Here is a 144179-nt window from a genome sequence, read left to right as displayed (position 1 = left end):
TGAATCCTCAAATCATTCATCGGTCATAGTTGTTCTAACAGACTGTCAGACGGCATGGCCAATTTTTACCTATTACACGTGGCATTTCTGACATATCTGTAATAAAAAACTGTGTCTGGGCCTGAAGATAGAATTTTGCCTTATTTTTTGGAGTATTAACTTATTTCAGGACAGTGTAGAAATAAAATCTTTATTCTAATGTTAAGATGTTGGGTAACAAAATAAAAGGATTTTGTGACTTTTATAGTATTCTATATATACGAAGTCCGTCTATCATTCTCACTGAGTCACGTACATGTTGCAGGAAGATGCTCAGTTCAGGGTTGGACTGGGGGTCAATGGTGGCCTGGAAAATGGGCATGAAGATATTTTCCAGCATCTTCCCGAAGTGAGGAACAAAGTTCCTGGCTCTGAAAATGTCACTGGATGAGGAGAAAACAGAATGTGATATGCAAGCTCTACATGTTTTATGTTTTGTAAAACATCATCAGAACATACTAGATTCTGGGTACTTGAATCATCCACTTAAGGTTAGGGGAATACACCCTGTTCTTATTGAACCAGCTGGAGAGTTTTGTCCACTCATTGGGACTGCAGCCATAGATGGAGAGACGAGGCTCAGCATACTGGTACTTAGCATCCTCCAGGTCGCTGGCCACTTCCTGTGTCAATAATCAATCAAGCTGATTGGTTGATCAATCACCAAATGGAATAATGTTATAAGATTGTAATTTTTTCAAGAAAACCCATTTTTTCCAAGCAAAGTATAGCAATCCAATGCAGAACCTCCAGATAGTGATGCTACCATAACTTTCTAGGTGTTGACAATTTCACTGTGTACCTGAATAATGGTGGCAAAGTATTCTCCTCCAATGTGATTCTCAGTCTTCAAATAAAGGTCACGCAGCTCACTGGCTCCAACAGGGTTGTACTTGGCATTGAACTTATCAAAGCGCTGGAAGGTTTGTCTACCCTGCAGGAATAGGACTGAGGATCAGATGACAGCTTAAAAGTCAGAGGTGCAAACATACCGGTTTCACAAGTTATCACCAGGGGTCTCCTTAAATGACCAGTGGTGCAAATGGTTCAACTGGGATTTAATAGCATTTTGTTTATAAATTGCACAACAAATCAGCCATATCAATTCCATCGGCATAACACGAGAACCTACAGCATGGACATCCAGTGAATCCACAGTCAGGTCATAGGGATGCAGATTGAGGGAGGCGAAAAGTTCCTTAAGAGTTACGTCCTTTCCCTTGATATTGTGCACCACTCGGTCAGCATCTACTCGGTAGGACTTCTTAATGAACCGCAAAAGATGCTTCTGGTTCATGCAGGCAGCAGCATGAATGTGAGTGTCGACCTACAGGCAAAGAACTTTCTTAAAGTGCCAGCGTAGCTTCCAATATATAAATGCAAATTTGGATTAGATCTTGAAATCTGCAGTACCTTCCTGCAATTGTAAAAGTCCCTGTGGGGGTTTTTCTTCAGCTCCTTCATCTCCTCCATTTCGTTCAGCATCTCATGCACGTTAAACTTGGACATGAGAAACCTTAGACGACGGTGAGTGTACGTCTTTCTAAAAAAAGGCCCCACCAAATACATTTGTAACAATAATGGAAAGTATATAATGGTTCAGTATCATGAAAAATATCTTTAGAGTCACAGCAATTTTTGTGAATTTGAGGCTTGTTTTCTATACTGAAGACAGATTTGTATTCTTTCTTGATTTGTGTGTACTATAAACTTTTACAAAAAACGTTCTGGAGAACTCACGTTGGGCCTTGGGCAATGAGGGCGATTAGAAAGTTCATGTCATCGATAAAGGTGTTGTAGTCGGGAGCAGGCAAGGGCAAAGGCTCGTGTTTGTCTGCCGCTGCTTCATCTTTATAGACAAAGATAACTCCATCCTGCATTCGAGCCACGTAGCCAGCTTTAGATGGCAGAGACTTGGTGTTGAAAGGATCCTCTCCTTTTTTAGGAGGTGAAGTGAAGACTGACACACACAATACAGAATTATATACATTACGGAAAGTTGTTTTACTGAGCAGAAAAGACAACAGTGTTGATTATATACACCGACCAGGCATAACTTTATGGTTACCGATCAGGCATACAATTATAACCACCTGCCTAATATTGAATTAGTCCCTCTTTTGCTGCCCAAACATTCCTAAACCATCAGCATTAACAGCATTAATTTCTTCAGCATTTTGAGCTACAGTAGCTCGTCTGTTGGACCAGACCACACAGGCTAACCTTTGCTCCCCTTGTGCATCAATGAGCCTTGGCCACCTGTAACAGCTCCCACTGCAGTTCCCTATTTGCTCCACCAGAGGAAACCTTTACCCGAAATCTAAGCACCTCCCGGGCCAAGGGTCACTAACTGTTTGCAGCCTTCTTATGTTTACTGCCTTGTAAAAGTATTGTACCGTGCATCCTCGATACTTGCCGGGGTTACGTTCTATGACCCCTTGAAAATAACAAAAACTGGCAAAGTTTTAACTCCCCCTTTGATGGTTCTTTTTTCAAGGGGAATTGTACATTTACTGTACAATAAATTTACATTTACATTTACATTTACTTGTCATAAATGTTTTATTTACTACTTTAAATGAATAATACAATAATAAAATAGTTTTTCAAACATTTGTATGTAATTTATTAGTACAAACTCTGTTTTGAAATGTTACTCCGAACTTTCGAGCCACTCGTGTTACTCATAGTCCGGTTCTAAGTAATGAACTATTGAGATTGCAAGTGTCAAAGTCGCGAGTATCGAGGTTCCACTGTATTCCTGTGCACGTACCAAGTCGTTTAATGATCATAACCTGTACTATTGTGTTTCGACTTTTGCTTATCCTTTCCTGACTATGCTTTTGGTTCTGTGTTTTGTTTGTTTGTTTGTTTGTTTTGGTTCAGTTTGCTTCGCAGACTGATTATATTATGTATCAGACTCCTGCTTGTTCTTTGACTCTGCATCCTGTGTTACGTTTTTAAACTGTCTGATGAACCGCACATTGAGTCTACTCCACCCGGTCCCAGGAATATGTTACTGAACTGCTCCATGTAAAGAAGATTACTCTTTCTGTCATCTCCTCACCTCGCAACCACATTATTCTAGAGTTCCCTTGGCTCAAGGCCCATGACCTGTGATATTGTGGTAATGTAGGAAGCTGCTACGATGGTCCCCAAGGTGCATGAAGCACTGCCTCGAACAGTACCTGCCTACCTACTGCCTGGAACAGTACCTGCCTACCTACAGCCTTCATGTCCGTAAGCCTAATGCTACAACATCCACTTATGGTCAAAGCTGAGAATGGACCACATGTCTATGGTATGTCATCAGTTGCCAGGGAGTGGAGATGGATCATGGCAAGGTTGAAGCAGTGACAGCTTGGCCAACACTGATGACCGTAAAGGAATGCAATACTTTCTGGGCTTTGCAAATTTTTAACTGCCACTTTATTCGTAATACAGTACCATGGCCACACCATTGCTTAGGAGGAAGCCTAAAAAACTTTAATAGTCCAAAAAAGCTCAGAGCACGTTTGAGCCTTTAAAACGAAGACTCACAACTCCCACAGCGCTATAGTAATCCAGGAAATCTTTACCCATATGCGTTCTTCTCATGGAAATTAATGTCAAGGCGAACACCCTTTCATGTCTCCACGACTTCATTGAACAAATGACCATGCTGAAGCCCATTCTACCCCTAAGTTATTGCCCCTATCCTTTTGGACATGATATTGGAGATCCAAAGCCCATGCTAATTCCCCTACCCCATAGAATTGCTCTCCTGACAAACAGAATGTCCCGATTGGGCATCAGCAACGACTTCTGGAATGGGTGCACACATCGCTCAGCACTGGGCATCCAGGTATCCATCACACCATCAGCCTGGTTCAGAACAACTTTTGATGGACATCTCTCTGGATGGACGTAAATAAATATGTTGAAACGCTAAGCCGGACCCTGTGCCAATTACCATATAGCCTCCTAGAACCACTCCCAACACCACAACTGGCTTGGTCACATATCACTTTTGACTTTGTCATAGACCTTCCCAATTCTCGAGGTTACACTACCGTGTTAATCACTGTTGATCGCTTCTCCAAGCCTTCTAAATTTTTGCAATTGAAGGCGTAAGAAACAGCCAATGTATTAGTCCATCAGAGGAAATGTCTCGGATCACCGAACCCCATTCACCATAAGGGTTTGGAAAGTGTTTTGTGATATGTTGAGAATTCAGGTCAGCCTCACGTCTGGATACCACCAGCAAGCCAACGAGCAGTCTAAGTGAGTAAACCAAGAATTGGGATGCTTCCTTAGGAGCTACTGCAATAGGGAACAACACCTCTGGAGCAAGTACTTGGTGTGGGTGGAATATTCTCATAAACTCCCTAAACCACTTCTCTACCAACCTCTCACCCAATAGCAATGTGTCTTGGGCTAACAACCTACTCCATTCCCATGGCCGGAAGCAGTCACAGACATCCCAGTGGTGAACGACTGGTTAGGCAGGGGCAGAGAAATCTGAGAAAGGGCCCATGTGCATTTGCAGAGGACAATTGTAGAAGCCGCCCCCTTCTATCAACCCAGCCAGATGGTGTGGCTATCAACCCAAAACAACAAGCTAAAACTACCATGCAGAAGACTAAGTCTGAGGTTTATTAGTCTGGCACACATGCCCGCAAATGACAAGGAATCAAGACTGGACCCTCCACCTTATCTGGAGGTTGATGGTACCCCATCTTATGGTCACGTAGATTGGGGGGTCAACTCCAATACTTTGTGTACATGGAGGGGTACGGACTGGAGGAGCAGAGTTGGGTAAACTGGGAGGATATTCTAGACCCTTCGCTGACTGATGACTTCCACAGAAACCATCCTGACCAACCCACTCTCCGAACCTGGGGAAGGCCCTGTAGGAGAACACCTAGAGGTGTTCCTAGGAAGGGGCGATTCTGTAACAGCTCCCACTACAGTCCCCCCTTTGCCCCCCAGACAAAACCTTTGCCTGAATTGTGAACACCTCTGGGTCAAGGGTCATGTCCTGTTTGTAGCCTTCTTATGCTAAGCTAATGCCTCACTGTATTGTGTTCCTGTGCGCATACCAAGCCGTTTCATGACCATAGCCTGTAATATTGTGTTTCGACTTTTGCTTGTCCTTTATTCACTACTTGCAGCTAGAGCTGCTTTAGGAGAAAAGTAATTACATTCTAAACGAATCAGAATAGAAAATTAACCAGTGCTGAGTACAAAGCATAATTAAAAATAGAGTAAACAATCTTATAATCAACTATATTTGATCTGGAGTATAAGATTTGTCTGTTTCTTACCTGGCAACACCTGATCCTCTGGTTTCCATTGCTCCCCCTCAATCTCACGCAAGTATTGAGATACGGTTTGGGGGTATCTCTGTATTGCCAGTCTCATGTACTTTTCCCTGATGTTTAAAGCACGGTACAGACCCTGGCAGGCCACCTCAAAGTCATCCATTGTCACCTGAACAAATAAAGATTTTTTGATTGAGATCTTTACTATAGTATATAGTATAGATAGATAGATAGATAGATAGATAGATAGATAGATAGATAGATAGATAGATAGATAGATAGATAGATTGAAAGATTGAAAGATTGAAAGCTAGATAGTTAAGAAATTTATAGATAATTATACAGATATTTATAAATTTTTTAATATATATCAGATAATTATATATAAACTATAAATATAGTTTATATACTATATAGTATTGTAAAGCAGTAATAGTTAGTGGTCACTGGTCAAAATTAGCTATGTTAAAAATACTTACACAAATGATTTTCGATAAAAATGTTTAAGACTACAAGTAAGGGAGTACTGTAAAATGTTTTTAGAGGAACATTGCAAACTGAAAGCACCATTTAGTACATTATCAGTATATATTATCTATACTGATGAATAAACCGAGATGTAAAGTTGGCTAATGCTAAATAAGGTTCCATGCATGTGTCCATTTACATTGCATTTGGCAGACGTCATTATCCAGTGCACCTTACAGTTATCTCAGTTATACAGACCTGACCTCTTGATTTTAAAGTAAAAAAAAAAAAACAGACTTCTGTTAAAATAACAGGTTTTTGTAGTGGAAAAAATTTCATAATATAACAAAAAAAGGTTTGGTAAAGAAGCTTTTGATCTTATTACACACTCAGTCTTTTCGGGTAAGAGACTATCACTGTGGCACATCTTGTTTGGTCAGTGACGTGCAGGAAGTTATAATGTGCATATTTTTTAACCATGTTTAAAACCATAATACAGCATAACATGATTTGGTTACAGGTGCAATGCATTGGGGGAACTGACAACACACAACTGCTTCAGCTTAAATACTAGAACATTCCTGCTTGATTTAAATAAGACTCAGGAGCTTGCTCATGTAAACGTACCCCAGCAGCATAGTCTCCTATGATGGCCACCCTCTGAAAATGAGGCACCTCGAGATAGGTTGGTATTTCTTCCAATTGTTGGGCGCGAAGGATATGCTTCTTGCTGTTAGATAGTTAAAATCAGAGGTAATCAGAGGCCCTTTATTCCTAGTAAAGCACAATTGTACATTTATAACATACAAAGTAAAGACAACCGTGTGTTTCCAAATTGGATGCACTGATGTGAGAAAGAACGTGAGTGTGATGGTCAGTTGTACACCCCCTTTGGCCATTAGATGTATTTTAATGGAGTATATCCATGTCAAGGAATGCTTTATGGTTGTTACTTATTGCATTGTTTTTTCTCACCGTCTCTCATCATCATCATCCATGGTTATGTGGTGTGCCAGCTCCTGGTGGAGAATGGGGCACTCAGCCACTCCGAACAGGGAGATCTCCTCACGGACGTCTTCATCTTTTGTTTCAGAGGCAAACACCTTCTCAGCGAAGGCACGCATGTGATCATCTGTTTTTGAATCGATAACCAATACATGAATACACAGTTTACTGTCATGACACTTTTGCTAGACCACACAAAAATTACAAATTAAACACACAAAATAAATTGGTGTAATCAGCACAGGTGATGGTGATAATGGATGAAGGAGAAAGTGAAAACAGTATAGTATGGTTCATAAGACAAAGGCATGAAAATAAAATAAAACATCCCTCATGCAGTATTCATATGCTTATTTATATGCAGTAACACAACATTCATTATCGTATACTATATCTAGTATGTGTATATACAGTGAGGAAAATAAGTATTTGAACACCCTGCTATTTTGCAAGTTCTCCCACTTAGAAATCATGGAGGGGTCTGAAATTGTCATCGTAGGTGCATGTCCGCTGTGAGAGACATAATCTAAAAAAAAAATCCAGAAATCACAATATATGATTTTTAAACTATTTATTTGTATGATACAGCTGCAAATAAGTATTTGAACACCTGTCTATCAGCTAGAATTCTGACCCTCAAAGACCTGTTAGTCTGCCTTTAAAATGTCCACCTCCACCACATTTATTATCCTGAATTAGATGCACCTTTCTGAGGTCGTTAGCTGCATAAAGACACCTGTCCACCCCTTACAATCAGTAAGAATCCAACTACTAACATGGCCAAGACCAAAGAGCTGTCCAAAGACACTAGAGACAAAATTGTACACCTCCACAAGGCTGGAAAGGGCTACGGGGAAATTGCCAAGCAGCTTGGTGAAAAAAGGTCCACTGTTGGAGCAATCATTAGAAAATGGAAGAAGCTAAACATGACTGTCAATCTCCCTCGGACTGGGGCTCCATGCAAGATCTCACCTCCTGGGGTCTCAATGATCCTAAGGAAGGTGAGAAATCAGCCCAGAACTACACGGGAGGAGCTGGTCAATGACCTGAAAAGAGCTGGTACCACCGTTTCCAAGGTTACTGTTGGTAATACACTAAGACGTCATGGTTTAAAATCATGCATGGCACGGAAGGGTTCCCTGCTTAAACCAGCACATGTCCAGGCACGTATTAAGTTTGCCAAAAACCATTTGGATGATCCAGAGGAGTCATGGGAGAAAGTCATGTGGTCAGATGAGACCAAAATAGAACTTTTGGGTCATAACGTGTTTGGAGGAAGAAGAATGATGAGTACCATCCCAAGAACACCATCCCTACTGTGAAGCATGGGGGTGGTAGCATTATGTTTTGGGGGTTCTGCACATGGGACAGGGCGACTGCACTGTATTAAGGTAGAGGATGACCGGGGCCCTCAGTTAGAGCATTGAAGATGGGTCTTCCAACATGACAATGACCCGAAGCACACAGCCAGGATAACCAAGGAGTGGCTCTGTAAGAAGCATATCAAGGTTCTGACGTGGACCTAGCCAGTCTCCAGACCCAAACCCAATAGAGAATCTTTGGAAGGAGCTCAAACTCCGTGTTTCTCAGCGACAGGCCAGAAACCTGACTGATCTAGAGAAGATCTGTGTGGAGGAGTGGGCCAAAATCCCTCCTGCAGTGTGTGCAAACCATGTGAAAAACTACAGGAAACGTTTGACCTCTGTAATTGCAAACAAAGGCTACTGTACCAAATATTAACATTGACTTTCTCAGGTGTTCAAATACTTATTTGCAGCTGTATCATACAAATAAATAGTTAAAAAATCATACATTGTGATTTCTGGTTTTTTATTTTTTTAGATTATGTCTCTCACAGTGGACATGCACCTACGATGACAATTAAAGACCCCTTATGATTTCTAAGTGGGAGAACTTGCAAAATAGCAGGGTGTTCAAATACATATTTTCCTCACTGTATGTATGTATATATATATATATATATATATATATATATATATATATATATATATATATATATATATATATATATATAAATATATGTGTGTGTGTGTGTGTGTGTATGTGTGTGTGTGTATGGGGCATCTCAATAAATTTTTATATAATTAAAAGTTTGATCTATCTTAGTAATTCAATTCACAAAGTGAAACTCCTTTATTATATAGACTCATCACACACAGACTAATATAGTTCAAGTGTTTATTTCTTTTAATTTTGATGATTATGGTTTACAGCTAAGAAAATTTGAATATTGTGAAAAAGTATAATATTTGAGACTCATGGTGTCACTCTCTAATCAGCTAATTAAATCCAAACACCTGCAAAGGTTTCCTGTTCCTTTAAATGGTGTCTCAGTCTGGTTCAGGCACAATCATGGGGAAAGACTGCTGACTTGACAGTTGTCCAGAAGACGATCACTGACACCCTGCACATGGAGGGTAAGACACAAAAAGTCTTTGCTAAAGAAGCTGCTGTTTACAGAGTGCTGTATCCAAGCACATTAATGCAAAGTTGAATGGAAGGATAAAATGCGGTAGAAAAAGGTGAAAAAAAGCCCATTTAGGAATTGTGAGGAGATTCACAAAGAGTGGACTGCAGCTGGAGTCGGTGCTTCAAGAGCCACCACACCCTTGTGTCTAGCCACTCCTGAACCAGAGACAATGTCAGAGGTGTCTTACCTAGGCAAGGGACAAAAAGGACTGGATTGTTGCTTTTCAGATGAAAGGAAAGAAAATGTTGCATTTCATTTGGACATCAAGGTCCCAGAGTCTGAGGAGAGGCACAGAATCCACGTTGCTTGAGGTTCAGTGTAAAGTTTGCACAGTCAGTGGTGGTTGGGGGAGTCACGTCATCTGCTGGTGTTGGTCCACTGTGTTTTATTAAGTCCAAGGTCAGCACAGCCATCTACCAGGAGCTTTTAGAGCACTTCATACTTCCCTTTGCTGACCAGCTTGATGGAGATGCTGATTTCATTTCCCAGCAGAATTTGGCATCTGCCCACACTCCCAAAAGCACCAAATGTTGGTTAAATGACCATGGTCTTGGTGTGCTTTACTGTCCAGCAAACTCACCAGACCTGAACCCCATAGAGAATCTGAGCTGAATGCCACTGTCAAAGAAACCTGGGCTTCCATACCACCTCAGCAGTGCCACAGACTGATCATTTAGTAATTAAAGCAATTCCTTAATGTAAGTAATTAAAGCAAAAGGACCCCCTACCAAGTATTGAGTACATATACAGTATATGAACATACTTTCCAGAAGGCCAACAACTCACTAAAATGTGTTTTTGATTGGTCTTATAAAGTATTCATATTTTTATGGAGCCAAAATCTTCAGAATTAAAAGAAATAAACAATTGAAATATCTATATAATATACAAGTTTCGCTTTTTTTTATTGAATTGCTAAAATAAATCAACTTTTTAATGATATTCTAATTTATTAAGATGCACCTAATTTATTAAGATGCACCTATATATACACTATATATACATTTTTCAAATATCACGAGCAGTGCAAAATGTGTAATCTGTATTTTGGGACTGTTTAATGTGTGTGAGCAGAGAATGGAATATTATGACGCCTCAATGAAAGTGAGAAAAATAGCCAGCTGGTATATCAAAAGATCACAAGGATCCTAAATGAAATTCATCATGCATTTCCGTTATATATATAAAACGATCCAAATAACAGCAACACCATGTAGTTTATTCCTTTGTCACATAATGCCGATTGAGCAAATGAATAAAATAAATGCATGGGTGATTTTCCTTTCTGCTCAAGTCCCTTGTGAATGATATGCTTTAGGTCAAGCACAAAGTGCAGCGTTGTATTGTAATTACCCTTAGCTGAAAAGGTTTGCCCAGACGCAAACATAGAGGATCCATCAGCAGGATGGAGAAAAGAGGGAGGCAGCAGGTTAGACCAAGGAAAGATGAAAAGGAAAATAATGAAATCACAAAATGCATGCATCCTGAGCAATTGCATTGGCTCGCACAAGTGTTTACATCCTTAAACATTTTGTAGTGTTAAAACTGAAATCGACTGAAGGTTTTCAGACGTTCAATGATCCGATTATAATAAGTCACAACTTTTTAAGTATATTGGTTTAATCTCAGAAATGTTTAATCTCACAAGGTAATAATGAAGACACATGTACTTGACTTATTACATACTATAGAATGATAATCATACAATAATTATACAAGAACTGAATGATGAATGTTTATAGGAATTTCTGTCTATTTGAAAATATACATAAATTCCTTATTGTTCTTGTTTTGGATGAAGACTATTAAAGGGAATATGGTGAAAATAAAACAAAGAGTTCTGGACAGAAACCACTTTTTAGTCACCAATTCCTGTTCCCATAAACTTTTCTTCACCTTTAGCTGTTAATTCTACAATTCCCAATTCTGAGGTTGGTGCTTTAAAAAAAACTGGATGTATCTAGTAGTACATGCTCAAATTTGCAGCCCCCTAGGTAAACCCCCGATACTTACGTGGTCCTTGCTCTGATGTAGTAAATCCCCCAATCACACAGGGAAAGGGGGCATAAAGAAAAGACAAATGAAAAAGAATTGTAACACATGAAACCTATTCCACCAAGATCTTTTGTGTATAATATATGAAATTTTCCTGCCCTGTTTTCCGCTAGAGATTCAAACATTTTCATTCATTCACACAGTAACTGCTTTTGACATGGTCAGGATGACAATGCATACAGAGCCCTGTTCAGGCCATGAGACAGCAATATACCATCGCAGACATGTTCGCAATTTAGTTTAGCCAATAAACTCTACCTGCACCAATGAAATGCAGTTAGCACCTAACCAGAAGGACCTATTTACAATAAACAGCAATATTTCAAATGAGGGTATGGGTCCATATGTACAAGGGGAGAGAGTGATAAATGTACAGAAGGTGCAGTAGGTAATAAGATATGGCGTATATCATAATAAACAGTGCAAAGTTTAAGCCATCTGAAAAAGATGAAATATCTCAAATAATATAGAGCCAAATAGTACAATGTACTACAGCAACTATCTGCTGACAGTAACATTGTACAAGGGTTTTTTTTTGTTTAGTTTTTTTTACATTGGACAATTGTTTGGATTTCTCTCAGCTGAAGTGTTTCTATTTTTTTTTTTTTTTAATACCTTGTGCCCAAACTTATTCTAGTCAATTGGCTGTGAGAACTGTGATTATTTTCCACTGGCATGAGAAGGGGAACACACCCAGGCGGTAGACGTGCCACTCTTATCGATAACTATGGATCTTGGGTGAAAGCAGGTAATTCACCCAAATATTCACCTAAAACAAAAATCTTCCAACACTTTATTCTGTTTAATAAGAATTTCAGAATAGAACTCACTAAATAACAAATAACCTGCTTTCAAAACACAGTTTTTACAATGAGGCTCTTCATTTCCTGCAAGAAAGATTCTATGTGTGATGCAAAAGGTTTCAAGTAGATGATTTTTAGGAAGCTAGACCCCTTAATTATCACTTAAGGAACCTTTATTCACTAAGGGTGTAGTGGTTGAAGCTTTACTTAGATCATTCCTTAGCGTGTTTGTTTTTAGCAACCATCTTTATAGCGATTAAGGTGGTTGTGGATCCGGAGCCTGGGAATGCTGAGTAAATGGCATGGATACACTTGGGATGGGTTGGGATGCCAGTCCATTGAGCACACACACACATTCATATGCAAATAGAAGTGATTTTGTTTACATTTACACTTGACAGATGCACTTATCCAGAGGGACTTAAGAATGAACTTTCAATTCTTCCACTTTCCAACTTATAATATGGAGAAAGGAGGAAACTGAAAACACCCAATAAAGATGAAAGCTGGACATGAAAAAACATGACGATAACCCTGGTATTGTGAGTCAGCAATGTTAGCTGCTGAACCACTGTCCCGACCATGTACTTATTTCCTTTGCTGTGGACAGCATTTTCTTTATACAACCATCAGCACAGACAGCTCTCAAGCGCAAATTAGATCAGAAAAATGTGTGCAGAGCATGGGGTTCCCTCACAATTCTGAACAACGTTGTTTTACAGGTCTAAAGTGATCATCAGTGATCACGAACATGTCAAAATGTCCCTCATTGAGAAGCAAGCAGTGGTTCTCAGTTCCAGTGTCAGTGCTCTTTTACATGCTTCAGAGCTCAAGTTTAAAATAGCAACAAAACAGTTAATGACTGGCCGAGTTATATACCATTTTAAATAGCAGAGAAAACAATACAGCATTGATCACTAATCCAAATCTTGAATCCAGAACAGTTTATTGATTTACCTGTTAAAGCACAGGTTAATCCTGCTAATCATCTGAATTGCAATGTCTTTAAGAAGGAAACTGGCCAAACTGAAAAAGAAATCGGTGACCCATAAACTGCTGGCGTGCATATGAAACAGCAGACTATTGATACCACAAGCAACTCTAAAAATAAATATCACCAAAATCCTGTGGCCCACGCCAGTCCAAATGCACACATATCGAGCGGATTATATGCTTTCTTAGGTTACCGAACCAGACTGGAGGGTGAAACAGTAACCTGATTTCTAGCCTTCGCAAGTCACGAATCATCGGCTCAGATTAGTCATGGCAGGGCAGGTGTCCCGGGTCATCCTGTCTAAAGCAGGTCCATCGGTTTGGATTAAATGCCAAGGCTTCAAACAGACCTGCGTTTCTTTCCTATTGTAGCCATAAATTGGATTTCTAAGCAGAGAGGCGCTAATATTGTCTTAGTGTACTTTGATTCTGTATCTTATATTTAGTCTCCACATTAATAAAACCTCTGAGCTTTTTGAGATGGAGGAATTCTCCATTTTTGTGTGCTTCCATGAACTTTGGTGTGAACATTAGTGAAGTTAAAACAGATTGAAAGATGACAAAAATACAGGATTTCCCCTAAAAAAAAATAAATCGACAGGCGGTATGAAAGAACGAAATACTGTTTTTAATCACAAACATTTTCCTTTGTGTGTGGTCCTTTATTTTAGCTCAGTTTTCTGCATTAATTTGGATCTGGGATTCACAAATTATCGAAATTTTAGGTTTGGAACTATGGTACATGGAAAGAAAAATAATTAAGTGAAAAATTGCAGAAGTCTTGATGTTTGCACATTCAGAACCCAAAAAACCCCCCAAGTGAACACGCCATTAAAATGTGACCTGTGAACCATTGATAGAGCACAGGTCACTCGGGTTTGATAGCACAGCTTTGAAAGTAGCCGATCTCCAAAGCATTAAAAAAAATTGGAACACAGAATCCCTTGATTATGCGTCAAAAATGTCTGCAATTTCATGGAGCCAATATTAGAAATGGAAAAAGCTGCACAAAAAAGGTGTTATAAACAGGATTCTGGGTGGTGCTCAGACACTCACCTGACAATTTACCCTTAGGCATGATGGAGGTGTGTTGCTCACACTAGAGCCGTCTCCCTGTAGACAGATAGAGCTGCTCGCTCCTTTACACACACACACAGTGCTCCAGCAGCGGGAAAGTGTGCGGCTCGCCCGTGTTCAGCTGCAATAAGACATCAGCTTTGAGTGTAACCAGAGCTATGTACCCACACTGGATAGGAGTGCAGGAGGATCCAAACTCTATTTTAGGCTCGATGTGACAGCTAAAGCTCGCCTGACGAGCACGGCCAGACACGGGAGAAGGAAGACACCAATGTTTTGTATATTATATAAAAAAAATTAAATAAAAAACTACCGGGGGGAGGAAAAAAAAAAAAAAAAAACACACACAACAAAAACACAAGGCGTTATTGATTAGCGCTGACCGCCATTTACAATTAATTTACTATGAAACGAGTACGATGCACATGAAACATCTTTTAAACAATTGAAAACATAATTGTGACATAAAATGTTCATTTATAGATTTCTTGATTAAAGCCATGATGGGAAAAATAAATCAAGAGAGTAAGCATCAGCAAAGGCTAAGAAATTTTTTTTCCCCAGTAAACAAGAAATCCATTTCGGGAAGATAAAAGTTCTGGCTGAAATGCGTTCCCCCCGAAGCCCCGCCCCCAAGAATAAAACAGTTGTTTTAGCACCAGGAAATCAGATGGAGTTCTGTCTTTATAGAAAGAAATGACTGGCACCACAATCTGAGAACAAAATGAGGATCATGTTCCTAGAATAAAAAAAATGTCTTGTGGGAAAACTAAAAGGCAGCACATACTTTTAGACAAATTTAAACACAAACAGAAAAACAGCAGGCGCATAACAGCCAGTCCACGACCTCCTCTTTCTAAACACTGAATACCAAACCCCTAACTTAGTCTGCAACTTATTTGACATCAAAGAGCACCCCCCCCCAAAAAAAAAAAAAAAATAAGATAAATTAAAAAGGCACTAAATTGCATGACCACCCCCCCAAAAAAAAAAAAATTAATAAGAAAAAAAACAAATAAAAAAACAACCCAAACCCACAGATGCCATGTCCAGCCACAGGTCCATTCTATATGAAATCTGTCTGACCATAAGATACAAATAAGGCATGCAAGTTAAAATAAAACAAAGCCTGTTAATCGTGATTTTTTGCTGCTGCTGTTCCAGTGTTTTATGCAAAATGTAGACGTTCAATGCAGCAACGTATAAACGTGTTCTCTTTCTATGAAAGTGTCTTTGCCACAGCCTCATGACTCAAACACTTTAAATGCTCGTGTGAATAAAAACAAAATATATCTTTAAAAGTGGGGCAGGAATATATAGAAGCATCTAAATGTGAAATGGGTTTACAGATACACCCCCAAACCTCACCCACCCCCCCACAAAAAAAAAAAAACCCTTCACAGTATTCCTGAGTACTGAAGTTACAGATTATATTCAGGTAAAATTTAAACAGGGAAAGATGCAAGATTTCATCGCTTAATTACTTAATGAGATAAACGCAGAGGCCAAAAGGTCTTGAATTGAGCTCCTCGTGTCCATCTCAGCAGGCCAACACAACAGTCTACACAGTGAGCACGTTTGAAATGATCCCTTTCAGCCAGCTCGGGCCACGACGCTAGAAAACTCCACCTTCGAGGTTGATTTCAGGCCACAAGATTAAAAAGTGAAAAAGATTTGAACCCCATCACAAAGCGTTTCAGTCACAAGTGAGTGGGCATCGAGTTTTTTTAGCTGCTGGCCGATGAGCTTGCGAGGAATCTCTGGAGAGGCGGTGGTGTTCCTGATCACATGACTTCACAGGAGACTCCGAGACAGCCCTGTTTCCTGTCCTCCCTGCTGTTGAGTTTCTTCATGCGATAATGACGGATCTCCCGAACCAGGGTGTAAAAAGCATCTTCAACTCCCTGTGCATTAAAAAATTTATAAAAATCAGCGCTTAAAAAGTGACCTCTGAGAAAGACGTGCATTCAGCTGATTTTTACTTTCAAATACTGGTGGTCTTGTAATTCTAAGTTACATTGTACAAGTAGACAACAAAATCTGTCCATTTTTACTCACCTGTCTAGTTTTGGCTGACGTTTCTACAAATTCAATGCCGTAGCTCCTGGCTAGTTCCTGGGCCTGCTTGGTGTCGACAGTTCTGGCCAAATCACATTTGTTTCCAACCAGAACCATGGGAACGTCATCAGAGTCCTTCACTCGCTTGATTTGCTCCCTGGAATTAAGAAATTACTTACTTAAGCAAAGTATGCAAATAAGGAAGGTAATAGAAGATAAAATTGCTTAAAAAAAAAAAAAAAAAAAACATTAATACTTTTATTTTTATATTCTATTCGGTTGTACTATGTTAACCTTTTTTTTTTTTTAAGTAATTGGAAATTGTTTTTTTTATTTATTCATACATTTGTATTTGCATTTTGATACATGGCAATGAAATGCACTAACTGGGTTTAGTTTTCACAGACTGCAATCTTCAACAAAAAAATAAATAATTAAAGATTTTCTAAAAAGGAAACAAATTACTTGGTAATTTTAACCGATACGTCTTATTTTCTCTTGTGTATTTAGTATCGCTCTTTAATGAAGAAAAAGTACCTCATATCTGATTACTTGATGGAATAATCAGTAGAATAATCAAAGTACTAAAGTAATTGAGTAAAGAGTACGGTAACAATCCCCATACTACAGAACGAATTAGGCAAGAAAGGAAGTATGGAAGGAAAAAATAATCTACACAAGAAAGAAAGATGGAGGATGGAAATAGAGCGATCACCTAAACAGACGGGTAGAAAATGGATGAGATATATAGAGAGAGATATTCAGGAAAACGCCCTTCACCCTTGTGCAATAAGTATCACAGGGATATACATGGTGCGATCAAAAATGTCGTAGTTTTTTAACACGCCAACAGATGGCAGCACAAGGATGCTCGCACAGTCACAGGGAGCACCGACTTTCATAAGTCATCGTCCGGTGTACATCGAGAGCTGTGCAACTGGTGCTAATTTGACCAAGCAACATGATCTTACTTCCGCACCTGTCCTACTCGCCCGCTCCAGCTCAAAGATTGCCGTTTTGACACCACTGCGGAGATCCGGGTTCTTGACACGCTTTAAAAAAAAAAGACTTCCAGGACATATTCTATAGATGGCAGGGAGCTGCTGGGAGCACTGCACTGCTGTGCACTATTTTGAAGGTGATAACGTGTGTAAACGTAGCTAAATAAAGTACTTGCTTGTAAACAGAGCTAGTCTTAAAACCATGGAGAATCAAAGGCATAAACACTACATTTTGACACAAAAGTTTGACCCACCGGTACAGATGCACATCGGCGAAAGACTTGGTGTTGTTGATGGCAAACACGCATAGGAAGCCCTCGCCAGTCCTCATGTACTGGTCTCTCATGGCGCTGTACTCCTCCTGTCCGGCTGTGTCCAGGATGTCCAGCAAGCACGTCTCTCCGTCGATCACCACCTGCTTCCTGTAGGAGTCCTGAACAAAAATGCAGCCATTTAATAAATTTACAGTGTAATGCGGAAAACCGCACTATAGTTCATGTAGACTGGCGATGCACTAATATGATAGACAGGTTCTCGACTCGTACGCTGCACAGCGAGTAGTTTTCCTCAGTGGTGGACAGTAATGAACTCAATGTAATTTCTTCCTGCTTTTTCGTGTATATGTACTTTTAATTATTTCTATTTGGAGAGACTTTAACTTTCCTACATTTCAAAGTCAAATATCGCACTTTTTACGCAACTACATTTTGTGAAATCAATCATTAATTTTTATTCATGAGGATAAAAACTTAACTGGTCAAACCTGCAGCAAGCGACCAATCGGGGTCTCCATTTTAAACTGGTTTGGATCGGCGCTTGGTGGTGTCTACTGGTCACCAACATACAGTTCAGCATATATGTTGGTGATTATGTATGTAACAGCAAGCAGAACATTATGAGAAGAATACATGATGGAAGAAACTCCGGACTCGAACTCGCCACAACCCTAATGACCTTATTTGCATGATTTATTTATTTTTAAGTAGCTGAAATTTTAGGACTCATGATCATTTTAATAGAAATCAATCAGTGTTTGACTCATTAATATCGTTCTATTATCAGTTTGCTGTGCTGAGAGTCACATTAGTGTCCTGTAATAAAAATCATAACAGGAACATTATAGCCGTAATAAATCATAGTACTTTCGATACTTCAGTACATTTGAATGCACTTTTGTACTTTTACTCAAGTGAAAGTTTAAAGAGACTCTTACTTGAGGCATATTTTATTGAGGGTATCTACTGTTACTTGAGTATATGCTTCGTGTACATCGTCCACCACTAGTTTTCCAACACACCAATTAGCGAATCATTTAACCTTTAACGAGGTACACATTTTGCTTTGCAGGTTCTGATCCCAATGATGCCAGGAGACCACCATTAGCTGTGCACTCGGGAAAATGGGGGAAGGCCATACTCTGTCAATCATCATAACGCTAACCAATCTATCAGCTCAGGTTAGTGCATTGTTAGTCTATTGTTGGGTCGTATTCATCCACAAAATGATTCTGGATGGTTAGCGCACTCTTCCCTACACCACCACCAGTTTAAACTCGGACAATCTCCTGCCATAGCGTTATGTTACGTGTTGTAGCTCTATGATGTTTAGAGTAGCACCGGGGTTCTGGAGGAATGTTCCCTCGTTTTCACTGTGTATAGTAGAAATGACAATAAAAGCCTCTTGACTTGACTTGAAGGGACCTGATAGCACTTTCGGAATCACGTGTTTCAGATGAAGCTCAGGTCAGGCTTCACCCTCCCAGATTAGAAGCTGTCATTCGATATGTGAGAGTTAGCCACTGGGGACTAAAAATCTTTAACAGACATGCATCACATAGCATTTAAGTTGGGAAAATTCATGGTTTACACTGCTCCATGACTTTGCAGTACCTCTATTGTTGGGTCGTATTCATCCACAAAATGATTCTGGATGAGCTGGATGGTTAGCGCACTCTTCCCCACACCACCTGCTCCCACCACCACCAGCTTATACTCGGTCATTCTGCTGCCGTCGTCTCACCTGGACAGACAAGCACACGAAACTGGTAATGAATCATGCTGAACACAAAAATACAAATCAATCTATTCACCTTACACCATCTAACATGTCAAAAAACCTCTTAGAACCAGGCAGTTTTAATAAAAAATGCGGAGTGCGGGTTCTGGCATTGCAAATTGAGCGCTGGTAATTCATTTAAAATAGCAACACACTAAGAAATGGAATGGCTTCATTACATAAGGGCTGCACAGAGACACGTGACGAGCTTTATATAATAGTACAAAAGTTATGGAGATGATTTAACATCATGGAGTTCTTTCTGCTGCTTTAGTCATTTGCTTCATATCAGATTTAACTCCAAAAAGTGCAAAATAAAAGCTGGTGGTCTTCACTCTGTTTAATAGGAGCATTCTCATCAGCTGCAAACCAAACGTGCTGAGCAGTAAAAGTGCTTGCTCGGGGTCGTACCGGATTACATTACACACACCAACACTAAACCTTCCCAGTGAACATGACCGTAAAGTATCATCTACTCTCCATCTGGCGGTCATCTTTTCAGTCACCTTTATATCCATCAATACCGCAATCCATCCACCTCTACCGATCCATAATTTCTGTTAATTCACTCATTTATCGCTATCCTTCCATCTCCCAACTAGATCTCTAGCCACCCATCCAAATGCTGAAACCCACTCAGCCTCATGTCCATCTTTACCCAAATCATTCTATCCATCCCTTTATGTATATACATTCATTACGATATCAATCTCTCTCTCCATTCAGATTTCTTTATCTCTATCCACTTTATTTGTATTCTTCGCCAACAGGAAACCGAAACTGTAGTTGGCAAACCAGACCAGAGGATCAGATAAGACTAGAATTTGATTCCAGTTTCACCCAAATTGAAAGCCAGCAAACTTTCGTAATGCATGAATGGATTATAGAAAATATAATAAAAGGGTATTTCGTAATGGCTTTATATCTTGGATGGGATGATTTCCAAAATTAATTCAGTGCTGTTCCCATGTTACATTCACCAAGACAAGAATCAAAAGTCAGACTGTGATATACATATTTTTCTGCTGTCCCAGCACAACTAAGCTGCCACTGCTGGGCCCCTGAACAAGGCTCTTATGGTTCTGGAGAAACGTTGTCTCATTTTTACTGTGTACCACTGTGTATAATAGAAATGACAATAAAAGCCTCTTGACTTGACTTAACCCTAAATGCTCAGGTGTAAGCCACTCTAGATAAGGGCGTCTAATTGCTATAAATGCAAATGCATTTGTATGCATTTTTTCCTGCACCTAATGGTGGACATTTTTGTTGAATAAGGGGAAAAAAACTGCTATGTGGCAGCCATGAGAGGTTCATTTCCCTCTGCCTCAACTGAGCCACACAGCAATAAAGAATCGACTCCGATTCCGAGTCCACGTGCTCAGAATCGACTCGAGTCGACTCCACGCAGCGTCACTACTCCAAAACAAAACCATTCAACAGGAAAACATATACCACAAACTAACAAACAGAACGAATACCAATGGAGCTAAATATGTTTACACTTTGAATATGTTGCAATGTATTCCTTGGTTAACGGCTGCCATTTTAATTTTGCTTAGACAGTTGGTGAAGGCTAAATAAACCGAACTCCTATGGGTGGGCAACTACAAAATTACACATCATGTACGACTTTCTGAAATGATTTTTTTTTTTTTTGTACAAAACGTGCATTTGGCTTAGGTTTTAAAATAAACAGAAAAGGCTATTCCAAAATATGGTACGGTCTCACTTTTATGGTTAAGAATCGACTCCACAGAGGGTGTAGTCGACTCACGCAAAGATACGATGACTCTTAATAACTAGACTTTTTTTTTTTGTTAAATAAAAAGTAACATTGCAGAACATTAGTTTAAAATGCTATTTTGCTCAAAAAGTGGATGAATGAAAGGAAGTACATGAAGTAAGTCCCCACTGCAAATCAAAGGCCAAAGAACCGATTCAGGTGACTCACTAGCTAATCGCCTGGACCACGTTCGCTCGTTTATAAGCGAATTAAAACGTCCGAATTTAATAAAACTCATGAAATTATAAACTACGCATTTAAAACGTAACATAAAATCATCCTGAAGGCAACTCACCCAGTGTAGCTGCAGATCTCCCACTCCCGGTTGTGAGCTAGCTTCTGAATGCTAATTACTTAATTTTTCTACACAGAATCATGTTTATCCATTTAACTACCAGTACTTTGTAGCGGCAATATGGAAAACACAACAAATTCACTCTCAATGCCAAACAAACTACAAATGTACTGATCTATATAAGAAATAATAAGTTCGTTTCTAAGTTGGCTGCTCAGCTTTCTCGCAGAATTAGCAGCGTTTGTCTTTCACACCCATATTCATTAAACCCCGCCTCCCTCATTATGATTGGTCCAAAGTCCAGACCTGTCGCCCGAGGAAAATATTGGCCAATCAGAATATAGAAAATGACTTCACATTTGCCAATCATAAAACAGAAGGCGGGACTAATATTGCAATACAGGTGGTAAACACATAGGCCGGATCTCTTCAGTGTAGGGCTGTACTTCCTGGTAGTGTGGAGCTCTTACTTCTTATTCGGCGATTCAAACCACAGGTTTCATTTAACGTAGATTTAAGGAAGACTGCCGTCTGTCTTGCTGGAGGATGACGTTCTTTCTCTTCTAATTATTAAGGCCATTGATTAATACCAATAAATCAATAAAAAAACCTATTGAAATATGAAAAAAATACACAAAAAGAGAGGTATCACACTCTTTAAAGGTGCATTAGGTATTAGTCTTTTTCCCCTTCAATAGTTTTGCAGTGTCAACATTCACACCCTTGTTGATGAAACCCCAGCTCCAGGATCTACGGTGGTCCACAGAGTGTTTATACAATTATTTTTACTTGTCAAATATTCATTACAGCACAGTTCACACAGCACAGAGGGGTTAAGGGTCTTGCTCATGGGCCCAAGGGTGGCAACTTAAGTGATTGTGTGGCTTGGGCCCCCGACCCTCCAATCAGTAACCCAGAGCCTTAACCACTGAGCTACCACTTCTCCACTACTTTATAGACTGACAACAGGTGCATTCATACACATACACAAACATTGTGGTCCAGTTTCCTGTTTTCTCAACATTTCCTGAGGTATTCTTTTTTAAGATATTTCTACAAATGAACAAAAAGTTGAATATTACACATTCACTAATCAATCTTGTTGAGTATATATGACATTTCACAACCATATTTCTTCTCAAAGGACAATCCTATAGAAATGAAACTTGGATATACTTTAAAGTAGTCAGTGTGCAGTTTGTATAGGAGTACAGATTTACTCAACATACAGCCATTATTGTTGAAACAGCTGGCAACAAAAGTAAGTACACCCTAAGTGATAACAGCTGCATGTTGTGTAACCATGCAAAGCCACATGTCCTATTCATAAGGTTCATGGTTTTTGTCTGCTTGACATGACCATACAAATTTGCGTATCTTGTGTATTAGAGCAGTTACAATTTGGTGCTTTGAGTACAAGTTTCATGACTATAATATTGTCACCTTGAGATGATATACTAAAACGGTTGCTGAAATGTGAGGGGTGTACTTACTTTTGTGAGATACTGTGTGTATATATATATATACATATATATAATAATATTATAATCACATTATAATATGACTGGTGAAGTGAGTAACACTGATTATCTTTTCATCATGGCACCTGTTAGTAGGTGGATATATTTATTAGGCAGCAAGTGAACATTTTGTCCGCAAAGTTGACGTGTTGGAAGCAGGAAAAATTGTCAAGTGTAAGTACTTAAGTTTGACGAGGGCCAAATTGTGACGTCTAGACGACTGGGTCAGAGCATCTCCAGAACTGCAGCTCTTGTGGGATTTTCCTGGTCTGCAGTGTTCAGTATCTATCAAAAGTGCTCCAAGAAAGGAACAGTGGTGAACCAGTGACGGGGTCATGGGTGATCAAGACTCAATGATGCAAGTGGGAAGTGAAGGCTGGACGTGTGGTCCGATCCAACAGACGAGCTCCTGTAGCTCAGATTGCTGAAGAATTGAATACTGTTAATACTTGATGAGTCATGACTTTTTGGCAGCAAATAGGGGACCAACACAATTATATACAGATGGTCATAATGTTATGAGCAGGACTGCACCATGTGAATGTCCATGACCTCGGTCCTGGGGGAAAAGCTGTTTCTTTTCATTGTGTACTACACTGTATATGGTTGGAATGATGATAAAAGCCTTTTCGACTCGTCATTTATTGTCTCTTTCTCTCTGCTCAGTGTACGACTTTCTGCAGAAATGTGACCTTTAAAACCGAGTCCATGGATTTATTCAAGAAGCGTCATCGTTTTGAAATTGACCAGTATCACTAATTTAAAAAACAGAAAATGTTTTTTTCCCCACTGCCAGTTTAGCGATATGTGTATTTTAGACTTGTAAAAAAAAAAAAAAAAAAATTATATATATATATATATATATATATATATATATATATATATATATATATATATATATACATATATATATGCAAAAAAAAAGATGTTAAAACTATGAAACAAACACAGCGTGATATTTTAGAAAGTTTCAGCCATTTAAACAGAATATGTACAATGAAGGAATCTACATGAAGTACAAATATACAATTTACAATATACACTAAATTTTATAGTCATGAGAATAAAAATATATCTTACACGTAAATGCTGCACAGAAATGAAATCGAAACACAGGATTGTACTTTTTTGGCTGGGGAAGTTTTGCTATTTAGAGCCATATGTGGTTCTTCTTCAAACTGTTATCACATATTTGGAGATGTACAATTGTATAGGACGTGTTGGGTGCGGTAGATTAAATATTTCCCTTCACGTACACTAGGGGGTCCAATCCTGTTCCAGCATGACGATACACAAATCGAGCTCCATGAAGATATGCTTTACATGAACACCTTTGGGATGAATGAGAACTCTGACTGCACCCTAGGTAATCACAAATCTCCAAAATCTAGTGGAACATCTTCCTAGAAAAGTGGAGGTTGAAAAAAGGGGTGTTCAAAAAACAAATATGAATCTTATGACCAGGTGTCCACAAACCTTTGTCCATATAGTGTATGTATACTCTGTTTCGTACACACAGGTAAAATTTGCTATAACAAACCTTGATATTGGTTTAACAAAGCCAGTCTGAGAGTTATCGCATAAGCTTGAAGTTAATATGAAGTTGAAAGGTAGAAAAAAAGAAAGGGTAGAGCTTATAGACAGTTACTGGTTGAAAGACAGATAGCAAATAGAGTGATACAAGTAGAAAGTCAGATGGACTGAGAGTGTGACGGAAATAGATAGATGGATAGGGCATCCTAAGTAGGAAAGACAAGACGTAAGAGAGGGACACAAGTATATAGAGTGTGTGTTACTGGTAGATTGATAAAAAGCTGGATGGAGAGAATGTGTGGCATTGATAGATAGACAGATGGAATGAGAGTCTCTGTTATATAATAATAATAATAAATAACAACAAGAAGATGTATTTCCAGACATGAGTAATTATGCGGTTCTCCTTACTCTCCAGGCGCATGGCTGGTATCGGTGTACGTGCAGGGCAGGAGCTCAGGTAACGGAGTGGGCGTATAAGTGAGGTAGCAGATCATCCGATTGGGCAGACCCAGCCGTGGCACCGCCTCCAGCACCCGTTTTCCCAAAATACTTCTGAGTGCAACCCTGCATAACTGCTGTAGACTGGGCGGCTCCCCTACACAAACACACACGAAACATACACACAAACTGAATTTTACTGTCTTGTTCACACTGCAAGTCAAACTTCATTCGTTCCAGAATGTCTAAATCTTGCTTCTTGCACATTATGCGCTATAGTATATATAGTATATATTCACCTGATGGTCACCGGACTGAGCTGGTCTTTACTCAGTTTCTCAAAAACTGTTGTTTTTCTGATTTCATCAAAACATAATGTTTAGAATTAAGGCTCAACAATTCAATCTTGGTTTCATCACACCAGAGAATCTTGTTCCACACATTCTGAGAGTCCTTCAGGGGTCTGTTGCCAATCTCCAAGCAAGCTTTTATTGGTTTTGCTTTGAGGAGAGGCTTCTGTTTAACCACTCTGGCCCAAATTGGTTGGGGGCTTCAGTGATGGTTGTCCTTCTAGAATGTTGCCAGATCTCCACTCACGGTATTTAAAGCTCATTCAGAGTGACCACTGGGTTCTTGGACACTTCTCTTAATAAGGCCCTTCTCCCCAGTTGCTTAGATTGTCTGGGCGACCAACTCTTGGAAGGATCCTGCTTGTGCCACAATTTTTCCATTTGAGAATTATGGAGGCTTCTGTGCTCTTCAGTGCAGAAGCAATTTTTTGTAGCCTTCCCCAGATCTGTGCCATGCATCAGGCAGTTCCTTTGACCTCATGCCTTGGTTTTTAATCTGATATGTCAGCCCTTGTGTAGATAGGTGTGTGCATTTCCAAATCATGTCAAATCAATAAACCTTTCCACAGGTCGACAAGGTGTAGAAACATCTCAGCCAGAAAAGTGTTTAAGTGTCTAAATGCTTATGTACACGTAAGATTTCTTTTTTCTTTTTTTTTAATTTAAAAAGAATTCTGTTTCCACTCTGGCATTATAGGGGTACTGATCGCAGATTCATAAACAAAATCAATCTGAATGATTGTAGTATCAGGCTGCAACACAACAAATTTAAAATAGCATTCTTCACCTACGTAATAAAACATACTTTCGTAGAAGTTGAGGCAGAGGGCTGCAGCTGAGCCAGGGCTACAGTAATGAATGGGCTTTTTCCCGAGGTTGTCTCTGGCGAACACGTTACCCCCAAATTCGACCAAAAGCTCGATCATCTCCAGATTGTTTGCTTTAGCGGCATGGTGAAGGGCCGTCTCATGAATCTTTGCAGCATTTACATTTGCACCTTTAGATTAGATAAAAATGTTAAAAAAGCCATGTGAATCATACATAGGAAGGAGATCATTGAACAAAGTAAATAATTCTACCAGCTCAGTCTCTTGAAAAGCAAAGCCTTCACCTGCATTTAGTAGAACCCTGACACATTCTAGATGCTGCCGAGCACAAGCCACGTGAAGAGGAGTCCCAAAGTGGCAGTCATGAGCCTCCATCAGTGCTCCTTTGGCTATCATAAGCCGCACACACTCGATGTTACCTGGTACATAAAAAACAATATTTACACTACAAACACACTATTTACTGTAAATGCTATACAAATCCTCACATATAAAAGCCTATTAAACATCTGAGGAATAAAACACAACAGGGAAAACTGTTTTAATAAATCAATAAAGATGAGTCACCGATACGATCATGCAGTTCATTATTTTCTATCTTCTTTTTTATTGATGATTTAATCTAAAATGTCATACTTTTATCAATTTCTAGTTAATGAAATATACGTATGTGTCAAAGCTTTTCTTTTTAAATTCAAACGGACCGAAATGTTTCTTCCCTCAAGTCATCAGGCTTCTCAACACAGAACTGAACTCACACACACACACACACACACACACACACACACACACACACACACACACACACACACACACACAACTGTGTGACTGATCTGTACAACCTGGACTCAACTCACACTCGTACTCGCACACCCGTGTCTTCAGTACCACACACATTAAATCGCTTCATTACCATAAGCTGCTTACATGCCTTTTTTGTACATCTTTTCTAAACTGCTGCTATTTGCTCTTTTGCACAACATTTTGTTTAGATTTTTGCTACTGTTCACTTTGTATCTTTACAACAGGTGTACTGGCGGAGCTATTTTGTATTTTGTGTATTTGTCTTGCACTGTCTTGTGTTGTCTTTGCACTGTTTGTACCAGGTTGCACACATGGGCTAAGGACTAGTCCTTAGCCCTGTGTTTTCTGTTGTTTGTGATTGTTGTAGGTTGCACCAGGGTTCAGGAGGAATGGTGTTTCATTTCTGCGTGTGTACTGCGTCAGCTATATATGGTTAAAATGACAATAAAAGCTTTTGACTTGACTTGATGAATAGAAGTCTGTGATTTTAATGTGACACTACTGTCCAAGCTGACCAATCAGAATCAAAGAATTTACCAACGCAGTGTGTACTGCGTGGAATTAAACGACAATTCACATGAATGCACTTCTTATCACTGCATCATATCATCACACAAGACATTTTGAATGTTCCTCGAGACCCTGTGTAACTTGTCTAGATGATAATCTCTTACCCCCCATACAGGCTTCATGAAGGGGAGAGAATGTGAAGAGAGGAGGGTTTACTGTGGCGCCGTACTCCAACAACAGCTTCACACACTCTAGATTTCCAGCTGCACAAGCATCACATAACGGCGTGCTCCCGTCTATGTTACGGGCGTTCACCTTGAAAACAAGTCAACAAACAGACTAAGCAATTTGTCAAACATCACCATTCTTTACAAGTCCAATATTGAATAAAGCCTACATGAGCTCCAGCCTCCAGGAGCAGCTGGACGCACTGTGTTTGGCCTTGAATACAAGCCTCGTGCAGCGGCGTTATGGAGTCCACAGCCATGATGTTGACCATCGCTCCATTTTTAATGAGCCGCTGAAGTTCTGCTGCTCGACCATGAGCTGCTGCTTCGTGCACTTCTGATCGGTCCGTCCAGAAGCCCAGGCCATGTGCTAAACACACAAAAGAAATGTATAAATAATTTATATGATTAGACATGTAGCAGTTATAAATGATCCAGTATAGCTGGATGGGCAAAACACATAGTGAAGTGGTACATTTTTTTTATATATCATGATCATTTCAGCACATTTATGCATGGCACATAACAGATACAGTTTACAGTTACAGTGTTAACTTTATCAAAGAGCTGTGAGACACATGAACAAGTGCACTTGTAGCCCAACACAGACAGGCTCTAATATGTTAATATATATGTAATACGTAACAGTAAATTAAAAAATAAAGAAAATGTATGATAGACAAGCTGATGTTTTGAATAAGGAGACATATTTAGCATTTTGGAAAAAATAGAGATTTTCAACAGTCAAAAGTGATTCATGAATGGATAGATGGATGTGTGCATGGTTGGATGGATAAAAGGATGTATAATATAGATGGATGGGTAATTGGATGGATGGATGAATAAATAAATAAAATGGATGGATAGAAAGGATGGATAAGAAGATAATAGGATGGATGGGTGGATGGATGCATCAGTGTGTTGGTGAATGGATTGAATGGATGGGTGAGTAAATGGATAGGATGGATTGGTGAGGGGATATATAGATTAGTTGATAGGAGGAATGAATAAATTAATGAGTGAGTTGGTAAATGAATGGATGGATGGGTAAATAAATAAATGGATGGATTAATAGATACGATGGATGAGTTTATGGATGGATATGATGAATTGGTGAGTGGATAAATGGACAGATGTATAGGATGGATAGGTGGGTGGATAAATGTATAGAATGGATGTAAAGGATGGATACTGTAGGTGAGTAGGTAAATGGATAGGATGGATGATTGGAAGGATGCATGGTGAGTTGGTGAAAGAATGAATGGGTGAGTGGACAAATGGGTAGGATGGATGTGTGGATGAATACTGTAGGTGAGTGGATAAATAGGTTGGATGAATACATGGGTAAGTTGGTGAAAGGATGAATGGGTGAGTGTATTAATGGATTGATGGATGTATGGATGGATGGATGGATGGGTAAACTGGAACAACGCAGAACCAAGCAAGGTGTATATACGACACTATACTCCATTAACATGGTCAATACAGAGTATTTCCTTTATAAAGTGGAATAACAGAGCCATGTGAAATTTAGTAGTTTATTATTATGTTGTAAAATTCATAAATGGTTCGGTTATGTTAAAAAGAACACGACAGAAAACATCAACTCCTTTTCATCTACATTGAAAATAATACCAATCCAACAACCGGTGCTCTTCTCTAAACTGTCCGGTCGGCAACATACAGAAATGGAACCAGATTTTCAAGTTAACAGGAATAACAATAAAGGTTCCATATTTAGATAAATATTCTAACCATAATGAATAGGTTACATCTACTAGTGTGATATTGATTTTTATAGCGGTACGAGCATGCATTTGATTTTGATTATTGTTAATTTTTTGTTCTGATTAGCAACCAGTTTCCTAGTTGATTACCTTACCGATTTCACTAAATAGCGTTGGGCGTGTGTGCATGTCCATTTTCTCTTTTCATTCTAGAAGAATGTGTTTAAATAAGCTCCACTTACAGCAGCACAAAAAGAAAGGTATCTAGCTAAACTCCACTGGTTTCTGGTTCACATTTTCGGAGGACTTTTAGCAATGAGCACTTCCTACTTCCGGTCTCTGGCGTGACTAAGGAAAGGCACCCTAGTGACAAGCCTGCAAAATGTCAAATGCACACTTGAATGTCATTGCGCTGCAACGTTTTATAAGATATAGTGCTAAAGAAATATATTTTACATTTATTGTTTATGAAAAGAAAGCACAAGTCAGTTTCCGGTTTAGGAAGTGCCTGTTCATATATTTTATACTCTGTCCCTGCTGAACAAAGATTTAGGGCAGGTGTAAAATAAAATGCTGCAAAGTGAGAATGCTTTCATGTGCTATCAGATTATGAGTTAACAAAATGAAGAGTGAATGAACAGAAAAGAAATCCAAATGAAATCAATATTTGGTGTGACCACCTTTTGCCAACAAAACAGCATCAAATCTTCTATGTGTACCTGCACACAGTTCTTGAAGGAACCTGGCAGGGTAGATTGTTTCAAACATCTTGGAGAACTCACCAGAGATCTTTTGTGAATGTAGGCTACATCACATCCTTCTGTCTCTTCATGTAGTCTCTGACAGACTTTATGACGTTGAGATCAGGACTCTGTTGGTGCAGAAACTTTTAGGACTTGTTCTTCTCTACACTAAAACAAGTTCGTAATGACGTTGGCTGTATGTTTGGGCTTGTTGTCCTGCTGCAGAATAAATCTGGGGCCAATCAAACGCCTCCTTGATGGTATTGTATAATACATATATATCTGCCTGTATTCCTCAGCATACCAACCAAATCTCGAACTCCAGATGGAGAAATGCAGCCCTAAACTTGCAGGAAACCTCCACCATGCTTTACTGTTGCCCCCAGACACTCGTTATTGTATCACTCTCCAGCCCTGCCATTTTTCTGCCCCCAGTTTCTGTTTTCATGCATAGTTAAGTCACTTAACCTTTTTTCCATATCAGAGGTATGACTTTTTGGCTGCAATTCTTCCATGAAGACAAACTTCTGGCCAGACTTTTCTGGACAGTACAAGAGTGTAACTGGCCCACTGGTTTCCACCAGTTTTTTGCTGATGTCAAAGAGAAAAAAGCATGGTATGTCTTTCATCTGCTGCATTAAGTTTCCTTGGCTGACCACTGTGTCTACGGTGCTCATCACTGCCCATTTCTTTGTGCTTCTTCAAAATAGCTTGAACAGCACATGCTGACATGAGTCACCTTGTGACTTGTTGCTGTGCTTAGACTTGCCATGGTCTATGAGTTGTGACATGACTCTGTCTTCCACACTTCCACATCTCACCATAGTAGCAGTGTTTGGCAGTTCCTTAACCAGTTTAAAGAATCCTACCCAGCTGTTTCTGTTTCAGTTAATGACTGTGTTTCAACCTACATATAACATTGATCATTAAAATCTGCAAGTGCGCAAAGTGTGCGAAAGTAAAAATTGAAAGCAAAAGGGTGGTTGCCCCAAATATGGATTTATTTAAGGTTTTTCTTTTGTTCGCTCACTGTCGAAACAATTAAAATGTGTTTCAATGCATTCTTACAATACAGCATTTGTTCACCGCTGCCTAAAACATTCCAACAGTACTGTATTTATGTAAATTATAAAAACATTTGTTAATGTTTATACCACTGGACTGTTGAGTTTGTTTGGTCAAAGGGAGCTGATCACTTTTCATCTGTAAGATTTACACAATAGTAGAGACTGCAGAAAAGAGGACTTTGTGCTTTCTGGTTAATTAGTAACATGACAACCTGGTTTATTTTGGGTGTTTTTAATCTTCAAAAGGGAAATTATAAGGCTTGAATCTGCTGTAGCATAAGTGATAATTAGAACTAACTTTGTGCAGCTGTAAATGTTTAAAATCTAAGTTATATCATTACATTCACATGATATGTGAGGTCTTTTACCCATTCTTTTCCTGCGGCAACAATGCAGCGAAGGAGCGCACCATTTTCTGCTGCTGTGCTAACTGCCTGCTTTTATTTTACAGTGCAGATTTAACAATTAGCACGGATAAAAGCATTACACCGTTATACCTTTTATTAATGCCTGTTGGTTCACACCCTGTGTACCACAGTAGGAAGTTACTGCACAATTCACCGCAACAATGATGAAACTATAATGGACATTTGGTGCCACCCAGATGAGGAAGTCCGGTTCCACTTAAGGTATACCATCATTTTTTCCTTGCCACATTCAAGTCAAGTGGCTTTTATTGTCATTTTTACTATACACAGTGGTACACAGTACACAGTAAAAACGAAACAACGTTCCTCCGGAACCCTGGTGCTACACTAAACAACAAAACAACATAAAGTGCATCGAGTGCAGCCTGGTGCAAACAGTGCAAACAAAAGAACAGTACAGACAGACAGAGTGCAGACAGACAACACAAGACAAGACAAAAGACAAAAACCAAGTATAGCGCCGACTAGTAAACCTACTGTATACTTAAATATACAGTACTGTGTGAGGAGAAATGTAAAATTCACCATAAGCGCTTACTTCCAACTTCACCAACTACATTTCAACTTCATAACTTCATTATATCTGTAAAGTTGCATTGGGATAATAATTAGTGTTAAAAGTGCCATACAAATGAAGATGAACTGAATTGAGTCAATTGGGATTTATTCAGATTTAATCAAAAAAAAAAAAACATGAACGATTCTCAAAACTGATACTTTATTGAAATTCTTTAGCGCAGCAGCATCTTATGCACACTAAAATACAATCAAAAGGTACAACACAATCAAAAACAATCTGTCGACAATTTTTATTATCCGTAATACTTTCAAGTCTATGCCCTACATGTTAAATTGTGGAGCAAAATGTGTGGTTACTCGTAAATGTAAAACTTTCTATATTCACAAAAGATTATACAGCCTGACTTAGTCGTATAATTTTTTTTTCTTTTTTTTTTTGCACAAAGTAATTGTGTGCGGCTCCTCTTTTCAGCACCTAAAACCTATTCACCTGTACAGTCTCACTGATGAAAATCTCGAAGCCATTCGACCTTGTTTACTGCTTTCCGTCACACTTATTATGTCTAAAAGCTTTTGTATATTGTGGGAAATTTGAAGACCTTTGTTTTAAAAAAAAGAAAGAAAAGAAACAAAAAGATGAGTGATAATGTAATACAGCAAAGTGTGCTAGTGAGCAGCCATAGCAGAAAACAGATTTAGACATCGGAGGTGCGGATGTGCACGTCATGGTCAATGGTGAAGTGTGGGTCTGTGGCTGATTGATGAGGCTGAGAGTGATGTCTCTGGCGTATCCTGGACTCTGAAGTCTCCCGTGTGTCCGAGAGAGAGGGCAGCGAGCAGAAAGCGCTCTCTCTTAAATCTTCATCGGCCGAATGAGTCGTTTTTTTAGGGACGGGGGTCCATGGCTGCCAAGATTGTGCTGTGGAGCAGGATTTGATCAGCAGCGGTTTCGCCACCTGCATGGGTCCGATACGGCAACTCTGTTGGAGAGACAAATTATAAAAAAAAAAAAAAAGAAAAAGAAAAGGCAAAAATGAAAAATTACAGAATTACAGGTTCTTATGGCATTATTACATCATTCTGAAATGCACAGATTCTGACATGCAGATAATAATGTGTGAACTCTCTCTCTTTTTACTCTTATAAGGCACTGAATGTGTGAAGGGAATAAAAGTGTACTTGAGCCATTGTGTGAAACAAATCCACATTCATAATTTTCCTCATACACATATTTACATGACACAACGCTAACTCCCTTTCACGCATGCTATGCAGGCTATTAAACCCCACCCTATTGGCACAGGGGTTATGAGCATTTACGCACTGTTTCCAAAATAGAACACATAATATATAACCACACAGCTGAAGCATTACAAAAGAAAATGCAACTGATAGCTGAGGTCTCACCCTTTGGTTTTTTTCCCCTTACCACATACTTGCGCTAATATTTTGGAGGAAGGGGATTTTATTAACTTATGAATTTTTACCACAGTAGCCCTCAAATGCATTTTAGGAAAAAAATAAAGTAGGTGCTGAATAGAAGGAAAAAAATTGTGATAGACAAGCTACCAGTTTGGCAGCCTCCTACACAGCTGTTTCTGTTAATGACTGCGTTTCAACCGACATATGTTATAAATATAACTGATTAATCATACACCTGACTCTGAATCAGCAAAATCCCTGACTTGTACAAAATTGGGCAAAAGGAAGAACTGAAAGCCAAAATGTGGTCACAGCGAATATCGATTTGAAATAGATTTTCCTTCTGTTCATTCACTTTGCATTTTGGAAATTGTAAACACAATTTTATTGAATTTAGTTGTAAAGACGGTTCACAATTTAATGTGAGTAATAAATGACAATGATAATCGTCGGGAAATAATTAAGTGGATGCTGAACAGAAGGAAGAAAATTGAAAGGTAAAGCACAGAAATGGTTTTGATTGTCAAGATGATGTGTATATTAACAATAATGTGAAAGAGATTCCACATTTGCTTCAACAATGCAACATTATTATTATTATTATGAAAAAAATGTATATTATTATTATTTTTAGTAGTAGTAATTATATTATAATTATTATTATTAGTAGTAGTAATATAATAATAATAATAATAATAATAATAATAATAATAATTAATATTATTATTATTAGTAGTAGTAGTAATATAATAATAATAATAATAATAATAATAATAATAATAATTAGTAGTAGTAGTAGTAGTAGTATTAATATAATAATAATAATAATAATAATAATAATAATAATAATAATAATAATTATTATTATTATTAGTAGTAGTAGTAATATTATAAGGATCAAAGAATAAAGTAATGATATGAGTAGATAAATGGGTAAAATTCATCCGATATACTCCACTGTCCAAATGTAACTTTTATTTACTTATTATGTTTTTAAATTCTCAGACTACATGAAAATACATGTACACATTACCTTTGCTGGTCCTCTGAAGTCTTGAATTTTTGAGGAAATGTCTCTTATCCAGCCAAACATATCCTCAGGTGTGTCTGTCTGTTAAAAAAACCAGAAAAACCCAAAATCAATACAATAAAATACTCCCAGAATTTAAACCTTCAATATTTAAACTGAACCACTAAAATACCTACAATATAACTTTAATTAATAAAAATGTGGTAGAGATTAGCTAGCGTTATGCATCACTAATCATGCAGAAACCCATCACTTCCTTTAATGATAAATCTACACTATGACATATGGCAAGATTGAACCTGTTTACTACAGCTTATTAATCATGCTTACAGAATGCTTCACAGCTCATTGTACGCTTCAGAGTCATTGGATGGTCTAAAAACAGCTGTTTACACCACGCTTGGGCAGTCGTCCTTTTAGGCGGACATCATTCAAAAACAGCAACATTCAAAATGCGCACAGGTGCACAGCAAAACGTACGTGCGTTTTTACCAAGAACGTAAAAAAATCCCATCAACCAACCTGAATGTAGAAGGTTCTTGCGTTTGTAATGATCTCAAAAAGGTTGTCACGTGACAGCAGATCCCTGACAATTAAACAAGGGGAAAAAATGAAATAAGCTGCAGAAAAGTGCTCTATTAATTAAAGGTAAAGAAATGTAGCCTCAGCACCTCAGGTTTATCACAAAACTCAATAAAACCATCAAATAAATACCAAATCTTAAATCCTGATCCTATAAAACTCAATGATTCTCATGAACAAATCTAGTTTTTACAGGAACCAAATTCTTTTTAATGTAGATGTATGCATTTTCCCATTTATTAATCTCTTTTATATATAGAATGAGTCTCCAGTGTCAGTGCATTTTTACAGTCATTTTTGACGCAGCAGTTTTCAGGACAGGGGACTTGACATGACAATCATCTTAATAATCGTATAAGAAAAAAAAGGTTAGTGAGAAAACTGTATATAGCTGCTATAATGTGGTTGAGACCTGGAACTAACTTGTCTCATGCTCCACAACATTAAATCTAATGTCTATAAACTGTTATAGAAAGTCTAACATTTTTTAACAAATGAAGAAATGAGTGGTCTTTGGTTTGAGGACCTTTTATTGTTTTTGAAAGAGTTTCTTTTGTTTAAAGGCAAAAACACACAAGAATTGGACCGTGAATGGAAGTTCTATAGACATATGAGTCCATTTAACATTTTTGGCTTTAGCAGAAGAACTTATGTAAGATGGAGATGTTGCCAAACTGCCTCACAGTGTAATGGTTTTGGGTTGTTTTGAAAGATTGGAGATTCATTCCCAGTTAAAGGAATCTTGAAACAATATTGCTACCAGTGCAATTCCATCTGGACTGCAGCCAATTGGAACCGACTTCACCCGAAGCATATGTCAGCCAGCTGGAGTGTAATCTAACATGGAACGGCCTGCTCAGGCACCACACTGAAATCCCATCGAACTGCTCTGGGATAAACCGGATCATTAGGGTTAGAAAGAAATCCCCAACTAGTGAATAACATCTTTGGTAGGTTGTAGAAAAAGCAAAGTATTTCAGCTGAATGTTTGGAGAAACAAACTGTTTGAGTGCTAAGGGATGATTTTACAATGAAAATTAAGTTGAACATTTGTTCATTTATACATTTTTTTAGTCAAAATACATCCTCATATCATTAAATTACCTGGTTTGTTACATACAAACCAAAGGAACGTGCATGTGTCTGAATGATAAAGTACAAGCTATATTTTTTAATGAAGGACATTATGTAAATGTCAACTTCTCAACATGGTATATGCAGGAAACTAATAAACTCAGGGGGGCTGCACCAGACCACCAGTCATTAATTATTTTTCTTAACTGCACATCCCAGAGTGCTTTGCTTAATTATATCATACTACAACATTTTATGTACTTACCCTGATTTTACAAGGCACTCATGAACCTTCTGTATGTCCCTCAACCGAATATTGCGTAATGCCTCTTTATCCTACAAGAGAACCAGACGTTTTAATGGTTAATATATCAATTTTACTCCCAGACCAAACCATGTGAGTTGTTTAAAAGCTGGAAAAAGTTTACTTTCTCTCTCTCTCTCTCTCTCTCTCTCTCTCTCTCTCTCTCTCAAACACACACTCACCGTTTCATTTTTATAGTAACTCACAGTCTGGTCATCTAAAACGAAAAATCTTCTTTTCCAGCTTTTTCTCTGAAAAAAACAAAAGAAAGAGAAAACATGCATAAAGGGTCAATAAAAAACAGTTTCATTAGCACCACAAAAGTCACATGACCCGTCTGGCATTACCACGTTGCCTTGTTTGACGCAGTAGCCTGTTCTCACAACGTTTGGCCGTAAACTCTGGCATCTTCTCAGAGTCACATGTGGAGTCACTTCATTACTGAACACATCGTCCGAGTCGTTCTAGAAATAAATAGAACAAAGGTTTTGAATTTTTTTTTCTTGCACCATCACCTACTAATAAATAAATCTTGTGAATTGAGAAAAAAGCAATTAAGAACCTGCTGGACCGGTGTGTGGACCACCACGCCTCCTACAATCTCTGCTTTGTAGGCCTGAGGCGTTGCTGGCTGAGTCTGGCTCGGCACAGGGACACTGTCTGTGCTCTGAGTAATCGGTGTTGGGTTTTTAGGAACCTGAACATGGATCAGAAAATGCAGATTTTTTTAAAAACAAAAACGCATCTGTTATAAAAATATGTGCAAATCAATTTTGCATGGGTAACCCAGGAATTAGAAAGAGGATCCGCAAACAGAGTATATTTAAAGATTCTCCAAATCCAGTAGGGTGAAAACAGGAGCACTGTGGTAAAGACAAAAGAGGAACAGCACACACACACACACACAAACATCCCCTAATGCTAGGAAACCAAATTCAAATCAGTTTACTTCCTAATGTGAAGCCCTCACACACTGATTCACTGTTGTTGTTTATATATATAATCCTGCTCTGAGCATTACATTTACATTTACATTTGCGGCATTTAGCAGACGCCCTTATCCAGAGCGACGTACAAAAGTGCTTTAAATCTCTAGTAATGGATAAATCTACACTGGTACGCAAGATTACAAACTTAATATAAATATAACTAGAATTCTACAAACTTGAAAAGTGCTAATTTAGGTATTTAAGCAAGAGGTAGGTCTTCAGTCGTCGCTTGAAGATAATCAGGACCTCTGCTGTACGGACATCTAGGGGAAGTTCATTCCACCACCTCGGTGCCAGAACAGAGAAGAGCCTTGAAGTTGATGCATTAACAGCATCAACTTCTTCAGCACTTTAAGCTACAGAAGCTCATTTGTTAGATCTTCGTTCCCACGTGCATCAATGAGCTTCAGCCGCCCACGACCCTGTCGCCGGTTCACCACTGTTCCTTCCTTGGACCACTTTTGATAGATACTGACCACTGCAGACCAGTAACATATCATAAGAGCTGCAGTTTTGGAGATGCTCCGACCCAGTCGTCTAGACGTCACAATTTGGCTCTCGTCAAACTCAAATCCTTACGCTCACCCATTTTTCCTGCTTCCAACACGTCAACTTTGAAGACTAAATGTTTACTTGCTGCCTAATAAATATATCCACCCACTAACAGGTGCCATGATGAAGAAATAATCAGTGTAACTCATTTCACCAGTCATAATATTATGATGTCATATGCTTGATCAGTGTATATACACAGATCGATTCTCTGTGCTCTGATCCTCATCTGATTGTGTGTTATTGCAGGAGCTGTACCACCAACAACTCACGCGTTTCAAAAGAAAAAGCAAATTTTCACATGCATGCTTGTCTTACTGTAATTTTAGTGGCCTTATTCAGCGCAATGACCCACTCCTTCAAGTCCACGGCATCGTTGGCTTGCAGGAAGTACCGTCGAGACAAAGCGTTTATCACTGCGTTTAAAAGCAAGAGTGTTATTCATGTTAAATGACTTCGAGAAATGGAGAAACCACTAAAACTGGCACTCACCAAAGCAGAACTCTGTCTTGGGCTTCTGTTTAGCTGACACCTCACTGACCTTTAAACAGTTTAGGAGTTAAGAAGAAATGAAACAAATAAATAAATAAATAAATAAATTCATGAAGAAAAGAAGAAAGAAAAAAGAAAGAAAGGAAAAAAAGAAATGCACGGCTGCAAAACAGTGTATATTAAATACAAGCACATTTGCCAGCACCATGTGTAAAAACATTTTTTATATTTATATGATCATTCTTTCAGTAGATGACACGATTTTTTTGGTTTCTGAATCACAATTTGAACACAATAAGTCACATCAAGCCAAAGGCTTCATGAGAAGCTCTGTGTTGTATATTTATATCTTTCAATAGTAGGCAGTAGTTATAATTAATAATTTCCTCATAATGGACTGCTGAAAACAGTCAAATGAATTAAGCTACTTTCTGATTGTCCCTTTGGAACAAAATTAATGTCCCATATTATAAAAAAAATCTTTAAACACTTGTAACGTTCATTTTCATTCATTTTTTATTTAGTAAAATGTAGCATGGACCAAACTTTAGAAAGTCCAAGCAACAAACAAACATATTTGTTCAATACATAAATGGACCTATAGTTTTTTGGTTGCTTGTTTGGCAGCTGTGCAATACTGAAAACCAGCAAAATTATTGCTATGCATTCTTTTTATACTGCACATATAAAATACAAGAGATGGCAAAAGAACACACATCCTTCACTCAAGTAAAAGTGCAGATACTCGTGTTTCAAAAGATGAAGTTCTCACTACACTTTTTCACTCAAGTTGAAGTAAAGAAGTTTGGGCTCGGACATGTACTTAAGTAAAAAGTAGCCATTACTACTTCCTGTTTTAGTGTCACACTGTTAACTGGACCCCATATAATATTAATACAAAATAATTTAAAATGTTGTTATTTAATGAATGTATTCAGGCTGAACATCCACCATATAGAACACAAGCAGAGAAAAGATGATGATGATCACGTGATCAGGAATGTCTCTGTTTTCAGTCATGTTTGCATCACGTGTGTGATAGCCAGGAAATGATACACTAGTGTTAGATTGAAAAAGCCCCGCAATGACAAGAAATAGGTTGATGGGCTAAAAACAGTGAAGCAAAACGATAAGACAAAAAAATGTCTCCGAAAAAGATTCAAACAAAACAAGTCTGGTTTGAAAATGTCAGAAGTAGAAAGTGATATTTGTGTAAGATTGTTATGAGTGAAAGTAAAAAGTTAAATAGTGAATAGTGAAAAAGTAGTGAAAGTATTGATACCAGAAAAATCTACTTAAGTACTTGTAATTAATTTCTTCCCACCTCTGTAAAATACTACTGTTGCTACTAATAACAATGAGATTACCTTCGAAATGTAACTCAGCTTCATATTTCCAACAGATTCTGCTCCCTCCGGCAAATTCTGCTCCCAAGGAGACATGGAAAATTGTTTAGGAGCAATGAAGTGCACACACTGAAAACCACAGAAACCTCATGGTCTGTGGATGGGTAATGAGCATGCTTTCAGTTACCTGTGGATTGTCCATGAACCAGAGGAGAGAGTTGTGCGGCGAGTCCAGGATGAAGTAACGCCGGTAAAACTTGCCGCTGTTCTCATTCTCCTCTATGTCCAAAAATCCACAAATACGATTGTTTCTGTCCAGGTAAGGCATGTCCCAGATCTAGTGGAAAAGACACAGAAGCGACCTGTTAAAGCCTGCGTATGCGGGTACGCACGTGTACTTCAACACTTCAACACTTTACATGTGACCAGTGCCTGAAATCCCCACTTGAATTTTTTTTTTTTTACATGGCGCCAAACAATATATTATTAAATATAAAAAAATAAAAGTGTTCAAAATAATAAATGTAAGATCATTTCAATAACAATATCACCCTGCAATGCCGAACCCTAGTTTATAATATATTAATTATATATTATTAATGATGCTGTAATACAGGTAAACAACAGGTAAAACTGTAACTAGCAGTGTGACATAATATTTTATGCCAAGAGCATTAATACAGAATTATTATTATTATTATGTGGTCACAGATATGCAGGCAGAATATAGTGTTTAATATCAGCTTCGAATACGGTTCAGCCACATTGATTTCACAGCATACTCTATAATCTAAAGTATTGGGACCCCCTGACTTTTCCAACCTTGTGAAGTTCTTCCTTAAAGTAACCACAGATGCGGTTAATTTTCCCTTTACTTGTACAAGGAGACGCAAACCCTGTTCTAACATGATGCAATGGCTTTGGAGCTTAGATCCTGAGTGGCCTCAACACAATTAAACCCCTTTGGGAAACACCCTTGTGGATGAATGAGCACAAATCTCCATTAGCACACTCCAAAAACATCTTCCCAGAATAGTGGAGGCTGAATGTGAAATGGAATGTACTTAAAGCACATATGAATCTGTCGAAAATCTTCTATACATATTGTGCATGGCTTTTATAAACAGTATTGGATAATGTACTTCAAGGCTCTTCTCTGTTCTGGCCCCGAGGTGGTGGAATGAACTTCCCCTAGATCTTCATCGATGGTTGAAGACCTACCTCTTCCTAAAACACTTAAATTAGCACTTTCCAAGTTTGCTTTGTAGAATTCAAGAGCTATATTTATATTAAGTTTGTAATCTGGCGTACCAGTATAGATTTATTCTTTGCTAGAGACTCAAAGCACGTTTGTACGTCGCTTTGGACAAGGGCGTCTGCTAAATGCCGCAAATGTAAATGTAATGCACTTGAGTACTTTGTTCATGTATCTGTACTTTATGTACTATGTTCATTGTAAGAAACTTTGACTTCACAACATTTGAATGCAAAATATCTTCCATTTTAGAAAAACATGCTGTTTCTTGTTATTTTGAAATGAATTAGTAAAACCTATAACAACACCACGGTTCATTTCAGGGTTCTCTAATTCTGTGCCGGTAACAATAGAAAACTAAACTCGTAAAAAGTTACGATGCACAACGTTAAACTGAATCAATTATTAATATATAGCTCTTTAATATCAGGACTTCCACTTTTGATGCATATGTATATTTAAAAGCGAGTAGAAATGGCTAAGGAGGACTTTGACTGGAGTAATGTTTAAGCAGGGGATTTGCACTTTGTATTCAACTTCAAAAATTGTGTACTTCATCCATCCACTATTGTTTATAAGTAAGGCATAAAACATGGCAAGGAGAGATGTTCTAGGAAAATAATCGACCAGGTGATGCGACTTTTATCACAAAGATTCTAGTTCTTAGTTTTGTTAATAATGGTTGTTTTAACAATTTATTGTTGAACAGCACAAACATTCGCAAGACTGCGCCTGACACCAGAGACTACATTTCCAACCATATTAATAATTATACGTTTTCTTTATGAAACCTCGCCATCACATCTTTATTTCCCTAAACTGTTGCCACAAGCATGTAAGAAAACAATTGAACAAAATGTCTTTGTTGTATCGGTAAAGTTTTATCCTTCACTGGAACAAAGAGGCCTGTTCCCTGACCATGTACCAGTGCACAAAGCGAGATCGTTAATGGCATGGGTTCCAAAGTTCCTGGACCTCAACCTCAACCTCAACCTCAGCAAACACTTCTGAGAGGCAGTTGTCAATAGATTAGAATAGCCTTTTTTTGTCACATACATTACAGCACAGTGAAATTTGTTCTTAGCATATCCCAGGTTGTTTAGAAGCTAGTGTCAGGGTTGGCCCGGAGCACAGAGGGTTAAGGGCCTAGCTCAAGGGCCCAAGAGTGGCAGCTTCAACCCTTAACCACTGAGCTACCACTCCCAGATATCAGTAATACTCTTAGCTTAATGAGAACAAATCCCCACAGCCACACTCCTTAAATTTCTATAAGACCTTCCCAAAAGAATAAAGGAGAGTTTAACAGCAAAAAAAAAGTAAGGACCAACTCTACATTGAAGCCATAGTTTTTGAAAGGACCCATATATGGCTGTGAAGGTCGGGTGTCCACATACCAGCCTTTGCTACTCGTCTGGCTATTAAATCATAACACATTTTAGGAAACATGAACATTTGATTCAAAATTGTGGCAATAATATAGAGTACTTATCACAGTGTATCTTTATGCATTTATGCAAATATTTAAACAGCCAATCATGTGGTAGCAAGTCAATGCAATAGAAAAAAGATAGAAAATGTGAGCTCGGTGCCTTGTTGGAGGCAGACAGGCTAACTTGAGTATTTAAGGTGTATGGGCTTGTATTAGGTAGTCGGTTTTTGGAAATTTGTTAGTATGGGGATTAAAATAGTATTAAAAATTGGTATATGTTCACAATACAGTAAAGTCTTTAAACTAAAGATCGACTGATTTAAAGAACATTATTTTAACAAGCCAACGCTTAATTGAAAAATCGTTTCAAAATGATAGTCGTTTTAGAAATCAAGTTATCACCAATTCATCGTAGCCATGCGCAGTATCGAATGCTACTCACATAAATGGAAAAAAAAAGTGAAAGTTGAAGGAAACGCTGTCTCACTGCACCCTGGCCCAAATGGCTTTACAGCACGATTTGCACATATGCAAAATATTCTGTTCGAAATGAGAAGAAATACATTCGTCAAACTCGTACAAATGCACAGCATAATACCCTACCACACACACAAAAAAAATTCAGATGGTTTATATAATAACATGGTTACAAAAATGCTGTCTTTAAATCCACACAATGTATGCATTATATTTTTGCATGTAGGCATATTCAAGCCATTGCTGGACTGATGTACTGGATTTCCTCTGATCCAGGGAAACATTTCTTGCTGTGTTTCTGACTGATGAAACACACCTTAAAACCACATCACTATAACACCTGAGAGGTTGTGCAATAACTTGCACCCAAGAAAGGTGTAACTACTAAAGTGGCCACTAGGTGTATAATAAAGTTTAAATTTAACTTACCGAGCGTCTGCGGTAAATACTTCAGGAAAACAACACTACAAGTGATGGGGTTATCAAAAAACATTGTTTGTGTGTACACTTTTAAGTCCTTACTTCTCAAAACCTGCCCATTATGAACCGCTTCTCATTCTTTACCGCACACTAATCCAACAATTACAACATCGAATCTATTAAGGAACGACATCGAACACTTACGACCACTTATAGTTCATGTTGCGTCTCGGCCATACAAGTTTGTTTCGTGTCACGCTTTATCTCCTGTGCTGTACTCCCAAACAGTAGGCTGTTAAAAATAGCACACAAGCAAAGACTGCCATAGTTAGTGCAGGTAGTGTGCAGTTTGGCATCCAGCCCGTAGAAGTGGGCAAGTGGTGAAGTCTTTTCTGCACGTCGACCAGGAACCCTCCTGATATTTCCATATCGACTTATAATCTATGCAAAACTCCCTGAGTCAAAAACCATCTGTTGTAGAAACCAGACAAAACTACCTGATGTAGTTGTATTCTCTAAAGAAATAACCGACCTTTCCTTGTCATTGTCCTGGTACCTTCAAGTGTACACCTTTCCTACACCGAGTAGGTATCGTTTAACTAGAAACGCATTGCAAATGGAAACTCTGGAAATGAATCACGGTCTATTCACAGATCTTAAATTTTATATATATATATATATATATATATATATATATATATATATATATATATATATATATATATATAAATAAAATCAACAAATGATATACCCTGAGTGCTCCAACCCGGTTCCAAGGATTGCAAGATCTTAAAGAGCAGGTACTCAGTAGTGAGCTCGAAGACTGAATACCTTCAACCGAGACACATCCTTATCTTCTCACACGGCATGCAAAACAACCTGACCTGGATTTTTTTATGAATGCTTGTCTTTTTTCTTTCAAAAACAAAACAAAAAGCTAAAATACTGCCTGGAAGCTGTTTGACATTGAAAAGACCAACAGTTGACAGGGGCCACATCCAAAATGGCACATCCCAAACAGTAAACAAGTAGAGATTATATTGTTGGAAACAAGGAAGTGTTGTCCATTCGCAAAGTCTGCTTACAGAATAAATATTTATGATTCATCTCTATCCAATCCCATGCACTGTTTTTAGGTTAGATACTACCATACTGCCTAGGAGTAGATACTTATGAGTATCTCATGGCATTCAGGGTTAGCTTTTGTCCTTTTTTTGGGGTGGGGATTAAGTTTAGGTTTAAGTTCAGCATCTGGTCCCGAAGCCATGTGTCTGCAAGAAGTCCTGAGATCAAAGAGGAGGTGGAAGGATGACGTCATTTGGCAGGATTGGGAGCAGGACTGAAGTTCTTCCTGAACCTCAACAAGTCAAGCTGCCACACCTTAATAACACCATCACACACACACACACACATAGAGAGAGACTCAAAAAGAGACACTGACTTACTGATCGTCCCCAGGAGGTCTTTAATTCCCCCCACCCAGTCCTGGATCCTCGTGCTACAGTGTTATAAGTCGCGAGCGCGGCGGAACAGCATGGTCGTGCAGATTCAACGCGGATTTGGATGCGCGAGCCCGAGAGTTAGCGTTAGCACATGATAGCAGTGACATGGCCCTTTTTCCGGGTTGACTTTGCCGTTGAGTTAAAACCAAAACCGCGCATCCGGTTGTGTGTGCACTCCGTTTGTGCACAGAAAGAGGAACACGCGCAGTGGCACAGCGTGCAAACACACAACGCGACGCCGCATGGGAACACGCTCGCGCACCGTGCAACTTTTATGGCGACTTGAACCACAGACTATGGAATGATGATTGAAGAGATGGCTGAGTGAACGTGCATGGGTTTTTATCGGTCATCTTGTAGATGCATGCAGATCTAGATCTAGAGATGGCGTTGTCTCCTTCAGAAAAACGTTATCTTCTCGTTTTCTTTCCGTATTCCACACCGTGGAATAAAGATGAATTGCTGGACATGGGCGTTCTGTCATTTTGGAGATGCATGCATGATCTATGTTGTATTGTTTTTCTCTTTTAACACTTGTGCACATTTAGATATAGTTTGTATAAACACTATATGGACAAAGAAATTGGGACACCTGACATTCCCAGCCATATGTGGGTCTTTCCCAAAAGGTTTCCACAATTGTACAGGAGGTCTTTGGATGCAGTAGCATGACATTTTCCCTTCACTTGAACTAGGAGACCCAAACCTGTTCCAGCATGACAATGTCCCTGTGCATAAAGCAAACTCCATGAACATGCATGCGTTGGAGTGGAAGAGCTCCTGCTCTAGAGCTCTGACCTCAACCCTATTAAACACCTTTGGGATGAATTGAAGGCTGACTGCACCCACAGGCCTCCTCACCTCACCTACATCAGTTTACTAACAACCTCGTGTCTGAATGAGCAGAAATCTCCACAAACACACTCAAAAATCCAGTAGAGCATCTGACCAGAGCAGTGGAGGGATTTATATGAGCACATTGGGACTAAATGTGGAATGCAATGCCTAAAAAGCACATACCATATTTATGACCAGTTGTCTGCAAACCTTTGGCAATATAGTGTATAACCTGGTCAACACAAGCAGAGGAACAGAGTGCAAACACAATGCAACTTCACATGGAAACACACTCGCACTCATCATGCAACATTTATAGAATTAAGATGAATTAATGGATATGGGCTTTCTCTGTCATTTTGTTGATGCGTGCAGATCTAGATCTTTATCTTATCGTTTCTCGTCTTGCCTCTTTTAACAGTTGTGCATATGTGTGTGAAAAAAACTGTATATATGATCTCTTTTCAAGTCTTTATATCACAGTGATTGAATTGAATAGAGGTATTAAGATAATTTTACTTAAACTTAAACTTTTGCATGCAATCTATAACATCTAACAAACCACAAGTTCGCCATTTTCCATATAAAAGTACCGCAGCAGAAGCTAGATAAAAAAAACATCACGTCAGAAAGTCTCCATGACGAAATAATCCGCTTCCTCACTAGTCATGTGTTGAGCGAGTCGACACTTTGAACCGATTCTTAGGTGCACGTTGAGAAATCGACACTTTTTTGAACCGACTCTTAAATGGACGTTGATATATATATATATGGGGAGCCGCTTTACTGGTCACGTGGGTTAGGTGAGTCGAATAGGGACTCGTATTGTGCCGAGGAAGTGCATACGTGTAATTTTTTTAAACAATGCTATTGCAATAATGTCATTTTGTTAATTATATTATACCTCTTCTTAAAACGATTTAGTTAAAATCTATGATAAAATCGCAAAATTTGTCTGGTTTTCAAAAAAAAGAAAAAAAAAAGATGATGTGTAGGAGCCGGAAGAGTCGACTTTGACGAGTGAGCTGAGCCAAATGAACCGACTCTGTTGCTGTTGGTTTTCCAAACTAGTCTTTTGTTGAGGTGGACACTGAGGTATTTATAATCACTGAGACAATGTACATGAACAGGACACAATGTACACTATATAAACAAAAGTATTTGGACACCTGACTTCTGCAGCTATATGTAGTTCATCCCCAAACAGTTACCACACAATTGTATAGGATGTCTGTTTCCAGCATGTGCACCAAGCCAGCTCCATGAAGGTATGGTTTGTACTGGAAAATCTTTTATGACCTGCTATAGAGCTCTGATCTCAATCCTACTGCACCCCAGGCCTCCTCACCTCACCTACATCAGTACCTAGCTTTACTAACGCCCTTGAATATGAATAAGCACAAATATCTACAAGCACACGCCAACATCTAGTGGAACATCTTCCCAGAAGAGTGGAGGTAACAGCAAATGAGGACTAAAAGTGGAATGGAATGCTCAAAAACACATACCAGTCTTATGGTCAGATGCCCACAAACATTTGTCTATATATTGTATCTTTAGGGAACATCACCAATACCATTTTGTATTGGCAGGAGGTCACCTGCTAAATTTCAGGTTCCCAAGTTAACATGTTATAAACATAAGCAGTAAAACACGACAGGACATACTGTTATAGGAAAAGAATCAATAACAAATGACATGGTGCAGTCATATTGTACCTTTAATGCAGCTCTCCTGTGCTGATGTGTTTTATTGTTCTTTCACAGCAGCAATTTGCAAACATTTACAAAATGTAAGAATGTCAATGATTAATATAGTTATGTATTGGAACGATGTGTCTCAGTGAGTGAATTACACTATGTTCATATCATTACATCTCCAGAGTGATTAAAAAAGCAGCATTTGCCTCTTAGCTGTATATATGAAGGGTATTATGGAGAATCTGCTTCACTTTACGAAGTCAAGTGTATAAGGAATGAGACAATAGGAAAAATTAATTTTAAAAACCATGGCACAACATACACTACATTGCCAAAAGTTCGCAGACACCTGCTTATAAATATGGTATGTGTTTTTTTGAACATTGCGTTCCACATTGGTCCCAATTTAAATCCATTATATTTCCCTCCACTCTTCTGAGATGTTGTTCCACTAGACTTTAGAGTGTGATTGTGGACATTTGTGTTCACCAGCCACAAGGGTATTAGTAAAGTCCTGCACTGATGTAGATGAGGTAATATGAGGAAACCTGGGGGTGCAGTCCGTGTTCCAATTCATCGCAAAGGTGTTCAGTAGGGTCGAGATCAGATCTCTGTTGCAGGCCACTCAAGATCTTCCACTCCAAACCATGTAAAACATATCTTCATGGAGCTCGCTCAGTGCACAGGGACACGGAACAGGCTCAAGCGAATGCAAGATTTATAACCGTGTACAATTGAGTGCCTCCTGCTTTGTGCTAACAGTTTGAAGAAGAACCACATGTTGCAGGAAAGGTCAGGTGTCCCAATTCTTTTGTGTATTAAGTGTATAACAGTACACAAGATTACATAAACTGCAAAAATACAACAGTATATGGTGCATGCAGGACAATAAATACAGAGAACATGGGCGAAAAACTATTTGGTTATGTAGCAGCAATGTTTATATCTGTAGCAGTAAATGGAACACCATTCCTTAAAGTGTCAGATGAGCTTTGTATAAAGTGTCAGAGTTATGCTGAGTTTGGTACTTGGCAAGCGAACACCCAGGATGGTATGTAAGTCTATTATACCTACTGGTTTTTGTGGTTGGAATAAACCAGAGAACTCAGAGGAAATTCCACACAGACAGTAACCTGAGCTCAGGCTTGAAACTCTGAAGCTGCGAGGCAGTAACACTCCCGGATTGCACCACCACCGCCATCCTTGTGCAATCCTTGATGTGCTGCGCTGGCATTTTCACATAGAAAATAAAAACCATCACCACAGGTAAATCAACCGATTTATTAAAATTGGTCAATATGATTTATAAAACCATATGAAAAACTGAGATACACTAAAATATCAAAGAATTTTTTTTTTTACAGTATTTAAAATTAATACATATCAAACTTTGTACATAAAGCCTCCCATTTGAAAGCTTTAATTTGGTCTACAGTATAAATAGTAACAGGCATTTAGCAGAACATGTACATTGACAAATAATTTATATTTATGAAACAAAAGAGCACTAAACTAAACAGAAATCCATTTGTACAAAAAGAAAGGGTGTAGTTTATGAAACAGAACATGTATCGTTTGAAATAATCCGTGAGAACGTGTATATGTTCATTGTTAAAATCCCGTTCTTCTCAAAAGTGTCATCCGGTGTGTCTAAACAGGAAGACAGAAACGAATAGATTAAATTGACGTGTATAATCTTAAATCCTATCTAAAAAAAACCCAAAAAGCAAACCCTGGTACGTTACTCTAGCTATTATAACCAATTTAACCGAGCTCATGATGAATCCTGTCCACATAGTGTGCATGGTGATAGTTTAGTGGTTTAGGCATTGGATCAGGTAGTCATGATTTCAGATTAGTGAGTTAGCCACACAAAGCTGCCATTCCTGGGCCCCTGAGCAAGGCCCTTAACCCCATAGCTGCTCAGGTGCATAAATAAGATAAATGTAACCAGTCATGCCATGTCCGTAATTATTTTCCAAGACTAGCTTTTTCCCATATTGTGTAATATTCCTTTCGGAAAAATAGGTTTCAGACAAACATCATGCTTATTTGAAGTTTAAATTCAAAATGAAACTACTGTCTTTTTTTTTTATATATAAATATGACAGTTTTTTCTTTTTAAGCAACAATCATAAACTGTCAGATCAATTAGTGGACTAATACTGAACAGTGCATTCTCATTAAAACACTATCTTCCTATTTGAGCATTTTTTTCCATTAAAATACTAATCCAAAACTTTTAAACAAGTTTGGAATAGTCAGTGAAGTTCACCGTCGCTAACCTTTGAACATCTGCATGAACAAAAACAAGAACGAAAACCTCACCTGTAATGAAAACAGGGAACCGGGCAGAGACGTTTTGGATCTGGAGACGGACTAGACAGCGAAGGTAGTCTGGTCTGTCCCTTGAAATGATGTCGCATTCATGATAAGGCAAGACCTCCACTATCCCTGCTTCCTGGCAGCAGTCGATGAACTGTTTCCTCCTTTGGGCTTCAGGTCTGCACCTAAAATGCCACAGCGCTGGTTAACTGATGCAGATGCAGAATTGAGACTTGCATGCTCATACCAGCACATGTTGTACTTCGTCCTCATGCTCCGCAAATATATTTTTGTGTTGGAAATGGAACTTCTCTTCTTTTTCTTTTCACGTGTACTTCAATCGCATGCTTGTTTGGTTCACATGGGGTAGCTTAGCGGTTGAGGCATTGGACTTTGGATCTGAAGGTCAAAGGATTAAATCCCAGTCATGCCAATTGGTCACTCTTGGGCCCCTGAGCAAGGCCATTAACTCCATAGCTGCTCAGTTGTATGAACGAGATAAATGTAAGTCGCTCTGGATAAGGGCGTCTGCCAATATAATATTTATATATATTATTTAGCATTACATTTCATTTGCCATTGATACGATATAGAAATTATAAATACATCTTAATAGCAGCCCCCTTCTATAAATTGTATATACAAGGAGCAAACATAACCTGTGCACCTAAATATTTACACATTTATCCAATCAATCATGAGGCAGTAGCACACATTTATTATATAATTCAAATGCAGGTTCCACTTTGGTCAACCGAGAACAATCTGAAGAATCTAAAGCTACCATAAGCACTGAAAAGAAAAATTTCTGTTCTTGGCTGGTAGGAATGGAATCCAAACTGGTCTTTTGCTTAGCTAACGTATAAGTTTAATGTATTGTACACTCTCAGATGCTTTTCTGCTCACCACTGTTGTAAAGAGTTGTTACTTAAGTTACTATTTTCTTTCTGGCCTATTTAGCGGTGTGTTTTATGTACAAAACCTTATTTGTCTTGGAACAGAAACTGTGTTCTCACCTTGCATTTTCCCGAAGCTTGCGGCTGTCTCTGTAGTGCAGAAACCATTTCCACTTCCCTTTTTTATCTAGTTCTTCCATAATGCCCACGACCTTTTTCATGTTTTCTTTTAATACATTTCGTTAAAATAAAAAAAAAAAAAAAAAAAAAAAAAAAAAAAAAAAAAAAAAGAACACAAAGTCATAAGTGATTTTTACAACAAAATTATTATTTAAAAAACAAATCTGGTTCTTTTCTTAATGGTAATATTCCGTATATAAAAAATACACTACCCAGATTCAGTGTGTCCAGCGCGGTTTCATCAAAAACAACGAATCCTCCTTTAGCAAAAGCTCTTGGTGTGTAAGGTTTACAACATCGTCGGGCTGATCGATGCCCGCAAACAGAACTCTGGATGACTTCTTTAACTCAAGCAAATGTGGGACCTGTGAAGACATGACATGAGTTCCTGTCTGCAGTAGATCGCTTTTCTCAAACTCCACAAGACTTACCTCAAATATGTGTTCTGCAATATCTTCGTTTCTCAGGATAATAAGTAGAGGAGTTTGCCCGTTGCCATCAAAGTCAAACTGATACGATTCAACTGCAGTGTGGCCCTCAGCTTCCAACAGATCCTGAAGATCAGAAAAATCAGAACATTCTTTTCTACAGCCAGACTGTCGTTTATTTCATCCGTAAATTAAAGTACTGCCCTGAAGCACTATGAGTTTATACTGAAATTTTGATTCTGAGGTTAATTAGCTGATTTCTTAGCTTCTTTACCTCACCATTTCTTTCCACTGTGTAATATTATGCAAAATTTATTGTATAAGTGTCAACGTTCCAAAGCAATGCAGCCATACGACAAGTTATGGCAAAAACGTGGCCTGTTATCGAGTTTTTAACTTCAATTCATTTTAATTATAAAGATGAACAAGCAAGCTGTTTTTTTACCCTTAAATTCAACTTCAATACTTTCCTACCTTGGTTTCCTCAAAAAACGGGTCCGCTGATGTAACCAAGATGTAGAACTTGTACTTGGTTTTGCACGCCTGCCTCACAACCGAGTTCAAATTGTCATGCAGGTGGTTGAACATGTCTTTTTTGATGCGACCGCAGAATCCGGACTGTTTGTGGGTCGCCGCGCGCTCGGCATCCCATTTCCTTTTCAACTCGTCGTTCTGATGGGGAACAGTCTTGCCGACACAGACGTCGTTCATCATGGTGTGGTAGGACTTTGAACATTCTTTGGATATGTCGGATAACTTGGAGCAAGTTGCTTGAGTGCCTCTTTCGCAGAAAAGGCTTTGGAGATGCAAGGGCTTGCTGTAATTTGCAGGTTTCTTCGCAGCCGTCCTTTCGGACATGTCCACGTTTATCTTAAACGTTGAAAGAGTTGGCCAGATATGATTGTGGGAGGAAAAACTGTTCTGCTCATCGAGTCTTGAGAATTGAATGGTCATTGGGTTTTCACTGGGGCTGATAGTAGCTCTGCGTCTGTCTTTATTGGCTCTGGAGGTGCTCTTGGAGTTTTTGAGCAAATGAGTCATCTTCTCTGAAAAGATAAGTAACTCGTGCTCCATTAAAGACTGGGTGTTCGAATTTGATTGCTGTTCTTTCACACTCTGATTCGTACTATGTGTGCCTGATGATCTCCTTTGAGTGGAAGGACTTTCAAATATCACCCTATTACCTTTCTTGTCGAGCATAGTAACGATAGAAGAAGGCGCATCATGAAAAGGTCCACTGTCCGCTTCGTTCGAATCGAATATTCCCTCTCTTCTGAAATACCTGCGCCAGTCGAAAGACTGCTTGCTTTCCCCTTTGTGCTGCTTCGGGCTCGATGTTTGTGTCCTTGATACGCTTGTTTGATCTGAACTGCACGAAAAGGTTTTTTGTAAGCTGTAGTCTACGGTTGTATTAAAGTCTTCTTCATCCCAGTCATTTTGACAGGACTTTCTCTTGCGCTTCTTTTTACTGCAGCGCTTTGACTCTGTTCCGTGACTCTCGGACTCGTCGTTCGATTCGTATAAACCTGCTCGACGTCTGAAAGAATAAGCTCTTTCATCTGACTTTTCCGTTTTGGGAGTGGATTGGGAATAATGAGTTCTTTGTACCCAACCGGGGAAGTCTGAGTTACTCTCTGTAATCGCTCTCGGCCTGTACGCAACTTCTCTACGGACGGAAATGCTGTTCGTGTAACGTCTATCCTCATCGGGTGCGTACCATTCACTAAAATCAGTTTGTTCCTTTGTTTTAAAGCTAGAACTGCTTGTCCATGGTGACGGGAGCTCTTCGTAGGCGTTGTCTTCATACGGCCCAGAAAAGTGGTCAAACTGATCTTGTTGAAGCTCAACTTCTTTAAAATTTCTAGATGTGGGAATCGCATCAAAGTCATAATCAACCAAGTTCCCCTCTGGCAAACGGTCATCGGTTGTAAATGGTTTGCTTTCACTGGTCTCTTTAACTGTGGCTGCAGACGTATCACGTGGCCAAATGGGATCTTCAGTGAAGCGTTCTTCTCTGTGAGCTGGAGACTTCTCTAATCCAGACTGGGAATTGTCAGAACTATCGAGTGCTAGCCATGAACTAGTGGGGATCTTCTGTAAACCATAGTCCTCTCTTTCAGAAGTGTCCTCTACGTTCACTTCCTGATTGCCCGAACCTGCATCAGTCCCAGAACTGTATGTTCGTTCATCCAGAGTTGGGGTACCGCATCTGCTGTTTACCTCAATCTCAGTATCTATTTGCAGAGCTGATGGAGATGCATCAAAATTGTGCTGTATCTCAAGCCTTTTAGCAGCAGACTTTTCACAAATTGTAGGGACATTAGGTTTCTGGTCGGTGCTGTTTTTTAGCATTTTGGATTCTTTGCATGACCCAACATTTTTATTTAAAATTGCTAAATCTTCAGCTTCTTTGGCTGTGCCCTGGATGCTACAGTCTGTTATTTCACATGGTTCAGCAACTTCGGCTACAGAGAGGACATCATCGCACACTTTTCTGGGTTGGTACTGATTGACCTCAGTGGTTTCATGTTTAACCATGATAGTTCTTTCACTCTCATTCTGTTTCGGGATGCAAAGGTCACTAACAGCAGATGAGCTATTGCCTTCCTGCAACGTAATTAACTGATCGGATGTTGCGCTCGCATAACCTGCAAATGAATAATCAGATATCTCTGGCTCTTTATAACCGCCTGCCACGTGTGCCTCGGCTTTTATTTCACCCTCTTGCAGCTTTACAGAATCTTCTTTAAGCATGTTAGGAAGGATTTCACCACCAGAGACAGTCATTTCATGCACCTGCTCTTGGTTTTCATGTTCTGAATCATCGTCGCTGATATCCATATCTATACAATCTGTCCAATCTTGAGACTCTTCGATAGTGTTCTGCTCCTCAGAGCATGATTTAATGTCAGCATCACGATTGATCTCGGCTGTGGTTTTTCTACCACTTTCGTTGGTATTGCTCTCATCGTTCTCAGACACACACTCCTCCATTGCATACATTTCTTCGTGGATTGCCATATCTTCTGTAGTATCACTATCATGCTGCCTATCCACAGAGCTGCAGTCTCTGACATCCAGCTGACATTGGGTTTCATCTTTTGTGCTAACGTTCACATCCTGTAAATTTGCAGGTGTTTCATTTTTGACATCAAGCCCAGGTTTGTTTGTGTTCTTTACATCCTGTTCATCTGCAGACACATCGGCTCTGACATCGAGCTCAGATTCAGCTTCCATGTTGGTGTTATTCACGTCCCGTACAGCTATAATGTCATCTATGATACCAAGCTTATCTCTGGGTTCATCCAATACATCTACAGATGGATCTCTGATGCTCACCACAGACTTCAATGCTTCATCGTCCTTACATACGTCACAAGTATTTTCTCCATCGTTTACGGACATATCAGACTCCACTGGAACCTTGCTTGTCTCGTCGTTAGCATGTTCCCTCAAACGTGTATCGCTTTGTGAACCCGTGGTGTCTCTCACAGGTTCAACGGTCTCGTTTGACTTGACTGTATCAGGTACGTTCAAAGCTGCATCGTCTCCAACATGCACAGGTGCTACTGTGGCCTTTGTCTCACCATTAATGAGCACTTCCTCAGGTTCAGTTACAGGTTTAACTGACTCCTTTGTTTTATGACTCCTGTCAGGTATTTCTGTACACATTTCATCCCGGAAATCAGGTACAGGTCCAACCTTTATCGTTGCTTCATTGTTAACGGACGTCTCCACATGCACCTTATCATTTCCGATGTCGCTCTGTGAGTCATCTATCACACATTGATCGCTTACATCAAGCCCATCCACTGGTGTGTTTCCTATATCTTTAAACGCTGCTTTATTATTTTTCTCACCAGACACGGATTTCTCTATTGTACTACTACTGCCATCACGAATGACCTTCTGTGTTTCATCTCTGGTAAGAAGCAAAGATTTCACTTCAATTCTTGAGTCATTTCCATCACTCACAGCAACAGGCACAGCAGGACAGGTTCCTGTCTTGGCTTTCGGTGCAGAATCGTCACGCGCCGACGCACGTTCGCGTTTCCCCTCGTTAGCTGCCGCAACACGCAGCTCATCATTGAATACACTCTCGCTGTGTACAGACACACATGCTCCATCTTTGTACTTTTCCTTAAAACTCAACGACTTTAGTATAATCTTTCTTCCAGATAACGACTCATGCACTTTTGAAATGATCACAGGCCTGACATGCCCAATGATCTGGTGAAATATACCCATATTTTTCCTCGTAGTGCTCGCCATCCCGGCAATTTTTACACTCGTGGGCATCGATGTAAACCCTTCCGCTAGCAGGCTCGCTTTTCTGAACATTCGCTGATTTTTGCTCCTCTATTCTCATGCTTGCTGCGTGATCGCACAACTGACTGTATCCACTGTTGCCCTCCAAGGGTTTTGTGCAAAGGCTTTCGGTGACATCGGTCGTATCTTCTTCCAGGTCACTGCAGTCTTTATGATCAGGGGTGGAAATTTCCTCTGAGGTCTCCACATTGGACCTGTAATCCTGCAAAAGTAAAATAAAAAGAAAAAAAAGAAAAAATCAAGTTTTGTGCAGCTGTGTATTTCCTCTACTTAAGAACAAAAGGCCACAACAGTACAGTTGCACAAAGTCTAGTTTTTTTTCTGGAGACTTCTAGAAATGTGTCTAAGACTATCCATGAAGGTTTTCACATTCTCAGCCATTTATCACTTAACAGTTATACTTATTAACAATGAATTAATGAATTCCCCAAACATGACCAGTTGATTAATCTGAATGTTTTCAATCATTTCCTAACGGCAGCCTATGACAGTCGTACCAGCTATAATTTAACACACGTTATGGCCCCAAACTTCCCCCAAACTTTTGTCACAACATTGGAAGCACATCATTCTGTTGTGTTGTAGATGTCTTGTAGTCTGTAAAATCACTATTTCCCTTAATTGGAATTAAGTGGCTTAATACTGTTTCATCCAACACTGACTATGGCCCATGTACAAAACATAAATAAATCAGTGTTTATGTTTTTTAACTGCTATAACATTTTTGCTTGGACTTTTCTCAATTTTCCACGCCTATGTCCAGAAAGTGGATGATTAAAACCCTTATCAATTGTACAAACAGAACTACATTGAGCATAATTGCTATTTTTCTAGAGAAGGAAAAAAATTTAAAATAAATTAATAAATTCAATATTAGGCACAATTTGTGTCACCCTAGGAATGCTTACCATGAGCGATCCTCCTGCAATAACAGTGGAAGAATAGTCTACATCGGGTCTAATACAGGTTATTTCCTTTTCTTTCATGTGTTCTGGTCTTGATTGTATACCAGAAATAGGCTGAGGATGTTCTTCACCAGTGCAGTGATCCTCGGCCCCAAATGCTTTCACTGAAAGGTCAAGAGCATCTAATACAGGATCTAAGGAAGTAGGTTTGTCGTCCTTTGAGGCCGGCTCGACATCAGGCAGCGTTGTGGGAGTCTGGACGGCACCCTGTAACACCTTTGCGGGATCTTTTCTTTCCACAGGTGGACAGATTTGATCAAAGTGAAAGAATCTAGAAGTGGGCTTACTGTAAAACAGGCCTATCCACATATGAAATATGAGATGAACATGCTCATATGTGTCTTCAATGCTGAAATCCCATTTTCTGAGGAAAAAACAAAAACAAGAATGTGTAGTAGATACACTGTAGACAATATTGGCTACATTACTAAGCATATTTACGATAGATAGATCGATAGATAGATAGATATCGCATACCCATGTAGTGCTCTTGTCACGCATTTGTCTAGCCGGTCATTTGTAAACTTGCTGTCATATTTGTAATCATAGTTTTCTTTCCAATGTCTTGTCACTTGAATGGAGCCCTCCTTTTCGCTGATGCTCCTACACCGGAAAAACAGGGAACTCCATAGTTTGTTCTTGACGGCATCTGGGGCTGGTGTATTTGAAGATGGTAGGGATCTCCATCCATTTTTGCCTCCTTTATTTGTGTAGCCTGGACAATTAGTGAGGTCAGGTAACTTCAGGAGAATGCCAGATTTCAAGGACAGGCAAGACTCAACACTTCCAACTGGGGGTTGAACCTGGGGGCATATGCCTTTCAAACCTGACGGCAGAGAGGTGGGCTGTGAGTAAGAATGCTCTTTTGAGATTTCTAATATCAAATCTCCAGTCACAACAAGACCTTCTGGAAAAGGAGATTCAGTGGGTAATTTGAATCTGGGCCTGAGGTCTTGCAACAGATGAATGACTGACTGCGGTGAGCTACTGGTCTTGGCTCCAGGATGCTTCTCTCCCAGGCTAGGCAGAATTTCATCACTATTTACACTGAGGGCCAAATCAGCCAGAAGATTAAGAGCATCTGAAGGTGCCGGCACACCAACAGCCACTTCCTGTTTCTTGGTTCGGCCATCAGAACTAACACGCTTTCCTTTTACTCTATTCTCTATGGGTTTAGATGTGAGCTGCTGGCCGGCTTGTTTAACTATTGCATTAGGGGAAAGGTTGTCAAAACCTGTAAAAACACAAAAGAACAAAAAACAGAGACAAGAGAGGATGAAAAAGCAGCAAGAGAATGGACACAAAAAGCAGAATTTGACACAGGCGGACATACATGCTTCCTTTACACATACAGTGACACACAGAAACAAAGCAACAAATTGCCTTTTATTTCAATAAGAGCTGGTGACGCCCAGGGTCATGACTACATGTGGGGTGTCCAGCGACAGGGCAAAGCTGAGAAATATTTACATTTATGTAAAAATATAAGCGACCTGGTGCAGCAATTACCAACAGAAGTGAAGATAGATCTGGGACAAACAGCATGTGATGGTTAAGTGCTTACATTTTTATGCAAATCACAAAGAGTACACGCTGCCTCCTCTTATCCTCGTATATTATATGATGCATTTACTTTATAAAACTTGTGAATTCTACATGCAAACTCTCGAACTCCAGAATTTAGTGGCAATAAAAGCAGCAAGAACGTTAGTGTAATAGTAATAAAATCGCTGCATGTGTGAAGTAGCATAAGACAGATGGCAGCAGCTGTAGAAGGAAAAAAGCAGGATGCTGTCTTTACTAAATATGTAATAATATTTAGATTTGTACTCTGTATAATGCATATTGTATCTATATATATATATATATATATATATATATATATATATATATATATATATATATACACACACACACAGTGAGGAAAATAAGTATTTGAACACCCTGCTATTTTGCAAGTTCTCACACTTAGAAATCATGGAGGGGTCTGAAATTGTCATCGTAGGTGCATGTCCACTGTGAGAGACATAATCTAAAAAAAAAAAATCTAGAAATCACAATAAATGATTTTTAAACTATTTATTTGTATGATACAGCTGCAAATAAGTATTTGAACACCTGTCTATCAGCTAGAATTCTGACCCTCAAAGACCTGTTAGTCTGCCTTTAAAATGTCCACCTCCACTACATTTATTATCCTAAATTAGATGCACCTGTTTGAGGTCGTTAGCTGCATAAAGACACCTGTCCACCCCATACAATCAGTAAGAATCCAACTACTAACATGGCTAAGACCAAAGAGCTGTCCAAAGACACTAGAGACAAAATTGTACACCTCCACAAGGCTGGAAAGGGCTACGGGAAATTGCCAAGCAGCTTGGTGAAAAAGGTCCACTGTTGGAGCAATCATTAGAAAATGGAAGAAGCTAAACATGACTGTCAATCTCCTCGGACTGGGGCTCCATGCAAGATCTCACCGTGGGGTCTCAATGATCCTAAGGAAGGTGAGAAATCAGCCCAGAACTACACGGGAGGAGCTGGTCAATGACCTGAAAAGAGCTGGGACCACCGTTTCCAAGGTTACTGTTGGTAATACACTAAGACGTCATGGTTTGAAATCATGCATGGCACGGAAGGTTCCCCTGCTTAAACCAGCACATGTCCAGGCACGTCTTAAGTTTGCCAATGACCATTTGGATGATCCAGAGGAGTCATGGGAGAAAGTCATGTGGTCAGATAAGACCAAAATAGAACTTTTGGGTCATAATTCCACTAAACGTGTTTGGAGGAAGAAGAATGATGAGTACCATCCCAAGAACACCATCCCTACTGTGAAGCATGGGGGTGGTAGCATCATTCTTTGGGGGTGTTTTTCTGCACATGGGACAGGGCGACTGCACTGTATTAAGGAGAGGATGACCGGGGCCATGCATTGTGAGATTTTGGGGAACAACCTCCTTCCCTCAGTTAAAACATTGAAGATGGGTCGAGGCTGGGTCTTCCAACATGACAATGACCCGAAGCACACAGCCAGGATAACCAAGGAGTGGCTCTGTAAGAAACATATCAAGGTTCTGGCATGGCCTAGCCAGTCTCCAGACCTAAACCCAATAGAGAATCTTTGGAGGGAGCTCAAACTCCGTGTTTCTCAGCGACAGGCCAGAAACCTGACTGATCTAGAAAAGATCTGTGTGGAGGAGTGGGCCAAAATCCCTCCTGCAGTGTGTGAAAACCTGGTGAGAAACTACAGGAAATGTTTGACCTTTGTAATTGCAAACAAAGGCTACTGTACCAAATATTAACATTGACTTTCTCAGGTCTTGAAATACTAATTTGCAGCTGTATCATACAAATAAATAGTTTAAAAATCATACATTGTGATTTCTGGATTTTTTTTTTTTTAGATTATGTCTCTCAGTGGACATGCACCTACGATGACAATTTCAGACCCCTCCATGATTTTTAAATGGGAGAACTTGCAAAATAGCAGGGTGTTCAAATACTTATTTTCCTCACTGTATGTATGTATATATGTATATGTGTGTGTAAGTATGTATGTATGTATGTATGTATGTATGTATGTATGTATATATATATATATATATATATATATATATATATATATATATATATATATATATATATATATATATATACACACATATATGGTGGAATCGACACTGCAACCTCGATAGTTTGCGACTTTTCATTTGGAACCGGACTGAGAGGAACTAGCGAAAAATCTGATTGTTTGCGAGAAGCATAAGTGGCTCGAAAGTTCCGAGTAACATTTCAAAACTGAGTTTGTACTAATAAATTACATAAACATGCTTAAAAAATAATATATATATATATATATATATATATATATATATATATATATATATATATATATATATATATACACACACACACACAGTGGGTAAAATAAGTATTGAACACATCCAGTTTTTCCTCAGTATATATATTCCGAGTTGAAGCTCGTTTAAAATGTTGAAATACTGGGAGAACTTAGTCTGGTCAAATGAGACCAAATTTTTGGATGCCATAATACACACCATGTTTGGAAGACAAATGGCACTGCACATCACCACAAAAACACCATACCAACAGTGAAGATTGGAGGTGGAACATCATGGTGTTGGATTGTTTTTCAGCATACAATACTGGCCAACTGAATGGAAAAATTTCCAGAGACATTCTTGCTAAAAAAAAAAATCTGATGCCATCTACCAGGATGATAAAGATGAAACGAGAGTGGACATTTCAGCAAGACAACGATCCTAAACACGCAGCCGAGGAAACTCTCAATTGGTTTCAGAGAAAGAAAAGCAAGCTGCTAGAATGGTCCAGCCAATCACCTGACTTGAACCGAATAAAAAAATCTATAGAAAGAACTAAAGAGCAGAGTTCATAGAAGAGGCCACGGAACCTTCAAGATTCGACGACTGTTTGTGTAGAAGCATGGGCCAAAATCACTACTGTCTCCATACAGGAAGCATCTTGAAGCCATCATTACCAACAAAGGCTTTTGTATAAAGTATTAGATACATCGTGTTCAATACTTTTACCGTGTCATTTCACATTATTACATAAAACTTCATTTATGGACATGTATGTTTTGATTTCCTTGTATGTGTGAAATTTCATGTCAAGAGCACCTTTAGAAATATATTTACTGAAAAAAATGGTGACGTGTTCAATAATTATTTTACTTATTTTAATCATTTTACCCACTTTGTGTGTGTGTGTGTGTGTGTGTCCACAAAGTTTGTCCACAAAGTGTCTGTTGAAAAAGAAAATGATCTGTTTTCTTGATTGATTTAAAATGGACTGGAATTCTATAAACCAAAGAAAAGACTCGATAATAAAGTCACAGGAGCTCAGATACCAAGGTCAGAGAGCAAAGAAAGACCATGTTCATTAACATAGTGTGTATTGGATTTGGTGGGCCCTTGTTTACCATGTGAACGCTGTAAAGTGTTCACTGATTCATATTTCAAGAAAGAGTATTGGAGTTTCAAATAATGCATCTGTCCCATGCACATCAATAATGCAGAGATCATTTTACAGTGAAAATACATGGGGCACAGTGGCTTTTCTAAATTCTTACCATTTTCTTTTGGGATCTTTGAGATCCGCTTCTCCTTTGATGACATGGTCCTCAGGGGTGGTTTGGATTGTGTATTTTCCACTGGCTTTCGACTCCCAGCTGATTCAGCATGAGGAGTCACTTCGCTGTTTTGGGCAACGCGACATCATTGTGTGGTTTGGCTCTTTTTGGGTCAGGCTCTGGATAATCTGATTCTGATTTCCTGTGATCCGGTGAAGCAGGGGATTTAGTCCTTTTTGCTCTTTTGAGCACTGTCTTTAGTTTACTTATGGATATTGCCTTGTACACATGGCCTTTCTTTGTAATTTTATTTTTTTGTTCTGCAGGTTCGGGGACAGATGTTTCCTCAGACCCATGAGAAGGTATTGGATCTTTTGCTGTAATGTCCCTGGATAATAGTGCCTCAGCTGGATTCGGTGAAATGTTTTTTGCTACGGGCGTATGCTGACCAATGTTTTCCGTTTCTGATAGCTGAGCTTTATCAAGTGTTGATGGAGTTGTTGGCTTCTCCGCAATAGGACTGCTGGTTAAAACCTTAGACGATTCTTGTGTTTGCATATTTTCATTTGACTTTATGTCTCCGGGTGCAACTTCTGAGCCATGGGGCACAAAGAGGAAGCCGCAATCTGTGACAATATTCTTAAGGCCATACCGTTCCCTCATATTAAATCCTTCCATTTTTCGTTTCGGTGCACTGGGCACAACATTTCCTGCAAGTTCTGTAACGAGAGTATTATTTTCGGTTTCGTCGTTCTGATCACTGGGTAGTTCGGTGCTTTTGAAATCTGACCTCAATGTCCGCTTCACACTGGCGTCAGCATTCCAGTGCTTCTTCCGCCGTGGGAGAGAACGCCAATCTTTTTTCAGTGTGCTGGGTGAGGAATGTATTGTGTCGCTGTTACTACTCTGTTCAGGAGTAGCTTCTGTTGAAAAGCTTAAGGCTGAAGTAGTGTTTTGAAGTGTGGATGTAATCGGACTGACTGTATTAGCATTGCGTTTTAATGTTTTCCTTCTCCTCCTTTTTCCACGCCGGTTTGGTACGGATTTATTTTCAGCAATAACGTTACCACTCGCCTCCGGCTGCACTTCTTTACAACCTTCAATTAATGCCTCAGTCCGGTTTACTGATGTTGTCGGAGATGAAATGGATGTCGGAAGGTCGGCTTCCTGTAGAACTTTGTCTGCAACGGGTATCTGACCTTTAACTTCAGGCAGCACATCTGATAAACAATCGACTTTCTCGGAACGATCGACTTCCATTTCGGCATTAGACGCCAGAGTTGAGGAGTCGTTTTGCATTTCTATGGATGGCGACTCCACATTCGTGGGCTGAACGGTTTCTGAATTCTCCTCCCCACTGCATTTTTCATCAACTGAGACACGCTCTGATGTTTCCTCACTGTCCTGAGCAGAATTAACTGCATGAATGTCCTGAGCATAGTGTTCTGTTGGGAGGTCACCTGATGTGGGTGAGGGGTCTGTGCTTTTGAATGGTTTATCGTCAGGCGCTGCAACCACTGCTGCAGTGGGTGTGACTTCCTTTATCGTAGCACAATGAGGCAGTTCAGCAGCTTCAGTCTTTTGCGGTTCAGCCTGCTGCTCGGCTGTCTTTTTTACGTCATCGGAAACGTCCCTGCTAGTTATGTGATCTGTTTCATTATTCAAATTTCTTTCCAGAACCATTCCAGCGGGAGTCTGGGCGCCTCAGGTGATGAAATATAGTAATAGACATCATCATCGTTATCATCACTGCGCTGCTGTTTTCCAGCAGCAAGGATTTCCAATGATCTGGCCACTGGAATTTGAAAACCATGAGGACTTTCTAAATATGTCTTGAGGCGATCCCCAGTTTGTTCCGTCCACTTTGGTGCAAACAGAGGAAAACCATCGGGTACATCATACTGATCAGGAAACATACTAGCTTCCCTAGTTGGGCTGCCAGTTAGCCCTGGTAAAATGAGAGCAGCAAAGTTCTGCAAATGTTTCTCCATTATGCCAAGGGGCTCCTCACGCTGCTTTGGAGGACATTTCTCCATTTCTAATTCCGCATAATTTAGGGCGGGGAGAATTTGAAGAACCTCGGATGAAACTGCAGACTTACGGTATCCACTCTTGGTCTCTAAACCCCAAAAGAGCAAATAATTAAAAGTAATGACATCATATGAACAATGTCCAGAAATATTTAACCATTAAAAAAAGATGTGTACTTACCTCTTGGCACTGTTCTGGAGTCAGGATAAACAAACATTCCTTGAAGACCAAAAGCTTTATCTGTACTTACACCTAGAAAAATGTTCCAAACATTTCACTAATCAGAAAGCAAAAGATCGAACAAGATTAATCAGATTCAGAAGATTGTCTTTAGACTACCGTTACCTTCATAAGACAGGAAATTAGATGAATGTAAAAGTATAAGAAAACCACCATCTTCCAAGCATACAACAAGGGCCTGCAATGGAAAAGGAAAAATATAATTGAATCCATCATCTAGCTCTTACTCCAATGATTTAAAAGTCATTCAAGCCCGATGCTTACCATGTCCTTCTCCTTCAGCTCTTCAGTTAAGTAAGCTAGGTCATTTTTTGTCTCAAAGGAGATGACATCGTACATGGTAAACCATTTGCCATCAAATGAAACTTAAAAAAAAAAGATGTTCGATAAATATTCCACAAGAAATGACAAATATCCGTATATATTTGAAATAAAAGACAAGTGGCTATTTGTAATAAATACCAGTCTTCTAAAGTTGGCATTTCAAAATATTGACATAAAATTCAATCTTTAACATTATTACAATATAATTTGATCATACCTTCACCAAGAGGAGAAGTTTCAAAAACTGCTTGGGGTAATGTCTTCCTCAGTTCAGCGACTCCAATGGCACAGTTAACTTGAACTGTTTTTGGACTAAAAGAACCAAAAAATATAAACAAACCCCAGATCATATCAGAAATTTGAATTTATAGAAACACTGTCAATTCAATATCAAAAAGTTTCAACAATCCAACATACAGTTTTGCTGGGAACATGGCTCCATGGCTGGATTTCAACCCAATGTCGTACAGAATGGACTCGATCTTCAGCTGGCCACTCCAGGGTTGGTATTGAAATGCTGAAATGAAAGCAAACACAACAATCCAACGAGACAATAATATGTAATAAGTAGTGTTAAATTAGAACAATTGTGTAGTATAGTAAAATATAAATGAAATGCTTACATAATTTCTCTTGGCTGAAAAAGGAAAAAAACAGACGTACCTTTAAACATTTACAGAATATTTACAGAAACTGTATATTTACATGAACATTAGGTGATGTCATAAAAAATACAATGAAAAAAGATGCAGGAGTGTGTTCATATTTAATCTGAAATTATGTTGCATTTACAAACTGCAAAAGAAGCAAAACTGGATAGGCAATTTACCAGTAAATATTATTAGCATTATCGAATTATTTACAGAAAATCATGATGATGCAAGTTAATATCAGTTCTTGGTGCCAGATTGACCCATTTGATAATTCAAGAACCTGGAAATTTTCACACACAACAGTCTTTGTCAGAGTAAATACTAAATGGTAAGAATATCATATCAAAAAACATCCAGTGAGCTGCAAATCCGCCTGCAGAAATGATCTTCTTATGACGGAGGTCAGAGGATATTGCCAATATATCCAACATTGGCAATATTATCAGCCATTCTAATGAGGCAACTGTAGGCAGAGGCTTCCCCGAACAAAACATTTGGATTTGTGCATTCAATGTTACTGAAGTTTTTCACCTGCATCTCCATGGTTTTATCCATTTTGCTGCAGCCATATTATTGGCTGATGTAGTATGCAGGTATTCTTTATAACAGATTGTAAAAATCTACTTATGAGATTCGTATTTGTACTTTTTGATTATCTCCTTCCACATTCAGTCCCCATTTGTTGTTATATTAACGTCGACTCTTCAGGGTAGATGTTCCACTAGATTTTGGAGTGTGGGTGTGATATGGATGTTTGTTCATTCAGTCACAAGGGTGTTAGTAAAGTCAGGTACTGATGCAGGGTAAGGAGGCCTGGGATGCAGTAAGCATTCATTAGCAGCCTGCAACATGTTTCGGTCTCCTAATTCAAGAGAAGGGAACATTTAATGCTACTGTATCTAAAGACATTTGTGAGCCCCCAATTTTTATGGGAACGTTTTGAGGTAGAACGACCTACGGCTGGAAAAGTCAGGTGTTCTGATACTTTTGTCTGTCAACCTAGTTTTCGGTTCAGCGCCAACTTATTTTGCATACTTTCAGACAATGTTTGAACATAACACTACTGAGGCTCACCTTCTCTCTTTCAGCTCTAACGAGATGCTAGTTTTTCCATAGGAGAAAGCCACAACGGCGAATGGGCACACGTGCCTTGGGCATGGCTCGACCTTTTTCCATCCATCCAGCAGCTCATACATATAATACTGAAAAACATTAATTTATTAAGGCACAAATATACATTTATTTGAATTTTAACCTCGATTTAAACAGCACATTTACAGATAACCATCATTTTCAGCAAATCTTAAAAAAAAACAAACAAAAAAAAAAAACCCACAAGGTATTAAAATGGTGATAGATTTTTCATGTCTCGGGATATGAAGTTTTGGGTTAAAATTCAATTATTAGATAAAAAAAAAAAGTATTTAACCCAGTATTTAAACAAAATTTAATCGTGTTGAAAACGATATATATATATATATATATATATATATATATATATACACATTTTTCATTCATAACTCCTGCACTGAACTGTAGGTTTTTACAGATCATATATTGTATTTATTTCGGTTTTTCTTCTTCCCCTCTCTAGCTTATATTATCTTAAGTGTCATTTTCCACCCATCTGTTAGTAACATTTGCACAGATAAATGGTTAAAGATAGTCCGGGGCTGGCTCAGACGTTAAGATATGTAAGACAGAACACATTTGGGTGTGTGAGATTGGGGGCAGGGGCCTGGGAGATTTAGTAGTTTAGTTCTCATAGCTGTAGTAAGCAGCATACACACTACGACTATATACACAGGCATGAATGATGAGAATTTTGATGACAGACAAGTTTATAGTGCGTGAGAATTGGGTTTTACGGTTTAAAGGCGTGTTAAAAAAAAAAAAAACAAAATAAAGGCACGCATCAAAGCTGAATCGAAAGAACAATGAGTTGAACGTCACCTGGGTTCTTTCAAATGCTAAAAAGGAACTGGTGGTTGCACACACTGCTCTGAGCTGCTCCGACACATGGCAGTCAAACCCGGCGGTTGGAGGTGTGAAGTTTTGTGTGTAGTTTTCTGTCACTTCCTTTACACGACCCTATTGACAAAGTAAAGTTTTGGTTTCGTTTTTTTTAACTACAGACATTATAAGGTTACATGTTCATTATATGTACATACTAAAACATTTTACTTAAAAAAAATATATATATATTTTAATACCTTTGTCAACTTTAACAGAACGATGTAGCCCGTCTTCCCATCATACCAGCGCTTTAGATCGAGGCAGTCAGAGTACTTTGAGATATATACACCTGTTTCAGATCAAATGAAGGGCATTTATATTTGTACTTACACAACATATAAAACACATCAGTCCAATCTTCTAGATACCTTGCACAAGTCAGTTCTGTATCTAAAATTATTATCCAATGCAGCTTGCTATAACTACATATTCAAAAGTTCTTAAATAAAAGCTGGTGTCCTGAGTTTTAAGCACAACATACTGTAGAATTTGATATTTCTGACCTCAAGCCTACAAACTTTTCAAGCTCCAACATGCTGTGTACCCATGCAAATGGCCCAAACTTTCAGGAAAAACCAGTTCATTGATATTAACATAGGCGAGCCAAAAACACGAGTTCCTCATGAGAAACTGAGACAGAGGTTATACAGCACATCCTGTCCCACAGAAACAAGATGTTCCTTTTGTAAAAAATGTACACAATAAAACGGTACACGTTCGCAATTAACAGTGTACAATCTGCTGACACGAATCGGTGTTCTTTGGTTTTATTTTTTGCATTCTGATTTTACATGCTCTGACTCCCTAAAAGAAGACTACTATCACGATTTAAAAAAAGAAAGAAAGAAAAAAAAAGAGGAAACAGTGGTGACATTAAATTTCAGTTGCTTAACAGTAGAAAGAACATGTCTGGACCAATAAGATTTTGCCAACAATGTACTGTAACATACTAAAAGTTAAAAACAAAAACATGGAAAAAAAATAAAATAAAAAATAATAAAAGGAAGGAAAGTCTAGTGACAAATGTATAAAGAAAGAGAGGTTAAGTACTAATAAAAAAAAAAAAAAAAGTCCAGCATATTCAACAAACTTTGACTAATAAGTCACTAAGTATAACCAGCCACAATCATTTCTTAGAAGAATGAGCTACAGTGTGTTTTCCTGGAAAGAGATTGTGTTGTTAAGAGCTACATCTGCTCAGTGTGTTCGATCCTCACCTAATCCTTTCTAATTTAAAAAGTTGAGAAAGAAAATAAAGGAAAAACCAAACAAAAAAGAGTATAGTGTTTGCTATACACAAGAATAGCTAATAAAACTAAAGGCATAATTAACTACTAGCTTCTTAATGATCCTAGAAATTTAAATCTAAAACATGCATGAACAATCCATCGTTAATATCTGTAAAAACCCTTAATGGAATGTGTGTTTCATTTTCATGTTTGGCTGAAAGGAACTGGATTGCTTTATATGCCCTTTCCCTCGAACACTTTCTGTTTCTATTTCTCATGATCTTGAGTATATTGAGCTTTACATTCATGCTTTCACTTTCAAACCTGGAAGACTACAGGACCACTACACACTGCTCGGTAAGAGCTAGCAATTTATATGTGCTAATACCATGCATACTCTTCATTTCCAACACACTGTGGTTTGTTATTTACAGGCTGTGAAGGTAGGAGGTTTTCAGGCTGTGCTAGTCAAGCTTATGTAACAGAACATGTATTTCATATGCTGTATTTTTAGGGGTTGTCTAATCTAGTGTTGGAAACTGTATAAATACAGAGGTCTTTAAAACAGTCTGTGACCTGCTGCGGTTTAAGTATACAGACTCGGCTTGCTTTATAATGATGCAGTCCGGTTACAGTAGAAACTGAAACTAATTCAAGTTCGCTTCCTATCGTCTTATTGCTGTAACACTCAATGCATTATATGATACATTAATTCATGTTGGACCTTTACTTGAGTGTGTTGAGCCTTACTAATGCATTTTCAACACTTTAATTATAGCACTTGACCTTGGTTGCTTTTGGATCAAGCTGAAAACCACATTCCAGGTAAAAAAAACTAAACAAAAGGGAAAAGTCTGACAACAAACACACACACCACACGATGTAATGATAGTTACCCTTTGAACAATCCCCAAGAATGGTGCATGTCCCATGGCCAACAATTAGGCCTGTTTCCACAAGTCTCTTTGCCTTTAAATAAAAGTGAACAGGTGGTCAGATAATTCAATCACTCATTAACCAGATTTAAAAACAGGTCCACGATGGTGCTGCATGTACCCTGGATTTGTCATCAAGCAACATAAAGCCAAATGACTCCTCAAGTTCCTCTTCAGAGTAGCCATTTTTACGTTTTTCAGCACGAAAAGCAGAATACTGTGGAATAACAGACACAGAAAAAAGCATATATTAATCTGGGTAAGTTCAGGAAGATCACAGCTGCCATAAAGAAAAAAAATGTATAAAATGAAGATGTATACTTACTCTTTTTTGTAGGTCTGGATTATTAACTAGCAGTGCTGAATTGTAGGTAAAAGACTCTTTGGACTCCTCACACAAATAGTTGTTACGCAAAGGAGCTAAAATACTGTTTTCAAAGGTTACTGAGCCAGAAAGCACTGGCTCAAGAAGACCTGCAAATACAGAGGAAATACAGTGGTTCCTGTTGTATCAAATTTGCTATCTAATGACTATAAATACTGTTTCCCCCCCAACATTTTTCAATAAAAAGCTCTAAAACAAACAAACCATCAAAACCATTACATTTTACTAACAAAGTATCTGCATTTTATTTATGTTATACCATGATATTTACCATAGCATACAAAATTCTGCATATATATATATATATATATATATATATATATATATATATATATATATATATACTGTATATGTATTTATTTATATATTTATATACAGTAATCCCTGTGGTTACGTTCCAAAACCGCCCGCGGTAAACGAAAAGCCACGATAAACGGACACCACCCCAACGTACGTCCAAGCACCGTAATTATTATTTAAATCTTAAACAGTGGTCTTAAGTGTTATCTACCATGGAACAACCTGCCCAATCCCCCCACCTAAATCCTATTGAACTGCTCTGGGATGAACTGGATCGCAAAATCAGAACCAAATCTCCAACTAGTGAACATCTTTGGCAGGTTTTACAAGAAGCATGGCAAAGTATTTCAGCTGAATGTTTGGAGAAACGAACTGTCCAGATGCCAAGAGCGTGTGAAGCTGTTGAACAAATGCCGAGGTTGGATTTTTCAAAGAAAATAAAGTGTGCCGTCTGTACAGTTGTATATTTGTTTGCGGAAATCTTCGTACCTAAAACAATCGGGACATAAACACGTCTCTCAAAAAGGCGTCAGGATTCGACTCTTCTGTACATATTTGAGAAATTTGAGAAGGTTTCCTTTTTATTCATTGCATTTATGTATGTATAACAGAAAGGTGTGCGGTTTGCTCTGTGAGGTTTTTTAACAATGATCATGAGTGTAATTATTGTTTATTCCTTGTTCACATTTCAGGAATGTGGGTCTCAGTTATTCTGATCGAGGTTCAAATGGTCTACATGACCATTCTTGATTGATGCATGGCATCATGGGTAAAGGCATGCAGGCACAATATCAACATCAATATTGAATTAATAAAGCAGAAGTATGCTGTGTGCTTTACTTCGTGTCTTCCCTCTGTTTTTTAGATATAAATGCACAATATTTGGGCCAAAACATTAAATAAAAAAAACCTCAAAAATGGTTTCCTGCTTGTCCACTGGTCACTGGTCACTGCGTTGAAATCACAGCATGTCCTAACATCCAAATAAAACGTTTATAAGCGTTCATACGGTTCTTCTCATTTAGAAACGTTGCCATTATTATTCTATTCGCGTCAATCGACTCGAACCGGGTTTAATTTTAGGGTCCAAACCCCGTAAAGATCTCGAGTTTTCGCTCAGAAATCCACCACGGGGTTGAGATAGCGATATAAACACGCAGGCGCTTGCTTTAGCCGGTTAGCTTGCTAAAAAAAAAACATCTCCATCTGCTATATTAAACACTTACTTTCCATGTAGTCATAAATCATTCAGGGAATATTCACATTATCTGTATGAACACCGAGTTAGTTTAATGAGTGTTGGGAAAAGAGGAAGATGTTCACCTTCTTTCGGTATATTAGTGTCATTCTCCATGAAGGCGAGGCATTGGCTGGCGTTTCTGCGTTCCTCTTGATATAAAATCACATCGACTTTCCTTTCCTGGCGTTATTACTTATCTTCATCGAAATGTGTGTTTTTTTTAGATTTCCAATGAATTATTAGAGTTTTCCTCATACACGCTATGCGATCATACTTTCTGTAGATATCTCTCTGTCTCTCTTTTTTTTTTTCCAGCTCGCCTGAAAACTGGTTTGGTCTCAGCTTTCAAGGATACGATTGTGTAACCAGGAAGTGAAGCTAGCTCTGTTAGCTCGCTGCTAAACCGTTAAAGGTCGGGGCGTAACTAGAAACATCAGCGGCTTACAAAACCAAAGTGTCACATTAGTGTTTAAATGCGCTTTAGGTTGTGTTGGTGATGGCTGTTGGGGGAAAACGAATCTCTCACAACCGAGTTTGGGTGTAGGAGTGCGCGGGCCGCCGCCGTTTCGGAGCTTCCGAAGAATCGAGAATCGAAAAAGAAACAGAAAGTTAAAAGCGGCGCAGCGCCTCCATTTTGTGTCGCGTCCACAGACCCGCTGTTCCGGTTTGCCGTTGCTGGTTGTTGCTGGTTGTCGCTGGATGTGGCGCTGCAGCACGCCGGCGAGGTCTGCTCACACGTCGGGGGAGCAGGGTAGTGTACAAGAAACACGTTCCTATTTATATGCTTATATTTCACTATCAGAACGGAGTGATAGTAATGGCTGCCTGCTTCATTCAGCAATAACCGTTAGTTTATAACGGCCATAGTTTAAATCTCTGGTTTAACGAATTTATTAGATAAAAAAAAAAAAAAATATATATATATATATATATATATATATATATATATATATATATATATATATATATATATATATATTATACACACACACAGCGCGCGCACGCATGCAAGGGGCGTGGTTACACAAAATAGAGGGCGGGGTTACGGTGTTGTATGGTGGTGGGCGGGGTTTCTGGAGTAAAGCTACCTGCTTGCCAGGACATATATCAGTAGGAGAATGCTGAGGATGGAGTCGCCAGGAAGGAGAAAAAGAGGAAGACCAAGGACGAGGTTTATGGATGTGGTGAGGGAAGACATGCAGGTAGTTGGTGTGAAAGAGGCAGCTGTAGAGGACAGGGGTGTATGGAGACGGATGATCCGCTGTGGTGACCCCTAATGGGAGCAGCTGAAAGAAGAAGACTTTATTTTACATCAATACAATTGTACACAAGACATGCAAGCTATGAAAGAACACGTAGGGAAACTAATGGCATCCTTTCATCACATTCACAAGACTGGTCAAGTGTTCATTCATGAGATTTCTTGCTTTCTTAATGTGCTTTTACCCATCAGTTTTCTTGTGCGGAGGAAAGGGTGAGTACAGAGTCAGTAGCCCAATTACAACTAATGTACAAATACATATCTAGGCAAAACACTTCAATCAAGAGAAAAAACAGTTCATCATTACTTGAAGAAATTAAGTTCAAGAAATCTCAAGAACTAAATGTATCCCAAGTGCATTCACCAGTGGCGGGTGGTCAGGGCCAGAAAAGCCTTCTCTGCTGGCGTAAACACTATCAGAAGCACTGACCTACATTTACAGCCTAAATTCTAATATTTGTTCCATGAAATTGTATTAATTTATTCCCAAAAGTTTATTCTCTTCATATCTTAGCATTTCTCTTGGCTGTATATGGATGTTAGAATTTTTTGTTCAATCATATTTCAGCTTCTATTTGCTGCCATGTCAATCGAATCTGCCCAGGGCCTTCAAAGACTGTACTACTGTTTTTTTTTTTTTTTTTTTTTTAACCATAGTCTCCTTAAGAATAAGCTCTGTTTCTTTAACCAATCAGATTTCATATTCGCCTCTCAGGGCAGCTAACTGGCTCAGAATATCAGTGATATATAGTCCAATATTAGGGTACACTTAACCAGCATGTCTACGACTTCTTTTTAGGGATCCCGACTGTTTTGCACCTAGTGGGACCATAATTTGTTTTCCAACTCCAAACATCCCTCTAGGTTTTGTAAGAGCCCATTGTTCAAGCAGGAGCATGATGGAGTGCTGCATCAGGTGGCCTGGCCTCCACAATCATTAAATATGAATCCAGTTGAGATGGTTTGAGATGAATTGGACTGATGAGTGAAGGAAAAGCAGCCAACAAGAAAACTTGGGAACAATTCGGGAACTTCTAAAGTTAGTTGAAAAAACATTCCAGGTTATCCACCTTATGAGGCTGACTCAGAGAATTTCAATAGAGTGCAATTGGAAATGTGCAAAGTGGTCATCAAAGCCAGAGATGGGAAGAACCGACATAGAAATACGTTGTAAGTAGATTTTTCTGGTATCAGTACTTTAACTTCTCTATTTATTTTTCAGACAACTTTTTACTTTCACTCATTATCAATATTTGTTCTTTTGGTTGCGCTCCGTTTTCACCCTATCAGCCCATTTCTTGTCATTGCGCAGCTTTTTAACTTTCCAGTGCTGTATAATTTCCTGGCTAATGTTATTGAGACAGAGGGAGTCAGTGATGTAAACACCGAGAACAGACACATTCCAAATCACCTGATCATCGTCATCTTTTCTCTGCTTGTGTTCTATATGGTGGATGTTCAGCCTGGATACATTCATTAGAAAACAACAAATAAATACTTTTGTATTAATATATTAATATGATGTGAGGTCCAGGTACGAGCGTGACACTAAAACAGGTAGTAGTAATGGCTACTTTTTACTTAAGTACATGTCAGAGCCCAAACTTCTTTACTTCAACTTGAGTGAAAAAGTGTAGTCAGAACTTCATCTTTTACCAGAGTTATTTAAAACATGAGTATCTGTACTTCTACTTGAGTGAAGTATGTGTGAACTTTTGCCATCTCTGATCAAAGTAAAAGGTATTTGCTTTGAATAATAGAAAATATAAAATATATTCTGGGTTATTTAACAAATTTTTGTTTACTACATACTTCCATACATGTTCTTTCATAACTTGGATGCCTTCAGTGTTATATACAATGTGAAATTAATTAAAATAAAGAAATAAACTATTTTGACTGGTACTGTATAGGTCCTCCAAGACGCTAGGGGGCCCTAAGTCACCACATTAGAATAATATTTGTATTTTATAATATAATTATATTTTATTTTTGTAATCGGATATCAATGACTACGTTAACCATTATTATTGTATTGTATCAAAATCCATAAATTATAGAGAAGTGTGTAAGAGTGCAGATTAAAACTGCAGCTCTTCTGTTTGTGTGTTTAAGTGTGTCTGGTATTCTTTGCTTTGATGTAATGTCTTTACTGACTTATTGAAATGTAATGTATTATTAAAAAATAGGAAGGAAACTGGTAATCATTTTTTAATGGTTAAAGTGTTTACTTTTAAATAATAATTTCCACATTACCAAGTACCCTGGGGTAGATAATAACAATGAATTAATTTGTCAAATAAAATAAATTATTTTATTTGCTTATGAAAGTCACAAAACATTAATCTGAAAATTTTGTCTCGAATGCCTTCCTTAAAACGGTTCATAGTGAACTGGTATATTATCATAACATATTCACACAACTTCCACAACCGCAAAACAAGAGTCAAGAGTCCTGTATGAATCCACTTATGAAGACAAACTGGCCGATATGTAGTTGAAAAATTATGGATTTTGGTCCATATATGGGTTTTGGTTTTATATACAGTACAGACCAAAAGTTTGGACACACCTTCTCATTCAAAGAGTTTTCTTTATTTTCATGACTATGAAAATTGTAGAGTCACACTGAAGGCTATTTGACCAAGAAGGAGAGTGATGGGGTGCTGTGCCAGATGACCTGGCCTCCACAGTCACCGGACCTGAACCCAATCGAGATGGTTTAGGGGTGAGCTGGACCACAGAGTGAAGGCAAAAGGGCCAACAAGTGCCAAGCATCTCTTGGGAACTCCTTCAAGACTGTTGAAAAACCATTTCAGGTGACTACCTCTTGAAGCTCATCAAGAGAATGCCAAGAGTGTGCAAAGCAGTAATCAAAGCAAAAGGTGGCTACTTTGAAGAACCTAGAATATGACATTTTTCAGTTGTTTCACACTTTTTTATTATGTATATAATTCCATATATAATTCCACGTGTTAATTCAAAAACTCTTTGAATGAGAAGGTGTGTCCAAACTTTTGGTTTGTACTGTATATATTTATAATACAAAAAAACATCATCATGACCATCAAAAATGATCAGTTTATAATTACAAATTGTTGAATTTGTTTTAGTAACTTCAAAAAACAAAAATAACTATCATTTGTACAATTTTATGCTCAAAAAGCAATACAAGGATAAATGAATATTCATTCTATGCCTCGCGATCATGCCAAACTCGCCGACTCAACATCATTAAGGCTCATCATTTTCGACAAGACATCCTGTGCCACCAGTACAGTCTCCTAAGTGGGAAATTATAGGTATTTAAAGTGAAGACACTTTATTTATATTTATATATATATATATATATATATATATATATATATATATGGCTACTGTGAAGTCCATGAAATGCCCTGTATATATGTATGTATGTATATACAGTATATATATATATATATATATATATATATATATATATATATATATATATATATATATATATACATACACTGGTTATATTGGTTTTTCCTTTAATTTGCAATTAATACTATTATTTTCCTGTAAATAAACATGATTATTCTAAATTAATGACCTCTTACAGATCTAATATTTCTGCACTCACCATGCTGCACCAGCTGCTTCAGAAAATGGCAAAAATTCTCTATGACCTTTGGACACTCCGAATGATGTCTCCTTGCAGCCATGATGTAATAAACACCATTTCTTTTATTTGGTACATGGAGAAGCTGCATAGATGCAGCTGGACACATAGAGACATGTCTTTGGGAATGTATAGAATATTTACATTAGTTTCATAGACATGACTTTGATTATAAAATCTCTGTCTTACATCTAGTACACCAACTATAATGAGATGCCACTATAATTCAGACAGTTTGGACAATGTCTCTCAATGTACACACGCCATAGATTGTGGGCTCTGGTACCTGAGGTTTTGATTAAACTGGTCATGGCGACAAACACATGGTTCACTATTGCAGCAACATTTGGATGACTTTTGAGTTCATGCATCAAGAGAGAAATGGCTTTCTCGATATCTGCATGCTGAGCTATGGAAGTAAAAATCAAAAGTGAAAGTGAAATGAAAGTGAAAGAAAACTCAGCTTTAGTGCTGAGACATGTTCAGTTTATACATCAGAAACGAAAGTGTGTCTTGGTTCTTTTACTTGCACTATTGTACCTTCATTCAACTGAAACTGTAGTGCAGCACACACAAATTCTGCCACATTTGCATCTTGCAGGTGAATCTCACCCACAATGCAAAATATTTCAACAGCATCTGGAAATGATTCTAGAGAACTACTGCCTTAAAAGATAAATAGACCGAAGTGAACTTTGAATACTTGCATGCATATCAATAGAAATATCACAGTAGTATGCTGCTAGCTAGTCATTTGGTTCATATGAATGTATTAGTGATTATTATTGCAACGGCCTTTGTCTAGTGCACACTTTATGATTTTGCAGCCAGGAATGATGACATCCTTCTCATCTTAAAACAAAGCTGTAGAAATTGGATCAATAATCATCGTAAAATGATGAAAGTCAGTAGGAGTAAGACAGAGTACATGTGTGTGAATGAGAGGAGGGCAGTGGAGTGGTGCAGTTGCAGGGAGAAGAGGTGGAGAAGGTGGAGGAGTTCAGGTACCTGGGTTCAACAGTGCAAAGTAATGGAGAGTGTGTTAGAGAAGTGAAGAAAAGAGTGCAGGCAGGGTGGAGTGTGTGGAGAAGAGTGATAGCAGGAGTGATTTGTGATAGAAGAGTTTCTGCAAGAATGAAAGGGAAAGTTTATAGGACTGTGGTGAGACCTGCGATGTTGTATGGATTAGAGACAGTGGCATTGAGTAAAAGACAGGAGGTGGACCTGGAGGTAGCAGCTGAAGATGTTGAGGTTTTTGTTGGGAGTGACGAGGATGGACAGGATTAGAAATTAGTTTATTAGAGGGACAGGGCAGGTAGGACGTTTTGGAGACAAGGTGAGGGAGGTGAGATTGAGATGGTTTGGACATGTGCAGAGGAGGGACATGGGGTATATCGGTAGGAGAATGCTAAGGATGGAGCCACCAGGAAGGAGGAAAAGAGAAAGACCAAGGAGGAGGTTTATGGATGTGGTGAGGGAAGACATGCAGGTAGTTGGTGTGAAAGAGGCAGATGTAGAGGACAGGGGTATGGAGATGGATGATCCGCTGTGGCCACCCCCTAATGGGAGCAGCCGAAAGAAGAAGAAGAAGAATCATCATAAAATGTCACATTTCTAATGTATTTCAAATTGAACCACAATTGTTCCTGAACCGAATTGTTTTTCTTTTGTATGCAAAAATAAAAAAATTATTTCTCCCAAGTAAAAAGGATGAAAAACTTCATTCTAATTGCAGCAAACATTTTGACATCCAGTATCAGATAACTACGTTACATTTTCATTTCCAATCCAACAGCTGTTATAGTTAGAGCTGATATATTCAGATATTTTTGTTGTCATTTTGGATTTTTGCCAGAATTCGGATATAATGGCATCAAGTTTGACAACAGTTTTTCCCAGTTCACCACCTAACTACATGTGACGATTTCAAGGAATCTGTAATGCAGTGAAGTAATACAGATTTTTAATGGCAGAGGTGCAATCCGTCAAATACACACCTTTCTTTAAAATGAGCAAGAGCACTTGAAAGGCATCAGCTAGCACATCTGTGTTCATTAGATTGTTTTGTATCACTTTCAGGACACAGTGAATAACATTTTCAGGCAACTGTCCTCGCCATTATCTTCTTCTTTTTCTTTCGGCTGCTCCCGTTAGGAGAAACAACCCCCCTGTCCTCTACATCTGCCCCTTTCACATCAACTACCTGCATGTCTTCCCTCACCAATCCATAAACATCCTCCTTGGTCTTCCTCTTTTCCTCCTTCCTGGTGGCTCCATCATCAGCATTCTCCTACCGATATACCCCATGTCAATCCTCTGCACATGTCCAAACCATCTCAATTTTGCCTCCCTCACCTTGTCTCCAAAACGTCCTACATGCACTGTCCCTCTAATAAACTCGTTTCTAATCCTGTCCTATAAACTTTCCCTTTCACTCTTGCAGATAGCCTTCTATCACAAATCAACAGTCCTCGCCAGTATACTGTCCTAAAATAACAGACATGCTGTCTTATCCACCAGACTTGGAATAAAAACCATTACATAACTGTTAAGGCTTTTAAGAAAAGTATATGAAGATTGTTTACAGACTGACCTGCATTTAGAAGCAGTTGAATGAGCTGGAATGATTTCAGCTGAATGCAAGCGGACTCTGAGTGGCTCAGCATAGCAGAAAGTCACAGCTTCTACCACGTCCCCAATTCTACCCAAAACTTTTGTGTAAAAGATGCATTTTTAATGTAAGTTAATGGAATTTATATTCCTCTCCACACTTTTAGTATTCCTTCTTTAAATTAAAAATAAATGGATTACCCATTTGTTTCTCCTTCAGTAGGTATGACAAAATAGAAACTTGCATGGTTTCCACATCAGTATAATTCATTATAAACTCTATAATACAGAAAATATAATATAGTTAAAGGAAAACCCTTTTCATAAATGAACATCTCTCAAACAGCTGTACAAAACTACCATTTTTGTAGTGGCAACACTTTCTGTTTCATTTTCTCCCTACTTTAAATCTCTGTTAATTCAAGTCTCCTCTGTCATAACACAGTTAACAAATGGGATTGATGAAGGCGATCATTTCACTAAGAAAATCTAATCCAGCCTTTTGCATGCATTGGCTCAGTTTCCCAAGTTTGGCCAGTGTTAATGTGATGGTCAGGGGAGACATAATATGACACCTGTTCCACCCCAGATAGTCTTGCCAGTTCTGCTTTTAGACTGCTTTCTGGGAATGGTTGTGGAATTGTCAAAATTTGATCTCATGATTTCTGAAGGATAGAGTGAACAGTTCAAGTTTCTTAATACAAGTAACAATAATGCAAGTCACCAAGAAAAAGTAGTTCCTAAAGACACAATGATAAAATGAATGTACTAATGTATGTCTTTAATTTGACTTTTTTTGTCGTTGACTATTGAATTTGACTATTGTCGCAGTTTTTTGAATGAGTTTAGGATGTGTAGATTGATGTGTACATACCCAAAACACGGTCGATCCCTTCCTGGAATGGTGGCTCAGCTACTCCTTGAGGAAACTGAAACTCCTTAACTGAATGTGGTAAGGAACCACAAAGGATCAGACATTGTTTCACCAGAGGATCATTCACCAGCAACCCGCATTGACAAAAAAACGCAACTTTCCAGTCAGATTTCATTGCAAAATATACATTAAGTGATGCATTATACTGTATATAATGTTTTTTTTATTGTATATTCTGTAATATACAGTTATATAAGCTTTGAATTTAAACTAACAAGACATTTGCTCTATTTTTTGGATTGTGGCTTAACATCCATGCAGAGAGCCTGCGAAGATCTTTCCATGTGATAAGATCCAAAATGCTGAGATCTTTTCTCAATTGACTCAACTGGGACAAAGAGGCCTCATCCTGGAAATGCAGGATTAATTATGATCTGTTGTAAAACACCTGTAAAACCACAAATCTAGTGGCAAATCGGAGAGTTCACTTTTTAGTGAATGAGGAATTATGTGAATAAATAGCTTACAAACCAAAACAGAAAATACAGCCATTTGTTATTTGACAGTATATTTGACTAAAGACAAAAACAGTGCAATGTACATTGAGTATGTGACATATCAGCATATCCAGGAGGACACAGCCAAGTGTCCAAATGTCAGACTTCTCACTCCCCTAGAGCAGTTTCACACTCTCAGGGACCATCCAACACTTTTCACCGAGAAAGCCAGACAAACAATTGTATGTCAACATTTTAAGTACAACCTGGCAACCTCAAGAACAGTAAACAACTATTGACCACTAGATGGCAATGCATCTCTAAATCAGTGGTTCATAGCTGTTTCTTCAAGAGGCAAAATTGGAGTTTTTGGTGTAAAACTAATTTGGTGTGCAACCAATGGTCAGAGGTTCAAAAAATACTCTGCTCAATTAAAAGTACTGTTACTTCAATGAACTTTACTTAAGTACAAGTAAAGTTGCTGGTTTAAAAATCTACTCAGGTAAAAGTAAAAAGTAGCTCATTTAAAGTTGACTCGAGTCCATCACTCCATTTTTCTTTATTGCGAGTTTAGTGTGTTTGTTCTCCCACCAATCAATCATTCGGTGCAGTAGTGTCTCTTGCATGCAATGTTTTTCCACTTGCAATATTTTTATTTAGAATTTAGAATAAAAACACGCTTAAGTAAAATGACAGATTTTAAAATCTACTTTTAAAAGTAGAAGTTCACACACACACACACACACACAAAAAAAACTACTCAATTACAGTAACGCAAGCAAATAAAATCCTTTACTTTCCACCTCTGCCAATGGTGTACAAGTGTCGAATAAGCAACATGGCAACAGGCAAAATATTGGATGTCAGCCCCTTCTTTTTATTGTTTTTACAAGCTTATATTGTTTTATTGACTTTTTAAAAAATGCTTTTGTTGATTTGCTAGTGTATTACCTCTGTTCCCACTTGCAATCAAACCCCAGAAAACAAGTGAAAACTCTTACCCTTAACATGATTTTGTCACATAGTTATTGAAATGTCTTACTTTATTGTTGTACACAATGCAGGTGTAACTTACTCTCTTTGATTCGACGAACCTTTGCTCGATCTTGTGTGATAGTTGCTGTTGCAAAATCACATATGCGAAAGACAGAGTCGCCGCTCATCAGAATGTTGGATGGTTTCAGATTTCTGGACGTCGAAACACAACGATTTTAACAATAACTTGGTAAATCGGTATTATAATGTACACACGTTGTTGACACATCTATTAACCTGTGTAAAATGTTTCTGTCATGGAGGTAGGCCAGTGCATCCACCATTTGTCCCAAGAACATCTGTAAGCACTGTACGGCAAATACCACAGACATTGATAACACCGAAAGATAAAGAGAAGCCAAAAGACTAAATTGCTAGACATCTGGCAAATTTATAGCTAGATAAATAATATAAATGGTATCTTTCTTTGAGAGGCAATGACTAGTTTTGAGGGTGGTCAATGGTTCATCACCATTGAAATCAGGGACGATGATATCTATGTAAAAATGACTTAAAAAATCTGTCATATATCAATCAAATTATGTACACAACCCGAAATAACAACACCAACACCAGCAACTAGTATTACATGCTTGTTCCAGGATACAATCTACTCTCAGTAGCTGACGATGATCCATATTGATAAGACACAAAGCTTAGGAACAACACACACCTAACTGATTACAAATAAAAACAAAAAAGTTTTTGTCAAACAGTCTCTGGTATAGGGACATTGGTTAAGGGTTAAATTAGTTGGTTCTCTACCTCATGGCTTCGATTGGCTCTAGTTTTATCCAAACATTCCACCTAAGCATGTTAAATGTAATACAGAAATTATCCAGGTTCAAGAATGACTTAAAGCTGAATAAACCCCTTCACTGTGTTCTTTAAAACCTTCTTAAATGTGTAGTCCAAGCCAGAATGTCTGTCTTCTACAAAAAAAGTCAGGCTGAAGGACCCTGGACACATCACATCTACAACCTAAAAACAGGTGGACAAATGCGCCACTAGCCAGTTAACTTTTCAAACTTATTACAGTGCAATACAGGGTTACGCTATTTTTAATAATCAAATCTAATAAAATTCATAAAACAAACAAAAGATATTTAGAATTCTATCATACAGCAAATTAGACATTTCCCAGAATAACATTACCATATAATTGTCCATAATATTAAAGCTTTAGCTCTCTTGCTAGTTCTTCAAAGCAACATTTGTGAGGAGATACGGTTGTGTGTGTTGTGTTTTAGAGCACTTGGAGACAACAAGCATGCCAACACACACACACACACACACACACACACACACACACACACACACACACACACACACACACACACACACACACACACAACCACAACTGCTCATGCATACTGCATCAGCGCATACGCTCCCACTGTTCATAATGTATTCTAAGAATCATATATTGTGATTTATGAAGTTGCCACACACACAGCTTGCTTAGCAAAAAACACAAGGGCCGTGGTCACCTAATCCGTATTTTAGTAGCTGCTTCCTCAATTCCTTTTGTGCCTACATGTCAGTCTTGACAAGAAAAAGTCCAAGATTTCTTAAACAGACACATAGTCTCGGGTTCGGATTAGACAAAGATATATAAGCTGGTGTCAGAGAGCAAGTTAGACACAAAGTCAAGAGACAGCGACAGAGGAAGCCATGGCTTTAGAAAAGAGCGAAGCAACTCCATTACTGCTGAATAGAAAGAATAACCAGTATAAAACTAGGTAACTCTTCTCCCTCCCTCTTTCTCTCTCTTTCTCTCAGTCAAAAACTCTCTTTTTACTTGTACTTTTTTAATTATCTATTTAAAGTCTATAAGTTACATACAATTGTTGGAACTTTTGTGCATTTTTATAATGTGTCCTATTCATAGCAGTCCTATTCTACTATATCTATATATATATAGAGAGCATATCATAAACAATGTCATTTTTACAGGAATGGAACAAGGTTTTGATTGATATTATACTTAATTTTGTGATTTATTTATAACTTGGATATTCTATTGTATAGCTGTGTATTCACTATTTACTCATATTTTACATTGTATTTGTGCTGATTTCCAACAGAAATTGCTTGCTGTTTCTTGCAGCCTTTTCGGCTGTTCTAGGCAATTTAATTTTTGGATTTGCCATGGTATTTCCCTCTGCTGTGATTCCACAGCTTAAGATGGAAAACGATCCAAATCTGCCCATGGACGTTCATATGGTTTCCTGGTTTGGGGTAAGAGCAGCTTCTTCATTTTACACTGAATATCGCTCGATTCTAAACTGCATTGAAAATGATTTTATGAGCAATATATTAAGCGAAATCTGGCAAAATCTGGCCTTCAATGTTATTTTTTTTTTTTTATTATTTAGGCTTCAACTCTAACCACAATTCAGTTTTTGTACATGTGTGTGCACTTGTACAATACATTTGATTCTGATTCTGTTCTATTTCTTGAATAGTCTGTTTTTGCGATCGGAGCTATGGTAGGAGGCTTGAGTGCCATGGTGTTGAATGACAAAATTGGAAGAAAACACAGCATCATGATATCCGTAATTCCCTCCACGGCAGGATTTCTCATGATGGCCGCAGCGAATAAAGTGTGGTTGCTTCTCCTGGGTAGATTGCTCACAGGTGTCGCTGGAGGAATTACAGCCAGCTCCATTCCTGTAGGTATTTCCTCAGGCATGAATCAGATTCCATGTCTCAAATTTGCTGTTTCTTTTTTTCTTTTTTAAAACCAATCAAAGAAAGGGTATCCATGTTGCATTATTATGTACAGACAAATATAAAGTCTGAATGAGCTTAAGCAAATTTACCTGGAATAAATGGCCAAACTATGACAATCTGTTTATGGAAAAGGAAATAGAAACACAAACTAGAAGTATAACTGTAGGCAAAAGTGGTTCTACATTAGCATTTATATGTACTACTGTAAATACTGACCCAAGGGAGAGAATTGTAGAAGCATTTAAAATGTAAAACTTTTTTATAGAATTTATCTTTGTGTACCTCAAAGTAGAAATATTCTGTAAATCAAATAGTAAAAATCCCAATAAACTCCATTTCAGTTCTAGGTTTTACCACTACAAATAGAATACTTTCAATGGAATGAATACTTCTGCAAAAGAGTACAGACAAATACAAACAGATTTACATTAAAAAATAGTTATGTAATGTTTTCTAAGTTAAGAGGCATCAGGATAATAACTCAGATACTACAATAAACGTGCATGAAAATGATACACTTTCATCCACTCTGTAGCTGTGAATAGAACATAATGCCAAAGCTGGAATGACACCTTTCTTTTGGGAATATTTTTCTAAAGATAGGCCTTCATTATGCTTTTACCATTGCAGGTCTACGTGTCAGAGATTTCACATCCAGGTGTCAGAGGAGCTCTGGGATCTACTCCACAGATAATGGCTGTCTTTGGAAGTCTGGCACTCTATCTTCTTGGTAAGTGGCACACTTGTCACAGCAACACATTTCAGCTGTTTATTTTGAAGACCCAGTTGAATACATGCTGTAAGTTTGATTTTAGAAATTGATCAATAAGATTTGAGATGTTTATGGAAACCAAAAGAAAAATGCATGATATGTGAACAAACTACAGGATCTGTGTGGGATTTCCTTTCTTACCCCACAGGCTTGGTTCTGCCGTGGCGGTGGCTGGCTGTAGCTGGGGAAGTTCCTGTTCTGATTATGCTCTTTCTGCTGTGCTTCATGCCAAACTCCCCACGTTACCTCATCACCAATGACAAACGAGATGAGGCCATCAGAGCCCTTCAGTGGCTCAGGGGTCCTGATTCAAACTACATAACTGAACTCAATCAAATTGAGCGCAGTGTCAATTCACAGGTAAAATGAAACAGCCACATTACACTTTTATCAGATTCTTGTATCATTCTTGTATAATCAAAAAGCTCGAAACTACACTTCTTTATTAGATAGACAGATAGACAGATAGATAGATAGATAGATAGATAGATAGATAGATAGATAGATAGATAGATAGATAGATAGATAGATAGATAGATAGAACATAGTACAGGTACACAGCAACTAAATGCAGTTTATCACCTACCAGAAGTGCAAATAGTAGCAATTATGCAAAAAGTATATATATATATATATATATATATATATATATATATATATATATATATATATATATATATATATATATATATATACTTTTTAATAGTTTTGTATATAGTATTCCGCGATAAACGGAAAATCGCAATAAATGGACGCCACCCAAAAAACGGTATTTTATGTTCACAGCACTATACTGTATTAACATTTTACTTCATTTTATAATTAATAATTATATTTTTATTAATAAATGTAATTATTTCAAAGCAATCGAACCACGCTAAAGCAGGGAAATACTGTATATATGTTGAGAGTTTATATTAATGCAGGATGTGTGTAGAGAATGTTCAATAAAAAATATACACTATGGTATATGTACTATGTATGTACAAGATATGAGGAAAATGTACAGATGATATATAGATGACGATAAGGATTTACACCCCAATCTTTTTAAATGAACTGACTGCATAACAATGTGAAAGCCATCTTTTCTAAGAAAAATGCATCTTTTGTAACAGATTCTCCGTTGTGGCTTGTTTTGTCCAGAATGCATAGATGTAAAGCAGTTTATTTAGAACTTTATTTAGCACAAATGCTTAAAATGTATATACTGTTATCATTTAGTTCATTATTCAGATCATTGTGAAGAAAGAATTGTATATTGCGCTAAACATCAGGTCGTGTACCACAGGCATAGAGTAACTGAATAAACTTTTAACACAATTTAAACTTTCCAACAGTTTGTAATAACGAGGAAGGATCTTCAGAGTCCTTTTTTCTACAAACCCATTCTTATCTCAATGTTCATGAGATTCCTGCAGCAGATGACGGGTATTACACCCATCTTGGTTTATCTGCAGCCCATTTTTGAGGAAGCAGCTGTTTCACTGGTAAGTGCCTTCGACCAGCAATACCATCAGTATGGAGTGTCATCTGCCCATTTGCCCATTAAATGTGTCTTTTTAATGTGTCTTTTTAATGTAATCTAGGAACCCAAGTTCGATGCTGCAATCGTGGGATGTGTTAGACTGGTCTCTGTTATTATCGCGGCCAGTTTGATGGACAAAGCTGGCAGGAAAGCTTTGCTTTACACATCAGGTTTGTATTGAGCGACAAGTTTTTTCGTTACTTTCGATCAGTTTCTTGCATGCTCAGCACTTTCTGTAATGTTGCAGTTCTGCCATATAATTGCTTTGTGCATCAAAATATCATAATTCTTGTCTAGTATGCTAATTTGTGCCCTTTTTTATTTCAGCATTTATAATGTTTCTGGCCTCACTGACAATGTCCATATACACCCACAACCCACAGTGTGATCATGTAAACATTACTAGTGGGTACACACATGGAGTCATGAACAATTCTGCCCTTACCTCCAGCACAATTATCCCCCTCATCAGCATCATGTTCATTATATTTGGTAAGTGCGCGATGTAACGTTATTCATGTATTCTTTAGTTTATATAGAAGATGGCACAATAGAGCTGAAAACCATGACAACCATACAACCTAATATCAAAGTCTGAAAAGACTATTACTGAATATTCTCATTTCTCAGCCAAAATAACACAGACATACAGTGATTTATGTGATCTTATCATTAATACATAAAGCAGTCAGTTCGGTGTGATTAATAGCGCCCCTGACAGTAATCCTGTCTGCGAGGTTTATATTAATGCACTCGTTTTATATATCTAGCTTTCTTAAAAGGATTCTCCCATATCAGCACTTTAAAATAATCAGAAGGAAAATCCTGATCGTAAATTCCCATGGTTCTTTTGGTTTCTATTTCATTACAACACAAAAAGATATGCAATAGGAATGTCATCACGTGGTTGAAAACAGGAATTGTCCCCTGAATGGTATATCCAATAATCTAATGTGTTTTTCTTTGAGGGTTTAATTTCATGTGATATAAGAGGAATGACAAACCTAAGAGTGCATTGTTATAAAACAGTACCAACATTATTGTGTATTTAACTATAATAATAATAATCTTTAAATTAGCCTTCATAGATCATGAAAAATGTGGACAAAGTGATTTTCCTCATTAATAAATTGCAACGAAAATACACCTGCATTGACCAACATTTATAAACATATCCATGGCTATAAATAATTCTAGATAAAGTAGCAAAAGTTCATATAAAGATGAACATCGGTCTTCAGGTGGAAATATAGAATAATGTTTTTTTCTCAATTTTGAAGATTTTGCCAGCTAATAAGATGTTCATTAGGAACTCTAATTTTACTTACTGATCGTATGAATCTTCTTTGTCTTATCATTGTGAAGCATAATATACTTTATTGTTAACATATAGGTTAACATATATTACTTTTTAGTTATGGTAGTGTTATGTTCTATGCACCAGAAACACAAGATTGTATTATGAAACATTTGTTTCTCAATCTTTTCTGAATCAGAGAGATTTCACATTGTTCGGGTTTCATTTTGATGCATGAAGACATCAGCATTTGTCCATATGTTTGTCTTCTTAAATTATACTTCCTACCATGGAATGCAAGGTTTTATTTCAAATATTTTTTTAAAATCTGCTGATGGATGACCAACATTTTAGATTATTTTATTCCTCCTAATGCTGATGTGTTCTTACATCGCACCCAAAGCTCCACTGAAATGAACACAAACAGGAATCGGGTGGTACAGCAGCCTGCTAAGTGACAATATGAAACCAAAGAAAGAAGTTTTTATTAAGAATAAGCTCTAATTTATTTTTTATGTAAATCAAAGTGCAAGAATTGAGTGATTAAAATAAAAGGAAAGATTATTGCTCTTCTGTTATTACTCCTTCCCCTTTCCTGCAATCCTGACCTTTAATTGTGTAACCAAGAAGAAAAAAAGAAAAAGCTGTGAATAGAGTTGTATGAGACCTAAAGTATAAGCTACAATATGTGAAGAAAAACATATACACAGCACGTTCTTATGATTACCATGTACTTTTTAAATAATTTTCATGTTTTTCCACACATGAAATCATAAAAAATAAGTTTGTGTATCGATAAACAATGACAATGACTAGGCTTTGGTTTCCAATAACAGCAATTTTCAAACAGATGCTTTTTATCTATTAAACAAATGACACCACTTACTATTTTGCATTTGTTTTTTACGTTTGAATTTTATTTTATTTTCTGAGCAGGTTATGCAATGGGCTGGGGTCCGATCACATGGCTGCTAATGTCTGAGATCCTGCCAATGGCAGCACGTGGTGTTGCTTCAGGCCTGTGTGTCCTGGTAAGCTGGGCCACTGCTTTTGCTCTGACACAAGTCTTCATGCATGCCGTGGTAAGTTTGAAAAACTTTTGAATCTAAATTTGAAATGTTTTATTTAATGGTTACTGAAGCAAGAAGGACATTTACAGCTACTGAATAAAATGATATTTTGCATCATACTAGCATTTATAAATAAGATTGCCAATGCATTCTGATTTGATATATAATAAAAAGACAGATTGGAAGTCACTCAGTGAGAAAGAGTTTAAAAGATCATTTGTGGTGTCACATATGTAATGTCACTGGTTGTACTTCCTACTATTGTGCAAAGAATAGGATACAGTTCCCCCTTTACATATATTTCTCTCTTACAGGCAGCATATGGACTTTTTGCACCCTTTCTGTTCTTCTGTGTGATCTGCGTGATTAACATCATCTTCACAGCCAAGTGTGTGCCTGAAACTAAAGGGAGAACACTGGAAGAAATCGAGAATTATTTCAGAACAGGACGCACCTTCACCATTGCAGAGAGTTAGTTTTTAACATGTATAAGAAATCTTTAAATTAGCTGTGTGCACGTTGCACTTTTTGTATAATTTTTTATTTTTAAAGAAAGCCATCATACCATCATAATCTGTAAAAAAAAATATATAATATTTATACAGGCTACACAGTTAAAAAAAATATAAATAAGTCTAATCTAAATTAAGTCTAACTATGCTTCGATAGGAGGAGTCTGATTCGTGTTATAAATAGAGGATCATACCATATTGGTTCTATGGAGGTGCTCAATGCCTGATTTCACCTACAAAGAACTACTGTTTTTTTCCCCCCAATAAATTAATATATAACCTGATATGATGGTGCTGCAAAGAAAAGCATAAATCAAACTCCTCTGTGAGAGATTTAAGTTTCACTTTCCATGATCTATGATTGACACAGGAGCATCTTGGCAGCAGGGATATAAATATTTAGCAATGCCTGGGAATGTATTCTGTAAATGTCTTAAACTGTAAATAAATAATAATTTTTTCCACTGCATTGATGTTGCATTGTACTTAGAGCTTACACAACCAACAACACCCCCCAAACACACACACACACACACACACACACACACACACACACACACACACACACACACACACACACACATGATTTGACTATGTTGACTGTACACAGTTGACTATGGGCAAAACTTTAGGATTCTGATTTGATTGTCAATCTTAAAAAACACTAAATATATATGCACATTGTAACCCTCATCCTTAAAGTAAAAATAACATTTTTAAATAAGTTTTATTAAAATGCTGTTCGTGATACAGTGTTTGGTTGAAGAAACCATTCTCTCATCAGAGAATACCATTATAAACTTTCTCAGGTGCAACCAGTGTTTGACAGATCAAACACCATACTAATTGCCCCGCCTGACATCAATTGTAGTGTTTTTGACTGTTTCAAAATAAAACTAGCTGTTTCTTGAAGATTCCACTGTTAGTAGTGGATGGTACTGCAAAGAAATCACCATGGTTGGGAAAGTGCTTTTAAAAGGCCACCAGGATAAAATTGTTGAAAGGCACAAGATAGACAAAGGCTAAAAAAGTAGTACTGAGTACTGTTCAGAGCATCAATAAGAAATGGTACCACCAACACATTTCCTAGGTCAGGTCATCCATCCAAACTGGATAACTGAGCCTGGAGGACATTGATTATAGGAGCTACCAAGAAGCCAAAGGAAACATTGAAGGACTTACAAAGCTTTATGGCTGGGTCTGGTTGGTCTGTGCATGTGACAACTAACTCAGTATTCAGTGTCATGTTAAATCATACCAAGAAGACTCTGATGCCATCTGATAAAAGGTGCTTTGGTCTGAAGAGACCAAAATTGAACTTTTGATCTGATGTCCTAATACTATGTTTGACAAAAAAAAACACCCAAAGCACACCATACATGCAGTGAAGCATGGTGGTGGCACTATTATGTTCTAGGGGTGGGGACTGAGCAATTTGTCAGGATTCAAGAGAAAATAAATGTGCCATGTATATTCATGTACTTGAGAAAAACCTACGTCCCTCTTCTAGACTGTTGATGATGGGCATGTAACTTACCTTCCAACACAACGATAATCATAAAAATTCTGCCAAAAGAACAACACAATAGCTTTTGGATAGGACTAAACCTTTCTCAAAAACCCAAAACTATTATGCAAAGAAGAATGGGCAAATATTGATTTATTTGTGGTGTGGAAAACAGGTTTCGACATATCCAAAAAGATTAATGGATGTACAAATCCATATTATGGTAGAAAACACTCAGTTAAATAAAGAGTAAATGCAGTCCATCATTATTCAAGGAAATAAGGGTTAGTCAATAAGAACTATATGTATCATCAAATGCTATGATGAAAAAGGCTTCCCTGAGGACTGTCACAGGAAAGAAAGACCAAGAGCTACCTCTGCTGCATAGGATAAGATATTAGATTTATTAGCATCAGAAACCACTGATTTACATAAATGCTTCTTGCTGTTAAAGTAACAGACATATTTCAGCATCCACTGTTCAAAAGAGACTGCATTCATAGAAGAGTCAAGTCTTTATTTGCGCAGTACAAATATTGTTTCCGGTATGGATCGAGTAGAAACAGTGAAATTAGCTGGAGATTAAACAAACTTGCTGTCTGCTACTTATTATGTTTGTGAGGAAACTCAGATTTGAACTGTTCTGCACATAAAACAAGGATTTGGTACACATGTACACATACCGAAAGTCCTGTACAGAAACTGGTCAGTATGAATATGTGCGTAAAAAAAAAAAAAAAAAATGTTGGTTCCAATTATTCGCAGTCCAGATGGAATTACATGGTGTTGACTGTATGCTATGACTGTATGGTATGGAACTGTAGCTATGTTGGATCAGTATTTCACTAATATAAGTCTCCAACTGTCTGTACTCCGAAACAACCCCAGACCATTTAGCTTCCACCTCATGTTTAACTGTGGGGGTGCGGCATTCTGCTAAAATCTCTACACTTTCCTGTCTTACATAGGTTCTTCTGTTAAAATAATATTTTATTTATATATATATATATATATATATATATATATATATATATATATATATATATATATATATATATACACACACACACAGTGCAACCTTGATACTCGCAGGGGTTACATTCTATGACCCTTCGCAGGTAACAAAAAATTGCAAGGTTTTGACTCTCTCCTTTTGATGGTTCCTTTTTCAAGGGGAATTGTTCATGTACTGTACCCTAACCTATTGTTAACCCATTGTTAACAATAGCTTAAAAGGTTTTAAAGCTTTAATAAGACATAGTTTGCCAGCTGAGCACTATATCTAACATAGCTACAGAAATTATGCCTGAGAAGGACCTGTTCAGCACTGGGGGCAGCTCGGTTGTCATATCTGTAGAAGTGCTCTGAATATAATAGGCAGTTTTACCCACCTGGAACTACGTTTTTATTGTTTTGACATGCTAGAAAAGGTCAGCGATTAACAATAACATCTTGCCATCTTTGTGTGACATTATGGAGAACAAATATACAGAGGACAATGATATTCGCTTCAATTCTATTTCAGGGTTTTTGCACCCTCACAAAAAGTCAGTAACGTTTTCTTGTAGACTGGAGGATGTCAGACATAGTAAGCTTTATTTCCTATCACAACTACAATTATCCACTTTTCTTTTACCTTGCTTTCTTCTCTCAGTTTGTAGCGAATGACCTCTGCTCACTTGTGCAGGAACTATAGCATAAAAGTAACCATCTCAAATAGCAGTTTAAATTTGAAATCTATGGTTTTGCAGTAAAAGCCTTTCCAATTGACTGAAGAAAAGGGTTGGTAGCTGATTTCTACTCAATTACACAGAGGGCCACTGGACAAAAATGAAGCAGAACCAAATGAAAAAGGCCTGAAATATGTACTCATAGGATTTAGATGTTTGCTAGCAGTGGTTGTTATACGTAAAGTTGTGTAAAAAAATAAACCTGACAATGTGTGATGTTATTGGAAGATAAGACAAAGTGGGTTTATAAAGCAGATTTATAATAGATATAATAGGTCAGTATAAGCACCCTGAAAACAATTTCCTATTAAATCCCAGTATAGATCATAGACAGTATCACCAATTTTTTTCAGTTCAAAAAGTCATGGTCTGGCATAGTGGATTGCACTTTTTTCTCCAGAGAGTACATTTTGATGGGTTTCCCTGTGCTCTGGGGGTTTCCCCTTGGTACTCCAACTTCCTCCACCAGTCCAAATACATGTGCTGGAGGATGATTAGCATTTCCATATGCAGTCTCTCTCTCTCTCTCTCTCTCTCTCTCTCACACACACACACACACACACACACACACACACACACACACACACACACACACACACACAAAAATAATGAAAACACATTATTAAAAAATATATATATTTTAATGTTTACATAACAATACAATTGAATGTTCAAAGACTCACAGCTTTTATTTTTGTTTAACTAAGGAAACCTTTTTCTATTTGGACAAATGTTACATGTTTCTCTTAAAAGTGCAGAATTTACAAAAAGTAAAGCCTGCATATGGAAAAGTCTGGGAATGTAAAACTAAAAGCAAAATTTGTTCAAAACATTAGGGTACTTCACCTACTGCTTATTAGAATGTCATTAGATTTCTTAGAATTTCTTTATCAATATTACGTAATGTTAATGGGTTCACACCAAGATAGATTTAGAAAAGTAGACAAGTGGAGGTCTCTGTTTTGGATTATCAGTCAAAACTAAAGAATTTTGGGGTGATTTTTGAGACAAAACTTTACATTCGACTCTGATTTCCAGAATACAGTAACACATCCATTTTCAGAAAATTCAACAGAAATATTGCAAGACTGTGCCCCATCTCATCTTTTTTAGTTGCTGAAAAATTGATCAGTATTCTTATTTTTTCATAATTACTGTAATGCTTTTCTTGTTGTGGTTTTGAAATCTAATTCTTCTTCTTCTTATTTAGTTATTTTTTTAATTCCTATCTTGAAAAGCGCTTTGAGATGCAACTTTTAAAGGCGCTATATAAGATCAAGATTATTATTATTATTATTATTATTATTATTATTATTATTTAGATAAGATAAGATAAGATAAGATAAGATAAGATCAAATAAGATCAGATAAGATCAGATATACCTTTATTCATCCCACAGTGGGGAAATTTCTGTGTTACAGCAGCAAAGAAAAGAAATGTGCAAATATATAAAAGTAGAGACATAATACAAGCATATACATCATAGTGTATAAATACAAAAGAAAAAGAGACCACCAAAAAAGTATTTACACTTTCAAACATATTGCACATAGGTAATATTGCATATTGTCTTCTCAGCGGAAACAGTCTGCTCTGTCCTTTCTTGCAAATTGCTTAAGTATTATCTGTCCAGTCCAGTTTGCTGTTCAGATGAACACCCAGGTATTTGTAAGAGTGCACTCTCACAATGACCTTTTCCTGAATGTTCACTGATGATAATTAAGTTTTTTTGTGCCTACGGAAATCCACCACCAATTCTTTGATCTTCCCTGCGTTTATATGAAGGCAGCTCTATTGGCACCAGTACGCATAGTTCTGGATCAGTCTTTTGTACTCCCTGTCATCATCATCAGAGAACTTCTGCAGGTGACAGGTTGCTGACCTGAACATGAAGTCTGCAGTGTAGATGGTGAAGAGGAACGAAGGCAGAACCGTTCCCTGCGGGGCTCCAGTGTTGCGGACAAGCATTTCAGACTCACAGTCACGAGTCCTCACATACTATGGTCCGTCTGTGAGGTAGTCCAGTATTTAGGTAGACAGATGATGGTCCACTCCCATCTACACCAGCTTACCCCTCAGGAGCACAGATTGGATGGTGTTAAAAGCACTAGAAAAGTAAAAAAACATGATTCTCACTGTACTTCCAGTCTTTTCCAGGTGTTAAAAAACCCTATTTAGGAGGAATATCTTCTTAGTGTCTTCCACGCCAATGCCAGGCTGGTAGGCAAACTGAAGTGGATCCATTGATGGGCTCACCAGAGGTCGGAGATGAGTAATCACCAGCCTCTTCAATGTCTTCATCGGATGCAAGGTCAGTGCTACTGGTCTGTAGTCCCCAAAGTCTTCGGTACAGGTACCACACAGGATGTCTTCCACAGCTGTGGCACTCTTCCTAGCTTTAGGCTCAGACCAAACATGTGCAATATGCCGCACAGCTGGTCTGCACAGGTCTTAAGGAACCTGGAGCAGATGCTGTCTGGGCCTTATTATTATTTCAGAGTAGATCTCTCTGAAGCAAACTTATAACTGTGTATAGACATTACATACAGTAATGAGAAAGAGACAAGAAAGATGAGGGAGAAATATCACAGACACTGATAAGGGGTAGCGCCATGGTTAAGATGTTGGACTTGTGATCAGAAGGTTGTGAGTCCAAATCGCCAACACCACCAAGCTCCAAGGCACCATTGGGACCTTAAACAAGGCCCTCAGCCTGAACTGCTCAGCTGAGGTAGTCGTCGACCCCAACAAGTCTACATGATGCGCACTGGACATTGGATTTTTTTAAATGATTTATTTATTTTTTATTATATTTTTTTATTACTTAAAACAAAATATTGTATACAGTATTTCAATTATTTCGATTTATTTTAGTATATTTTATTGTTTATATGATAGTATTTATAGCTCTTACATCATTAGGAGATATGCGTAGTCAATAACGAACACAGTACTCATTTGTAAGGTGGGGAGCGTCTGTAGTTTGAAACAATAGTTAAAACAAAAAACAGACTTTAATAGCCAACCAATTAAAGGGGCACTTATATGATTATTTTAACCACGTAATCTTCTTTTATATAAAGCTTTTACCTCTGAATGATGACATTTTTTAATGCCACATTCGTGAAGAGAGATGTGTGTATACAGTATTTTGAACACACTTGGAGACGTCAAGCGTGCCTCTTAAACCTCTTAAACAATCAGCAGTCATTAACGTTAAAAGCGTGCGATTTTCTCAGTATTTTCTCACTTCCACCCACTCTTTTGTCTGTATACAGTACATGATGTCAGATGCATGTATAGTCTCGGTTTCACTTTAGATTATTCTATACCATGAAGCTGCCATGTAGACTGAAAGTCAGAGATTGAGGGCACACAGGACGCAATGGCAACAGAAACTACTCCATTACTGCAAAACAACCAAATAAGGTATATATCTATATATATAAATAGATATTCTGTCTAGTTCAATATATATTACTATTTCCAAAATGTTTATATTTTACGCATATTTGATAATAGTGAAAATTCTGTTTTTACTGGTTTTAGACTATTGTTTGCATTTGTTTATTCTATCATGTGCACAGTCCAGATATACACTGTTTTTAAAGTTTTTTTGTTGTATTTTTATGCTATTGGCTGGTATCTCTCTCTCTCTCTCTCTCTCTCTCTCTCTCTCTCTCTCTCTCTCTTCTACCTCTTTTCTTTGTAACCACTTACTGTATGTAGGTTGCAGTGTAGTGTTTGGATCTCTGGGAAAAAAGTGTTCAGTAAATAGGATGAATATTTGATAGTTTTAATCAGAACTTTACTGCATTTAGACCTGCATTTAAAGCAGTTATGCTGTTCTGGTTTAAATTTGTGGATAAAACCCAATGTGTATATTTGACATCCTCTTCAAGTGAAATTCATTGCTCACTTGAAAAAATTGCTTTAGAATTTACCATGAAACTGAATTGAATTGTTTTTGATATTTTTTAGTTTTGTCTTGGTTTTAAGAAAAGTTTTTTTAAAGATCAAGTGTTTTGTTAATGTTGTGGTTCACTCTTTTTGGGTCTCTAATTAATGTGGTTGGTTGGTTTGGGAGTGTGAACATTAATCAGTTTTAGTGAGAAGTAATCAATTTGGATTCCGTTCCATCAGTTTGTTATAATTACATTTTTCTATTGGTATGCAACAACTGGAGGGATCAGGTGTTCGTGGGCAGTACATTTGAATTTACTTGTATTATTTGTCAAACTTGGTGCCTCTATTTATGTGTGGAAATAACCTTTATTGACAGTATTTTTGTGTTTGTATTTTGCGTATTTAGAGTATTTATCATGGTATTGTTCTCGTTCAATGTGTATTTAACTGCCTGTGTATTTATAATCCTGAGTATTTTTCCTAAATGTGTATTATACTTTGTTTTGAGTAGTTTTTTTTATTTATTCTACATATATTTATATTACAGTGTAATTCAAGGCATTTGAAAATATGGAATTTAAAAAAATATATGTAGGTGTTATTTCTGCATGCTGAGAGCTTTCTGGCTATATACAATAAATACATTAAAATAAATACAATGCTAAAGATTGAACAAAAATAAAATCGAGGCTATTTTTTAATAGGAAGTCAGAAAGCACAAATATATAATATATAGACATATAGAAATACAGATTAAGTGGTACCACTTTTTTTTAGTTTAACAAGTCAAGTGCTGACTTTGTGGTTTGCACTGTTGTCTTGCACCTTCAGGCTTATGGTGGTGGAGGTTTTAATCCCACCCCTGATTTGTGTGTGTGAAATATGAAAGTTCTTCCTGTGTTTTGGGGGTTTCCATTGGGTACTCCAGCTTCCTCCACCAGTCCGAAGACATGTACTATGGGCTGATTAGAATTTCTAGATGCACTGTTTGTGTGATGAGTTGGAATTGTATCACCCACCCTATATCCTGAGTTCCTTGTGATCAAGCTCAATTACCCTGTGACCCTGTGTATCTTGAGGCTTGTGATGACCTGTACTATAAATTGAATTATGTATGGAGCAGAACTGGCGTGATAAGTCTTGTACCTTATTTTATTGTCTTTTTTTAGAGTTTTAAAATATTTTATTTGTAATGCTTTCTTTCCATGTGCAAAATGATGGGTTTCTTTTAAACGACAAGCAAACTGTGAGCTGAAAGGTTTCGGATAGGATGTTGGCATTTGACATAGAAAAAGCACTAGAAAGTGTGTCATGCTGAGGAAGTGTTTCTGCACAGAAGTAGTCCAAGAGATGACTTTCTGAACCTGCGGTTTGCAGTTCTCACAGTGTTCTTTCTTGTTTCTGGTTAGAACCTGTACATATCCATGCCATTTTAGGTAGCAAAGTTGCATGTGAATTTGGAGTGGTATTATTCCACTTCAATAACATTTTTATCCATGGGCTCAAATGTATCAATGTAAACTGAGCCTATATTCATTGTTCTGTTTTCTGAGATTATCTTAATCAATGATCTCCATTAAATCATTTTAAAAACAGAAGAGAGCCAAATTATTGAAAAATTAAATTTCCACCACATAAGGTTGATGGGTGCTACATGTTAGGTGAAAAATCAGTTACCTGTAAATTTATAGTTTTTAGTATTTACTTTTTTGTGTATAAGAGCATAATGCTCTTTGCTAATATTATGAACTTTCTATAGATCTGCATACTGTGTCACTGCAGTGTATTGTGTTGCCTGAAAGTCCTGAAAAATCTAGATTTGAGTTTGTACTAGATGCTCCATCTGTGACTTTTCACATTGTGTGATTTATTTTATTCAGCACTTTTCTATGTTATAGCTCAGATATCCTGTGGAATTGCAGATGACACTCTGTGTGTGGATTTTAATTTATGCTGTAAATCTTTTTTCTTAGAAATGGCCGGCTCTATCTTGCAGCCTTTTCAGCTGTTTTGGGCAGTTTTATTTTTGGATACGCCATGGTATTTCCCTCGGCTGCTATCCCACAGCTTCAGATAGATGATGATCCTAATCTTCACATGAATGTTGGTCAGATTTCCTGGTTTGGGGTAAGAGCAGTTCTAAAAACTGTTGGAAATGATTCTAGATGCAATACACATTAAATGTAAAAAGAAGACACTGTCTAATACAGTAACTTATTTTCTCTCTTATGGCTGCACAATAAATGTCATGCATACTATGTATAAAATACTAATAAAATTAACTCTGTTTCTTTTTTATTTGTTGAACAGTCTGTTTTTGCGATCGGCGCTATAGCAGGAGGCTTGAGTGCCATGGTGTTGAATGATAAAATTGGAAGGAAACACAGCATCATGATTTCTGTAATTCCCTCTACGGCAGGCTTTTTCGTGATGGCACTAGCTAAGGGATGGTTGTGGCTTCTCCTGGGCAGATTGTTCACAGGCATCGCTGCCGGCATTACAGCCAGCTCCATTCCTGTAGGTACACTTCTGTTCATGGTGATTCAAGTCTCAGATTCTTGTGTTGTTTCTTTTGAAATACTTCCTTAGCAAATACAAGCAGCTCCACAGAGGCTTGTATACCATGCTGAACCTTTCTGTTACAAAACAGAAATAATGGAATATTTTCCACTTCTAAATGGTTTATATATATGTAGAACTCGTAAACATTCCAAATCCAGTATCTTTTTTTTTTTTTAACAAAACAAAACAAAACAAAAATTATAATAAACAATACAAAATTAAATTGGAGCATCATAACAAATTCCATAACAAAAGTATGCATTCAGAAATATTGCAATATTTAACTAAGCATTCAATTCACTTATTAATTGCATCTATAAAACATATATAAACAATAGATAATTCTATAAACTTCTCCATTTGGTCCTTACAAATTGTATATTGGGAGTTTTTAAATGAACAACTATTGTGCTCTATGGTTGCAGGTCTATGTGTCTGAGATTTCACATCCAGGTGTTAGAGGATTCCTGGGATCCAGCTCTCAGACCATGACTGTCATTGGAGGTCTGGTACTCTACGCTCTTGGTTAGTATTTTTTTTAGCATTTCGGTGTACAGAATTTTCTTACATATGAGTATAATGTTCTGGGCATTGTAGTGTTCACAATCTGGTAGAGCAAGTGTTAAAAATAAGACTCTACCAGGATTATGAATACTACCCTCATCATTTTGTGATACCTTTGCCTGTCCAGGATCTAAGTGGAATTTCCTTTCTTGCACAACAGGCTTGGTTTTGCCATGGCGGTGGCTGGCTGTAGCTGGAGAAGTTCCTGGTCTGATTATGCTCTTCCTCCTGTGCTTCATGCCAAACTCCCCACGCTTCCTCCTTACCAAAGACAAAGATGACGAGGCTAAAAGAGCACTTCAATGGCTCAGAGGCCCTGATACAGACTACGAAAGTGAATTTCAGCGAATTAAACACAGTGTCATTTCCCAGGTAAAAAACTAACAGTTATTAATATATAATATATGAACAATAATTTATATGGTAAAACCTACTGCATACTGTAGGAAGTATGTCATCTTACAGCTCCAGGGTTTTTGGATTCATCCTGAGCTCAGGATTTTCCTATATTCTTTCCATAGACTTCCCTGCTTATTTATCCATAGCTTAAGCTCATTTTAATTAATTGAATCATTAAAATATAAATGTTGATGACGTACACTTATGCTTCATAAAGCAGTATATATTTCTTATTTTCTGGGAGCTTTAGATGAATACCCCTAGGGTTAACAGGTAATTAACAAAATGTAATCCTGTTTTAGCAGGGCGGAATGCGCTGTTCGGATTTTACGAAGTCATTCTACCTCAAACCAATCTTGATCTCTGTGTTTATGAGAATCCTGCAGCAAATGACAGGTATTACACCCATCTTGATTTATATGGAGCCAATCTTTGAGAAAACAGCAGTTTCACTGGTGAGTCACATACAAAAACAACTAAAACAAAAGACACTTGTGTCTATATTAATATTTGCCCACTGAGCTAATGTCTTGTTGTTATATTTTCCCAATACTATTCAAGGAACCCAAGGTTGATGCAGCCATAGTGGGTTTTGTTAGATTGTTCCCTGTTCTGATTGCAGCCTGTATAATGGACAAAACTGGCAGGAAATCTCTGCTCCATGCATCAGGTTTGCGTGAACCAGTCAAAACATCACTGTAATCAAAATACTTATAATAATCCAAATAATAACATATTCACTATACCTTTTCAGCATTTATAATGTATCTGTCCATGATGGTACTGGGAGTATATACCCACAAAACACCATGCAATAGGAATGTAACCGGTGAAGCCTTGTCTGCAAAAGAGCCATTCGGTGCCATGAGTGGCTTTGAGTTAAGCTCTGGCACACTTATCCCTCTCATGAGCATCATTTTTACAGTTCTAGGTGAGTTTCCCAACAGAAATGAAATGTTACACCACAGCCTGACCATAAAACCCACAATCAAGGGTTTGTATATAATCAAATAAACACAACCGGAGTGTGACATTTCTTTAATACCACAACAATTTAAATATAGTTTAAATAGCTTTGTTGAACTTGTTTTCACTATAGCTACAGATTCCTGTTCTGAAGGTGCTTTGAGATGGTTTTCTGTTTATCATGCCTTTTTTCAATTAGTGTTTTTAGACTTCCTATCAACTCATCAGACCTCTCTCAGAAATAAGGAGCTTCCACATATAGAATTGTGGTTTCTAAGGACTTTTTTTCTGAGTAAACTGTGCAGACAGTTTGCAAAATGGATGAAGATACCACAAAATCAGGCAACAACCATGTTACATTTAAAGCATTTGGCAAACGGACTTATCCAGAGCTACTTAGACTTATTTGAACAGTCGGTTGAGGCGGCCTTGCTCTTGGGACCAACAATAGCAACTGGTTGGTGCTGGGATATGAACTCACAACCTTCTAATCAGAAGTTCAACATCTTAACCACTGAGCCACCACTTTCCATTCAAATTTTTAATATGAACGTTAAGTGTCTTAACTGATCTATTGGTGACCACCAATATACTTGGATAACGCTAATATATAAACTATGTGTGGGAAAAAAATTCTGTAGGAGGTCACATGCTACTTAAACAGTATGGGGAAGTGCTAGCTCGGTGGTTAAGGCTCTGGGTTTAAATCCCAGCATTGCCAAGTTGTCACTTTTGAGCCCTTGAACAGGTGTCTTATCCCTCTGTGCTGTATTATGGCTGACTCTGCCTTCTGACCTCAGTTTCCTAACAACACTGGGATATGCAAAGAAAGTATTTCACCGTGCTGCAATGTACATGTGACAAGTAAAAAGAACCTTGAATTCCTTGAGAAGAAAATATCAATAACAAATAACAACAGCCTCTCAGCAAAAGCAAGAAACCATGAAATGCAAAGCTGTGCCCTGTAGACCCTTCTGCAGGTTTACATCTGACTTTTCAAAGCACTGACACTGGAGACTCTTGATCTAAACAATTTAGTTAAAAAAAATCTGTTAATTTTGAGTGTCCACATTAGAGATCAGTGTGTAAATAACTAATGAAACAACAGTCAAAGTCAAAGAACATTTGCATTCATTTTAACCTTGGCCAATCAGATTCATGAATTCAAGGTTCATGGTGTAAGTGAAGTTCTAATTGTATTTCTTCTGAGCAGGTTATGCTGTAGGCTGGGGTCCTATCACATGGCTGTTGATGTCAGAGATCCTGCCAGTGAAAGTGCGTGGCATTGTTTCAGGCGTCTGTGTGGTGGCCAGTTATGTCACAGCTTTTCTGCTGACACAGTTCTTCATGCAGGCAGTGGTAAATTTGTCATTAAGCTCAATAAAGCAAGCACGGAAAACTATTCATTTTAATTATACGTGTTAAGAAAAGATCATTGTTCAGTCTGTTACACAATGTGTCATAGCATGCGCCTTCTAGTATAAATTATTATTTTTTCCTTCCCTCTCCCAGGAAGCATTCGGACTCTACGTTCCATTTCTGTTCTTCTCTGCTATCTGTGTATTGAACATCATTTTCACTGCCAAGTGTGTGCCTGAAACGAAAGGAAAAACGTTAGAGGAGATTGAGAACTATTTCAGAAATGGAAACACTGTCACCATTGCTGAGAGATAATCTTTACTTTGAACAAGCCAAGATATTTAAGTAATGTTTTCTTTTTAAAAGAGAAAAAACACTCAATAAATGATATGCTGGAAAAATGTCAAGTAGTTCTATGCAAGTATGTTGCATAGTTTCTATTTAATTGTATAAACAAAAGAAATTCAGGAACATTTGACAATTTCTTTCAATAAATAAAACCCTTTACGATCTGTTACTTTTATGTTTCATTTATTCATACATGTTACTTGATAATGTTACTTTTATGATCTTTTAATACATAAGGTGAACATATTTATTTTTTTGCAAGGTCTTGTAATTATTCAACTGCCAAAAAACTATGAAAGAACTTAAATTTCACATGTCTTTAGAAACAATTAAACTACAACAACATCATTCTGTTTAATCAGTGATGGACAATGAAGTCAATATAATTAGTTACTGTTCTTAAATAGTTTCTATGTATTTCTGTTTGGGGAGACTTTTACTTTAACTTCACTACATTTCAAGGTCAAATATCTAACTTTTTTACTTAACTACATTTTGCAAAATTAGTTGTTTATTTTTTTTTGTGAGTGAATAAAAACGTAAATGGTCAAACATGCAGCAATCCACCAATCAGGGTAGAGCGTGCGCCCTGTTTTAAACTTGTTTTGATTGCCGCTTGACAGTGGCAAATTTGGGCAGCTGACCAGGTCGCATTTTCAGATCTTGCTGAGGAGTGGCATGGGGTGTCCAAAAAAATCGATCATAATTTTTATATATTTATTTATTTATTTATTACTGCTCATTTGCATATATTATACGGATATAGATGTTGTATGTATTTTATGGCTTCAATTAGCTAAGGAGTTTTATGGTTTTTGGTTTTGAGTTTGATCAATTGTACAAAATGATATGAATTTAATTATGCAATAAATGGGGGATATTTATACATAAAATATTTATACATAAAATGGATTTCTCAGAAATGTCTCCAGATTTGTCGACTGCTCTGAGAATATGTCTTATTCATCCAATGACGGTAGCTAAAGCAGAGAGGAGCTTTTCAAAGCTGTAACTAATCAATGGGGAGATGTTGGGTCATGGCGTGATTCACCAAGAGCATCATTTAAGCTAAAACCCGGCTTGGTGGCATCTACTTATCACCAACATACAGTTCAGCATCAGTTCAACAAAAAGCAGAACATTTTAAAAGGAATAAATAAATTTTTTTTGAAGCAAAAGTATTTGAAAAATAGGTTTTGCCCTCATGATAATTTATTAGATATCAATCAGTGTTTAACTCATTAATATCATTCTATTAATAGATTTGTGTGCTGAGAGTAACATTAGAGTCTTTTCACATAAACTGAGTTGATTGAGAGTCTTGTGCTAAAAATGATAATAGGAACATTATAGCCGTAATAAATCAGAATACTTGGATACTTAAATACATTTAAAGGCAAATACTTTTGTACTTTTACTCAAGTGAAAGTTTAAAGGGAGCATTTTAACATTTACTGGAGTCATATTTTACCTACGGTATCTCTACTTTTACTCAAGTGCCTGCTTTGTGTAATTTGTCCAAGACTGTGTTTAATAATAAACTTCACAAGATCTTCCAAAATGCAACCTACTTCAAGAAAAAGTTGTAATTTTACTTAGAAAAATAATACATTCAATGAATGGAATGGCAGTTGAAATTAAGCAAAATGGCCAGAAATGCTGCAGAACTCCATTTATGTTATTTCAGATCTTTTAAACCATTATTAAAGGTAACATTAAAACTGTGCTCTAGTTTTTTAACTACAACTCTTCTGTACAACCATGAACAATTTAAAATTCACAGTTTTAAAAACAATAAAACATCAGTCGGTCAAGATTGGCAGCATACCCCAAAAAGCTGCAAATTTTAAATTTTGGTAATTAACAATGGTAACATTCAAGATGGTAAAGTATTAAAACCAAAAACACAAATTAAATGTCACAGGATTCAAGGCTCCCAAAAGAAGAACACAAGCCTTGGTTACATTGCCAAGAATTTGAAAAACGTTCACTCCCTCAACAATGAGACCAACTTCCGATGGTGGGTCACAGGCTTCTGCATTTTCAGGTCTGATGATGTAAATTCCAGTGACTGTAGTAGCCACGACTCTGCATTTTCAAAGTCGGAGTCCTACGAAGCATAAAAACAGTAACACTGTTCAGCCATTTTAATTGCATTAACAAATGCAGGTTGGAAATTTTACATCACTTAGCAGTACATCCAGAAATAATTAATAACCTGATATATCACACTAGATTTCAAGTTCCCAGCATTGATAAACACAACTGATGCTTCTGCAACTGCACCTTAAACTATTCATTTTCGAGTTTTCGAGTTAAATATACCTAGTGTATCTATAGTATGTGAATTTTGCCCATACTGTATTTGAGCACTGTAATGTATTGTCTAGAGATTTTAGGGAGTATTCTTTCATTTAAATATTCACAAAAGAATGCCTAAGAACACTTTCAGTACTGCACATTTCTTCATTAGGTTTTCATAGTCTTCATTAAGATACACAGAAAGTGCTCTGAGAATGCAAGTTGAAATGATATCATTTTGTAGAAGAGTAGACACACTGAGTAGAGACAATGACATCACATTAACTAAAATTATTCACAAGCATTATAAATATGTCACAGACCTGGTACTCCTGGCCAGTTTGTTTCTGTAACCATCCAGTTTTGACATAAGTGCCAGAGTTTGTGTGACACTGATGATTTTAGTGAACTCAGCAGCGATCTAAGGTTAAATTTGCCAAAAGGACAATTAATTACTATTTAATTAATTAGTATTATTTAGTGAAACTAATTAGTTGCACCAATTAAAACAATTTAATTAATAAATAGTCATACCATCATGTTTACCTTTCATTTCTTAATTTCAATGACCTTCATCTTTAATTACTTCATGTCTTCTGTAGGCAAACCTTTTATTTTTTTTAAGAATTCAGTACTGGAAATTCTGAGGACCATTTTCTTGAATGACCCCTGGGTTGAAGTCCTGAAGAGAACAAGGATTGATTTTAATGGAACTTAATTTTGGCATATGCATTTGTCTTAAAATAACAGTGCTGAAACAGAAAAGGCATGTTTTATTTAATTTTTAATTTTTTTTTTAGAATAAATAACATTAATTTACTTGCATTTTTATGTAACTACAGCAATAACAAAGTCTTTATCAATAAAATATTTAGTTGTTTTTGTTGTATTATGATTTATTATGTTGTCAAATTCAACATTGTCTTCCTGACCTTGAAGAGTCTCATTGTAACCTACTTTCTGAAAAAAGAGAACAGTAAAGTTTCAGTTCTGCTTAATTTCCCTATTATATATAAACCGTAGTGTGTTTTTTTTTTCAGGGAGGAGTTTGCTGACCTGGTAATCTCTCACTCTGCATTCATTTTACCCACTTTTCTTGTAATGACTGTTTCTTCTTTCAGTTTACAGTGAGTGACCTTTGCCCTCCTGTTACAAGAACTACAGCCAAAGAGTAACCATTTGAGCTAATCTCAAATGTCAGTTTAATGCTAAAATCAAGGTCTAATGTGATAAAATGGCAGCTTTAGTGTAGACACAAATAAAAAATAAAACTTGGATATATTTTAGAGTAGTCAGTGTGCAGCTAGAATAGCAGTATAGATTTACTGTCCTCTAAAAATAACTCAACATACAGCCATTATTGTCAAAATAGCTGGCAACAAAAGTGAGTGTACCCTAAATGACAACAGCTGTATGTTGTTTAACCATGCAAAGGAGAGGAATGTTGTCCCAAATGTGTTCGAGCTGGTCAACAGTTCTGGGTGTCCTTTGTTGTATTTTTGTTTCATGATGTGCCAAATGTTTTCAAATGGTGAACTGCACACATGCCAATTCAGCACTAGGACTCTTATACTATGAAGTTATTCTATTGTAATTGAAGTATGCAATTAGCATTGTCTTGCTCAAATACAGTATGAATGGCCTTCACTGAAAAAGATGTTTTCTAAATGGAAGCATTTCTTACTCTAAAACCTGTAACAACCCACTTTCTCTTTGTTGACTTTCTGATTAAAAATGACAGGAAAATGATAAGTAAGAACGGAAGCTCCTGCTCTTACCTAAAAAAGACATTTACTGGATGGAAGCATGTGTTGCTCTAAACCCTGTATATACTGTTCAGCATTGATCTAGCTTTTTTAATGTGCAAGTTGCTCATTCCAAGCATTAATGCACTCCCATACCGTCAGCGATGTGGATTTTTGAACTGAGCTCTGACAACAAGCCACATGATCCCTATCCTCTTTAATATGGAGGATATAGTTTCCATGGTTTCCAAAAAGAGATGACATTTTCAATTCATCCAATCACAGAACAGTTTTCCACTTCAGAAGTGGAAAACTGTCCCTTGTTTACAGAGATTTTTTGAGATTATTTTAAACTTTTGATGATATGATGTACTGTAAATGATAAGATATTTAAATGTTTTGGAATTTTATTCTGAAATTATTCCACATTTTGTAGACAGTCTTTCACAGATTGGTAAAGCACTGTCCATCTTTACTTCTGAGAGAAAATGTTTTCCCCACTGTTTAATTTAAATAACTTTTTTTTCACTTTGGTTGCCCCTTCCCAACTTTTTTTGAGTCATATTGCAGCCATCAAATTCAAAAGGAACTTTTTCCCTTGAAATGGTACATTTCCCAAGTTTAAACATTTGATATGTCACACCATGAAGTTATGGGAAAGAGTAGTGGAAGCCAGGCTGAGAGAAGAGGTGAACTTCTGTGAGCAACAGTATGGTTTCATGCCGAGGAAGAGCACCACAGACGCATTATTTGCTTTGAGAATGTTGATAAAGAAGTATAAAGAAGGTCAGAAGGAGTTGCATTGTGTGTTTGTGGATTTAGAGAAAGCGTACGACAGAGTGTAGAGAGAGGAGTTGTTGTATTGTATGAGGAAGTCAGGTGTGTCAGAGAAGTATGTGAGGTGGTGCAGGACATGTATGAGGACAGTGTGACAGCAGTGAAGTGTGCAGTAGGAACGACAGACTGGTTCAAGGTGGAGGAAGGACTGCATCAAGGATCAGCTCTGAGCCCTTTCCTGTTTGCAGTGGTGATGGACAGGTCGACGGATCAGGTCAGACAGGAGGTTCCGTGGACTATGATGTTTGCGGATAATATTGTGATTTGTTGTGAGAGTAGGGAGCAGGTTGAGAAGAGCCTGGAGAGGTGGAGGTACATGCTGGAGAGAAGGGGAATGAAAGTAAGTGGGAGTAAGAAAGAGTACATGTGTGTGAATGAGAGGGAGGGCAGTGGAGTGGTGCGGTTGCAGGGAGAAGAGGTGGCAAAGGTGGAGGAGTTTAGGTACCTGGAGTCAACAGTGCAAAGTAATGGAGAGTGTGTTAGAGAAGTGAAAAAAGTGTGCAGCAGGGTGGAGTGGGTGGAGAAGCGTGGCACGAGTGATGGAAAGGGTATCTTCAAGAGTGAAAGAGAAAGTTTATATGACTGTGGTGAGACCTGCGATGTTGTATGGATTAGAGACAGTGGCATTGAGTAAAAGACAGGAGTTGGAGCTGGAGGTAGCAGAGCTGAAGATGTTAAGGTTTTCGTTGGGAGTGACGACGATGGACAGGATTAGAAATGAGTTTATTAGAGGGACAGCGCATGTAGGATGTTTTAGAGACAAGGTGAGGGAGGCGAGATTTAGATGGTTTAGACATGTGCAGAGGAGGGACATGAGGTATATCGGTAGGAGAATGCTGAGAATGGAGCCACCAGGAAAGAGGAAAAACAGGCCAAGGAGGAGGTTTATGGATGTGGTGAGGGAAGACATGCAGGTAGTTGGTTTGAAAAAGGCAGATGTAGAGGACAGGTGTTTTTGGAGAAGGATGATCCACTGTGGCGACCCCTAATGGGAGAAGCCGAAAAAAGAACAAAATATTAAAACAAAATATTAATAGCTGTGAAACATGGAAAAAAGCCCTTACTAAAATCCATATTCTGTCACACCAAAATTATAATATGAATGCAGCCTTAATGCTTTTTCAATTATGTTTCCAGTGCAAATAATACATTTGAACCAGAATTATTTGTTTATCAACCATTTGTGAATTTTTCTTGTGCAAGTCTAACATTTTAGCATATCTCATTATGATTTTCCCCTTCGATACATCTGTAATGGTCCATTTTTATGATTGGACAGTTATTTATTTCATAGATGAGACTCGAATCCTCTATTCAGTCAGTCAAGAAGGATTCATTTCATTAGCGCTACCATTTTAGAATAATATATTCTGCAAAAGATGTTTAAATGTGGCAACAGTAACCTCTAGATGGCTCTCTTTACTCACTGATTTCTTTAGAAGTTTAGTTATGAAATGATCAACTGATTTGATGAGTCACTATCCATCTATAAATGCTGACGATTGGTTGGTTTTTTTCCCTATGTTAAAAATGACTAGTAAATCTGAAGTAAACTGATGATTTGTCATCATATTTTTCATCCTATTAATTTTGAGCTTTTTGAGGGGAAAATAACATAATCAAAATGAATCATGTCACATCACCCAGAGGACTGTTCAAAACAAGCAGAGGATGGATCTGGGAAGATAAATAATGTAATCAGTGAAATGACTTTTGGCAGCAACATCTGTCCAAGTAGAGACCAAAAGTCTGCTTTTAGATTAGTCAGAGTGCCATTAAAGATTACTCGAGAAGTCCTGCATAATGTCCACCATCACATACAATGCATTAGTACCTGTTCCGTTCAAACCGTACGTGAAAAACTACTGACACATCTGTAATGTTATCAGGTGTAATTCTGAAGGTGCATATATGATATAGTCACTTGCCAAAAAAACAGTATCTTGATCACACGTTGTCCAAGAATTACAAAAATGACACGTCATCTTTTTTAAAAAAAAAATTTTATTTGCTATTTTTATGAAACCGCCAGTAGTGCACTGAAATTTTAAACATAAAAAAAATCTAATGCAGCTACTAATCTGGTTTCAGTTTGCATGTGGAATTTGCCTTACATCGTTCTTATTATGCTTTCGATACGACCACTCGCGATATATTAGATTTCCACCCTCTCATCCAATATAAGAGCTTCATCGTTTATGTATTCCTCAAACTGCACAAGTGTGTCAACAATGTCTTGTAAATCACTGTTAGATTTGATTTCGCACAAAGCAGCAGGTGAACCGCCATAATTCCTCAGTTTTCTTCATATGTGTTCATTTCGAATGTGGCACTTGGGCTTTTGTATGATTTACAACCTCAATTTACTGCAGATCTGCCAAACATTTATGGCAACTGCAAATGTATTCCTGCCTGACGCTGCTGTAAAGTGAGAATCAGGCTCTGATGATTCATCTTGTTGGATGTCCTTTGTGTGTCCTCTTCGTCTGTATGTAACGCACGGTGCCGTTTCTGTCCCGGCTCCTTCAATATGCTAAGAAGATGACGCAGATCAGGGTTCAGGATCAAGGATCTAATCAGAGCAACTCATGACAAAATGTTACTAGTGAAGTACGATTTCACTTACAAGTCATCTAAAAACAAATGGATCCAGTTCAGCAAATTAAATAGCAGGTAGAAGAAGATTTATTTATAGAACAGGCACAAATCTCTTAGTAGAAATTAATGACATCAGATCACAAGGTCTCCTCACTGCATTACTGGTTTATAATGTGTTTTCTATGAATACTACACTGTAACATGATCACATGACAAGATTGAATTCATATCCAGTCTGTCAATATTTCTTCGAACAAAAATAAGTAAAATCAACTCAAAAATCAAAGTAATCAACTTTTAGATGTTGAACAATTTAGAATAAATGTTACTCGAATATCGTTCTCAGCAATAACAGTTGTCCGTTATAAAGTAGGGCCACACGGGGGAAGAGAAACTGTCCCTTATGTCTACCTATGTCTATTTAGCTAAACATTTTGCTCTTTTGACTCCAGTATTGTAAAAACATCTACATAAAAAATTTTACTTAATCACTGAGCACACCTTCAAATGTGAAGTATGTACTGTAATTTATTACACCGTACCCTAGGCTGTTTCAGGCCCACTCCTTCCCCAACCATATTAAATTAAATGGCCAAAGGGTTGTGGATGCCTAACCATAACACTCATGGTAGTTATTTGGATGTTGAACATGCTATTTCAGATTCAGCCCCTCCTTCCCTTTATGCTGTTATTATAGAGTCAATTAAATAACCTTTACACTTTTGTAAAGACTTTCCACAAGATTTTGGAATGTGGATGTAAGTGATTGCAGCTACAAGAGCATTAATGTGGTTGGGCACTGATGTTGGGAGAGGAGACCTCAGGTACAGTTAATACTCCAATTCATCCCAAATGTATTCATTGGAGTTGAGGTCAGGACTCTGTGCAGGCCAGTCTAGTTCTTCCACTGTTTTTGCACAGGGACATGCTGGAGCAGGTTCGAGCCTCTTAATTCCAGTGGAGAATTTGAAGTATAGCCTAAAGTATTCGAAGTTGTCCAAGATAAATGTGTTCTTCTAACCTCCAACACTACATGGACAAAGATATGTGGACACCTGACCATATGATTTCTCCCCATTTGCTTTTGTAATAACCTTCATAAATCTTTGGAGTGTTTGTGGAGATTTGTGTTCATCAGCCACAAGGGTGTTAGTATAAAGTCAGGCACCGATGTAGGTAACTTTCTTTCGGCTTCTCCCATTAGGGGTCGCCACAGCGGATCATCCGCATGTTTGATTTGGCACATGTTTTTACGCTAGATGCCCTTCCTAACGCAACCCTCCATATTTATCCGGGCTTGGGACCGGCACTAAGAGTGGCTGGGGTTGGTTCCCTGACCGGGGATCGAACCCGGGCCTCAGCGGTGAAAGCGCCGCATCCTAACCACTAGACCACCAGCTAGACCACCAGAACGTTTGTTCATTACCTACTGATGTAGGTAATGAACAAAATACAGGATACTAGCGAACCTTATATACTTGCTAGCTGCTTAAACGCTAACCTTATTTTGAAAAATTCAGTTACATTGACAAGCATTTTTTCTGCCCAGTTAAATATACTGCAAATGTAATTCATGCAAAAAAAAATAGTTTCCACTCTTTTCACACTGTGACTATTAAAAACATTGCCAACACATGAGATCAGGATATTACTATTATTATTGTCTTTGCATATGTATTAATTAAAAATAATTAAGACCCCCTGGTGGGCTGGGTAACCTAGGTGACCCTGTATACAGCTTCTAGTAAGAAATAAGTCTGCCCCTACAGCCTGCAAGGTAAATATGAGTAAAATCAAAAAGAGCTTTGACTTCTTAATTCTAACTACCCCATTCCTTTTTAATGAACCTACTCATGTGAAACATCATCAGACAATGAAGTATGCACTTATAAAACTGATACAATGCCAACTGATAACAAAAATGAGCATGTTATCTAAAATGTCAAACAGCACAGAGGAAAAAAAAATCATGCACAGCTGTACAGCAGTTTAACTGCAGAATGATCTTCATGTTGAAACTGCAGAGAGGTAAAAATTGACGGGAAGAGGAAGTACCGTGGACAAAACCACACACTGAGCATCAGCCAATTAGAGCACTTGAGTCAGTTCTGGCTGGGTGATGGGTTTCTTCACATATGGAGCAGATTTGTTACTTCTCATCCATGCAGGAAAGTTATGAGATAACAAGAAAAAGGGCTGTGTTGTCGATCAACACCTTGGCTGTAGTCCCACGTGGAGGATTTGGGACTGTTATACTGATCTATTTGGCCAAAATATTTAACACTTCGCTACTGAATACTTTATCACTGAAAGATTTCCTTAAAGTTTTCACATTAATTAAACATCTCGTTTGCTTGATTTAATCCAAAAACAGTATATTTGCAAGAAACTGATACAGGGGAATTGTGTGTGTCAGACTTGATGGTAGAAATTCGAGGATGAACCAACACATTCGTTTCATATAAGATGCCAGAAAAGCTGTTCTTAGCATTTTTCTTGGCAAAAATTCAGGAAGTGTCTGGAATAATATTGCAGGAATTAACACTGTTCTTCAAAAAATATTTCCTCAATAATGGTTTTATTGATAGTGTGGCCAAGATCTGGTGAATGTAAAGTCCATAACATGTTATTCTTATGCTTTAACTGTTCATGTTCCATGGGAGAGGGTGGGGGTCATCCTAAAAGAAACTACTTCCATCAGAATAAAAATATTTCACCAAAGGGTCAAAGTCAGAAAAACTTTGGATTGATTTGCAATGATGTTTACTCCTAAGTGGATTAATGTAGTATTAGATTAGATTAGTTTACAATGTAAACAGGAGCAAGAGGCACCTAGTAGTCATTAATATAGTAACAGTTTTGCTAGTGTGTGCACTTTTAAACATTGACAGACCAATAAATGTAAATACATCCAAATCTTGTACCCACACTACAATTACTACATTAATGAACAGTTGTATCTTAGTAAATTATCTCGGTTTCTCAGTACATTTATGGGTGTCGATACAATTTCAATATTTTTTGAAATGCAGACATCTTTCACCAGGTCTTCAAGCTTGGACTTTGTCAGTTCCAGGAAGTTGTGTTTGGCTAACTCCATCCACACTGAATATTGCTTCAACATTAAGGTCTAAACCTTCTATGAGCAAGCCCAAGGCAACAATAACAAAGCAACTCTTCTTCCCAAAACTAACAAACCTTAAAGCAAAACTCGACTCTATATAGAGGAAGACAACATGCCGGAGACAGACCAAAATAATGGGAGAATGAAGGATTAGGAGAATTTTGAGGAGAAAATGGAAGGATAGCAACAAAAAGTGCAGGCAAACATTTATTCCCCAACTCACTTTCAGTTTCTAATGTAAGAATACTGACCCAACACACAATTGTGTTTGTGGTTGACGGTCCTGCTTCATCTTGAAGCTTGAACACCAAAACCCCCACCCCATTCCTGCAGGTTGAAGGATGTGCTTTCATAGGTCTGCTGGCTGATTGTTTATAATGGTCCAGTCCTGTTTCACTAAGTCAAACAGCAGCTACCAGACTGATTCAAGGTCTTCTGGATAATGCCGGGCTTGATTGAAATTCTACACTTCACCACACTATACCCAGATTTCTTGTCATGTTAATTTTATAGAGGCTGTTTGCCATGTGGTGCAGGCTAAGAGGGTACTCCATGAAGTTCTTCTGTGTACCTCAAATAAAGAGGCGCTTCATCTAGGCATCTTTGACAATTCACAGTTGTTTGTGAAGTATAGTATGTGGCCCTGAAGCTGTGGTCATTCATCCCTATATGTTTATATGCTATTTATTACATCCGTATGAGTCGTCCAAAAGGTTACATCAAAAATTACACGGGAAAATGATATTTAATACATTGATATATACAGGCATTTAATAGGAATCATTTATATTGCCAGGATATTGCTGCATGAATAGTCCTTGTTGTAATGACCACATAAATCTCAGCAAATTTGGTTTTAGCTTTCTGTCAGTTTGTAAAATAACACTTTATCCAGCACATTCAATTATTTCCTATTTTGTTTTTACATATATGATGCACGAATAAATAGTCAAGACATTGAAAAGATCTTAAATCTAATTTTGTTTTTTGTTTTTCAAACATAGGTGCCTATTTGCTTTTTCCCAATGGACACTGTGACCACAACAAGCACATTCAAGCTTGCCAAGCTCTTTTCATACATAATTGATGCACTAATGCCACAGACATCTTCCTTGCAAAGGAGAAACCCAAGGTTTTTTTTTTTAGAAACAGTGGTGTGGTCATTTCTGTGGATATTATCTGCTCCATTCGGCCCTTTTAGTGTCAGTTTGTCAAAGTGCGTTGCTTCCACTTCTGCTAATATTGTTTTCAATTTTCAGTTTCAATTACGCACTACTCGAGCAGAACTCTGATGACCTCCTGATTACATACCACAGACAGAAAAAAGTAAATAGGCTTCATTTCAACTATTTTCCACCGGGTGTACTTTATTGCTTCTAAAAATCTATTCTGTTAGAGAGCAGGTCATGATTTATAAAGCAAATATATTTGTCAGGGAATATGGTATGGATGATTAATTTAACTGTATATCCTTTTATAACAGAGATATTTCATTAAATTTCCTAAAGGTCTAGTTACGTACAAATCATTGCTTACATTCTGATTTGTACAGAGCTTTTAACAACGCATACTGTCATAAAGCAGCTTTGAGACTTTAGTATGGTATAAGATTTTAATTTTAAATTATCCCTTATGATCATTCCAAGGCTTGCATAATCAAAATGACCGCATAGTGACCAGTTAGCGTTTTTCAGTTCTTAAGCATCAAGTTTATAGCTTTTAATAACTACATATATGATAACTATAGGATTTCCATGATCTGTGTTTTATTTCATGGTGGATCTTTAGGCTCCTCTTCTTCATACTAACTACCACCTTAAAGGGTGAAAAGAAAAACCTCTTTAAATTTGAATAAATGCTTCCCTGTCTGTTTGCCTTAAAAGTATTTATTGGCCAGTTTTTGAAAATAAGATGCTACTTTGCTATTCAGGTCAGAGAGGGAAAATATAAATATATCTGGCAGCATCAACACCATAGTCTGATGTGAAGTGGGCTGGATAAAAAAAACAAATAAGATTGCATACAAATACATTTACAAATATCCACATAAAAAAATGTGGTGGCATAAGTATTTACCCCCATTGATGTGAAACCCTAAAACTGTTTCTTATCAGGATGGTAATTAGACACCCCTAATCCAGAATCATTGTTCCTTCATTCATTAATTTAGGTTTTTATTTAACTTTTTCTGTCAACAAAATCTTTTTTACCATGTGAGTGAAAGTCATGCCACAATTGAGTGTTATTTTGTATGCATATATTGAAGTGAGCAATACAGAAATATTCTAACAATATGCATGCTAGTCAGTATAACCAACAGCAACTACCTAAGCTGAACAAAACCTGTGCAAGATGTCCCAGTAGCTGTCTAGGACTGTACCATGTGTATTATCAAATCTCAAGCTGCTCACATTCCTCCACTCAACATCAAATAAGAAGCTGCTCTTTTTTTCCATTTACACCAATGAGCTCATCTTCTGGCAGGCACTCTTCTGAGAAATATTTCCTTTTCCCCAAAGGCACCCAGGCCTGAGAGTGAGTCAGGGGCAAAGAAAGTGTGAAGGAGAGAGTATTTATGGAGACAGGAGACAAGTGGTTGTCATTTGCTTTTAGGCCTGACAGGAAGGTTCTCCTGAGGGTCGAGCAATATTAGGAAATCTGCACTGAGAAACTGTGATTTGTAGCTCATATATTTGGAATTGTCTGAAAAAACCCCCAGCACTGGCACTGTAATCATGCTTTTGAGGGGAATAAATCACTTGTAGACACTAAGGTCAGTGTGTCAGAATAAGAATAAGATATGTAAGAAGAGAATCTTGTTTCACAGCTTGCAGTGATTTAAACATTCCCTTTCAGGAACTAAAATCTGTGTAATCTGTTCAATGGAAAGACGGAACGTCACCAGCAGGGTGATATCACAACCAGGAAGCTTTAAAAGCACATGCCGTGGAGTCGAGGCTAGCTTCTGTTTGTTCAGAAAGCACTCTGTGTGTCTGTGTTGCTGGGAAAGCCAAGTTGGTAAGCGGTGAGATAAAAAATAAAAGAAATAAATTATAAAGGCTTGTCTGGGAGCGAAGCATGCTTGGTCGGCTCTCAAGGGAGCCAGTTGATGACCGCATTGATATCCAATGTTTGCAGTTCTGGCCCGCTTCCGCGTAAGCGGGAACTGAGGTCATGGGGGTCGCAATTGTGGCAGGAGACAGAGGGTTTGGAGACAGGCCTGTCCCTTTTTTCTGCCTTACCTGCCAGATCCAGCGCTTTCTCTCAAGGTTTGGAAGCATGCCTTTCGGTGATTTCTTCACCATTCTTTAGCCCCAATGTTTCTCTCTACGTTAATGTAGTAGGGCTGAAGGAGTGTGGTTGTGGGATGATGCCCGGGTTAAAGCAACTGCTGCATCGTCCCTTAAGGCCCCGGTCCATATACAGTAGCGAGTCTGTGTCGTGCAACATGGCTCTCAGGGCCATGTCTATGTCCGCCCTGGTCTCCACAGACAGACACTTTTGGCTCTCCCTGTAAGATTTGGCAGGAAAAGGGCCTTTCTGCTGGACCCCCTATGTATTTCAGCGGTTCCTAACTCTCATTGGGTTCCTTGGTGGGTGCAACCCCAACTCCAGCCCAGCCAAGCACGGTTCCTTCCTCACCGTTCTCATGGGGCTGCTTGGTAGGCACCGCCCCAACCCCAACCCCAGCCCCAGCCTAGCACGAATGCTACACATTGTGAAATTCAGATCCAGAAACCAGGGACCCTGGGCGACGCTCCAGGTCGAGGCCCAAGGAACTGACGGATCTAAAGACTCAATAAAAAGGCTTTGACCAAGAGATCCTGACAGGCATAGCCCCGGCTCTAGGCACACCAGAGGTCAGTCATGTGGGTCTTGTCTGCCCCTGTTTAACGGGTGTGTCCCACTCTGGTGAGGGCTGAGCAGGCTCTGGTTATGGATCCAGATCCATATCAGCTGAAACACTCCATAATGAGACTTAGGTTTAAGATGCTCACCCTGAAACAGGTCATGTTCCAAATCAGGTCTGCAAACTGGTTTGTCACAATAGATTTGAAGGATGCATATTTTCACGTATCCGTCATTTCTTCACACAAGTTCCTAAGGTTTGCTTTTGGGGCCGAAGCTTACCAATATCGGGTCCTTCCGTTCAGCCTTGCACTCTCACCCCGCACCTTCGTGAAGTGTGTGGATTCAACCGTTATGCCAGCGCAGCTGTCTTCTGCATGAGTCGAGTCTATCCTCATGGCCATCATGAGAGAGAGAGAAGGCCAGCTACTACCGTGAAGCAGTTTTAAAGACTACTGAGTCTGATAGCAGCTGCATCTAATGTGGTGACATGTGATAGCAGCTTCCCTTGGGCCCACAGGAGGATATGTCATGCCAGCTTGTAAAGGAGGGCAACCCCTTGGTGGTTGATGTAAGAGACCACCAATGTGTTGTCTGTACAGACCAGCACATGATGGTCCATTAGGTCTGAGAGGAAATGCTCACTGAGAGCACTCTACAAAGCAGTTGAATCTAGGAGCAGACGCTTTTTCTCAGCAAGGGCGAAGGCCTGGGGAATGGTGGCTCCGAACCAGAAGATGATTGTGTGCTTACATTATTTGCATGAGTTTGTGATGTAATGATCATATGTCCACATAATCCCATCCACATAGAGTAGTATAAAATATAGTAAGTATATCCTTTGAAAAATATGTCTTTGTTTTATATTTGACAGATAAGCTCCGATTCCAAAACCTCTAGCCAACATCCCACCTCTGCTCCCAACACTCCCAATAACACATCAATCATGGTCACTTATTGCTGTGAACCTCATTACTGACCTTTCAGTATCCCAAGGCTATAGCGTTAATCTCATCAGATGAGGTTTTCTAAAGTCTGCTTCTGGGCTTTCCCACAGCCCGGATTACTCCATGCCATAAAGCATTTTTCAACTAATTTCATAATTTCATATAATAACAATTAGAGAGTATTTGTTTATACCGCCTGTCCTGTATGTACACCTTGAGTATACTGTAGACTATAATTAATTATAATTATCCCAGAACTCTGAACAATTTTATTCAGTACTCTTCCAAATGCAACATATAATGATTTATATTCATTTTTCTGGAGTATCTTGGATAAGGATGGGTTTCCTATTCATCTCAAGATTTTTTTCTCATGTAGTTCCCTGCCACTTATAAAGTACCGCTGGAGTTCAGTTCAGACACTATACAGATTTGTGCAAAGCTTCTTTGTGACTATGTCTATTTTTAAAAACTCCAGACCAATAGAATGTAATACTCGGAAAATAATTGTTTAGCGTCACGTTGAAAACAATGACCACAACCCTCCAGAACTGCACACTATTTGTACCATTTCATAATATGAAATGGAAAGAAAAAACATATTGTTTTTTCATCATTAACATTACAACTTTGCTTTGATTTATTTTTCTTTATTAAGACCCAATTTAGATCACATTAAGATCTACCACTACTTAATCCACTCAATGGAGCTTGTTTTGGTGTTTGACCCAAGGTGAATGAAACCAAACTAAATCCTGGTATATCTTAAAACTGTTTAAAAAAAATTAATGCTACAGAATCTATTAAATAATTGACCAAATATTATTCATTTTGAAGGTAACAGAAAGTTTATTAGTGTGACCAATTTCAAATATCCTCCATGAATCAGTGGTGGCATTTTTAATTTCCAAGCACGAGAGTCTAATTGAATGGTGTGCTTCAGTTGTTCTGTGGGATCTAAAAAGCAGCCAGTCAGTGCTTTTTGTGAGGGGGCAAATGAAAAAGTGTGGGAAGTTGACCTTGTTCAAAACAATCAATATGAACAGCAACACATTTTCTATAAATTAAAAAAGCAACAGAATTGTGAGATTATGCAGTTTTATATTTGCATGGATTGAACAAACAATATTTCATTTGAATTTTTATTTGTTTGATTGCCGTTTGCAAATTATGAGATGACAATAATAGCAATTATAATAATGATATATTAATATTTAATAAAGACCAATTATTATTAATATTATTCGGTTTAAAAGAGGCAGATGTAGAGCACAGGGGGTATGGAGACAGATGATCCGCTGTGGCAACCCCTAATGGGAGAAGCCAAAAGAACAGAATGGAATGGAAGAAGATTGTTGACGCCTGCAAACCACAAATATTTGCAGCCGACTGATAATGATGAGGATGATGACATTAATTCTTTCTTTAAAATTTAACTAAACCCCAAACAGGTTTTCGTCCACAAGCATGCTTCTTTATCAGTCAAATGTTTTGACTTATATGAAATATGACCCAGTTTATAAACCAGTGTTGCACTATATAGTATAACACATCTAAAAAAGTAAATTGTAAAAAAATAAAACAGCAACAGTACTGTATATAGGCCAGGGTTTAAATCTAACAGCAGGAGAGCCATTGATTCGGAGCGTTCGTCCGCCAAGAATGGATAATCGCATCTGCACAAAGCCCAAATCTCCCCTGGATGCCTCTCGTTCACTCCACTTTGGCTGAGGAATAAACAGACTTCCTGAGTTTCTTTTTAAGCAAAACACACTTCAAATGCAGCTTACCTAGCAACTCTGAATTCTCTACCAATAACACACAAAAAACACTGACATATGTGGCTCATTAAAGAGAATAAAAATCATCTCTTCATTCAGTTTTTACCATTAAAGTACATTTAAGGTTTAATGGATACTGAAGGCTTTTCTCAAATCCTGTTGATTTGCCTGACTAGATGTCAATATTAGAAATGTAGAAAAGGTTCCACTGGGAATTCAATTGCTAAGAGCTTGAATACTGTATATTAGTCACAATCTATTAAAGCAGACCTCGTATTTGTTCAGTTTGTAAATTAAATAATGCCTGGGGGGATTTTTGGTTAATAAGATATTAATTAGCAAAATACAAAATGATCAATCAGCATTTTACTACATTATGCTATTATGTCTATCTCTCAAATTGGGCAAAACCACAAGAAATAACTTGAATAATGTACTGTAAGCACCGCTGTGAAAAGCTGAAGAAAGTTTACGGCTCATGGTTATAAGCACTATCTATATTTTCTTTACATTCTCTTAAAATGTGACCCCAAAAAATCACCAGCTTTAAGTAAGTAATTCTTTGAAAATGTCCAGAGGAATCAAGGAACAAGTATCGAGAAGTCTTCTGGATTACAGATACTTCAGTGCTTTCCACACAGAAGTCTTTTTGGTTTCATTCACACCTAGAGGCAATTTCAAGTCACAGATCTTCCCGTACTGTGATGTTTCTGAGAGGCTGAAAGAAATTGGAGAACCTGGATAAAATCCACACAGGCACAGGGAATACATCAGAAAATCCACACAGACAGCAGCTCAAGCTCAAGATCCCACGATTTCCCGCTGTGTCAGCATCCACCCAGCCCCTCCCACCTCCGTCGTTTATCCTTTCCGCATCCCAAAAAGGTGTATTTAAAAATTTCAAATGGAAGCTTCCGGATTATTTCTGCCACAGACATGCTTGTGCACGTCTTATAAACATGTTCTTCTCACTGAGCCACATCCTCCTATCTTCCACAAAGCATCTAAGTAGCTTGAACCAGGGTAACATCTCTTTAGTATTCATCTGTCAGCTTTCTCTTTTATCTGCCTCTCTTTACAACTCCTGGCTTTTGAAGATGCACACGCCACTGGAGGAAGAAAAGCAGACTGACGTGAAACAAGATACAAACTAGTGCATTCTTGCTGCAGGAATACAGCTTACCATAATCAGTTCACCTTTCGAATAGACTCTGCTGCTGAAGATATATTACTGATAGGGAATTCATAATTTAAAATTTGCATTTGGTTATTTAGAAAAAAATGATTGCTTATTTATCATTGTTTGAGTTGCTGCAAGAGAAAACACAGACCTTTATAGTGGCATTTCACACCTCGGCCTTCAGTGGTAGTCCTACCTGAATCGATCTGCCTCTTAATACCATCATTATGACGCCACGGCTATAGAAAAAACCAGCAATATGATAATGAAGAACTGCATCACAGACAGGTGTTTCAGGCAGTGAGAATGAATGCCATTACTAAAGCAAAAAACACAATTTAACAAGTCTCCTTTCACTGCAGCCACAGCTGCACTGCTTTCATACATCATCTCTAGCAGATGAATAATGAACAATATTAACCTCATAAAATGACCTGGGGTTTTTCATGAATTTTCTGCATTTTTTCCATGCATTACAATTTTCCTGGGGCTTTGAAATGAAGACAAATTGTGTATTTTTGTGTAAATTGTACAAGAAAGACAACTGTTATGAACCATTTTAGCTGATCCTTCCTACGATGTCTAGTATTGCTTAAAATTTCCATCTATGTTTGATATATTATATGTATATCTATGTAATGTATATAATGTTTAAGCTTGTTTAGTTTGCTACAGATGTGGTTTTCAAGCTTTGACTAGTGTTCTCTCTGACCATCCAATCAAAGGGCGTGAAAATGCAGATGTTATTGTACACCTGCTAGATGGACTCAGTGAGGTCACTCTCACATGCATCTCTCTCTCTCTCTCTCTCTCTCTCTCTCTCTCTCTCTCTCTCTCTCTCTCTCTCTAAGTCATTAGAAACACAAAATTGTTAGAATATTGCAAGTATATGCGTATATATATATATATATATATATATATATATATATATATATATATATATATATATATATATATATATATATATAAACTTTCACTGTAGTATGATTTTCTTGTACTTTTTTCCATTCCTGTTTGTGCGACAATCCTATCTGTAACCCTGATATTAAACTGTCTCCAAATGTATCATTGATGTTGCCACTGGCTTCTGTGGATGCTGCTGAAAAGGTCCTTTTTCATTTGCTGTTATTTTGCCTGTTTTCCACCGTATTGATCAATAAGCCGAATTTCATAGATCCGCTAAAGTATATTGATGGGCATGACAAGGCTAGAGGCAAAAAATCTAGAGAAATGACAAACAGCTTCCAAATCAGTCAGGTCCAGCTCAACATCTTCCCATATTGAGGTCAAATGTTGACATCTCAGAGAAATAGCTTTCCAAGTATTGATTTTTTCCCTTTTTTTTTCACACATACCTGTAAAGTGCTGAAAATACATTGTCTTGATGGATCACTTATTTAGTTTTATTTGAGGTTTTTGTATTATTTTTATTATATAGTATATCTAGGTTTCAATTTAAACCATCTCTCCTCAATTCGCGTATCTTACTTTTTTAAGCATAAATCGGTTTAACCTTTCTACTCATCCCCTTTCTTAAACAACTCTCAACATCTTCTGTTTGGTGAATTACTAGCTAATAGATGTACAGACTTCATTAAAAAGTACTGGAGAATGTTTGATATCTTGAACAAGCACAGCTTGTCCTTGGCCTCCTGACCCAGCTATTCATCATTAAATTTGTTTCTGTGAATTTATTAAGCGAGTGCATAATCCAGCCAAGGCTAGAGCTGTTTTAGCTTCAACACACAAAAACATTCGTTTGAAAGCTGGAAGATACTCAGCGGTATCTTCAATGCTATGGTCCTTTGACCTAGAGAATAAATACTTTCTGTTGTTCAGGGTGTGAAAATAAATATGAAAATTCACTGCTTATATTCTTCTTTGAATTGATTGGAGTTTAAAACGTGCCAAAATGTGTTGTAGTATTTGTGCTAAAAAACATTCTCCCTTCATCATTTACTGCAGATGATTCATGCAAATAAAGAAAAAGTATAATAATGTATGATGCATGTATTAGGAATCTACAGAATGGAAATTTAGACAGAGTAACACTAAGGAACCTCATTTATAAATTACATTTATGTTATTCATATTTTTTTCTTTAATTTGGTGTAAGACCTTATGCTATGTTATATTTTCTTCTACATAACAAACAATATAATGAGTAATGATTTATGCTATTGAGTAGGATTTATGCTATAGCTTGTTTATAGCTTGTTTAAGCTTCACCAGATCAAATTACACATACATTTATGGATTTCTTTCTGAATCACAATCTAAAAAAACAAAGATTAATTCTCAGATTCATAAGTAGTGAGTAAACTTCCTTTTTGAATAGATTATTTTAGGTTATCCGACTCACAATCAAAACCTGTTTTGTTTTCTATTCTCTTTTTTCATTTATTCTTAGGCCAAAATTTCACTCCAAAACTCTTACTATGTGTAATCAATGTGTATGTGTAGTAAGTGATCAGTTAGTAAGATTGTCAGAATTATGGACAGGGTCTATGTTTAGGTCTGGGTTTCCCATGGACCTCTACGCAGCACAGCACATGTTTGTTTGCACATCTATGTCACTGTAACGCTAATTAGCACACGTATACACTCACGTCTCACAGCACTCTCTGATTTGTCTCTGGTTTCATGCTCTTTTTTTGGTTCCCTTGATTCGCAGTCATGTTTATGCTTGTGCTTCATGATATTTAGCATTGTTTAGCATTTTTGTACATTACATTTTCCACACTTGAATCCACTCCCTCTTCTTCATTCCTTGCTCTGTTACATACATACAGCACAATACAGCATTAATGCATCTGTAGTAGTCTGATAATTTAATAAATATTATGTAATTGATAATATAAAATAATTTATTGTTAATTTGATGGTAGAGTAAAATTACATTAATTCCAATTGGATGAAATATTTTACTTCTTTAACCTGGCTAAGCCTGTACTGGGAACACTGGTTGAGATTTGGAAAGAGACCATGGATGCATGCCAGTCCATTGCATGCCCACACACACACACACACACACACACACACACACACACACACACACACACACACACACACACACACTTATCCTATCATTTGCACATATCATTTGCATCCCACTGGTATGTTTTTGAGAGGGAGGTAAAGGAAACTGGTGATCCTAAAGGAAATTTCACACATACAGTAACCTGAGCTCTATATCAAACTGGAAATGCTGGAGCAGTGAGGTGTTAATATTACCTTCTGCACCACAATGTCACCCTGCTTGGTTTTTAAAGATCTTAAAAATATCTCACAATTGTATTGGGGAATGTGGAAAGAAAAAATAAAGAAGAATGAAAGAATAAAAGAAAGAAAAAAGAAAGAAAGAAAGTAAGTAAGAAAGAAAGAAAGAAAAAGAAAGAAAGAAAGAAAGAAAGAAAGAAAGAAAGAAAGAAAGAAAGAAAGAAAAAAAGAAAGAAAGGATTAAAGAAAGGAGGGCTGTCTGAAATGAAATTATCTGGATATTGTTTTGGGCTTATTCTTGATTAAAATATCATATCCAGTTTTTTAATTCAAGTCTTTTGAATATACATTGAAGATGTTATTTCATGCGATAATGTAAAATGATAATGACACTATTTTGGTTTAGAAGCATTTTGATCATTTGCTGTAATTAACTTTAAAGAAAGAAAGAAAGAAAGAAAGAAAGAAAGAAAATGACACATCCCACAACCATAGATGCTTTTTGAGCATCCCTTTTAGATTTAATTTTCCTTTACCTGTTATTATAACCTTCACTCCTCTGGGAAGACTTTCCACTAGATTTTTAGTGGGGCTGTAAAGAGTTGTTCATCGGGCCACGAGAGCATGTGTGAGATGAATCATTGGTGTCAGATGAAGAGATGCAGGGTTCGCTTTGTGTTCCAGTTCATCCCAAAGGTGTTTAATGGGGTCGAGGTCAGGGCTCTGTGCAAGACACTTCCCACTCCAACCTTGACAATCTATGTGTTAATGGAGCTTGATCTGTGCACAGCGGTGCTGTCATGCTGGATTGTTTGGGTCTCTTAGTTTTAGTAAGGGGAACCGACATTGTGATTTGTGGCGAGAGTAGGGAGCAGGTTGAGACGAGTCTGGAGAGGTGGAAGTATGCGCTGGAAAGGAAGAGAAATGAAACTCTGTAGGAGAAAGACAGAGAGATGCAGCTGCAAGGAAAAGAGGAGGAGTTTAAGCACCTGGGATCAACTGTAAATTGTTATTGAGAGTGTGTTAGAGAAGTGAAGAAAAGAGTGCAGGCGGGGTGGAGTGGGTGGAGAAGAGTGAGAGCAGGGGTGATTTGTGATAGAAGAGTAACTGTGAGAGTGAAAGGGAAAGTTTATAGGACTGTGGTGAGACCTGCGATGTTGTATGGTTTAGAGACAGTGGCATTGAATAAAAGACAGTGAGTGTAGTGCAGGTAGGACGTTTTGGAGACAAGGTGAGGGTAATGTGATTGAGATGATTTGGACATAGATCAAATGGGGGGGGGGATTGTAGGGATAAAGATGATCACACACTTTATTAATTTCCTATAAACCAACATTTCTGCAACTTTGAGCAAATATAAAAATGTTCATTGGATTTTGAGTGACTAAAAAAGGATCACAGCAGACAATATTGGATACTTGCCTCCAAAAACTGATTGAAAAAGGACAGACCTAACAGAAGTAACAATACACTCAGCAAAATAAGCAAAAAAAAAAAAAAGTAAAAAGAAAGTTCGTTCAGCCATGTAATACATTTATAACTGTCACTGTGGTAAATGATTTAGGCTTTTCCTCATCCATTCAGTAACATTTCTCCTGGATGATAAGATTGTTACCTGGCCTTTCTGTCATTATAGCCATTATAAATGTTTAATGCGTGTGAAAGATGAGAGTCTTTGTGGAAGGCAAATTCCAAGCCGTTATCGTTACTATTAACAGATTATATCGAAAGCAAAATCATATAATGGCATTTTGGAATAAAGGCACTGTTGTTTGAATGTTTTTCTCCTGAGCAGTTCATCCCAATTTGTTAGACCAAATAATCTGTTTTCTTTATTGTCTTTTGGATGAGCGAGCAGCTGAAATAGTCTTTTAGTCCTTTTTGTCTTTGGCAGAATGACCTTCATGCAGGGAAATGCTTTTGATTTATCACACATGGATGAAGTCCAGCAAGCATTGCTTCTCAAAATCGGTTGGCAAATACGCAACATGTTTCCTCTGCTGTGCCAAATCATAATTATTCAGATGTACAGCAGTGCGTGCTGGGATCTTGGGGCATTATTTCTTTGACTGGAGAGCGGCCAAGCGAAAGGAGACGCTTAAGCGGAGAATAAAATACTTTTAAATAAAACTTGGGGTTCAGAATGTTGCTTCAACTGCGTTGTAGGCGGGTACAGTTGGACAGATGGATACCCACGCAAGTCAGGATGGACTTTTGCACACCCGTAGCTGTAAATGGCAAATTTCATTTAAGGGCATTCTTTTATTTTTTTTACCCTAATGCTCTTGGCAATACTTTACTAAAAATAAATTCAATATATTACAAAAGATTTGGTAATTTAGTTGCTGCTTGTTAATGCCAGAAAATGTCTTGAAAAGGATGCAGGCTACGAAGGTTTCACTTTTGCTAAGCAAATGTGTCAGCACTGAACACGGCCCATTGCTCTAAGCTCTCGCTAATGATGATCTTGTCTAGGCCAGTGTGTAGCTGAGGGAGCAGGCTTACAATCTGGTTTATTAAAAACATGATCTTTTTGCCATCTGACCAACATATTGTCTGACAAAGCTTTTCTGTGTGTCTCCAAGGAGAGAGAGAAAGAGGCTGAAAGAGGTTGAAAGCAATTCTATGGAAGAAGATAGATACTAAGCATCTAGCACCAGAAAGAGGAGCTGGATAATGATCCAGTAACGATCAGCCTGCACTAAGTCACTCTCTAACTGAACCCTTTATTGAGTGCCATTGAAACTCATGCGAGCTCCAAAAAAAAAAAACAAAGCGGTGGATGAAAAAAAAACCTTCCCTTACATGCATCATTGATCTCAGTACTAAAAAGGTGTGTGCAAAAGGTACTTGCATCGATTACTTTTAGAAGGACAGCTTCTTTTGGGCATTTTGCTCATCAATAAAGATTTCTTTAAGGTTAAAAGACAATAAATGAACCATTTTCTGCCCATTTTGGTCACTAGCTAATTTTTACCCAACTCTCTCCTGTCAGAATGGGGAAGGTCAACAAATATGCACCTTTTCAAAATGCTGCTCATTCTTCATAGCATGGCAACACATTCAGTTGGAATCTCGATCTCACCTCTTCCGAATACGTGCATGAGCTCACAGGCCATGATTGGTTCATGTCGCATTTGATGATGGGAGAGATAGTAAGACGTCTATCCCTCACAGGAATAGTGGTAAAATGCTTTTTCTGTCATTATACCACAGCACATTTGGTGTCTTAAATCGGATTGGTCAGGAGGTATGCATTGTTTTTTGTATGAAAGCAGTAGTCATAGCTGTAAGGTGAATAATAGGTTAGCAGTGCCTTTGATCTAATACATTATTGGTTCTATATTGGTAGCTTCTGCACAGGCATTTGTATGGCAGATCAAAGTAAACAAAGTAAATGAGTTGTGTATATTTGCTGAATTCATGTTCTTGTTAGGATGTATTTTTTTTTTCTTCACTTACAGATAAAGGCGAGGTTGTAAGTGGTTTGTTAAAGTCACTGTGCTTCTTCAATGTTGGAGAAGAAAGTTTTCAGGAAAGATGAGTTCCTGCTTTCTGGTTTCTTGGTAAAATTGCACGCTGTGTTTTTTGACAGAGCCAGACTTAGAAAAGAGAGAGAGAGAGAGAGAGAGCGAGAGAGAGAGAGAGAGAGAGAGAGAGAGAGAGAGAGAGAGAGAGAGAGAGAGATATGAGGGAAATAACATAAGCGATTACAGAAACAATATTGTATGTACAATAATGTGTCCCATACATTCCAATAAAATGTCACACATTTCTTCAGTAATAAATTAAAGATTTTAATAATTGGTAATTCAATTAATTTTATTTGTATAACACTTTTAACAATAGAGTTTCAAAGCAGCTCTACAGAGATAAAGCAGTAATAAAAGAATGTATAAGTATGTTCCTTATAACTGTAAGTTTGTCCTTAATGAGTGAGCCAAATGGTGACTGTGGCAAAGAAAAACTCACTGAAATGGCAGAAGAAGAATCCTTGAGAGGAACCAGACTCAAAAGGGAACCCATTGACATCTGGGTAGCACTGAATGTCCATTCATTACAGTTCCATCATTGTGACAGTGTGCAGGTCTTGAAATATTGTAGTAGACTGTTCAAAATAATTACAGTCCAAATCCATTCAAAAAGTTCCTGAGTTGCCCAGGAACTTCATGGATCTTTAGGCTGTTGAGGTAGAACCAACGCTCGAATTGAGGGGGATCTGGGATCCGGGACCCCCCATAAGTACACATAAACATAAGTGACAAGTTAAAAATAGACTTAGGGGGTCTTAGTGTTATCTTGTCCCCACAATTATGAATTACACAACTGTTGACCCCCCCATAGGAGCACTGGGTAAAACCAACCCCAACTGCACAGAGAAGAAGAGAACTTCATCCAGAGGTAGGGAATTGGAAAAATCAGCCAGAACTGAAGAGAGGAAAGGGACAGGAACACTGGTGACATGTTCACTATGTTCACTGTGACATGCAGCTACACACTGTACACATTTACATTTATAGCATTTGGGTTTCACAAACTTTAAGCCAAAAAACTGAGCGACATACCATTAGAATAATGAAATTTCCGAACAGAAACGAAAAATCGCACCTCACCTGTGTTCTGAGCTGCACAGCATCGGGGGAAAAAAAGTTTTTTTTTAAACGCACGACGATGCCAAAAGATAAACTCCCAAAAGAAATAGTTGTGAAAGGAAGGAGGAAGACAGTGAACAATGACTTTCTTGCTAGGCTACTGTTTAGATACAAGCCGTGTAACACGTTGAGTCTGGATCATGGGATAGCTCGAGTTGTAATTCCAGTTGCAACAGAAATCATATAAGCACAGACAGGTTTCCAAAATTCGTGCTTTTTTATTTTTCTTGGCAACAGCGTTACGGGTTAGTCAAAGAAACTTAAAAATGAGCATCAGAAAATAATAAGGACATAATCCTCGGTCTTACACACACGCAGTAATAGCGAAAAAATGCAGTGGCAGGCTATTCCCAAAATACCGCTTCTAAAGGAAGCGCAACATATTTCACCTGTTACACCGTGTGTAACGTGTCTTTCGTTAAAGCCTGTGTAAAGTACATTAGTGTAGACAGCTTATAGACAGGTGTGGCTTATTTATGTTAAAATAAAATTTTTGTAAAATTCAGTGGGTGCGGTTTCTATATGGGTGCGCTTTATAGTCCGAAATTACGGTACTTTGTTATTGTATTTAAATATTTTTGGCTACTTTCTAATTTTACGGAGTATCAAAGACATACTTTTACTTTACATTCATTTGTTTACAGTCATTTTAATTGACAATTACCATTTACATTTTACACGGCAGCTAAATGGCAATATTTTTACATTTTCAAATTTTACATGTCCATTGAATGCTAATGATACTGTAATTGTATTTGTTGATTAGAGATACATTTTTAAAAGATTACCTCTCTATAGATCCCTTACTTTGCAGTTCTTTTACTTAAGTATGATTTTCAGGTACTCTTTACACCTCTGGCAGAAGCCCTTATCCAGAGAAACTCACAGTTACCTCGGATATACAGTACAGCTAAGCAGTTGAGGGTTAAACGTCTTGCTCAAGTGCCCAGCAGTGGCAGCATGATGGAGCTAGAATTTAAACTCATGACCTTCTGATCAGAAATCCAACATCTTTTACACTAAGCTACCACTTTCTCATTCTGTACAGTACTTCACATCATGCCACACCGTATTGTATTGCATCGCCCTCCTGTGAGCATAATTTTTTTTTTATAAACACACGATTGCATGAGCTGTAGTGTGTAGTATGACATTGACAATAATATTTCTAAGCACCTAGCATTTAGTGTTAAAAGAAACGTTTTGCATAGTTGTTATTTGATTTCTTGTACCTTTGCTATAGGGTTATATACTGTAATGAATAAAGCAGTCGAACGATTGAGCCATCACTTCCACTCTCTTCTATATTTAATGCTTTCATAATGCTAAATGAATGCATGCATTTCTACTCACGTGCGCTCAGCCCAGTCTAGCGGCATTTCTTGATATAATTGGTTTTTCGTGTCAATGAGGACTTTCTTTGTAATGTATTTTAAAAGGAAGTATTTTTTAGTGGATCCACCAAAGTTTTCTTTCTGCCACTGGTTAGCACAGATGCTGTATTGTTTTTTTTTCTCTCTTTTATTATTGATTTTTTTTAATCCTCATGCACTATTACTCAACATTCGAGCAGGAGATTTTATCCTTGTTTTTATTGCTTTTTATTCAGTAAGCTCTTCGATATTATAAACAATCGTCAGTGGTTCATTCTAGTCGAAATACAGAAAAAATATTCTCCCAGTTAATTAAGGAGGCTGCATTAATTAGAGACACACACACACTTTTATTATAATATAACCCTAACCCTTACCCTTTACCCCAACCCTAACCGTATATTTTCTACCCTATTCTCTGAAAAAAATGTAGAAAAAAGATTTTCGCATTTCTGTCAGCATTACCCATGATCCTCTGCCACCGTTGCTATGGAGACGGAGCCAGACGTGCCGAGTGACATGGAAACACACACACACACACACACACACACACACACACACACACACACACACACACAATTAAAAAACAATAATTTAAAGAAACACTGAGCACTATCAGTGCTGTTTCTATTACTTCCAGTCTATAACACAAGAAGCATTTGCTTATCTGCTTTTCATCTTTTGTTCTGTTCATTTACATTTACGGTATTTGACCATTTCCCTGAGCGACTTCAATTGAGCATTTAAGGGCCATGTTCAAGGGCCCAAGAGTGGCAGTTCGGCAAGGCTGGGGATTTTAACTCATGACCTCCTGGAATCCAATTTCTCAACAAATGAGTGATCACCTTGCTTATGGTTCTTATCTTTGGATTACCTTGTATATGTCGTTTGCTGGTCACCTGACACTTTTTCTGGCTTGGACCTTGACATTTGGATTTGTTCAAAATCCTTTCAGTAAATCATTTTCATTTAAAGCCTTTAAATGTCATTTCAAGGCATTTGTTGAATAAATATTAGTGCAGGTAGTATTTAATTGGTATAAAAGCAGCAGCTATTATAAGTTATTACTGTATTAATGTTACTAATTCACCATCAGAGTGATTTTAAATAAACATCTCCATTAAAAAAATACTTTTATTAAAATGCATTTAAAAAAAAATTTTTTTTAGACAGTTTATATGTATCTACTCAACGGAGGAATTCTGCATTTTCTTTTCCTCAATAGTATTTATTAAGTTAAGTTGTTTTTTTTAGTAAAGAATTTCTTTTCCCCGCCTGTTCTTCTCAGTAATAGTAAACAAACCTTGACCACATGGCACACACAGGACTCCTAAATCTCCTGATGAACATAAATGGAAGTGCATTTTGAGTAGAATACAAAATCTCTAGCACTATTTTTTTTTTTTACATAATTTTCCCTTTAAGCTACTGACCTGCTTAGATTAAAAAGGTTAACATACTAGTTGTCTAATGACAATATATCCGTCTACTCTTGTACCATTGCGTAACTTAGCATTGCACATAATTTTAAATGAATGGAATGACCTGTTTTTTAGTTCTTGTGCTGCGGAAGGCTATATCAGCCCTTTTATGTGTTTCTCATCAGTTGGGCTCACATTAGCAAATGCTGAATCACAGTGATTCGTGCCGCTGATTTGTATGCTGATGAGATCCGGCTGATAAGAAACCTTGATCAGGTAATTAGGAGCGAAGTGAACGTTACTCATGGGAGTGATTCTGCACTGTATTCCTCTTCAGTCTTTGTCCTCGAAAAAAAAAAAAAAATCCTGCCTGTCTGCGATCCTTCCTCGGCAGCAGATTATACGTCTTAATCAGAATCCTCCTTAGAAGTAGCACTGCAGCTTCTCTGTGTACAGCATGCATTTAGACCTTGATTATGTCCCGAGCAGTCAGAAAAGACACTTAATGTGTTGTTGCTCGTGGTGTGACTGCCACTTTCTCTCTGAGCATCAGAAGTCACATTTCAGTTTTACTGCCAGCAGATTTAATGCCATCAAGCAAGGATTTGCCAGTAAAACTACTGAACAGATGCTGTAATGTAGAGACTTATCCACAGACACCAGAGTGTATTCTTTGACGCTTCCAAAATAAATGAAAGTTAAAAGTTTGCTCAACACTTAAAGAAGTAAACAAAAATTTACGATTTCTTATCAGTTTACACTCCCTCAAGCCTGACTCTCTAATTACATTTACAACCAAACTGGCAAGAGGAAGCTTTTAACCTCCAGCTAGGAAAAATCCATTTGAGCTAGACTCAAAAAATCTTTTTTTCAAGAACAATTTATTTTTGCCTTTTTGAAAAAAAAAAGCTGCTGATCAGTGAATAAAGAGCCAAGCAGAGGGCTTAAATAACTCACCATCCCCAAATCTTTACATACAGAGCCAAGCAGATGGCTTAAATAACTCTAGCGCCATACTGCAGACCTGCAAAGAGTTTTAAACCCAATACTTTTAGATACAAGTGTACAGTATGAGTTCTGAAGCTAAACAGATTTTCAAATAATTTGCAATATATAATACCACAAGGATTAATGGACCACCTTCAAAGCGCATCTTGAATATGAAATCTAAAGCTGCACCATCCCCAAATCTTTACATAAGTTTATCAAATTTAAATCAAATTGTTGACTCTCTCACTTCTGTTTTATTTGTCTGTCATATTCGCTCATTCTTTCTTTCCCTTGTTTAGCTGCCAGCTCTTGTCTGTCACTAACTGCCTTATGTTAGGGTGTGTGCTAACCTTAGAAACTAATTTCTTGACTTTCCCAAGTATGGCAGCTTGGTGATACCGGGGCTTACCTTCCCGACCTTCTGATCAGTAGCCTATCATCTCCCCACCTGTGTATTCCAGTTTCACATGACTGCACTTCCTACTGTATGTCTCACAGTTAAAATTATTATTTTTTGTTTATACCACTGTAAGCATACATTTTAATGTTTTGTTTGTTGCCATACTCATTTTTGATCTTGTCTCCTTTTTCATCCCTAAATTGCTTTGTTGTCTTGAATAACCTGATGTGTGCACCTGTTCCAAGTTCAGCCCTTCATTTATCTGTGTATACCCAGTTATGTTTTTGGTTTATTCATTACTATTATAAATGTTATTAATTTTTATTAGCTCATGTTTGCTGTCTATTTCTGGTTTTAATGTTAGCTTATTTTTACATTTTTACTATTATGGATTTTCTGTAGTTTATTGTTATCTTCCTATGCTCTGACCCCTTGCCATAGGCTGATGATGACTTTTGGAGTGTTTTAGGTTACGTTTTTTTCACACTGTAATGCAGAACCTGGTGTGTATGTGTTGAGGACTCAGGAGGCAAGCAGAATTGCAGCAAAGCTCCAGGCTCACTTTTACTTTTCAGCTGCGCTTTTCGGTGCGCTTGCAAAACAACAACAAACACGCGGAAAACTAACGGAACTGCAACCCAAAAGGGGTCGTCCCTAGCTTGCGGCTTTCACCAAGATTAAGTTTAAGATCACGCTCGGTTTGTGTGTATGAGTGTGTGTGAGTTGCAAGCTCCTCTGGCTATGCCACTCTTTCTCTTCTCTGGCCCAGAGCAGGCAATAAAAACACATAGAAACACCCAGTAGTAGACTGGTGGTAATCTGAGGCTGAGAATCTTCACAGATTAAAGTATTGCACAGTTGACACTCAGCCAAAACTAGAAAATTTCAATGCCAGGAAACTGTTACTATATAAGTATAATGATTGAAGACCAAGATGTAAGATGCGAGGCTCAGCGTCTCACACGGTTTTGCAAATTGCTTATGACTGTATTATGTGTAACATATATTGCACCTTTGCACTCCTATAATATGATTTTTTGTATATACATATTCATAAAATGTATTTATTTATATACATTGCTATTTGCATTTCTGGTTAGATGCTGTTAGATGCATTCTATTGGTCCTGTACTTATACTATGCCCAGTGACAATAAATTGTAATTTAATCCAATCTAATCTAATCTAATTTATAATGTATTCACAAATCATAATGACAACTATTTAACCAGGCTTATCAGCACTCAAGGTCAAGAATACCTTTACTTCGGTAAAACTACCTTTTATACTTCTATTAGACTGGAAACTGTTTGGTCCGCTTGAATGAAACATTATATCCTCTGTTTGTAATTTTCTCTAAACTGGATCTCTCTCTGTATTAGGTTTCACTTGCCATGTTCATGCCAGAGGCAATAGCTAATCTAATACTACTGACACCCAAGACAGCAATAGTCACAGTAATGACAAAAGGCCATTTCAATAGTTGAGTAGCGTTTTTTTTCCGGCACTAAACATCTCACCACGACATATTTATTGTTAAAGAAATATTATTCCATCCACATGATATTAGCATAATTACATTGCGATCTAAAATCTTTTTGCAAAAGAGTATATTGCCCTGAATCTATAACCGACAATGACTCAATGAACGCATTTTATTTCTTAAATGGTTACTGATTTGCATTGCAAACATTGTTGTAATAATGCAATAGCAAAATCACAACATTTCTTCTCCTGGAGCTTGTGCTGTTTATTTGATGGTTCTTGTGTATGTGGTCTGGTTTGGTTGCATGAGGATCAGAGTGAGTACAGCAGTCTCCTTAGGGAGAACACACAGCAGGCATCCAGTACGGTGCCTTTATTAATAGTTACAGCGTGTTTTTTGCTCTTGAATCTTGAATCTTACATACCTACACTGGTGATGCACATTCCACTAGGCTTTGGAGAGGGATTTCAGACCTGCATGTTTTCCCTAAAATTCTGAAATCTCTAGAGTGCAATGACATGACAAAAAAACTATAGTAAGGACCAGGAATACTTAAAAAATGGTGTACTACTATACATGCATGCACTGCTGCCTGATGTGATGCTGGTGCCAAACCCTGACACGCTTCTGCACCTGTCTCTCTTCTTACCATCTGGACCTGCCTGATTAATCTTAACACATTTCTGCATTGGACCTCTGCCCTTGTGTCACACCTTATGCTTTTATAGGTGATTACACATAGATACTCTTAAGATTTGCACTGTCCAAAAACAGCTAAAGCCCCCAAATCAGCTTTCCTTCACTCTGTAATCTCACCTGGATACTATTGATTTGAACCTACAAACCGCTGCTGTAATCATAAAAAAATGCTTTCCGCTTATGCCAGGACTCTGTAATGATTTATAATACCACTCTCAGGTTTTATCCACAAAAGTGAGAAGGTCTCTTGTGTGCCTTAAAGTAACTTCATGTTGTCTCAGGAAGTTTTTCCTTGCCACTGTCATCTCCTGCTTGCTAATTAGCGATCTAATGCTATATGGAAATGTCTGTAAACCTGTCTTGAGACATTGTCATCTGTAAAAGTTTGAAAACTATACAAATAAAGTAGATTGAACTTCAATCAGTATAGAACTTCTATGTCTTCTACAAACTATATCATTACAAGTTTATCCGTTAATATGGCTGACATGTTAATATATTTGATTAATCTTTTTTGTATGCATATTTATTGCATTGCCTATTGTTTTTCATAGTACTGTATAAATATTGCATATTAAGCAATGTCTTTTAATATACTGTCATTTAAAAGTTATTCAGCACATAAGGGTGAATTATTCACAAGGTAAAGGTATTGACAGTAAAAACAAATTCCAGCTGCAGTTGATTGGATATGTTGGTGTGGTACTTCTCTGAAGCTTATACATGCTGTTTGAGTTAGAAAATAAGCACTTTGGGTATTTATTTTAGCTCCTGTGCACAATGCATGGTCCATAAAAACACATTTTGGCAAGTTTTGTGTGGAAGAAATTGAGTAGCCAGCACAAAAACCTGTACTCTCCTTCACCAAACACCTTTAGGATAAATAACAGCTGCATTTAACCACTATAAGCACCTGACTTCACTAATGCTCTTTGGCTAAATGGGCAAACCCCCACTTCAACACTTCAACATCTAGTAGAAAAATCATGATTTGAGGTTATTTTAACATTAAAAGTGCAACTTAATCTGGATGCTCAGCAATCACATACAAGAATGATGATCTGGTATCCTCAGAATCTTGGCCATGATGTGTACATTAAGCTAACGCTAGATATGTGACCGTCCACTGTGAGAATGAATTGCATTCAATTCTCAGGGTGTATATAACTGTGCGTTCCCTCTAGACTTGTCCACTGCGTCGTCTCTCCTCATCTCTTTCCTCTGTATGCTCTGACTCTCAGATTATTTTGAGACAGACTCCACAGCGAGAAGCTCTCCAAAGGGATACTCACCATCGCAGACACAGCTGCATTGTTCCAGAGCTTTCTGGCATCTGTGAGACGTTTCAGAGCTGCCCACCTCCTCACCGCATGTGCGCCTGACTGCATTTCCCACTGGCACAAATAGATGAACAGATTTGTGCCTCATAAACAAGGCTTTGGTTCCACTCAGCTTGTCTCTGAATTACATTTAATCAACTCTCGATTTCCTAACCGAGCCAAGCATCGGCCCAGTTCTTATTTTTGTGTGATAATTGTTTTGACGATGGCAGTAATAACAGCGGAGGGCATCATTAGGTTTATCGATGTTATTATTGCAGATGACACCCAACAACCTGTGACTGACTAACAATTTTAATTCTGATCTGACACAAAGATTCAGCTGAGCGCCTATGCGATTTGGTACCCAATTTTCCATTAATGAGAAATAAATCTAAACATTATTCTGCTTCAATAGTCATAGAAAAGCAAACCCTGCTTCTGCTTTTCTTACTTTTGTGCATTCAATTTAAATTTAAAGTTTTACCATGAGAACCAGTGAGCCAAAAAAACAATAATTCATCATTTCTAACATAAACCCAGCAGAAGACAAGGATTTAGGCTTGTCCTAAATTTGACAGGATTCTTTTGCCCCAGTTAAACATTTCAGGTTTTGTCTGATTACAAACCTCCAAGCCACTATGCATTACACCACCTCTGAATTAAGAGCAGAAAAAAATCCTGAGGGAAATTATTTCATAATATAAGAGGTCAGACTATATTTAATTAAGAACAACATTCATTAACTAAGAAATAACACACAGCATGTGGCCACCCTGAATTAGATTAGACCCCAATAACAGCATGTCCAAAAGTGTTTTATTTTACTTATACCACAGCAATAAATACATTAATATTGCTCATTAATTAAAACACATGATACAATATGTTCACAAGTACTTGACTTTTCCAGCCATATGTGTTTTTCCCCAGACTGTTAGCACACAGTCAGAGGCACACAATTGTATACAATGTCTTTGGAATAGGTAGCATTAAATTTTGACATGACAATGCCCATGTGCACAAAGTGAGGTCAATAAAGATTTGGCTTACCTTCCATGAGAAGGAAGATCTTAAGTGACCTGCTATAGAACTCTGACCTCAACCCCATTGAAAACCTCTATTTCTGACTTCACCCCAGGCCTCCTCATCTTACCTACATCAATACCAAATCTGACTAACATCCTTGTAAATGAATGAGCACAAATCTCCACAAGCACACTCCTAAATCTAGTGGAACATCTTCCCTGAAGAGTGGAGGTTATAAAAACAGCAAATAGGACTAAGTGTGGATGCTCAAAAACACTAATTTTTACAGTACAGTTACATACCATTCTTTAAAACATATAGCCAACATTTCCTCAATAAAATAAGAAAAGATAAAAATACATAACAGAGTTTGCTAATACCTTCATCATCAGAAAACATGATATTTCTAGCTGTCTGTAACAAAGCACTTACAAAACATGCAAAATAAACAATTCATCACAAACATCTTCAACAATTACAGCATTTCTACATGGCTTTTGGATTCCCATTATGTAAAAAGTCCACCATACAAGTGCTGGTGGCCATCGTTGCTATAGAAACAATAAAGTATTAGAACAGCTGTCAAACTTGCACTCTCGTTTTTAAGAGGCTATATATGTGATACTCTATATTCTCCATCATCGTTCTCTCAATCTGTTTTTCAATTAGGTGTCATAAACTGCTTTACTGCTGCTGTATGAATGCAAAGGAACCTCCATCTGGGAGACCATCTGTCCTAGTACTCCATTAGCTACGTGGTCCAGAGTGACCTTAAACCCTTCTCTACAGTACATCTTAAAAACCCACTCAAGTTTGTAGATGGCTGAGTTGTGGTACGCTGTATAGGTGCAGAATGCCCTCGTGCCCATATTACCTTCTGGTTATGCCTTTTCCGTTACTCTTTAATTGCTAGTCTAGTCAGAGTGCATGCTATCTTAAACCAGTGTAGGATTAGGGCAAACAGGACTTTATCGACAATCCTGCTACCTGATTTAATGCTATTCTACAGAGGTGGCCCCACCTTCTTGACCTGCCTGACTGATACATATGCTATACTCTTGATCTGTTTCATTTGCATTTGCATGTAGGAAGACATGAAGCATACATTCTATTTTAATCTTATAATACGCTTGCATGAATGTTGTTTTAGTGTGTTAAAATCATTTCATTGTATGTACTAGTGGATTAATAGTGATTATAAGGGATGTGCATCTCCTTAACTGAGGCCTCGATGCATAGCCAGAGATACGATACATTAAAGATACATGAAGCAGCTACCGATGCGATGCGATTTACCCAATTATGATGCAGTGCGACTTTCTAAACAATAAAAGTATAGCGCATCAACGGATATTTATATATAATAGAATAGTTTTTTACTGATGCGAATATGTTAAAAACTACCGTATTTTTCGGACTGTAAGCCGCTACTTTTTTTTAAACTCCGCGGCTTAAACAACGAAGCGACAAACTCAGCGACATAACATTAACATTAACATAACATAACATAACATTATGTTCTGAGCTGCACGGCATCGTGAGAAAAAACTTCCACCGATGATTTTTAAATGCACGACGATGCCAAAAGAAAAACTCTCAAGAGAAATAGTTGTGAAAGGAAGGAGGAAGACAGTGAACAATGACTTTTTTTGGTAGGCTACTGTTTAGATACAAGCCGTTGTAACGTGTTGAGTCTGGGTCATGGGAGAGCTCGCTAACTCCAGTTGCAACAGAAATCATATAAGCACAGACAGGTTTCCAAAACTCGTGCTTTTTTATTTTTCTTGGCAACAGCGTAACGGGTTAGTCAAAGAAACTTAGAAATGAGCATCAGAAAATAATAAGGACATATTCCTCAGTCTTGCACACATGCAGTAATACCGGAAAAATGCGGCGGCAGCCTATTCCCAAAATGTCGCTCTGCTCTTAAAGGAGCTACAACATATTTCACCCGTTACACCATGTAACAGACACTGTCTTTCATTAAAGCCTGTGTAAAGTTCATTAGTTTCAGTGTAGACAAATTTTCAGCTAATGTCTTCAACTGAACCACTGACTGACAAGAATTCAAATTGTGAGTCGAACAACAATATACTAGCTGTGAAATGTGTATTTACACATGCATTACAGTTTTATAAGGTGTATAAGGTGTTGCTGTCCGTTTTTGCGTTTTATTCTGTGAATAAAAAGTGCTTCCCTTATGCTCCGAGGTGTATATATTACTGCACTTGCATCCCCACAAAAAGAATGTTTATCATGTTTGGATGCTGGAGACATCAACTCTCAGAACACCTGGTGGCAAAATCCATTGCCTAATCTCTTTGGCAGTGTGTGAACACAGTGTGAAGCTGCTGCTGGTGTACGGTGGGGGATTTGACACTCTACCTGGAAAACCTCCCGACGGCGAATCAGCAAAGCTAAACCCTGTTGACAAACAGAACAGAGGCAGACAGGCAGGAACACACACACACACACAGACACGCACACTAATTTACACAAATCCTGCATATCTGAAAACTCTTCTCTAGTAATGAGTGCTGCAGGGGTTTTAATTCCCAGAGATGGTCCTGCTGATTGTGATGTACTGGAACTTAATCCTCCTTTATTATTTCAAAACTTTGAAACAAAAGGGTCTGACAGTATGACACTTAATATACACTATAAGAACAAGATTTTGGTGACACCTGACCATAAGATTGGCATGTGTTTTTCAAACATCCCATTAAACATTTAGTCCCTATTTGCTGTTATAATAACTTACACGAAGATGTTCCACTAGATTCTGGAGTGTGGGTTTGAAGATTTGTCCTCAGTCAGCTACAAAGGGTTTAGTGAAGACAGGTACAGATGTAAGTAAACTAAGGAGGTCTGGGGTGCAATCAGAGATCAAATCTCGATAGCAGGCCACTCTAGATCTTCCACTACAACTTATATAAACCATATCTTCATGGAGCTGGATTTGTGCACAGAGGATTGTCATGATAAAACTAATTAGATTCTCAGAGTTCAAAGGAAAATGTAATTCTACCAGGTCCAAAGACATTCTATACAATTGTGTCTCCTCAACTTTGTGGTAACAGTTTGGGGAAGAACCATAAATGCCTGGAAATATGAGGTATCCCAATACTTTAATCTAAATAATATACTGTAACATACAGTATACCTCTTGTTAACACACTGTAAAATAGGACAGAGGTAAAGAGCTTGTGATTATTTGTGACATGTATTTGAACAAAAATCTTCTGGTCATCCTACATTTATTCCTTATTGATATTTTACAAATTTATTACATCTCTGCTTTAGAAAGAATCGTCAGTTTACAAATAAAGTATAAAATGCAAGCCTGATGAAGCCATATTAGCCCTGTCAGTGGCGTACGGAAACTCTCAACATCCCACTGCTCACCTCCTGAACTCTTCCACACCTCCCTCTCGTTTTTTGTTATGAGCTTTCCATCATTCTGCCAAAAAAAATCTCTGAAACACATGCAGCACTTCATCACCCACCTCCTGATTATATTACAACATGAAGGGTTATTTGTGTTACGGTGTTATAACAGTGGGTTAAGAATAGGCCTACTTTCAATAAATCATCTGTGATTGGAGGTTTGTGATGTCTTGCTAAGATAGTCAGTAAACAAAGGAGTCAAACATGAGAATCTGTCCAAGGCGTACTGAATATTACTTCAATTAATAGTCTGATAATGCAATGAAGAATAGGTCATTAATGATTAATCAGCAAATAATTAGCAAAAGTATTTTTCCTCCTTGAACATTTTTGCAGAGTTACAGTTCTCAGAAATCTGCCTGACCTTCACTTCTTCCCAACAATGACTACACAGCCAGGAATCCCCGACTCCTTCATTGTCAAGCTTTTCAACCATAGCAGAAGAAGAGATACTGCAATCCAATCTTGCAATCCCACCCCCTGCCCTCTGGATCAAATCCATTCAACTATGCTTCAGACCATCTCACAAGACCTCCTGCTGTTCATCTTAATGATCATCAACGGGTCCTTAACATCTGGCCATGTGCCAGCTACCTTCAAGCAAGCGAGGGTTATTTCCATCTTTAAGAAACCTGCTCTGAATCCATCAGACATCAACAATTATGGTATCCCTTCTTTTCTTTCTTTCAAAACTTCTAACCAACTGCCTGTAAATATCCCACAGAACAACCTCCATGATCCAAACCAGTCTGGCTTTAAAGCATCACATTCCACAGAGACGGCCCTTTTGGCTGTCTCTGAGAAACTACATGCTGCTCGCTCAACCAAGCTGTCATCTGTACTCATCCTCCTAGACCTTTCAGCAGCATTCGACACAGTCAACCACAAGATTCTCTTGTCTACCCTCAGGAGCTTCGGTATCTGTGGAGCAGCATAACAATGGTTTGCTTCCTACCTGGAAGGCCACTCATAGCAGGTAATATGAAGGGGATCCACATCTTCCCCATGGAGACTTCACAGCTAATGAAACATAAAACTTACCTTTTCATTACAGCATGCCAATAGCTTGAACACTGTTCCCTAGTAAAAAGTCAGATGCCAGTACATTTTTTCACTATTGTGGGCTTCTTTTGGAGAATAGTGGGATTAGCACTGGCAATTATTAATTATTAGTTCATCTTTGAGGATCTGACCTGGGATTCAAAGAAGCTTCTTCTGATGCATCATTAACAATGGTGCAACCGCAACTTCACATTAACAGAAAACCCTACAAAGGGTGGTCGAAACCGCATAATTAGCAACCGATTACCTGCCACTGAGCACCTTCACCACAGCAGGTGTCTGTGTTGGGCACATAACATCATCAAGGACTCCATATCCAAATTACAAAATGTTTAACCTCCTTCAATTAAGAAGGAGATACAGGAAGTTTCAGGGCCAGACTTTTCTATTCAACATCATCTTCTGAACTACACAACACCACTAGGAAACTGATGGCACACTGATACATTACTGAAACTAATGCCAGTAATTATCATGTATTTCAACTCCACTTTATACAGTCTTAATCATCTTCATCTGATTCATGCAGTGTCTCTTCGTAACATCCTATTTGTATATATTTGTAAATTTATAAGATATCCTAGATTATCTGCTACATATTTATACATCATCTGTAAATACACTGTGTACAATGTACGTTATCACATACTGTCAATTTATATATATATATATATATATATATATATATGTTGTACTTGCTCTACAGCTTCTGCACATTTATTAACCTGCCCCAGAGCATTTATATTTATTTATTTATTTATTTATTTATTTATTGTACTTGCTCAACAGATTTTGCACATTTTTCAGTGTCATCGCCTTTATATTTATTTGCTGTACATATATTTGCATGTTTATCTGCACTTGTCAGTTTGCACAATGCTGCTATTTGCGCTCCTGGTAGATGATAAACAGCATTTCGTTGCTGTGTACCTGTGCTTTGCAATGACAATAAAGTTGTCTCCATCTGTCTATCGAGTGCACATTTGTTTATAGAAAAACTAAAATTGTGTTTGGATTATTTTGCATCCTAATTGCGGTTTGGCACAGTGAGATCCCAAAGGTTGAAGTGTGTCGTGCAGACCCAAACTAAATCAAATTAGACTCCTGGTCTCATGCACTCATGTATATTTTTGTCATTAAACAAAATGAAACTCATTTGTGAACACTTGTGTCAGTTGCACACTCCCTTCATCCAACAAATAGCTGATTGTGGTTGTTTAAAGTAATGTGGTGTGAAAGGGTCATTGGAATAAATGTTAAATTTATTCACATAAAAGGAGCCCAAGAGAGGTCATGAACAAAATCTGATTTCCTTGTTGACTCAAGACAAGCAATGTCTTCCCTATCCTTGTGGGGACATGTGAACCTCAAAAAGATATTAAAACATACCCAGACTCACAGACACAGTAAAATGGTCAATTTTGTCTTGTTAAATGTCTGAAACATGGCCAGATAAATTAAATCCACTAACATTGTGCTTACTTACTGATCACTTCTGCTTTAACTGACTTGTTCCAAATCACGATTTTATTTATAGTCCTCCTTGGTGCAGTAACGTAAAAATTCATTTGTTTACCTGTCTTCTCTAATTGACAATTTCCACTTTTACTTATGCACAAGAGATGATTTAATGTCTGGAGGGTTTCTCGTCGTAAAGTGGGTCATTTTTCTCACCTAAACTGCTTGCTAATAATCCTTTAGTTCAGTGAGAACTCTGCTTCTGCAAAGTGTGTGACAAGTCTATTATGTTAATTGTTTTAGTACTCTTCAGGTCTCTGTTATCTTACTGCCTCACTCTCCCTCACTGTCTCTCTGTCTGCGTCTGTCTGCCTGTTTCCCCCTGTGTCTTTTTTATTTGTGGGGATCTATCACCCCTTGTCTTTCTTCCTGCCATTCTTGTTGTAGACCTGACAGTAGATGCAGTAAGGTGTGTATTTCACAGGTTTGCAGGCTCACTTGCTGTCACATCCTTTGGGGTTGACAGTGAGCTGCCAGGCTGTAAAAAATTACAAGCGTTCTGTTCATGGCTGTGTAAAATTAGCAAACGTTCTGAATCTTCAAAGATACTTTTGCTCCAAGGAATTTGATTAAGTCGAATAATCAAGCAACACTTTATAATAACAATTATTTAGTTTAAATGTAATATAATCACAATGGCACATGGTTTTTTTCCCCAAAGCATTTATAAAAAAACTCATTCTAACCAGAATGTTTATATACAGTATGCTTAATTACAATATTCTTATGAACCTCTTATATTACCAAGTCTTCATTCTTGTTTATATTATAGTTGTGCGTGCATGCATCATATAGTACTAGTTGTGGTACTGCTAAATACTGCTCCATGAGCATTTGTTTTCAGTACTTAGTATCGCAAGATTCTCTTGATCGAATAAACAAAAAAGTCTTTAACTTT

At 37.7% G+C, this 144179-nt stretch overlaps 8 protein-coding genes, 1 long non-coding RNA gene and 1 other non-coding gene across 19 annotated transcripts in view; 3 read left to right on the top strand and 7 right to left on the bottom strand.

Annotated features, from left to right (window-relative positions):
* The window catches only part of ampd1, a 17196-nt gene extending 2674 nt beyond the window's left edge, over window positions 1-14522 (bottom strand). Inside the window, exons 1-12 of one of the 4 annotated variants that reach the window (XM_046871326.1) lie at window positions 14214-14522; window positions 11320-11331; window positions 11203-11208; window positions 6786-6942; window positions 6438-6540; window positions 5346-5511; window positions 1780-1999; window positions 1453-1582; window positions 1172-1366; window positions 842-973; window positions 499-662; window positions 296-422 (exon numbers count right to left, since the gene is read on the bottom strand). In XM_046871326.1, the coding sequence (XP_046727282.1) occupies window positions 296-422; window positions 499-662; window positions 842-973; window positions 1172-1366; window positions 1453-1582; window positions 1780-1999; window positions 5346-5511; window positions 6438-6540; window positions 6786-6942; window positions 11203-11208; window positions 11320-11331; window positions 14214-14235 (1434 nt within the window). In that variant the 5' untranslated portion in view covers window positions 14236-14522. Of the gene's footprint in view, window positions 1-295; window positions 423-498; window positions 663-841; window positions 974-1171; window positions 1367-1452; window positions 1583-1779; window positions 2000-5345; window positions 5512-6437; window positions 6541-6785; window positions 6943-10659; window positions 10666-11202; window positions 11209-11319; window positions 11332-14213 lie in introns of all 4 variants that reach the window. The other 3 variants (XM_046871328.1, XM_046871327.1, XM_046871329.1) reach the window with 3 other exon arrangements.
* A 1097-nt stretch (window positions 14523-15619) lies between these two features.
* nras (NRAS proto-oncogene, GTPase) lies at window positions 15620-21776 on the bottom strand. The gene is made up of 5 exons (XM_046871330.1): window positions 21430-21776; window positions 19183-19312; window positions 17548-17726; window positions 16293-16449; window positions 15620-16138 (listed from the first exon to the last, which is right to left on the bottom strand). Exons 2-5 carry the CDS (start codon window positions 19291-19293, stop codon window positions 16019-16021), a joined length of 567 nt encoding a protein of 188 aa, XP_046727286.1. The 5' UTR covers window positions 19294-19312; window positions 21430-21776; the 3' UTR covers window positions 15620-16018.
* A 2071-nt stretch (window positions 21777-23847) lies between these two features.
* asb13b (ankyrin repeat and SOCS box containing 13b) lies at window positions 23848-29693 on the bottom strand. Of its 3 annotated transcripts, none has more exons than XR_006928310.1 (7): window positions 29524-29693; window positions 27812-28011; window positions 27579-27729; window positions 26385-26519; window positions 26065-26270; window positions 24894-25080; window positions 23848-24352 (listed from the first exon to the last, which is right to left on the bottom strand). XR_006928310.1 is itself a non-coding variant. In XM_046871482.1 (7 exons), exons 1-7 carry the CDS (start codon window positions 29561-29563, stop codon window positions 24337-24339), a joined length of 921 nt encoding a protein of 306 aa, XP_046727438.1. In that variant the 5' UTR covers window positions 29564-29693; the 3' UTR covers window positions 23850-24336. The 3 variants fall into 3 exon arrangements, 2 of the variants coding, with proteins under 2 accessions (XP_046727438.1, XP_046727439.1); XM_046871482.1 differs by having other exon boundaries at window positions 23850-24352; window positions 26079-26270; XM_046871483.1 differs by lacking the exon at window positions 23848-24352 and having other exon boundaries at window positions 24362-25080.
* Window positions 29694-32307: 2614 nt separating this feature from the next.
* On the bottom strand, window positions 32308-45472 carry plekha2 (pleckstrin homology domain containing A2). Of its 4 annotated transcripts, none has more exons than XM_046871478.1 (12): window positions 44939-45472; window positions 40104-40253; window positions 39938-39994; window positions 38571-38619; window positions 38397-38494; window positions 37100-37234; window positions 36885-37001; window positions 36720-36788; window positions 36499-36569; window positions 35100-35163; window positions 34581-34658; window positions 32308-33105 (listed from the first exon to the last, which is right to left on the bottom strand). In XM_046871478.1, the coding sequence occupies exons 2-12, from the start codon at window positions 40242-40244 to the stop codon at window positions 32821-32823; spliced, it is 1164 nt and encodes a 387-aa protein (XP_046727434.1). In that variant the 5' UTR covers window positions 40245-40253; window positions 44939-45472; the 3' UTR covers window positions 32308-32820. The 4 variants fall into 4 exon arrangements, with proteins under 4 accessions (XP_046727434.1, XP_046727433.1, XP_046727435.1 ...); XM_046871477.1 differs by having other exon boundaries at window positions 44943-45469; XM_046871479.1 differs by lacking the exon at window positions 44939-45472 and adding an exon at window positions 44249-44482.
* A 3331-nt stretch (window positions 45473-48803) lies between these two features.
* LOC124399609 lies at window positions 48804-55622 on the bottom strand. The gene is made up of 6 exons (XM_046870655.1): window positions 51840-55622; window positions 51369-51491; window positions 51150-51302; window positions 50878-50983; window positions 49865-50046; window positions 48804-49186 (listed from the first exon to the last, which is right to left on the bottom strand). The coding sequence occupies exons 1-3, from the start codon at window positions 55611-55613 to the stop codon at window positions 51156-51158; spliced, it is 4044 nt and encodes a 1347-aa protein (XP_046726611.1). The 5' UTR covers window positions 55614-55622; the 3' UTR covers window positions 48804-49186; window positions 49865-50046; window positions 50878-50983; window positions 51150-51155.
* A 1726-nt stretch (window positions 55623-57348) lies between these two features.
* On the bottom strand, window positions 57349-71998 carry LOC124399610 (protein TASOR-like). Its single transcript, XM_046870656.1, has 15 exons — window positions 71209-71998; window positions 69526-69674; window positions 69322-69417; window positions 69162-69234; window positions 67234-67325; window positions 66974-67111; window positions 66095-66222; window positions 64991-65004; window positions 64785-64884; window positions 64585-64679; window positions 64308-64408; window positions 64149-64221; window positions 63984-64055; window positions 61773-63891; window positions 57349-57485 (listed from the first exon to the last, which is right to left on the bottom strand). Exons 1-14 carry the CDS (start codon window positions 71237-71239, stop codon window positions 63434-63436), a joined length of 1620 nt encoding a protein of 539 aa, XP_046726612.1. The 5' UTR covers window positions 71240-71998; the 3' UTR covers window positions 57349-57485; window positions 61773-63433.
* Window positions 67332-70724, top strand: LOC124399612. The gene is made up of 3 exons (XR_006928263.1): window positions 67332-68622; window positions 69044-69090; window positions 70578-70724. It is a non-coding gene; the product is annotated as an uncharacterized LOC124399612 (long non-coding RNA).
* A 10623-nt stretch (window positions 71999-82621) lies between the features above and the next one.
* Window positions 82622-89432, top strand: LOC124399409 (solute carrier family 2, facilitated glucose transporter member 6-like). The gene is made up of 10 exons (XM_046870274.1): window positions 82622-82790; window positions 83136-83289; window positions 83517-83723; window positions 84415-84514; window positions 84705-84916; window positions 85897-86046; window positions 86146-86254; window positions 86412-86576; window positions 88318-88463; window positions 88766-89432. Exons 1-10 carry the CDS (start codon window positions 82723-82725, stop codon window positions 88925-88927), a joined length of 1473 nt encoding a protein of 490 aa, XP_046726230.1. The 5' UTR covers window positions 82622-82722; the 3' UTR covers window positions 88928-89432.
* Window positions 89433-95534: 6102 nt separating this feature from the next.
* LOC124400198 (solute carrier family 2, facilitated glucose transporter member 6-like) lies at window positions 95535-102419 on the top strand. 2 transcript variants are annotated; one of them, XM_046871865.1, is made up of 10 exons: window positions 95535-95630; window positions 98081-98234; window positions 98418-98624; window positions 99095-99194; window positions 99394-99605; window positions 99938-100087; window positions 100194-100302; window positions 100387-100563; window positions 101812-101957; window positions 102111-102419. In XM_046871865.1, exons 1-10 carry the CDS (start codon window positions 95587-95589, stop codon window positions 102270-102272), a joined length of 1461 nt encoding a protein of 486 aa, XP_046727821.1. In that variant the 5' UTR covers window positions 95535-95586; the 3' UTR covers window positions 102273-102419. The 2 variants fall into 2 exon arrangements, with proteins under 2 accessions (XP_046727821.1, XP_046727820.1); XM_046871864.1 differs by having other exon boundaries at window positions 99935-100087.
* Window positions 102420-111115: 8696 nt separating this feature from the next.
* trnae-uuc lies at window positions 111116-111189 on the bottom strand. Its single transcript has one exon. It is a non-coding gene; the product is annotated as a tRNA-Glu (tRNA).
* Window positions 111190-144179: the final 32990 nt, after the last annotated feature.

This window comes from Silurus meridionalis, chromosome 17, assembly GCF_014805685.1.
Source record: "Silurus meridionalis isolate SWU-2019-XX chromosome 17, ASM1480568v1, whole genome shotgun sequence".
Lineage (NCBI taxonomy): Eukaryota > Metazoa > Chordata > Actinopteri > Siluriformes > Siluridae > Silurus > Silurus meridionalis.
The sequence above is the reverse complement of the archived record's forward strand: the minus strand, read 5'-3'. Positions and strand labels throughout refer to the sequence as shown.

What these genes read in the sequence shown, in the direction of transcription:
- LOC124399609 (XM_046870655.1), bottom strand. Translation starts at nt 55,613, where the DNA reads ATGGGTATATTTCACCAGATCATTGGGCATGTCAGGCCTGTGATCATT. An exon ending in CGTTTTTTGAGGAAACCAAG is followed by an intron (nt 51,492 to 51,839) that starts GTAGGAAAGTAT and finishes TCTGATCTTCAG; the next exon opens with GATCTGTTGGAAGCTGAGGG. An exon ending in TTGCAGAACACATATTTGAG is followed by an intron (nt 51,303 to 51,368) that starts GTAAGTCTTGTG and finishes ATGTCTTCACAG; the next exon opens with GTCCCACATTTGCTTGAGTT.
- asb13b (XM_046871482.1), bottom strand. Translation starts at nt 29,563, where the DNA reads ATGGACATGCACACACGCCCAACGCTATTTAGTGAAATCG. An exon ending in TCCTGGAGGCTGGAGCTCAT is followed by an intron (nt 27,730 to 27,811) that starts GTAGGCTTTATT and finishes CTTGTTTTCAAG; the next exon opens with GTGAACGCCCGTAACATAGA. An exon ending in CTGCCTCAACTTCTACGAAA is followed by an intron (nt 25,081 to 26,078) that starts GTATGTTTTATT and finishes GTGTTTGTGTAG; the next exon opens with GGGAGCCGCCCAGTCTACAG.
- LOC124400198 (XM_046871864.1), top strand. Translation starts at nt 95,587, where the DNA reads ATGGCAACAGAAACTACTCCATTACTGCAAAACAACCAAATAAG. An exon ending in ATCTCTGCTCCATGCATCAG is followed by an intron (nt 100,303 to 100,386) that starts GTTTGCGTGAAC and finishes ATACCTTTTCAG; the next exon opens with CATTTATAATGTATCTGTCC. An exon ending in CATCATTTTTACAGTTCTAG is followed by an intron (nt 100,564 to 101,811) that starts GTGAGTTTCCCA and finishes TCTTCTGAGCAG; the next exon opens with GTTATGCTGTAGGCTGGGGT.
- plekha2 (XM_046871478.1), bottom strand. Translation starts at nt 40,244, where the DNA reads ATGCCTTACCTGGACAGAAACAATCGTATTTGTGGATTTTTGGACATA. An exon ending in AGCTGAGTTACATTTCGAAG is followed by an intron (nt 38,620 to 39,937) that starts GTAATCTCATTG and finishes AACTGTTTAAAG; the next exon opens with GTCAGTGAGGTGTCAGCTAA. An exon ending in ATAAGGCCACTAAAATTACA is followed by an intron (nt 37,235 to 38,396) that starts GTAAGACAAGCA and finishes ATCCATGTTCAG; the next exon opens with GTTCCTAAAAACCCAACACC.
- LOC124399610 (XM_046870656.1), bottom strand. Translation starts at nt 71,239, where the DNA reads ATGGAGAATGACACTAATATACCGAAAGAAG. An exon ending in AACTTCTCCTCTTGGTGAAG is followed by an intron (nt 64,409 to 64,584) that starts GTATGATCAAAT and finishes TTTTTTTTTAAG; the next exon opens with TTTCATTTGATGGCAAATGG. An exon ending in AGCTGAAGGAGAAGGACATG is followed by an intron (nt 64,222 to 64,307) that starts GTAAGCATCGGG and finishes TTTCCATTGCAG; the next exon opens with GCCCTTGTTGTATGCTTGGA.
- LOC124399409 (XM_046870274.1), top strand. Translation starts at nt 82,723, where the DNA reads ATGGCTTTAGAAAAGAGCGAAGCAACTCCATTACTGCTGAATAGAAAG. An exon ending in AGGAAGCAGCTGTTTCACTG is followed by an intron (nt 86,047 to 86,145) that starts GTAAGTGCCTTC and finishes AATGTAATCTAG; the next exon opens with GAACCCAAGTTCGATGCTGC. An exon ending in AAGTCTTCATGCATGCCGTG is followed by an intron (nt 88,464 to 88,765) that starts GTAAGTTTGAAA and finishes TCTCTCTTACAG; the next exon opens with GCAGCATATGGACTTTTTGC.
- nras (XM_046871330.1), bottom strand. Translation starts at nt 19,293, where the DNA reads ATGACCGAGTATAAGCTGGTGGTGGTGGGAGCAGGTGGTGTGGGGAAG. An exon ending in GCCGATGTGCATCTGTACCG is followed by an intron (nt 16,450 to 17,547) that starts GTGGGTCAAACT and finishes TCTTAATTCCAG; the next exon opens with GGAGCAAATCAAGCGAGTGA. An exon ending in CGTCAGCCAAAACTAGACAG is followed by an intron (nt 16,139 to 16,292) that starts GTGAGTAAAAAT and finishes TTTAATGCACAG; the next exon opens with GGAGTTGAAGATGCTTTTTA.